General features: G+C 34.2%; 10 protein-coding genes and 3 long non-coding RNA genes across 27 annotated transcripts in view; 8 read left to right on the top strand and 5 right to left on the bottom strand.

Annotated features, from left to right (window-relative positions):
- LOC134274059 (acyl-coenzyme A synthetase ACSM3, mitochondrial-like) overlaps positions 1-376 on the bottom strand; it is a 13552-nt gene extending 13176 nt beyond the window's left edge. Inside the window, exon 1 of the mRNA XM_062756300.1 lies at positions 126-376. Coding sequence (XP_062612284.1) covers positions 126-335 — 210 coding nt within the window. The 5' untranslated portion in view covers positions 336-376. The remainder of the gene's footprint in view (positions 1-125) is intronic.
- Positions 377-3873: 3497 nt separating this feature from the next.
- LOC134274007 (low-density lipoprotein receptor-like) lies at positions 3874-15202 on the top strand. Of its 4 annotated transcripts, XM_062756238.1 has the most exons (17): positions 3874-4060; positions 4259-4393; positions 4987-5106; positions 5255-5485; positions 6800-7057; positions 7789-7905; positions 8008-8145; positions 8401-8433; positions 9651-9911; positions 10027-10198; positions 10309-10539; positions 10643-10907; positions 11001-11142; positions 11250-11390; positions 12263-12352; positions 12681-12940; positions 13036-15202. In XM_062756238.1, the coding sequence occupies exons 1-17, from the start codon at positions 3982-3984 to the stop codon at positions 13186-13188; spliced, it is 2826 nt and encodes a 941-aa protein (XP_062612222.1). In that variant the 5' UTR covers positions 3874-3981; the 3' UTR covers positions 13189-15202. The 4 variants fall into 4 exon arrangements, with proteins under 4 accessions (XP_062612222.1, XP_062612234.1, XP_062612243.1 ...); XM_062756250.1 differs by lacking the exon at positions 12263-12352; XM_062756243.1 differs by lacking the exon at positions 8401-8433 and having other exon boundaries at positions 3877-4060.
- On the top strand, positions 11401-11981 carry LOC134274030 (uncharacterized). The gene is made up of 2 exons (XR_009993538.1): positions 11401-11675; positions 11886-11981. It is a non-coding gene; the product is annotated as an uncharacterized LOC134274030 (long non-coding RNA).
- Positions 15203-30180: 14978 nt separating the features above from the next.
- LOC134273997 (uncharacterized) lies at positions 30181-32988 on the top strand. Its single transcript, XM_062756228.1, has 4 exons — positions 30181-30340; positions 30509-30582; positions 30677-32105; positions 32213-32988. Exons 1-4 carry the CDS (start codon positions 30181-30183, stop codon positions 32965-32967), a joined length of 2418 nt encoding a protein of 805 aa, XP_062612212.1. The 3' UTR covers positions 32968-32988.
- Positions 32989-36149: 3161 nt separating this feature from the next.
- Positions 36150-38832, bottom strand: LOC134273261 (leucine-rich repeat-containing protein 18-like). Its single transcript, XM_062755452.1, has 4 exons — positions 38707-38832; positions 37192-37335; positions 36667-36834; positions 36150-36564 (listed from the first exon to the last, which is right to left on the bottom strand). Exons 1-4 carry the CDS (start codon positions 38768-38770, stop codon positions 36425-36427), a joined length of 516 nt encoding a protein of 171 aa, XP_062611436.1. The 5' UTR covers positions 38771-38832; the 3' UTR covers positions 36150-36424.
- Positions 38833-40174: 1342 nt separating this feature from the next.
- LOC134273990 (leucine-rich repeat-containing protein 45-like) lies at positions 40175-47087 on the top strand. Its single transcript, XM_062756218.1, has 16 exons — positions 40175-40329; positions 40506-40657; positions 40789-40850; positions 41163-41233; positions 41912-42090; positions 42404-42532; positions 42681-42793; positions 43079-43137; positions 43253-43330; positions 43439-43574; positions 43947-44136; positions 44267-44337; positions 44461-44646; positions 45042-45215; positions 46027-46174; positions 46327-47087. The coding sequence occupies exons 1-16, from the start codon at positions 40244-40246 to the stop codon at positions 46518-46520; spliced, it is 2028 nt and encodes a 675-aa protein (XP_062612202.1). The 5' UTR covers positions 40175-40243; the 3' UTR covers positions 46521-47087.
- Positions 47088-47455: 368 nt separating this feature from the next.
- Positions 47456-51778, bottom strand: LOC134273978 (N-sulphoglucosamine sulphohydrolase-like). The gene is made up of 7 exons (XM_062756207.1): positions 51671-51778; positions 51003-51135; positions 50434-50567; positions 49484-49634; positions 49065-49306; positions 48483-48658; positions 47456-48205 (listed from the first exon to the last, which is right to left on the bottom strand). Exons 1-7 carry the CDS (start codon positions 51756-51758, stop codon positions 47594-47596), a joined length of 1536 nt encoding a protein of 511 aa, XP_062612191.1. The 5' UTR covers positions 51759-51778; the 3' UTR covers positions 47456-47593.
- A 42-nt stretch (positions 51779-51820) lies between these two features.
- On the top strand, positions 51821-74410 carry LOC134273968 (sodium-independent sulfate anion transporter-like). Its single transcript, XM_062756199.1, has 21 exons — positions 51821-51873; positions 58218-58485; positions 59279-59381; positions 64735-64939; positions 65373-65458; positions 66353-66432; positions 66574-66628; positions 66716-66812; positions 67112-67290; positions 67671-67743; positions 67833-67883; positions 68072-68132; positions 68362-68417; positions 69144-69284; positions 69521-69579; positions 70004-70075; positions 70974-71073; positions 71309-71376; positions 71939-72004; positions 73038-73125; positions 73246-74410. Exons 2-21 carry the CDS (start codon positions 58238-58240, stop codon positions 73308-73310), a joined length of 1953 nt encoding a protein of 650 aa, XP_062612183.1. The 5' UTR covers positions 51821-51873; positions 58218-58237; the 3' UTR covers positions 73311-74410.
- Positions 74411-76319: 1909 nt separating this feature from the next.
- LOC134273250 (small ribosomal subunit protein uS11) lies at positions 76320-80567 on the bottom strand. Its single transcript, XM_062755441.1, has 4 exons — positions 80391-80567; positions 79907-80068; positions 78062-78138; positions 76320-76418 (listed from the first exon to the last, which is right to left on the bottom strand). The coding sequence occupies exons 1-4, from the start codon at positions 80555-80557 to the stop codon at positions 76351-76353; spliced, it is 474 nt and encodes a 157-aa protein (XP_062611425.1). The 5' UTR covers positions 80558-80567; the 3' UTR covers positions 76320-76350.
- A 479-nt stretch (positions 80568-81046) lies between these two features.
- On the top strand, positions 81047-104796 carry LOC134273947 (zinc finger SWIM domain-containing protein 8-like). Of its 3 annotated transcripts, none has more exons than XM_062756183.1 (22): positions 81047-81503; positions 83756-83909; positions 84176-84270; positions 84374-84549; positions 84893-85000; positions 85263-85344; positions 88440-88560; positions 89002-89197; positions 89527-90624; positions 90768-90909; positions 91272-91447; positions 91899-92085; positions 92187-92297; positions 95345-95469; positions 95586-95905; positions 97302-97402; positions 97513-97702; positions 97804-97893; positions 98280-98563; positions 98749-99912; positions 100724-100901; positions 101122-104796. In XM_062756183.1, the coding sequence occupies exons 1-22, from the start codon at positions 81329-81331 to the stop codon at positions 101336-101338; spliced, it is 5490 nt and encodes a 1829-aa protein (XP_062612167.1). In that variant the 5' UTR covers positions 81047-81328; the 3' UTR covers positions 101339-104796. The 3 variants fall into 3 exon arrangements, with proteins under 3 accessions (XP_062612167.1, XP_062612159.1, XP_062612173.1); XM_062756175.1 differs by having other exon boundaries at positions 90765-90909; XM_062756189.1 differs by lacking the exons at positions 81047-81503; positions 83756-83909; positions 84176-84270; positions 84374-84549 and adding an exon at positions 84616-84624 and having other exon boundaries at positions 90765-90909.
- Positions 104797-108238: 3442 nt separating this feature from the next.
- Positions 108239-112510, top strand: LOC134273240 (uncharacterized). 2 transcript variants are annotated; one of them, XR_009993376.1, is made up of 3 exons: positions 108239-108271; positions 111914-111999; positions 112102-112510. It is a non-coding gene; the product is annotated as an uncharacterized LOC134273240 (long non-coding RNA). The 2 variants fall into 2 exon arrangements; XR_009993375.1 differs by lacking the exon at positions 108239-108271 and having other exon boundaries at positions 111670-111999.
- A 4446-nt stretch (positions 112511-116956) lies between these two features.
- LOC134273920 (uncharacterized) lies at positions 116957-124151 on the top strand. Of its 9 annotated transcripts, none has more exons than XR_009993519.1 (8): positions 116957-117009; positions 117083-117136; positions 120871-120954; positions 121043-121134; positions 121244-121326; positions 121631-121735; positions 122212-122308; positions 122430-124151. It is a non-coding gene; the product is annotated as an uncharacterized LOC134273920 (long non-coding RNA). The 9 variants fall into 9 exon arrangements; XR_009993520.1 differs by having other exon boundaries at positions 116995-117009; positions 117112-117136; XR_009993521.1 differs by having other exon boundaries at positions 116995-117009; positions 117112-117190.
- A 6399-nt stretch (positions 124152-130550) lies between these two features.
- LOC134273228 (solute carrier family 22 member 2-like) lies at positions 130551-141017 on the bottom strand. Its single transcript, XM_062755426.1, has 9 exons — positions 140215-141017; positions 136119-136347; positions 135743-135935; positions 134505-134738; positions 132864-133001; positions 131392-131595; positions 131208-131289; positions 130871-131088; positions 130551-130748 (listed from the first exon to the last, which is right to left on the bottom strand). The coding sequence occupies exons 1-8, from the start codon at positions 140488-140490 to the stop codon at positions 130909-130911; spliced, it is 1536 nt and encodes a 511-aa protein (XP_062611410.1). The 5' UTR covers positions 140491-141017; the 3' UTR covers positions 130551-130748; positions 130871-130908.
- Positions 141018-143680: the final 2663 nt, after the last annotated feature.

Genomic DNA, 143680 nt, shown 5'->3' with positions numbered 1-143680 from the left:
AAAAATTATTTGTGGTACTATATATCATTTTGGAAATTTTATCTTCATTCCCTAAAAAAAATCTAAATTTGTTACTTAATTGAATGCACTTAGTATGATTTCTAATTACCAGGGGGTTTACTCACATTCTCAGAAGCCCAGAAATCAATGACATCTTTTGCAAAATTGAAGTATTGGGGCACAGTAAAGTTTTGCATCTTTCTTCTGTGTTCTTCATAATTATTGAAAGGTTCATTATCTACTAGATATGAGGTTATACATCGCTTCCAGCATCTGGACGTAGAAATTCTCAACACGAGAGATCTTCCGTATGTCTGAAGACAATGATGAGCCATGAAAAAGGGAACAGACCTATATATTAAAAGATAGAAAAGTCTTTACTTGAAATAGGCGTCCTTCCTAGCAACGATCACAATATGCTTTATGATCCTTTAAAATATAGAAGAAAGGGAAAAAAACAAAGTTTTCAAATCTTATAAGGGCAACAGATTAAGCATTATTGACAACAAATATCAAGCTCGGAGGATAATCAACCAATCTCTACTAATTAAAAGTAAAAGTTACTGAAGTAGGGTAGTTTGAAATCTGAAGTCACAATCACAAGTCTAGCAAAAAATTAAGTTGTATGAAAATCTTATGAGTAACTGTGAAAAGTATCTTGCCTTGAATCTCTGTAGTATACTTGAAGTTGAGTAATGTATGAGACAGTTTTTTCCCGTTTAGCAGTAAAGGTTGGTTGATTTTTTTCAATTTTTTTTGGGGGGGGCTATATCATTTTGACAGTTATCATGGTTATCCCTGTTAATTACAGAAAAATGATTGATCTACCATACTGCCATATATGTCCAAATTAAACAAACTCAAAATGCAGGAAAGGTTAAGTTTACGATTTAGTTTGGTCAGCTGTTGTTTCGTTTTTGATTCATTCTTTTCATTTAACGAACACCCCCCCCCCCCAACCGTTCAATTCCATTTCGGGTTTTGTGGTACAGATCACCTATCGATCGCTCATTAATTCTCTAAATCATAAAAATGCAAGCAATTGTTTATGGTACATACATTTACCTAAAAAATAGAAAAATACTTTTCCAAAAGTTTTCCAAAACAGAAAACTGGAAGACTTGCAAGCGCAGTGAAAGACAAAATGAAACCGAACGACTTGCAAAGTTCCGGGGTAAAAAAAAAAGACAGGGGTGTATCTATACAATATGTGGTGATCTGTAATCATAGGGTGAGGAGCAAGAGGTAAAACCTATTTCGATTTCTTGTCTACAAGTAAACAAGAGAGAGACTCAGAGAGAGAGAGAGAGAGAGAGAGAGAGAGAGAGAGAGAGAGAGAGAGAGATACATCAGTGATTTTTTTTTTAAAAAGGCCAACACTTAATGTTATAGTGCAAAACTATAAATTTTGTATTGATTTTCCGTTATATGTTGTTTATTGTCCTGGAAACATGGTAAATTCAAATTATTTGGTGGAGGGGTTACGCAGACACGACAACACCCACAATTTTCCTTTATTATGCCCCTCCATAAAATGGTAGGGGCCAATGGGATCATATACTGTAGTTTTAGCCTTTCGGTCTCAGTTTAGTTTTACATTATGTCGTTGTCCTTTTTCAGAATTTTTTGACCCACGTAGCAACCGGGGGGGGGGGGGGGCTGCCCCCTCCCCACTTTTTTGGCCAATATTACTTTCAGTATAGGAAATGATCATTTAAAGGCTGGTTGCCCCCCCCCCCCCAAACTTTCTTTTATAGAGGGAAATTGTAGTAATATAGATTTTAAAAAATTGCTACTGAAGGAAGCTGGCATTGAAAAAGTTGGCTCCTACCCCACCCCCCCTCACCCTCTCCCACGAAATAGAATTTTGCGACTTTAGGCAACTTTTCCATTTTTTTTTTTTTTTTTTTGGCTTGTCAACTTTTTGAGGTAAGTTAAAAAAAACTATTTCTTTGGCTGCCTCCCCCCCCCCCCCCCCAACTTTCAAAAACGATGCTACTTGGCTGTGACCCATTTTCAAGATCAGAGGGACGTTGAACTTATATACACTGAAAATTTTGAATAAGTCACCTTTTTGATTATAACGAGGTTTTTTTTCATGTATGTTTCTTTATTATAATATTGATGAATTACAAATCAAGTTTCAGAACTTTTTCTTGAAAATTTTACCATAGACTTTGAAATGCCATTTGCATAATTAAATATTTTTTATATTTTTTAATAATAATAATTTTAATCATTTACAGATTTTGTGTGTTGATCTTTTTTAAAAAAGTTATTTATTCAATAAAGAATTAAAATGTATTATATCAATGACAAAATGTGTTGAATGAAAAGCAAACGTATGCTATTGGGGGGGGGGGGGGGGCTCATATTCACGTATGTTGATCAAACTCGCGCATTCTGAAACACAACGTGGAAAGGACGAGAGCTGATATATTGTTATTAATTTTATACCACAGATGTAGACAGGACCCCTTCCCTGATAATTTACCTCGGGTTAAAACATTGAAATATTTCCCCCTTACAATCAGTTCTTTATTTTAAAATGCATGTGTAATCATATTCCGGCATCAAGATTTGAGATTGAACTAGTAAAGAAATCCCCATCTCTTCTTTTTTCATACGTTTCCCGGCCATTTCAACGTAAATAGTATTTGTTATAAATAGCAGGACTTTTTTCTGACACATGCAGTTATGTAATACTTAATGAACAAAAAGCCTTGAAAATAAATGTTGTATCTCGCGATTTATATTGGAAACATAAGTAAAACCCTTGCAGATAAAAAAAAATAATTATTATGTCCCCAAAAATTATTAACATATGGCAAGGATTTGCTATTTTGAAAGCCTTCTCGTCAAGGTCCTGCGTCATTTCAAGCTTATTGTTGCTAGATCATGCAGAATTTCGTGTTGATTTTCTTCGAATTAATCTCTCTGTAAAAATTGCAGGATATTTTAGCATATTCAGATATTTTTCAACTAAAATTAAAATGTTCTTTGGGAAAAAAAATCAGAGAGAGAGAGAGAGGGAGAGAGAATTATTTAGCAAATTATTAATTCAATATATAAGCAATCGTCATAATAAATTATTTATAAACTTATTTTTAAAATTTAAATGTTTTTTTTATCATTATTATCATCATTAATTATATATAGTTTATTTTATTTTTATTTATTTATTTATTTATTTATTTTTTTGCTTATAATAATTATCACCATTATTATTGTTATTTATTTCTCTATTTATTTTTGGGACAAAATGCAAGTACGTATACTGATGTTTTTATCACATTTTTCTGAATTTGTTAAAACAAATTTACTGAAAAGGAAGCAATTTCATTGTTTAATTCTATAACCCAAATTAAAAATTTGTAATGACCAATTAAAAAAAGTTAACTTTTATTAACATTGAATCAAAATTATATTTTTTTTTATCGAATGAATTTTTAAATAATTTGGCAGTAGAAATAATAAATTAAAAAATATGAATATATCAAGTTCTCTCATCGGATTCGGCATCAAGGAATTATCAAAATATCAGCATTATGAATTCCATAAAACGTCTAAATTAATTTACGTATAAATAGGCCTATTAATTTTAACATATTTCTTGTGGGGGAAAAGTTAGCTCCGTTGTCGTGTTCAAGTGTGGTCTGATTATCTAATGAATATTCATAAGGGCTATGTCTATTACAACCCTAAACTTTTACGTTTTGCCTGCACGTGTTATCGTTTGTTTATAATAAACAAACTTTAAATTATTAATCCCTTTTTACATGTACCCATGCTGACGATACAAAATTTAAAAGTTTTCAAACACACTGTGAATATAATCAGCAGTTTCTAGATCACCATAGCATCGCGCCAGGTCATTGGGAGAGGTCGTCTGACGTCACATACTCTATCGTGCGAGGTTTGTGGATAGAAGAGGGATCTAGTGTATTTGGAAAAGTCGAGGAAAAGAGATCTGGTACCAAGATGAATGTTTTATTTCATTCACCGTTAATATTGTTTTTTACGATATTATGCCTTGGACACATTGCATACTCTGATACAGGTAAGAATACTTACAAGAGCAAAATCCACCACGCGGTTTTGCAGAGATGAGGGCTAGCCGGCCGGTGTAATGTTTTGTAGAATATTTCGCGTGTTGTGAATTAAATGTCACCAATTTTGGTGTAATTTTATAAAGAAAGTGTAATTAAATGTTCTATCTAGATTTTTACGAAGTATTATTTAATTATTTTTGTTTCAGCTGGGTCTGAACCACCTCTGGTATGTGAAGAAAACCAATTCAAATGTATGAGACGATGTATTCCGGAGAGCTGGAGATGTGATGGAGACTATGATTGTGTAGACGAAGATGATAAATCAGACGAAGAGAATTGTCGTGAGTATAATGTTTATGAAGATTTATTTCGTTCCTAATTTATCTTGTACATCAGTGCATGTCATTCATTGCAACTCGGACGCCGCACTGCAATGCATGGTTAACAGGTTAAGTCCATTTTCTGACCTGACAAATTATTTTTTTCCCAGTATGTTTAGCTTAATAGCTGTTTTAAATATATCTTTATGACCAAATTTAACTGTATATTGTTAATAATTTAAAAATGCATTGGGAAAGAGGAAGCGAGACTCGCTCATTATCTGACGAGGTTTTAACCAATCGGTGATTCGCTGAGAGCCAAACCCATAACATGGTTACCTGAACGCATAAACAGTGTTTTTCTACACATAAATTTACTAGGTTGTTTGAGAAATAAATAAGGAAATATATCATTTTATAAAATCCTGATGTAACCCTTTGTATATTTATTTTAGAAATTGGAAGTAATAAAAAAAAAATTTAATTTTTATGAAATGTACCCCTGATTTGTACAGAATTTGGGTTAAAAAAATATTTATTTTAATTTATAATAATATAAGTTTAGTAATTCTACTTTTAACTGAAATAAAGAGATGCCTTGAAATTGGTTTTAGCCTCCAAGACATGTCCAGAAGATGAATTTACATGTAGATCTGGTCACTGTGTGCCAATGAGATGGACTTGTGACAATGAAACAGACTGTCTTGATGGATCGGATGAAACGGATATTTGCAGTAAGTCAATATCTTGTATATTCTTTTTATTTATTAATTTACATAATTAAATTTTAATCTATTTATCAGGATGTTTTGTCTCCCTAGATTTTGACATTGAAAGATGGGAAATATGCATTATATTGATAAACCATGTTTTTATTTTCAGAGAACAAAACTTGTGGTATTGACCAGTTCAGTTGTGGAAATGGAGAGTGTATACCAGCTAGCTGGCGTTGTGATGGTTCTCCAGACTGTTCTAATGGTGAGGATGAGACGTGTGATTCCCCTACCTGTGCTAGTGATGAATTCAGATGTGACAACTCCAAGTGTGTAAACAACAAATGGAAGTGTGATGGAGATGATGACTGCGGTGACAACAGTGATGAAAAACAATGTCGTATGTATTGTTTAATTCAATCCTGGTAAAAATGATAGAATGTGCATAAATTGATACAAGTGAATAATTTCAGGGCTCTCTTTCTTGTGACAGCTGATGTGACTTGTACTGCTGATGAGTTCCCAACGTGAAAAAGGTACCTTTTTGATGGCAAATTTAAGGGTAAAAATTCCCAATTTATGATTGCTTCAAATTTATTACTATAACAAAAAAAGCATATCTTTGACAGTCGTAAAAGCACTGTTAAGATATGAAGGAAAGACGTTCTTGTTATGAACTGGTAGTTTGTTTTATATGCTGGAACCAGTTTAGTATGAAAACGAAAGTCGTCTGTAGTAAAGTAGGTACTTGTTCATTCACAACATGTCGCAGAATGTGAAGATCTATGATGTCAGGGCTCGAAATCAATGGAAAATACTCTTTGAATGAGAATTAGAATAAAAAATTGCGAGTTAAAAGCGACCTGTGTTCGCCACCTTTTGTGAGAAAAAAAGGTCTTGTAAAAAATTCAGATTACCAAGACTGAATGAGAAGCACTAGGCCTACAGGTATTTTATTCACTATTTTGCTTTTAGATTCCCTAACAATTAAAAAAAGTAGGTACCATGCTCCTACAGTTTATAAATCCCCATAATCTTATCCATTTTGCAGCGCTACCTGTCTTATACACTGTAATTTACTTCCAAAAACGATCGTTTTTTTAAATCCGAATTTCCTCCACTCCTTTCTTTATGGTAAATACAATCAGATACAATGTAACGTTAGATATTCCATTAAATCATTTACAATCTCTAAAACAACTTGAGTAAGAAAGTTATATAATTTTCCAAAAAATATATCCCCAGTGTATTTAATGATTTAATTTTAAATTTATAAAGATGATTTTTTTTAATTAATCAACTGATTTACTCTGTATCTGTTCAGATTGTCATCTGTAATAAAACGGCCTAAATGATTCCAAGAGGTTAATTATTATTATTTTTTAAAATAAATTATTTAATTCTTATATGATTCACTATAAGGAGAAAAAATGCTAGGAAAAGTTCAAAATTACAATTTGATAGTAAAAATAAATCTGCTGATATTTACTACAGTGGTCAAAAAGTTAAGTTTGACCCCTGCAGTACTGTTGTCAGTGTAGGAAAAATATTTCTACTAAGAGCAAGACGACAATGATGTAAGTTTAAATTATGACTGGTAAAAATTTCCCAATTTTTATAGAAACGTCGCATTTTTCCCAATTTCAATGGCCCCGGCCCCAGTACCAAAAATGGGTGTGAGAGCCCTGAATTTATTTTTCCTTTCTTGTGACAGCTGATGTGACTTGTACTGCTGATGAGTTCCAGTGTTCAGACACGCAGTGTATCGACAAGTTGTGGCAGTGTGATGGCGATGCTGATTGTAACGACCAAAGCGATGAAACAAACTGTACAACCAAAAATGTATCTATTTGTTCAGACGAAACGGAATGGGAGTGCCACACCGGTGAACAGTGCATCCACAAATCCTGGAGATGTGACGGGGACGAAGACTGTTTGGATGGATCTGATGAGGGTCCTGAATCAGGATGTGGTAAGTTTGGTTCTTCAGCACTTGATGCGTGTGTTTGATGTTAAAATTGTACATGTGCAAGCTACACACGTGCATATACTTGTTTTGATGAAAGCAGATTACATGCTATGAGGTTACTACGTATTGAATTTGTGTTCTAGAAGAGCGTTCACAGTTGATCTGCTGTCTGGGAATGTAACCTTAAAAGATTACTACTTATTCAATGGAACTTTGTTTTGGTTTTCTGTATTGACTTGACAAGTGTAACTGGATTTTAAACTGTCGTAAGCGCTGGCCCTCTTTCAGGTTAACTGACCTAAGGCCTATTTGGAAATGCTCCAATTGCGTATATCTAAGCTTTAATGATTAATATTGGCAATGTCATTGAAGTGTTTTGCAAAAAAATGTACCTTACCCTATTTAGAAAATGCATTCAACAATGATGAAATAGAAGACCAAAAACATCTTGTTTGGAAGATCATCAACTTAAAAAAATTTGAAAGATTTTATAGTTAATGCACAAAGAATAAACAACATATAATTTGCATATGGAACAATATACTTAGAATATTTTACCAATTTTTATGCTATGTAATTACCTTAACTTCTAAAACCTAAAACAAATTTCTTTATATATATAATTTTTTTTAATTTAATTTTCAAGTCATGTCTAAAAATTTTAGGTTTGCTAAAAATAAATGAATTAAAAAAAATTATGATATAAAAATGACATTATTTCTCTTTTTTTAAAGGATTAACTACATGCAGACCAGATCAATTTAAATGCAACAACAGTGACTGCATCTACCACACTCTCAAGTGTGATGGCTATGTAGATTGTGTGGATGGATCGGATGAATCTGATTGTCGTAAGTGTATTATTTTATCCACAAATATTGCAAATGAAATGCATAATTTCCCTCACATTCATAATAAAAACAAAAAATATATGAGAAACTTCAACTTTTCAGCTCCACCAGAGAGTCACTGTCCAGCTGACAGATTTGACTGCTACAAAAATGGGTCTTTATGTATTGAAGCCAGCAAGCTCTGTGACAGCAGAAAGGATTGTGAAAACTTTGCTGATGAAGACAACACACTCTGTGAAAGTAAGCATATATTATCTTCAAGCATAATTTGTCATTTAGTTTACTTCTGTCTTAACTAACTTTCATACATCATCTGTTAAAAACTTCCATTTAGTGTTGGTTAAGAATTCATTATGTACATACATTATCACCTTCATATATGTAGAACTGCAATATCTTATTCCATCATTATTTATGTACATGTATGTTTTACACTGCTTATTATATGTTTATACAATATTTATCTAACCCCAATTTGATGTGGGTTTTTTGAAGCTAATTCAAGTACTTCGGCGAGAGAAAAGTTTGGTAGGTTTATATTTCGGAAAATCAGACTTAAACACAAAATCTCCATGGTCATCCTTTGGTGCTTTATTTCTGACTTGTTGTCTTGTAAAATTTTCTTATTTGTTTCCTCTTGTGATTAATTATAAACGCTTGTAGATATAAGTTAGACTTAATGTTGTGTCACCTTGGTTTATTTATTTGGATTCTATTATAATGCCAGATTTATGAAGAATTATTTCCTTGATTTTTTTTAATCTTTGGCTCTAAATGAGAAACAACCATAAAACTTTAGTTTCTGACATTTTGCATGGAATGAAAAAAGTTTCAATACTGTCTGTGATAATTTGTTGTAAATGAAGAATATATACATTTATACTCTGCACAGTTTACTCGAAAAGAAGCACCTAATGGCTGTAACAAATTTCTATATCAATGGCATATGCTTTATTTTTTACTGACATTGGTAATCCACATAAATTATTCAGTACACTAAGGGGCATTTAACGAATCAGAATGAGGTCATGCATTGGATGATGATACATTTATCTCAATAAGCTTACTAGCTGTTGACAGAATGAAAAATGTTTCAAAAATTAGATTTACAGTAGATCGTGTTGCTTATTCTAATAGTGATGCAAACATGAGAAAATCGCATTGTTTGAATTCTGCATTCGAAGTTTCATAACAAATAACCATTGAAACAGAATATCGTATTCAGTGAAATTTTATACAAGTTCTGTGTTAATTGGTGTATTGAGTTTTATGTATTTAACCTATCAACTTTTTGATTTATCTGAATTATTTCAGAGTATTCAAATTGTTTAAAACAAGCTTAAAAATATTTTTTTTAAGCATGCATGTTACTAATATTGCCTTAGAGGTAAATATATTTAGATATGTGATTTTGAAAAAATAAAATAAAACTGTTTCATTGAAATGCTTCTTGGTTACAAGTCTCAAAAAAATATTTTCTCCTTAAGGCTAGATTGAAAACAGCTTTTTTACTGAAACTTCAAATGCCCATATATATGTACTATTTGGTAAAAGTCAGTGTGAAAACTTTAGATAGACTAGGAAAACCAAAGGTCATGAATATTAAATTTTTATGAATGTTGGAATAGAAATCAAAACCTGAACTTCACGAATAATAATACATGTAAACTGCATTGGAATAGTGAAGTAAATACTCGTAAAATCAATTCAAAACAATATACAAGGAGGACTTTTCTTTATTTTAGCAAACCCATGTAACTTGAACAATGGTGGTTGTATGCACACATGCATCCCTATTGGCACAAAACACCGGCGCTGTGAGTGTTTGGATGGCTACCGGTTAGTGGGCAACACTTCCTGTGAAGACGTGAATGAATGTGACCAGTGGCCCCCAGTGTGTTCACAAAAGTGTGTAAATGAGCCAAAGGGATCATACAAATGTGAATGTATGCTGGGATATTACCCAGAATTACTCTCCGATGGCCAACATATTTGCAAAGTTATTGGTAAGTGACATCATTTCATTGCAGGGGAATATATATATTATATATCAAGTTAAATAATGCAGTAGTTATAAATTAATTTGATGTTTTTATCTATTAATCTTTTTTTCTTCCTCAGGTGAGAGACCTTGGTTGTTGTTTGCCAATAGACATGACATCAGAAAACTGGAGGTAGACACCATGATACTACAACCTGTTGTCAGTGACCTTCATAGTGCTGTTGCTGTTGATTATGATTATTACAACAAAGTAGTCTACTGGTCTGATAATGTGGAAGAGAAAATTATGAAGTAAGCATAAAAAACACTTTACATAGTTTCAGTTGATGTCAGCTTGAAAGATTTAATTAATTTACTATAAACTTTGGAGTACATGTAAAATTTTGTATTTTCACTATCAGGGCAAACATGTCTGAAAAGGGGGAGACAAATGGAACAGGTGTACCTGTGATAAACCGGGGTGTCAAGACTCCTGATGGAATCGCTGTGGACTGGATCTATCATAACCTGTACTGGACTGACACCGGATACAATACCATTGAAGTCGCCTCTGTAGATGGATCCATTAGGAAGATTCTGGTAGATAAAGACTTGGATGAACCTAGATCAATCGCTCTGGATCCAGAAAATGGGTATGTATTTGTAATTTTGTGTGGTTCTTGAGAATTAAACTGAATGCAAAAATTTTTATTGTGCATTGAATGATTTAAACATGTTTGTAATCTTTATGAATAGGTGGATGTACTTCTCTGACTGGGGAAGAACTCCCAAGATTGAACGCATTGGAATGGATGGAAACCCTTCCAGCAGAAGTGTTATAGTGCAGAAAGAAATTGAATGGCCAAATGGTTTAACGCTGGATTATGCTAGTCAGAGATTATATTGGATTGATGCTAAACTGAAGAGTATATTTACCGCAAAGTTGGATGGTTCAGATATCCGAAGAGTCCTACACAATGCTGAACAAATCCTCCATCCATTCTCCTTGACTGTTTTTGAGGTAATTATAAAAGCATAATCTTTTTCCAAGGAATAGAAAGTAGATTTTATTTGTCATCTGTTGTTTCATTTGTTTCCTGTGACTGTTTTGTAGGACAGTGTATACTGGACAGATTGGTCATCTGAAGCCATCCGTAAAGTTCACAAATACACAGGACAAGAATACACACAACTTGCCCTTGGTTTGAGAGCTCCTATGGACATTAAAGTCTATCACCAACAAAAGCAAATGCACAGTGAGTATTTTTTGCCATGATAAAGCCTAATTCATCAAAAAAAAAAAAAGAACAAAAAATTTTTTATTTCTTCACATACCTCCTATTAAATTTTGCTTTCTATGTAGGTCCAAATAAATGTGGACATGAAAATGGTGGTTGTTCCCATCTGTGCCTACCAACCCCAGTCTCTCTGAATGCAAAGGGATATGCTTGTGCCTGTCCAGATAACATGGTTCTTTTGAGGGGAAAGCAATGTGAAGTCAGTGGTAAGTACAGCACCAATGTCTGTGTCAGTGTCAGTAATGCACAGTGCCATCTCACACACCACTGGGAAAGATGCAGATTCGGTGTTTATAAAAAAGTAGGAAAACTTGCTTTGTATGATCAATAATGTTACTATGAATCTGCATCCTTCTTTGGTATATGGTATTAACAGTACACTGACAGAAACTATATTAACCTCTATGTATGCTTGCATAAAAAAATGTATACATGTAAAATGTATGCTTGCTCAAGTATCAAGCTAGCTTATTTGCTTAATTACTGTAAATGTATTACATTTAGCGGTGTATTCTAATTAGCGATTTTGGCGGTAAGCAGAGACCGCCAAAGCATGTACATCGCTAAATGCCTTGTATATCATACAGGTATATCAAGTACATTCATATTGCGCTAAATCAAATCTACGCTAACTTGTTGAAAATTCAATTTCCGCCAAATATCGTACACGCCAAATATAATACATTTACAGTAAATCCCAGATTACCAGGGAAAAAGAAAAAAACAAATTTATTCTGTAAGGAAAAGGAAGGAGTTCACAGTATTAGTTGCTAAGGGGTTTTTATAATCCATGGAAAGATTTGCTTAGAGAATGCTTCTTTTTACAATGGGCCAAATGTTGCATGAAGCATCAGTGCACCTTAAGGAGAGAAACTTGGTGACTTTCAATTAGATTTCTTGATTCATCATGTTCTATGATGTTAAAACTTCATAGGCCAGTTTAATTCATGACAAATGTATTTGTATATGCCAAACAGTAGTAAATTTATAACCTAATATTTAGAGCTTGATTTAAGTATATCAGTAACAGTTTAACAAGCTATTGAATATTTATGCATGGACCATTTCCTATTCACAGCACAAAGAACAACTTCAAGTCCTTTACCAACTCCTCCATCTAAGACAGGCTCCCCTAATAATACAAACAGAAATTCTTCTAGTTCTCATGGTGAGATTTGTTCTAGAGATGGCTTATGTGCAATGAAGCAGGATTATAGATCAAAATAATAATTAGAATACTGAATAGTAAATACCCAATTCTGTGCTTTGTTTCTTTTGCTGTGCTTTTTAACAAATCCACTCCCTTCTTCTTCTCTAATTTGTATCTTATTTACCTCCTGATAATAGCCATTGCCACATTACTGCAAAATCTATGTGCATATTTGCAAAAGCTTAAAAGTAAATTGTTAAATGAGCTCCATTATCAGATATTTCTATTGGCTGCTATCTACCAAACTAAAGAAATACGAGTATTTCATGGAATGTTTTGTTTTTAGGAGTACCTTCAGCATCAACTACAGTTCGACCTGCTGTAACAACCAAGGCCACTGAAAAGCCTAAATCTACAACTTCTAAACCTGTAGTAACATCCAAAGGCCCAGGATACAAACCCATCAGCACCAAAACTCCATATGTGATTGTGACCCCAAAGAAAAACAATGAAACAGTTGTTGAAAAATCCACCGAGAGTCCAGTAGGAACCGTGGCTGTTATAGCTATTGCAGTGGTTCTTGGAATTGCTGTTTTGGTTGTCATTGTAAGTATATGTTTATTGTATAACAGGATTTCCTTTGAAATTTTCATCGGTAGATAAGCAAGCTATTATTAAATATGGTTTACTTGTGTTTGCAGATTGGTTGTTTCATTTACCGCAAGTACACAAAGAGGAACATCAAAAGTATGAATTTTGACAATCCCGTATATAGGAAAACAACAGAGGAAAGTGTGCGTATACAGAGAGACTCTGCATTAGAGCCTTTAAATGCTGATACCATGGAAGTCTGATGCTCAGGAAATAACTAGTGACATTCCATTTTAGTTCATAACTTTATCCAGTGCATTATGTCAGGAAGGACATTATTGATTTTAAAAAATATCAATGCTTAGAACAAGAACAGCTTTTAGCTAGGCATAACCAAGGAGTTGTATCACAGCCATTTTAAAGTGAGGAGTATACATTCCAGTAAGATCTCCTGTCCACTGATACAACTAGACTGAGCTGGCCAGGTCTCTACCACTGCCAAGTGTGGAAACAGCTGATACACCGGAGGGACTGATTCTCACAGACCTCCTCCCTCCCCCCTCTTTCATTTCCCCCCTCCACCATAAAGAATACTCTAGTAACTTGACATTGATCTGAATTTATTTAATCTCGGTGCTCTTGTGAAATATTTACTATCTGAGATTTACGTTCATCTCCAAAATATATATTCAGGACACTTTATTTTGCATCCTAGCAGCTTTGAAAAATGTATGTTTCTCCAATTTTTCACAAGAACAAAGATTCTGCATTTATACTGAATTTAAAATTCTTTAGATTTTTTTTTATTTATTTAAGTATTTAGTGTTTGAATGTAGGAATGTTTGCCATGTCAGATTAAAGTAAGGTAAGAATGTAGTGAAAGACTTGCAAGAAATGTAAACTGAGAAAGATTTGTTAATGCTTGTTTTATTTGTTATTTATTTTGTTATATATGTTACATATTGTGCTTATAAATGGGAGAATTTAGTTAGATTTTTGTGCAAGGTAGAAACTGCATGTTGTGGAAGGTAACTTTATATAGAAGAAAGTAGAAAGGGATTGTTAGAAGAAAATTCACCCACCAACAATCCAGATTCCTCAAAGGGACTGGTTTCATGTGTGAATGGAGCACTAGATATCATTTTATCACTACTCATTGTATGGAACTAAGAAGGAGATGCAAGATTCATGTATATTTATTGAAGTTAGTGTCATGAGTGTCCTGGGAAGTTTTAAAAATAAGCTGGAATATTTATAAAAAGTATGGATATTGTCTGAAGAATTCTAGATTACTTTTGTAATATGATGTATGTTGAATTCAAAATAGAATATTTCATTTGATATTTACGTATTTAGCATAATATGTTACAGGTGTTCTAACATTTTATGTCATGAAGTGTCATCTAGTCCCATTTCTGAAAAAAGACAACCCAGGGCACAATTGTTTGTGTAATATAGTGTATTGTGATATATAACAGTGCTAAATAATGGAGAGTGCTCAATAGCTAGGACTCACCTAGTGATAATGCGCGTACCTGTTTTGTATAGTTGTATAAAGTGTAAATATGAATATGTTGAGCTTTATCCACAGTCTTCACGTTGCTAAGATTTATAGCAGTTCTATTCAAGCAAACATATCCATACCTGTAGTCAACAAGATTTTTTTTTTTAATTTATGGAAAATATAAAAAGAACGTCTGGTTTCTAGACTCAATTAGTATCTAACATCTATATCCAGTTCTGAAATTATTCAGGTGTATCTCTTTAGAATTTTTCCATGCTTCAGCAAGTACAACACTTATTTCATATGTTGTCAATTCTAGATACACCTTTTTTTTTCCTTTGGCAAATAAACCTTGTGTGGTCCTGTTTACATGGTACTTTCTATTTTTTTTTTTTATACAAACAATTTAGCTATATTTGGCTTTCATTTTTTCATATATTTATTTTAGATTTTCTGAAATTTCAGAGAATTTGAATTTAGTTTCTGTTTCTACTTCTGAAAATTCATATTCCCATGTCTGTCTCCATTCCATTCCAATAGTTTTAAGTTGTATAGTATTTACTGAGACTATGTTGACTAGTAGGTAAATCATGTTTAAAATGTCAATTTTGATATATGTGCCAAAAAATAGGTTAATTTGTGTGCATGTACAGTGTTGTTTGTCGGTCAATCTTGCTTAATCGTTCTAGGGATGAATGATTCATGTTGTTCAAATTTTTTTTGTCAGACAGGCACAAAGTGCTTTTTTGAAATAAAATGTTATAAAACTGAAATTTGAGTACTTCTTTAATGGAACTTTGCGCAATGTGTGTGTATATTTTAAAACCAGTGTTACACGTCAAGTCTTGTCATGCTGAGTGTATGGAATTTAAATTATCTGTGACGTAGATCGTATGATTTCAGTAGTAACGTGAATATGGTGCGAGTCTCTAGATCACCTCATTAGCATAAGACCGACTGGATTATGAATGAAAAATCTATAGTGGGAACGCCCCCTAAATACATAGCCCAGTGTAGTCAAAACAAAACGTGTTTTATTTTGTGTGGATAACTATTCTGTTGAAAATTCTTTTCAAAATAGGGTTGTTACCAGATAATGCAGAGAAAAGTGCACATTGCATTAAATTTGTACTGATAGAACTGTTCTAATAAAACTTCCCATTCTTATTCGACATAATTGTGGCCAAGTTTTACAATTTCATTCTTCCTAAAATGTGTAGCCAAAAATAAGATAACTTTTGAGGAAGCAAATGCACGTAAAAGAGATGTACGGAAACTCGTCATTTTTTTAGTTTTGCTAAACTTAAAAGAAATCCTCACCCCCTCCTGGTTTTTTTTTGGGGGGGGGGGGTGTCAGTTCATGTATATACAAGTTTATTATTTATTAGATACCTTGACGTCTATTGTTAAAAAAACACAACTGAAAATACATCATTTTCTACGCCATGTTAATCATTAATTGCTTATAAACTGGGTAAAAAATAATGAATTTTTTCTTTGGTAGGTCTGATAAGTAAATCAACATTGTATATCAGTCACTGCATTAGCAATCAATGTCCAGTCTCCTGTCCTGATGGCGAGTCTGACTAACGGAATTAAGATGGTGTGAATCACCTACGTAAGGCGGAACCAGGAAGAGGATTTCATACGTAATACAAAATGTTCCAGGAAACTGATTGTACAATGTACATACATGTAAATACTTTATTTGTACATATCCAACATAATTCATGTTTTCTACACTAAATACGTCCCCCCCCCCCAATAAATAAATAGCACGACGTAACGAACATTCAAATCATTCGTGTTCAAGACAATTTCAGAAGGCTATAATTCATATAATGTAAAAAGGAGTACATAATGAGTTTATTAAGTTCAATTCAGAGCAAGATCGAAAGCAAACTTGGAAAAAACCTTAAACAGACCAAAAAGTGTGGTTGGGGGCTGCGTTCTATATTATCAGAATGGGGTACCAGATATACATCTCCTCAAAAAAAAAAATTGTGGGCAGTGCAGAAGTAGAGAACAGAAACACCCCTACGTACACGCGTTAAGCAGCTGTCATGTTGTAAATTTTGAATTTACCAGGTGGCAGTAAATACAAAATTTACAACATGTTGTCATGTTGTAAATTTTGTATTTAATGCCACCCAGTAAATTCAAAATTTACAACATGACACAGCTCTGAAAAAAATTATCATACATTTAAGGGGACGACCATTTGATTCTGAGGGGGGGGGGGGGGGGGGGGGGGCGGGCAGATTTTGGAAATAAATAATCTGTCCCTGAAAATGTTGAAAATAAATAATCCGTCCTCCTCTGCAAAGAAAATAAATAATCTGACATTGACTTATGATATTTAAATATTGTGAAAATACCTTTTAATTTCTGTGTAATTTAACCTCAGAATCTTCAATTCAGCATTTTTTTTGGCTCGCTTCGCTCGCCATTTTAGAACCAAATAATATTTAAAATCAGATTACCAGACTGGATACTTGTAGTCAGTTGATCAACATGACAATGTGCACTCAGTAGATGTGATGAATCACTTTAAATACAAGGAAATTCTTAAACACCACAAAAAATAAATTTTCTTGTCAAAGAATTATACTTCCCGATAAATTAATTACAAAGTAAACAGTGGCGGATTTAAGGAAGGCATACATGTGTATGACCCCTCCCCTAAAATTTCAAAGTATGATATGAATTATATTAATATTGCCATACTTTAGTACAATACCAATATTTTTGTGCCTAGTTTTACTCTTAAAATACACAAAAACCCAAGAGCTTCAGGGGGCTTCGCCCCCTGGGGCCCCTTCATCCAAAGCATGATATGACTAGTATTAATTATGTCATACTTTAGAACATAACTAACCAGTTCCTAGATAATTGTGCCTGGTTTTACTCTTAAAATACACAAAAACCCACGAGCTTCAGGGGGCTTCGCTCCCTGGACCCCCTTCATTCAAAGTATGTTATGACCAATATTAATAATGTCATACTTTGCTACATAATAACCAATACCACTATAATTGTCCTGGTTTTACTCTTAAAATACCCGAATACCCAAGAGCTTCTGGGGAATTTCCCTCCCTTGGCCTCCACAAGTGCTTCGCCCAGGACCCACTGGGGTCTTAAGGCGGCCCCAGACCTCTTGCCTGAACAAAGTTATACACGCCCCCCATCCTGAATCCGCCTATGGTATATAAATGATTAGTCTTTTAGAATCAATGGATCAAGGTACCGTAAGACAAAGAAGAAAATAAAAAAAAAAAAATTTGTCTTCGATAATCTTGAAAATAAATAATCTGTCCTTGACAGGCATGAAAATAAATAATCCGTCACCAAAAAAATTGCCAGACCCCCCCCCCACCCCCTTAGAATCAAATGGTCGTCCCCTAAGAAAAAATATATTAGACCTTAAAGGTACTTGGACACAGATCTGAAGTTAATGTTTTATCTATATTTTAATAGCATTTCACACAAAAGTTAATTTAAAAAAATCTTCTTCCATTTTAAAGTTATGATTGAAGAGTACAGCATATGACATTCCTATTTTTGTCCTCCGCTTTCACTGAAAGTGGGGGATATTAATTTGGGTCTGTCTGTCCGTCTTTCTGTCTGTCTGTAACGCTTTCGTTTCCGCGCGATATCTCAAGAACCCTTTGAACTTTCACATGAAATTTTGCATAGCAACTCCCTATGACCTACAGAAGAGTTCTATGGATTTTGGTGTCAAAAGGTCGAAGATCAAGATCATAATTCAATAAATTCTTTCTGTTTTAACACTTTCGTTTTCGGGCGATATCTCCCTTGGCCTGAGAAAGACTTCTATTGATTTTGAGGTCAAAATGTCAAATTTCAAGGTCGTAAATTTATACATTCCGTCTTTGTGTCACACTTTTGTTTCCGAGGGATATTTCAAGAAGATTTTGAGCTTTTGCAATGAAATTTTATACCAAAACTCCCTAGGGCCTCTCTCGCCCCTCTCAAAGTGTTCCGCCCCGTTTGTTTTATTAGTATTTTTTCTATTAAAGGTACTTGGACACACATTTGAAGTTAATATTTTCTGTATAATATCACGAATTATATATTTTAAAGTGGCAATCCTATTGTAGATTAATGAGAAATATTAAAACTTTAACCCAGAAAAATAATTTTATTTAGAGAAGAAATGTTAGAAAGCACAACTCCTTCAAAAGCATCGTCATTCCGAGCTAAGTATTGTGTACAGAGTTTAGCAAATCGAGCACACTCGTGTTATGTACACAGTTTTTTGTAAACAGGACACGAGCTCTGTTATTAATGATGTTTACGATTCACCGGGTGCGTTCAATCGTCAAAGTCTGCTCACCACAACTGCACGGACTGACAATATATTGTGTGTTTGTTTTGCTTTCGAACATGTCTACTCTGAATTTTCTGGATTATAGTATTAATATTTTTTCATTTATACACAACAAGATTGCCACTCTTCCTAAGTATTAAGAATAAAATTAAAATTTGTGAAAGTGCAAGGATGTGTCAATCAAACCCGCCAAAAAATTTGAAGTTTTAATAACTTTTAAATGAAATAAGATTTCTAATTTTTCTGTGAAATGTATTAAAATATATAAGTCGTAATTAACTTCAAATCTGTGTCCAAGTACCTTTAATTCTGATGTCTTCTTTTGAATATGTCCTACTGAGTTGGAGATTCTGAACAACGACTGATTTTAATCCGCTCTCGTTTTGTAGGAGTAGGGGAGGTTTTAAAACCCTTTTTAGACAATGATCGAGAGACACATGCAGCTAAAAGCTGTTTCAAAAATAGTTTAACGGAAGATAATGTCTAATATCGACTTACATGTTATAAAAATCGTGATTCAAAATTGTTGATGTAACATTGCTATCCAGATGTCCGTTTTATTCCTTATATCGTCACTATTTATAAATAAGAATAGAAAAGGCTTTTGTTTCCTGTAGTGACTTTTATGCATGTCTTACGTAGTCTGTTTTTCTTTAGACTTGAGAATAAGATATTAACTTTGCCCATAACTTTTGATTCGTTGAAGCTATGATTTTCATATGTGTAATCCTTGTGACAAGATCTTTCCTTAGGACGACATATTTGACCTTGAGCTTGTAGTATGCAAAATTGAACCAAATTTAAACTTTGCCATCATTTTCGAACAATGGGTGGTAAGGCTTTTAAACTTAAAATTTAATTTTTACAGCATATTCCTTGTAATGGACTTTTACGAGAAGCACTGACTTTTACAGTTGATTGTTTACTTGGACATTTAAACCTGTGTCATCTACGGAGGTACAGAATTGATAATGGATAAGAAAACCTTTCTAGTGGTCATAGTAATGGTATTAGGGGCACTTATATGTCAAGACTTGGATTTGAGGGTAGGATGATTGTCGTTTTCTTCAATGGCAACTTATCTGTGCTTTAAAATAGCCCGTTGTTTTCGTTGAATTAAAGGTTGAGCTGAATAGTTATATCTTAAAAGAGCGTCCATACACTTTCCTAGTGTGAGAATAATTCGTCAACTGTAAATGTCAGCGCTTCTCGTAAAAGTCCAAAAAGATCTTCTCTTGTGCACCATCAATTTTGACCCATTGACCTTGACCTTAGAATTTGTCCCACTCTTGGAAAAACGTTAACATTGGTTATTAATACTCATAACTTTTGAAAGATTGGTGCTAGAGCTTTCATATTTTACAATTTTATTTCTTGTGACAAGAACTTCCCTGAGGTATCGAAAATTTTGACTCCTTGACCTTTGAGTTTCGTCGATGCCCATCTGTGGTACCTTCATCGTTTCTAGACTTTTAACATGTTTAAATTAATTTTTCTCAAGAACCCCTTTGCAAATTTCAACCAAACTTGCAACAACTTATTCCTGGGTAAGTGTGGTTGTAGTTTGTTCAAATGAAGGGACATATACTCTTGGTGAACATTTCAACAGTAGTTTACATTTCGAAAAAAGTGGAGGTCCATTCTCCCACCCTGCCATCTTCCGATACTACGTGAATGCGAATGCTCTCATGACTATAAATTCTGGGTTTGGTTTGTGTGTGAGGATGCGTTAGTGTGTGTGTTAATTAAAGGGACATGGAGACAGTTTCAGCTTTTAAAAATTCAAATTCATTTTCATTTTTTATGTTTACAAATATTAAACTAAGAAATTTCAAATGATTATCAAAAATTTGAATTTCAGTTGTCGAGATTCAAGAAAAAGAATGGGTGGACTTAACTGGCCAGAAAAAATGCCGCAAATTTAAGTTACATAAAATGTTAATTTTTTCCCATCATATAAACCCCCGATATCTTAACCGTGTATTTATGGTACGGATGTGAATTTAAAATGCTCTTTTCTAGGTAAAATAAATAAATATCGAAGGCATCGTGCCTGAAGATTTGTTGAATACCAATAGATAATCAAGGTCACGCGTTTTTCATCGTCTGAATACATAGTCAGCGCATGTTTGTCGGCTGTTCTTACGAAAACTGTAGTTGTATATTGAACAAAATAATGTCATATTAAAAGGAGAAGAGCCGACAAAAGTGCGCTCACACTTAATTTAACAAAAAACATGTTCCAAACAAACTTCTCGCTTCCATTGTTACGACTTCGATTGACCTGTTAAATATTAGAATTCATCACGTGATGACCACCTGCGAGTGTACTCGTGGAAACAGTTACATTGTATTCTTCAACTTGACCTAGATGTAAATCACTATGTTTGGTGCCGTTTTCAAAATTTAGCACATTAAATGTTGCTTTAATTTTGCGTGTCCTCACATTTTTTTTTTAAAAATTATAATGAAATCGCTGTAATATTCCAAACACGTATTCGAATTTCTAGAGAGAGAGATGGAGAGAGAGAGAGAGAGAAATGTCAACAATGACACAGATCGATAGCCCCGCCTCCTATTAATATTGATAGCGCGACCTAAAAACCACTCCGGGTACATGTTAAATTCCGGAAGACGACACTAATGTATCGTTGTTTCAATTTGATTCATGGCAACAAGGCATTGCTTTTGTACATATGTTCTAGCTAAAATAACCATGTATACGTCGCTCTTTCTTATGGAACGCCGGGACTGTCTTATATGAGGATTAAATATTATATGCAGTGCTTCCTTTATTACATGCGGTACTATTTTTATTACATGAAGTAGTTTTTACTTTATATTGTGTACAACCTCCATTATATACAGTACTTCTCTCATTATATGATGTAGATATGTCATTATATTATGTACATCTATCATTATATGAAGTGCTTTTAACATTATATGCGGTAGTTCGATCATTATATGCGGTAGTTCAAACATTATATGCGGTAGTTCTAACATTATATGCAGTAAACACAACAATATATTATGTACTTCTCACATTATATACAGTATATTCATCATTATGTGTAGTATTTCTGTTATTATGATGATGCTGATCATTAAATATTATGTTCGGTCCAGTTAGCATTCCGTGCGGTAGATTTTGCATTTCGTTATGACATGTAGAAACAGTATTATATGCAGTGCTTTCTTCTTTATGATGATGATCTTTCGGAAGCTACCCTTCGGAACTCTCTGTTCAAGGTTCTTCTTTCTATCAACTGTTGAATTCAGTATGTATAAAAATACATCCGCGTATTATTTATGTCTCTGATTAAAGCGGTGAATAATAAATGCTACATGAACTGATTTTAAAAATTGTTTTTAAAAGATAAAATGTAGGGTAATAGTGTAAAATAAAATGCCATCTATTTTATGTTATGAAGTAAAAAAAGAGAGAGAGAGAAGGGGAGTGGAAAAAAAATGAGATTTTTTTTCATGTGAACAATATGGCATTCAAAAAGATTCATTTCATATGTAGGACAATCAATTTCAAAATGGGTAATGAAAAAAAAACTGATGCCTTCGAGTACACAGGTCTTTAACGGCGCGTTATAGAAAACATTACATTATTTATTTACTTGTGTTTAGGGGTGGGGTGTGCTAATTTTTCATAATGTAAAATTACCCTTTATCTCTCAATTTAATTGGCACAAGGGTTCCTACCACATATCTTTCAAAAAGTAAATTCTTGAAGTACAACCCACGACGACTCAATATAGTGACGTAGACGTTGTTTTTGAAAGTGGGGGAAGGGGGAGGGGGGTTCAGCCGGATAAAAAAAAAATAACTCAAGTTACCTGAAGAAAGTGGACAAGTCAAAAAACATTGAGAATTTTCAATAGTAAAAGTTATGTTTAGGAAAAGGGGGAGGGTGTTACTACGCGCGTGTATTATGTCTGCTCTGAAAATTGCATGTCTTTTCCACAATGGAATGGTAAAAATATTTCAATGATAAGCGCATCTCTCTCTCTCTCTCTCTCTCTCTCTCTCTCATTTTAATTAAACTACTGAAGTATTGACATGACTTCGAAATTCCTTTAATTAATGTAGGGATAAATCTAGTTAATAAGTCAACGAAATCTTAACAAGCTTGAAATTCAACCATACTTAATTTTTACCAATTCCAAAAATCTTTGTTCTTTTTTAACTGGATTGAAAATAAGTGTCCACCAAAATAAAGATAGAAGTTGGCAGATTATGTTACCCAAGAGATGAAAGATATTGTATCAACTGTTGTTGAAGATGAACATAATTTTTTATTTGTTTGTGCCCTATTTAAAAACAACTAATCATGCGCAATTCTAGAGGGGGTTGGGTCAAAATATCCCCCCCCCCCTGGACTTTGCAAATACTAAAGCAAGAAAAAGGTAACCTTGGACCACCCTTGGAAATCGCAGACCCCCGCCCCCTGGTAACCGCGAATTTGTGTTAAATTGGTATGAAAATCCAGAGGTTTGAAAAAGTAGAAGTCATTGACCCCCCTCCCTGTAATAGGCATTTGAAATAGGCAATTGTACTTTTTTTCGGGGGGGGGGGGGATTTTATTTTTTTTGGACTGGGGTGACCCCCCCCCTCCCCTAAAAAAATCTGGATCCGCGCCTGAACTAAAAAGTGAATTTTGTACACTTTTCAAAAATACATGTATAACTTGTGAAATTCTTTATTCAGCAGATGTTAAATATGCAAGAAAGATTTGAAACTTTATACGTGTTGCATTTAATGTATATAAGAAAATCCATGTGACTATATTAATTATTATTTTTGTTTACATGCGCCACATGTTTTTTTTTTTTTTTTGTCAAACTAACTAAATAAAAAAAATATATAACCTAAAACCATGAAGAATGTCTATATCTAAGAACACAAAAAGTAAAACTTTCTAAATATAACAGAGGGGGTTCCGAAGGGTAGCTTCCGAAAGATCATCATCATAAAGAAGAAAGCACTGCAGATAATACTGTGTCTACATCATAACGAAATGCAAAATCTACCGCACGGATTGCTAACTGGACCGAACATAATATTTAATCATCAGCATCATCATAATAACAGAAATACTACACATAATGATGAATGTACTGTATATAATGTGAGAAGTACATAATATATTGTTGTGTTTACTGCGTATAATGTTAGAACTACCGCATATAATGTTTGAACTACCGCATATAATGATCGAACTACCGCATATAATGTTAAAAGCACTTCATATAATGATAGATGTACATAATATAATGACATATCTACATCATATAATGAGAGAAGTACTGTATATAATGGAGGTTGTACACTATATAATATAAAAACTACTTCATATAATAAAAATAGTACCGCATATAATTAAGGAAGCACTGCATATAATATTTAATCCTCATATAAGACAGTCCCGGCGTTCCATACTTTATAGTGGTTGTAATATATTTTTGATTCACTTTATTTTTAACTTGTTAGAGTAGTCTCAAAAAGATCCAAAATAGGGCGTTAAGTCCACCCATTCTTTAGAACTTTGTTATGTAAACAAGGCTCATACCTTGAATTAAATTGTTTACTTAGGTTAAATATATTAATTAATGTTCATTCAAAGCAGATTTTTTCATTAAAGAAGTTAATTCTAATTACGATTAGACAGTTTTTAGTGAATTGTTGAATCCTGTTTTGTAATAAATATATTTTCTATATGTAAACAAAAACAAGGCACGAGCCTTGTTTATACATTATGAAGAATTTTAAGTTCAGTATTTCCTTTGTAAATCAACAAATGATGTTCAAATTTTTGTTGATCATTTGAATTGCCTTAAATTGGGAACTGTAAACATTAAAATTGTTTTTTTTTAATCAGTTGAAACTATATATATGTCCCTGTCCCTTTAATGTACCGATTCTTATAGCTGGCTAAAAATGAGAAAAAATACCTTTATCTTTTAATTTCCGAGGTTTTGGATATTTAGATATATATGCAAACATGTAGAATTGTATACACGAATATGAATATTTTTAATTAGTACGTGACAGGAAAATTTTAACGCAATTCAGCAAGTGATAAAAATAGAACAGAAAATTCTAGTTTCGGTTTGGTTATTAAGAAAATTTTCAGTTTGTCTCTCATATAAGATATGTAAAACAAAAGAATCTTACTCTTTCTTTAAACAAGGTGAGTACATGAGCATGTATACCTATATTAATAGGGAAAATATGTGAACGAAGACAGTGTCTATACACTAGGATGAATAAATTTCGAGGTACAGTAATGACGGTTTCAGAACACAGCAAAATTTTCATTAATGTCGGCGCGATTAGAGCGTGAAAAGTTTGCATGTATATAACATAGTGTGAAAATTTATAACCAAGACTTTGTTTTTGAATCAAACTATAAGAAGTCACTAAGCTTGCGGAGTTTTTTTTCTAACCTACTTTCGTTTTAAACGGCATTTATGTCATGTGATATTTATGTACAATGAGCAGAGCTATATTAACATGATTAAGGACCTTTAAAAACAAGGGATGGCATCAGGTGCCTGATGGAGTAAACTTTCCCGACTGTCGAACGGCCACATCTGCCGTGTGTTCCTTGTTTAATTATATTATTGCCCAACTGACTAACAATTTGTATTAAACAGAGTCAAAGACTTAATGACAGATTTACGACCATTAATTTAGAATTTGCAAAATGTTTACTTTAGGCCAAAGTTTTTATATTTTTTTAGTTTACGATTTTTTGACACAAAAATATGCATTGGGTGGTCGAAAAATAAAAATAATTTGGAACCTTGACATATTTTTTCTCTCGAGTAGCATTGAAATGTATTCAAATAAAAATAATAAACACACAAGATTTTTCAACTTTTAAAATTATCTTCTCTTATCAGTCGGTTTTAAGTCAAGAAAAATGAATCACACTTCAAATGACTCAAGAACAGAAATGGGAGTATCAGGCTCTGTTACTGTTAATGGTTTTCATTCTTCTGACTAACAAGTTTGAGTTTCCATAATAGACACATATATTGCACTGGGACAAATATGGGTAAAATTAAGCAAATTGGCTATTCTCTGGTTAGCCTTTCCACTTAAGAAAAATTATTTGAAAAATCCGAAAGTGATTGCTTTCACAACAAACCTTCACCTTAAGATATGCGTGTCCAGGGACCAACCTAGACCCACCCAATTAAGGAGACTTAACTTCTCCCTCAAAGAAATTTAAGGAGGTTTTGAAATTTAGGGAGACTTCTTGGTGCGTATACGTCAGGCACACTTTAATCATTATAAAACTATTTCATTGTTTAAAACTTACAATACATTTCAAAAATTTTTCTGTATAAACATTGTACATGTATTTAAAATGATAAAAAAAGATAAAAAGAATCTTAATCGATATTTCCCCCAATTACAAGGTATATAAATATCTAGAAAAAAATAATAATAAAACAGCATTGACATTAAATAAAATTTACTACTACTAATATTAAACTGTAAAAGTTTCTTATTGTCAGATTATTTGTTTATCAAACATATTTTTTTTCATTTCTTATATAGTAGTACAATCTTAAACTTCTAAAATTCCTCTTCTCATTAGATTTCCGGAATTTTGGCATAGTCATTATTTTGTTAATTTCTCTTCAAACTTGTTTTCAATATAAAATTCTGTTTCTAATAAAAGTTTTGATGCACACGGTCACCTGCATGCCGATTGAACAGCAATACTTATGTTTATCGAATCTGTCTTCTGATGTGTAACTTCTTAGAAAGCTAATAACTTCACAATTTATCAGTAAAAATATGTCTGTATTCACAGCATGGATTAATTATTTGACAATAATAAAAATCTAAAATTTCCTCCAACATCTTTGGCATGACATCGATAGCTGTCCAGCTGTTTTGCGTCTTCTTGTGTATAACTTGTAACGATAGTCTCGTTCAACCAGACGCTCGGCTGTCTCCGTAAACTCCGACCAGCAGAGAGTCTGGTAAAGAATCACGTAAGCGTTTGTAACCGTCAGAGGGCGCTATCTTGTTTTCATTTTAAAGATCCTTTTTGAAAACGAATGTTAAATGTGTTTCTTCTTCTGGATTGTGACATTACATTAATAAACTATTCTTTAATTTGGGACCCCAAACGAGAAATTACAATATCAATCGAAGGAATGTGTATTACGCAGGTAAGGCTACACTACTTTCACTTTGCTTTCGTACAGAATATTTGCAAGACATAATAAAACACACTTACCTATAACTGGTGGGCATTACCGTAAACAATTCCTATCTAACATCTTTAACTTTTAGACATATAACTTTTACATCTTTGAGTTATTTTTCTGCTGATTTATCATGTATTTATTTAAATCGTGTGGGTGTGTTCTTCTCAGCCAATCAAAAACTTTACCAGAATTTCGGTAAGCCTCGTTTTGGCGTCACAAACGATAATACGTATCTTTACCAGACCCTCTGGGTGGTCGGAGATTTACGGAGACAGCCGAGGGTCTGGTTGAACGAGACTACTTGTAACGATGGACTTTTTCATACCTGGAAGTGTAAAATCTAGAGGAGTTCCGACGGAGTGGTTTGACAATCTGTATTTGTCGAGTTCATTGAATGTTTGTGAGAGTTTGGGTTAATGATTAAAATGTTTTGTAAATTTTAGTTTGGTCAAGAAAATTTCGAGCCAGACACATTATTTTTATTTTCGTAAATAGGGAAAAATAGGGTCGGCGGAATCGTAAACCAAGAGAAAAAAAAACTTTGGCCTTACTTGATAACTTCGCATCATCAGCTAATATGCCAATAGTCTGTCTTGTTTTTAAAAAATGTTAACATAGTTTTAACTTGCTCTTTCGGATACATATCGAATCATTAAACTCCATTTGCAAATGATGGTTGCGTATTACTAGATAAAAAGGGGAAGTTGTCGCTAGAAAGGCACAAGTCGACATATTTGTCATGAAGTCAAACCGTTAGTTTGTCCACAATATCTTTCTATAGAAAAGTATGGAACGCCATAGCTGCCTTATGTGGCTATTTCATATTATGCTGTGGTTATTTTGTATGAAGATGGTACTCTATTATATCATGCTGTGCTTATTTTACATGAAGATGGTGCTCTATTATATTATGCTGTGGTTATTTTATATGAAGATGGTGCTCTATTATATTATGCTGTGCTTATTTTATATGAAGATGGTGTTGTATTATACATTATATTATGCTGTAGGTATTTTATATGAAGATGGTGCTCCATTATATTATGCTGTGCTTATTTTATATGAAGATGGTGCTCTTTTATATTATGCTGTGCTTATTTTATATGAAGATGGTGCTCTGGTAATTTTATATGAAGATGGTGCTTTATTATATGTTGTGGTTATTCTATATGAAGGTGGTGCTTTATTATATTATGCTGTGGTTTTTTAATATGGAGGTGGTGCTTTAATTATGCTGTGGTTATTTCATGTGAAGGTGGTTTTTTTTATGTGAAGGTGATTTTTTAAAAAAATATTCAATTTTAAGGTATTCCTCATATATTTTAAGATTAAATTTAATACCGACTCGGAGTTTATCAGCTATTATCTCGAAAAGTTGAAAGTAAAACACATACTAGTTCTAGTAATTGCTGTAACTAAAATCATTTAATACACCATTGCTAGTTTTTCTCTCTTTTTTTTCCTTAGGCACTTGGTTTCAGGTTGGTGTATTTTATGTATTAATGGTTTTTCCTAAGTGTGTCTAAATGCACTCGAAAACATAAAAATAAAAACGATCGCTAAGATTAGCACGTTTTAAAAATGTCGTTTTACTGTAAATACTAAGAGTGTAGGTACGACGGAACTTTTTTGGAAAATCTAGAGGGATTTGTTGTCTGTCTTTCTGGGACACCTCTACATTCTATTATAAATCGTCCATTGCTTAATTAAGTGCATATTTTATACGACAAGTTCAAATTTGTAGACGATTGAAGGGCGTTATTTAATCATTTTTAAATGTAGATTTCACGGGAAACTCTGTCCGAAACTGGTAGGAAAAGTGTAGATATTGTTTAGAATTAAGAGTGAACCGAGCCGGGCACCCCGTAATATCGAAGATTGCAACTGTCCTAACTTCATTTCTTTTTTATAAAGACAATAATATGACATTTTTAAAAGTACTAATTTTTATTACGGTATTTTACCGAATTTATTCAGACACAGCTTGGGGAAAAAAACATAATACACAAAATACACCATACTGACTTAAACAAAGCCCCTATGGAAAAAAGAGCAGGAACTAGCAATGGCGTATTAAATATGACCACCTTCATATAATATAACCACAGCATAATATAATAGAGCATCATCTTCATATAAAATAACCACAGCATAATATAATAGAGCACCATCTTCATATAAAATAACCACAGCATAATATAATAGAGCACCATCTTCATATGAAATAACCACAGTATAATACATATAATAGAGCACCATCTTCATATGAAATAACCACAGCATAATATAATAGAGCACCATCTTCATATAAAATACTAGTAAGCACAGCGTAATATAATACATCTTCATATAAAATAAGCATATCATAATATAATAGAGCACCATCTTCATATAAAATAACCACACAAGGCAGCTATGGCGTTCCATAGAAAAGCATATAGAAACAAATGTGCCATAATCTGTGATGGCTTTTATGTCGTGTTGGAGTCATCAGGTTTGTCATAAAGTTAAATTGTTAGTTTGCCCGGAATTTACCACCCGGTAAAAAAAATCTCTGCCTTTAAAGGGTATGCAAATGGCCATATTTTTTCCATAACGTTCGAATGGAGAAATTTTGCTATTAATATCCTACGATATTGAAAATAAAAAAAAAAAATTATGGGTAGCCCGAGTGGCACAGTGGTAAGAGCATCTGCTCGGGGTAAGGAGTTGATCCTTACATCACGAGTTCGAATCCCACTGTGGGACGTGGAGACCGGTCCTTAGGATGAGACAATATAAAGCGAGGTCCCGTGTCGCAGTAGGTGCTGACACGAAAAAGATCCCTTACTGCTCAATGGCCATGAGTGCCAAGTATAGTTCAAAATTTGTAGCCCTCCATCGGCAAGTGGTGGCGTCTCTGTATAAGTGAAAAATTCTCGAGAGGGACGTTAAACAACAAACTAAAGAAATATGGTCATATTTCCCAAACGTTTGCAACTGGGTAAACGCATGTTCACGATTCTTATATCTAGAAGGATATACTAGTACATGAAATGTGACCTTGATACATGCATGGTTCAAAATTACTTCAGGATATTGCACTGCAACATCGTTTGTGTAAATTCTATATTTTGGCATAAAATCCAAATTGTGTTTATGCCATTTCAGAACTCAGATGGACATAAAAGGTTTCCGAGTTCACGGAGTCCCTTCAGGGACCAATCCTAGAGACATCTACGACTATTTTGAAAAATCCGAAAATGGAGGAACAGAAATTGAGGACATTTACTACCCTCTCCAGAACAATGATGCTGTTGTTGTTTTTACAAATGATGGTATGCCATGAATCAACGCAAAAATCTATCTCAATTTTTTTTTTTACTGGAGTTATGCTTTTTTTTTAAATTTTTTTTTAAGGATTAACTTTTTTTTTTTTCAATCTGACTGATATACTTTAGTATTTTGTTTACATCTGTTCACTTATACTGTCTTATCTCCAACAGGATACCAACATGCTTTTGACAAGAATCACTCCATAGGTGGCAATAAATTGGTATTGAGTAAACTTCCAATACAGGTATCTTTTCAATTACATCTACATTTCGAATAGTGTGGTAGCCATTTTGTAAAAATTTTACAAACTAATCAAATTTTATATAATTTTTTGAAAGCTTTTCGCAAACGTCTCTGTCTTCCTGGAACAAGCCATTACACAGCTGCTGGATGAGAACCCCCCGCTGATGAAAAGCCTTGAGAAAGACAGTGATGTTGAAGTGGTGTTCGACCCAAAATTTATGACGTACAGAATTGTAGGGAATCCTTTCCAAATCGAATGGACGAAAAATTTCATCATGGACGCATGGCAAAAAGATCAGGAAAGCAAGAAAAAAATGACAAATGGATCAACGAACGGAGCAACTGAGGGGAAAAGTAAGACCGAGGGCAGAAGATCTTCGCCAATGGTGAATAGCGAAGAGTCGGAATCTTCGGAGGATGACATATCGTATTCCCCTCGTATGACTTACGAAAGTAAGCAGAATAGAACAGACATGGATCGCCGTCACAGTCCAACACCAAGAGACCTTTCAACAGTTTCCAAGAAGACAAAGAAATCCAATGACCATGACAGAGAAACTTTTCGCAGCAATATATCAAGTTCAGAAATGTACCCCCAGACATCAAATGTCAAGTTTAACTCACAGGTTTTAGGGAAAATGGATTCGCCTTTAAGGATGTCAGACTGCAGGGTTTCCTCAAGCGACCCAAGATCTGCATCAAAATCAACGTCTGAGTCGCGCAAGCCTGATATTACTGATAAAATTGCAGACAAGACGAAACCCAAAGCAAAACTCCAGAACTTAACAGATAATGAGAAGCACGGAATTCCGTTCAATGCATCGTCTCTTTTACAAAGCAGACCTACTCCTAGTCAGTCGTTATTTGCACCATCAGTAAATAAGAAAACACCCCAAGTCTTCAAAAACTACGATAGTGACTCGGACAGCGATGACGACATCAAAGGCAGACGACGAGTTCCAGAGGAATTCTCGGTTAGAGGCGAAGAAAGGAGGTACAGACCACCACCACCACCGATTCCGCCACCACCCTCTCGAAATCTTCACACCGCCTTCCCACCACCGAACAGAAACTTTCAGATGGGCATGTCTCTCTGTCAGTCCGACTTTCCTGAGCTGGCCTTGGAGCACGAAACACCCATAGGTGGAGTCATCGTGAAGCTAATTATGGGTGATATTCTCACACAAAAGTCGGACGCAATTGTCAGTCCAGCCAGTACAGATTTATCAACACTTTATGGAATATCTGCTGTGATAGCTAGGAATGCTGACAGGAAAATGAAACAAGAATGTGCCGATTACGTTGCTAAAAATGGTAACCTGCTATTTGGTGACGTTATACATACATGTGCTGGTGGTAACCTTGACCCCAAGGTCACTTACATTCTACACGCTGCTGTTCCCTCTTGGAGAGAAGACAGTCCAGAACAGTCTTGTCATCTGTTGACCTGTACCTACCTTAACTGCTTTCAGTATGCTGATAAAATCTGGCTCAGCAGTTTGTCAATGCCGATTATCGGTGCTGGTAAGACGCTTGTTTTGTACAGAAGCACTGTAATTATATCATGTTCTTTGCTATCTTTTCAATCATAAAATAATACATGTTCACCTGTACCTTTTTCTTTTTTAAAGGTTATTTTGCTGCTCCTTTGGATGTTTGCGTACAGTCATTCCATGATGCCATATTGCTGTTTACCCACGGCACCAATCCATCGAAACATCTAAAAGAGGTTTTTCTTGTGAGCAATGACCAGGACAGCGCATGCTCAAGTGTTGTGGTGTTTAGATCCTTGATGGACCTTGATGAGGACCAAGCATACAAAGCTGCTGTTGAACGATACTGCAAAAGAAGTCAACAGTACGATTTTTCTGCCAGAGATTTTGTTCTCGATAGAAGTTCACCAAGTCAAGGTTTGGACATTGAGAAAGATCGTTGTGGAAAAAATGACGAAGCTAAGGAAGAAAAAGGAGTCAACGAAGGTAAAACGCAACAGGAAAAAGAAAGTGAGGTGTCTGAGAAAAGAGAGTGTTTCGGTGCATATTCAATAGAAAATGAGAAGGTAATGCACACTGGTATCTGCCAATCAGAGAAGGCAAAAGAGAACAAAGAGGAAAGTTCCGACAAGTGGCAAATTCATGATAGTGATGACGAAACAAAAGATGAGGATGAAGAAAACTGGAGAAAATCAAACGATGATTATGCGCAAACGAAACACTCTGAAAGCGACTTGCACAATGTTTCATCGAAAGAAAACGACGATGCCTCTTTCCTGGACGATACTGCTTCATCAAGTGTCATCGAAAAATTATTGACAACTTGCGGGTCAGAGAAAAATTCTGACGATAAGAAAGGGGAAAAGAACGCATCCGATGAGGATGATCTGTAAATGACTTTCGAATGCTCTGGATGTTTCCCACCTTAATATATTGTTGACCTTGCACAGCCAATTCAGTATATTGTTGAACCTGAAAAGGCATGCAAACTGAAATTCTTTATTCACATATATGTTGCATTATATTTGTTTTTGTATTGTTCATATATCGCTAAAATATACAAATATCTGTACTGTTTGCAGTGTTTTTAAAAAGCGTTTCTGAGTAGTTATTGTTAAAATCTTGCAATTTTTATTCTGGCACACTCATATACATGTTAACTCTGTAAAATTGTGTTGTAAAAAGTTAAGATTATGTCAGCCATCAGTTGCCCTTTCTTTAAAGAAAAATGCTTTATTTCCACGTATCAAATTGTTACATAAACACCGAGTTGTTTTTGTTTTTGCATGATAAAATCATAATTATGCACAGATTCGTTTCAATGTGTGTTTTACATATATATAGCTCTAAAAAATTTTTGGTAAAATTCCGCGGAAAGTGGGGTGTCCTAAAAAATACGAGTTTTTTTAAATGTTTAAAACTATGAAACATAGCGGATAATTGTCAAAAAATGTTTTTAAAAAGCTTTTCTGTAGAACAGGTTTTCCATAAATATAATAGCCAATGTTAAAATCTTGACAATTTTTATTCTGTAAATTTAGCCAAATTTGTGTTTTACAGAGCGTATACATCTCTCTTAAAACAAGATACATAAAACTTCACATACTTCGTGTTGTTTTGTCAAAGTAGATGTTACTTATATGTTATAATATGTTATCATATGCACCATTCCGCCTAAGATATAGGGTAATGGATGACCTAAAACATACCGAAAGACGCATTTTAAATTAGCGTCTGGTCTGTTCCAGTGGTCTTGGTTTATTCTGGGGGTTGATAATCATACCTTTAGTGAACTAGTGTAAAAAAGTTCATATAAGATAGGATTGTATGCAGTGACATCATGCTGAAGAAAGAAATAAGTTATAAATATTTCTCTTAGGTCTATATTAGGTCATGCATTGCATTTTTTTAAAGCGAATAAATTTTGTAAGTTTGTTTCAGTACATTTATGCAAATTCTGTGCGTGAATTTATGAGAATAAAGTTTGATTGCACTGTTGTACATGTACTTTTGTTAAATTTAAAGCACATATACTTTAAATAAATTTATACAACTGAGTAAAGAAAGAAAATGTTGAGGAAATTATGTAAATATGTAAAGGTAAAGACAATATTTATTTAAGGTAGGGTAAATAAATAAAAAAAAAACAAACATATTGAAGAGCTTTGAGCTACATGTATTTTTGGATGTATCTGTTGAATTTGTTAGAAAAAAATCATGCTCTGCATCATTATTTGAACTGTATGAATTACAAAAAAAGTTTCCTTGAAAAAATTTCCAGACAGTTGTAAAGTACACAGTTGCCATTTCCATTCTGTACCAAATTAACTTGTTTAATTCCTACTATTTATTGGAGTACTTAATTCCTACTCTAATTTTATAAAATTTCAATCAAATCGTGCAAAGCAACAATTCAATCTTGATGATTCTAATATGCAGACTCGAGTTTCGTCCGTACGTATTAAGTTCAACGGATTATGTTAACCTATTTTGTTTGCTTGCTTTGTAATTTTTTTGTCAATGTATACATCAACCTGTCGACTATGACTGATTAATTTCATTAAGTTTTTAACTCTGTTAGGAAACAGTCCCCATATTTGGCATAAATTTAAGTACATGGTGTGCTTCCAAATCAAAGTTGATAAAATCTCATTCATATTACCACATGCACGGAGTACAAGAGTACAAATTATAAATCCAATTGTAGACATTTCTGAAGTACATGTATTACCTACATTGTTATCAAACATGCTCCATTGAAATAAAACATTTGCAATGTTAGGTATTCTGTTATCCATTACCAATCATCTAGGAAGCCTTCGTCTACAAAAAAAAAAAATTAATCGTTTGAAAACAAGGACCTCGGTAAGTATTCGCTGAGTCATTGAAAATATTATTTATTGTCATATTAAGCGAATAATAATATCACCATTTTATATCATATAAAAAATCAATATATCTTTTTCACTTATACTAGAAAAATGCATATAACGAACGATAAATTTCTAAAACAATGCTAGCTTTTGATTATATAATAAGTTAATGAAACAAGAATATCGACAGTCTTGTTTAAAGTCTACATTTACCAAATTCTGTGGTCGATGCAATGACCTTGTCAGCAAGTACAATCTATATCACTAAGTCTTATGTTGAGCGACACTTTTCATTAAAATTGTAAGGCCATTATTTTCACAAATAATGTCTACTTTTTTTCCTTTGCCAGATCATGACAGACGTGACCTGTTAATAGGGGATGCTTACTCCTTCATGGTACCTGATCCCACCTCTGATGTTTTTGACGGCTCCAATTTGTATTGCTTCAATGGATTTTTAAGTTTGATTTATGTTCATTATCTTTCTGTTACATCCAATATATCATCTCATCATGTGTCGGTGCTACGTATTGATTAGCATGCGAGAATTCGTCGCAATAATGTAGTTTTTTTCTTTCAATTACTGAAAAAAGTTCTATAAAATATTAATATTTACATTTCCAATGTCTTTGTCCAAGATAAAATTACAAATTGTAAATGTACTTTATTTCCCCATCAATGTATTAGTTCATCGAAAAGCGCGGTTAAAAAAAATCACGTGCAGGGCGGGACAAATAGCTAGACGGAAGCAGGACTTGAAATATGTGGACTGACGGAATCAAAAGCATGTAAATATAAGGAATAACTGTCTTATTTTTCAATTTCATGACGATGATCAATCGATTGGCTTGCGTGATAATTTTATGGTGTTTATGCAATTATCACGCAAGCCAATCGATTGATCACATCATGAAATCGAAAAATAAGACAGTTATTCCTTTATTTCATTATATATATATTATATTATGTCTATCTTTAGGGAGGTGTGTGTCATTTAAGGGGGGGGGGGGGGGAATTTTGGAGGGATCAGGGAGGATGTGTATGTGTTGTGGGGGTGGTTCGGAGGGTGAATGGGTGTGTGCTTGTTAACTTCAAGGAGTTGGAAAGAAAAGATATACGAAGCATATCATGCTAGGGTACATGTAAATTAGAAAATTAAACTTTATTCTAAATTTTGTTAAAGATTATTGCACAATAATAAGCCAACAATAATTAAGATAAACAATCCATATAAAACATGAAATATGCAGTATACAATTAGTTAATACTTCTCAAATGATAAACAGTTTCGGAATTAAATTATAAATATGACACACAGAAGAATATATACATGTATAAATGCACATTTAAATGAAAAAGGGACATATTTTGTGTATATTTTTTTAACAAAAGTTCAAGATCCAATCCTCATTTTCACAACATTCACCAAAATGTCATTTCTCAATCGTACATTAAAGGCGTATGTAGCTAGGTGTCGCTAGGACGTAATATGGTTGCCAAGCATCACTGTAAAAGCACAGGACTGTAGCTGTGATTTCAGGTCGTCAGAAATAGGATTATTTTGTAAGTTAACATTTCTCAAACCCTCAATGTCTTCTAACCGACTCACATCAATAGCTAAAAAAAGAAAAAGAAAAAGAAAAGACGAATTATAGAAGGTGTCGGTTGTGGAAAAAAATAAAGCAAGGACATCTACACATAAAATTGCACTATACGCACACATTATGCAGTTGTCATGTAGAAATAGCTCTTGAAGATTGGACAGTGAGTACACGAAATGAGGAACGTCTGCCAGGTCATTGCTGGAAAGGTTCAAGACCCGGATGTTTTGCATAATGTGCATATCTGGCGGGAATTGGCTCAATCTGTTTTTACTTAGATCCAGCTCTAAAATTTTCAGGATAAAAACAAATCAATAAGAAGACATTGCAACAAATACAATATATAACCATCTTCCTACTTTTCTTTTCAGTTCCCCGTGATTTTTAAACAATTTTTTAAGGGTAACTCAAGTTATCATTTAAAAAATCATAGGCGTCGGAAGCAAATTAAAAGTGGGGGGTGGGGGGGGGGGTGTGTAAACCAACGAAAAAAAGGTAAGCCCCAATTTCCAATGTTCATATTATATGTCTATCTTTAAAAAAAAAAGTGAGAGGCTAAGCCCCCCCCCCCCGTTTCCGACGCCTATGAAAAAATTGAGTAAATTTACAGAATGTGTAGAATTGAAGATGTATAATACAAAACCTGTTAAACTTGTGAAATTTGTTGGGAACTTTGGAGGAATCTTTGTGAGCATGTTGCTGGCCATAGTGCATTTGTTTACGGATACCGACTTTAGCATCATGTACACAGCATCTGGGATTTTAGTCAAGTCACATCCAGATAAATCTACAGGGAAAAAAACATGCATAGAATAACTCGTTCATAAACAATGCCAGTGGCATCATGTTGTTGGCAGGGGTGGATTCAAAATCTCTAGAGTAGGTGGGGTGGGACTTGTTCTTTCTTATCTAAAAGGTAAAATGCAAAGAGAAACTCATAAAACTTGTCCATGAGCCTTTATTATAGACTTTAAACATTGATACATTTTTAATTGTTTGTTTTTAAATGGTGTCCTGCCCCTTCAGATCCGCCTCTGGTAGGAGCCCTTGCCAAATTTCAATGCATATAACTATGAAAAAAAAAATTACACACGATTTAAGAAAACCATAGCATATGTCAAAAACAACATGCAGCTCTAACGAGGAAAGGGAGGCAACCCATCTTTGTACCTTAAAAAAATGTGCCATGTATGGTCAATGGCAAATTTTATCTTGTGTTTTCGGAAACGGTAGATTGACAATTGAAAAAATTCATTGAAACACATTTTGTCTCCAAATCATTGCACATGATAAATCATAACTTTTATTTTGTCGTCCAGGAACTTCATGAAAAATGTTCTTTTTATTAGTATTTTAAATAAAAATGTGACCATTGTCATGCGCTAGACAAACACTTTTTTCCATCAGGAAAAAGCTTGCAAACTCGAGAAATGGGAGTTTTAAACTTTTTTTTGGGGGGGGGGTGTCCGTGGAAACATTTTATCCTCCTGATTGTTTATGTCTGCTAAATATACATTGTAAGTCTTATTTGAAGTGTCTGTAAGATACGCACCCTCAGGATTCCATTGGACAAAAAAACTGGAAGAATTTTTTTTCTTGGAAGGGGGGGGGGGGGTGAGGTGGTAACTTGCATAGTAGAATTTTTACCGGTAACATATGTTATTTTTATGAGTTTTCTATAAAGTGTCACATTGGTCAATCATACAGCTAAATATTTAGTGAAACCGTAAAAGTCAACAAAATTCGTACTGACACCATATATCATTAACACCACGTTGATTTACTTTAAAAAAAAAATCTGTGTTGATTTTACAGATTTCGTATAAGTCAGATATAATATTTAAATTATGTAAGTGTTTTACATGACTTGTGCATCGAGTTCAATCCACATTGATTGAATGTGAAGACTAGATTCAAATTATGGGGCACAAAAAGGGGAAAGAAATCTGCATTTTTTTTAAATGAAACCTCTGTGACTTAATACTCGGAAATTAAAAACACACACATCAAATAAATCTTCCTTACAACTTTGACACATAAAAAAAACTAAATGAATGAAAATGTCAATTGTTTGAAAATATACATCATCATAAGAAGGTAGTCAAAAAATATCTCGTTTTCATAAGTGTTTAAATTTTACACACAACAAATATCATACCAAGAGATTGCGATTCCTGTGCCTCACGGAGCCTTCTGGCCACTAAGGCGGTCCCACTCGCCATAATGATACTCGGGCCACGATCTACCCCGAGTAATTTTTACCTTTGGGGAACCCCTGGGAAAGGTATTCAATATGCATTACGATCCCGATCCTTTAAAAGAAGGTTAGTATTTTTCGATAATATCTGCTTCTTTTTAACAAACTACTAATATTTAATTTTATTCTAAATGAAAAAAGCCTTTATTTTTAGATAGATGGCACAAAGTAAGTTTTTATTTGCCATATAATGGATCGGGCTTGGACTACAGAAGAAACTCTTCTGAAATGAAAACAACAAAAAGACTCGCGGCAACTCGAATGTTTAAAAATGGAGGAATTGATCATTCTGTTGTCGTGTTTATGATTTTAAAAAGTAAGTTAAGGTAGTACAGAATTTTGTGAAAATAATGGGTTGATACAAGAGGAATATTGACCAGTTTTCCTATTTAATTCAAAGGAAAAACATTGAATTTAGCTTATCTTGCTACAATCAGACACAAGATTTGAAACTGGGACATGTCTCAACACATTTTTGTGTTATTTATACGATCGTATACAATATATATTTAGTGATAAAATTTATACTACATATTGCTTAAGTAAAAAATAAAAACAGCGATAGATAATTCTAAACCACGAAATAAATATCAACATCGCAGGTAAATTGTAAAGAGAGAGAGAATGTGGAGAAAAATAAGATTTTTTGAGCCCATATTGTCCGACTGTTGGGGAGAAGTAAAATTGACATGACATATTGTACTAATTTTAGACCGTTAGTGAAGATAGATGCCCTGGCAGTATTTCACCATTTTGCTAGCCAAGGGTTTTTCATACACCACTCTCCTCTTAATCCCTTGGAATACAGACACAGTGCCATGAAAAGACGGAATTGTTTTAATCACATGATCTCACGTGTGAAAAAGTACATGTATGCACAAAGTGTATCATCAACAGAAATATATATTATTCAAAATCATGAAAGTTTTAAAAGAGTAATTAACAAGAAGGTATTGATTCTTCAATTGTTATTTAATGTGCAAATCTACATCTTCAATATAGATTCTAAATTCATTCTTATTTTGCACATATCTTAAGAATTTTGATGACACCATATCTATTCATAGAATGGCATTTGATCATTGTTTAATTCTTGCGTTTTTCATTCCTGAGAGTAAAAAGTCAAAATATGTCCCAGAAGCAGATATCGTCATTCACAAAAACTATCGCTGATTTTTCAACACCGTATGCCAAGGGCTTATGAGGAGAGTAGCGTATCAGAAACCCTTGGGTAGCAAAGATTATATTTCGCAGTCTTAGCCATGATGTGATAGAAATATTGGACCATTTCATGTTTCTCACATAATAGGAGTGGTGTATTTCTTCCTGAAAATCCTAATTTCCAAGAAACAAAATGATTCCCAATTTGAATTATACACTGCTTTCTTTTTCAGATAGGTATTAAATGGTCTTACATGTACATTAAAAAGTCACTGTGATGGAGGAGTTTCGGTACACTTACATAAGACTGTGCAAAGACAACCATGTAGAGCCACAGGAATGTGTCCTCAGTTATTTAAAAAGGTAATGATATTCAAAAATTGAAACCCCCAGCAATTTTGACACTTTTTTTGGAAGCAATGAATTATGAAGACTAGACAAAACTGTTGTCAAACTTAATATAAAAACTGAAAATTCCATAATGAATTACCCTCAAGCTCATTTTAGTTGCAATTCTTTGTATAAATTCTTTCTTTCAGTTTTGAATCTACACCCAAGCGTGGCAAAACAGTGCTCAATTTATCAACCAACAGCCTATCCCCCAAAACATGTCATGTTTTAGGAAAAGTTATTGCAACTGATCGAACCTTTGTGGAGATAAAATTTGCTGACTGTATGCTTAGTGAAGATGGTTTGTATAAATATTGTCCAGAAATCATACTTATTAAATATAATTGAAGTAAAGAATTTACCAGTAAAATATCTGAATAGACCAGTTCCTTATTCCTTTTTCTTGATTTCTTTTTTTTTTTCTTTTTGCAGCAGTGAAAGGTCTGAGCCATGGACTTACCACTAATTCTTATTGCAAAATGCTTGACTTGAAGGTAATCGTTGACTGCAGTGGAAAATACATAGACTATATGTTTTTTTGAATTATATAATAGGTGTGAATCTAAATGATGAAAGGAGAGTTACACATAAATATGGTATATGCTCCAGATATATCCTTTTAAAAATAAACATGCCATTCTATGAACTTCTTTGCATTCCTTTATGAACTTGAAATATTTCATGCTTAAAGTTTTCCAAAATGAAGCTGTGGTTCATTTGGCTAAACACTTGTTCTCTATCTCATTGGATGTAAAATTTTTAAAATGTGTTTAATTTGAACACATGTGAAAATTATATATATACAGGGTAACAACATCAGAGGCAGTGGAGTGGAGGCCATAGGAAAAATGCTGAGACACAACCACACAATTCTAAGGTACATTGTAAATACAATTAACTATCCTAGATCAGATCCAGCAAATGAAGACAAGTTTGCTTTATGATATTGGGAAAAAACTGAATGAATTCTTAATGTGTGCAAGAGAGCTTTTTGTCTTAGAATTACTCTAATGTAAAATTGTAAAATAATCCCCCCTCCTCCCTCCGGTCATTAAATGAAAGCCAGTCTGTGATAAATAATATACATGAGGATGTTTTACTGTTTCAGAAATCTATTTTTATCATTTAAATTGAAAAATATCCATAGATCATCTGAAGGGTATTTCTTACACATGCTGGAAACATTTCGTTTTAATGACTTCCCAGAATTATCTGTTTAATCTATACTATAGGTAGAAAAATACTCAGATTTCTTGATTTTCTTGATTTGTCAGTGTTGGTGTTTAATGCACTTTCAGTTCATTGTGGCAAATTTAAACATTAAAAAATATGAATATATGTATGTGGATATATTGTACATGCATAAAAATATAAATGGATGTACATGTACATGTATGTGGATATATTGTACATGCATAAAAATATAAATGTATGTACATGTACATGTATGTGGATATATTGTACATGCATATTTAGTAATATCATAACAAACAATACTACATACACTTTGCTTTACTGAACTCAAAGTAGTTTAATATAACCTGGCTGATTTCAGTATATGCCTTGAGTGGAATGCCTTTGGATTGTTAGATAACTCCTTTGCCATGTTCTGTGATGGCGTTGGATCCAACGACAATTTACAAGCCCTGGATCTTCGAAATAACCAGATCAGTCATGACGGAGCTGTGGAGTTAGCCGCAGCACTAAAAAGAAACAATACATTACGGGCTCTAGGTAGGAAGTAAGGGAATCTAATTTGTTATGGTTGATGTTTGTGGGCAACCAAAATTTTACAGGTTCCATGGACGTGGTTTAGTTGGATATTAATATATACAGAAAGTTCAGTGAAACAAATAGTTCCCAAAGTTATTTTAGTTGGGTGTAGGTTCTTGGGGTGAGGTTAGCAAATAAAAAAAAAAATCAAGAAACATTGGGTCCCCATATACATTGATGTTTTTTTTTTAGTAATTCATATATGCATACAGTTCACGAAAACTTAAGTTCAAATTTTATTTCTATAGCACTCTAGATGGATTTACAATTTCAGATTTACGATGGAATAGCATTGGTTTGCTAGGAGGGAGAGCCATTTTGGAAATGCTGAAGACAAACAAGACATTATGTCGTTTGGAGTTAGCAGGGAACAACATTCCGGGAGATATCTTAAAGTCCATAGGTAAAAATATATTATATTGTAATTATGATTAAAGAAAAAAATTCTTTCTTTTCTGATTTTCTGAAAAATTGCAGTCAACAGTAATCAGAGAATTTTATATAACTGAAGATGAGTTACATTCATTGAAATGTTTATGAAATATTTTCAGATTTAGCCATTAGTCAGAATGAAGACAGAGCTCTTTTAAAGGATGACCACAAAACCAAAATGACTGTAATGGCCAAACATGTTAAGCAGCTGGAACATGAGAAGAAACTAGAGGTTAGAAATTCTCAAGTTTTTCTATAATGTCCCATGTGTTGTTGCAAAGAAAATTTTTAAACAACGAATTTCAGTTTCAGACAAATCAGTATTTCATCTACATGTACTAAGTTGTTAGATTCTTCATGCAAGTGTTAGTTTCACTACCTGCATGTACATGTATATATTGAATTTCTGCATTAAATCTACTTGAACTTTCTTCAAACTCTAAATAGAAATCACACTTTTATGAGCACTATTATAGCCATCTTAGTTTTATTAAAATTATTAACATTATGTCTGCAGATCAGTGAACTAATGGATACAATAGATAAACAAGAAGATCTAATGAGGCGATCAAAAAGGTATGATGCTAAAGTCTTTAGATTGTAATGTAATGTTATTTTTCAGAATAAAATCTGCATTGGTTGTTTAAGCATGATTACCATGCTAAAGGTATTTTTCTTTTTCATATTCCAGGTCTACCAGTACCAAAGTTGAACAACTTCAAAATGCACTTGAAGAAAGAAAAGCTTCATTCAACTCCTTAGCTGCAAAGTAACTTCCTCAATCTTTTTAAAACATTTTTTATTGTGTTGATCCTTATCAACTATCTAGAAGAATATTTAGAGTGTAAATTTTATGAGAGCTGTTTTTTATTTACAGATTGGCAATGACAGAGTCTGAACTTGCCCTCACAGAACAGAAAGTCAATGATGGGAATATGCTGGTAGCCAAACTAAAACAGGAGCTGACGATCAAAGTGTCGGAGCACCAGGAGGAGATAAGGAGGGACCATGAGGTAGGTTTTCTGATTCCTTCAACTTCCTGCACATTTTTGATTAGGAGGGACCATGAGGTAGCCCCCTCTCCCCCTGCACATAACTGATCAGATATTGTTTATAAATGTACATTGTAAATCATTACAATTAGGTATTTGTTTTAAAAGAGTGACTGTGAGACATTACAGTCCTTAAATGCTGTAATTTATCCTTCACTTCTTAAAACTAATACAGGTAGCAATCAAACATATATTAAAACCTGATCATGTCAAGAAGAGGGTTGCACTTATAAAATCTCATTTCTTATACATGTAAATGTATGCTGCACGTAGAATTTACTGCTAATTCTCAATCCTTGAATGTTGACAAGTGCTTTGCTTGTAATATTTCAGGAAAGGGCTAAGCTAGAAGCGAAGTTGTATAAAGAATTATCTGAAGCCCATGAAAAAAATATTCAGCTGGAGACCAAATCCGAGGACCTGGATAGAAGATGTCGGATGCAGCAAGAACAGATATTTGAACTCAAAGAACAAATCACACACTTACAGGCAGAAATGAAGCTCAAAGGATCACATTTTGATGGTGAGTGCAACCAGGAAGAAAAAAATTGCTTTTTCTTTATCTAAACTTGACAGATATTTATTGATATTCATTTTGTTCACTGAAATTAAAGTAGAGTTCTTGTAAACAAAATTTCATGCATATGTTTAAGATCGAATTCAACAAGAGAAAACTCGACACAGGGATGAAATGAAAGAAGCAGAGCAGTTGAGACACAAAGAGGTAATAGTCAAATAAAAGTGTGACATCTTGTTTTACAGTATGTGCTTGCTTGGAGAGTAAGGTGGGGTTGGGGTACTGCTGCCATGTTTACCTAAAAAATCCATGTTTATAACTAATTTCCAGGTCGGGAGAGTGAGACAGGAATGTGAGGAGACAGAGAACACTCTAAGGGAGAGAATTCAGCGACTGGAAATGTCTCGTCTGGAACTGGAAGAAGAAATCAGTCGTCTGAAGAACAGCACCATGGTTGAGAAAATCCAGCATGAAGAACAATTATCACTGGCAAAACAGAAAATTCAGGCTGATGAGGTAACGTTACTGTAGATCCCCTATGTTTTCACAACACCTTATTTATGTCGTTTGTTTATTTGTATGTTGTTTAACGTCCCTTTTGAGAATTTTTCACTTATATGGAGATGCCACCATTTGCCAGTGGATAGCTGCAAATTTATGTCCTATATTTGGTCCATTGAGCAGTGAGGGATCTTTTTCGTGCCAGCATCTACTGTGACATGGGACCTCTGTCTTATCCAAATGACCAGTCTCCATGTTCCACAGTTGGATTTGAACCTGCTACACAAGGATTATCTCCTTACTTCGCAACTCTGGAGCAGATGCTCCAAACACTGCACCACGTGGGTGAATTTATTTATGTGAGATAGCTAGGAATTCTTTTCCAGTGTAACACTTACATGCTTTTTCAGGAAAACAGGTACAGGCAGATGGAGGAGAAGCTACGAGTCAGCATGGCCCTGAAGGATGAAGTACAGAGCAGATGTAATCAACAGTCCTCAACCATCAGTGAGCTTCAGTCACGCATCAGTTCACTTACGTTAGAACTAGAGAATGCCAAGAAACGAGTGGAGGAATCTAATGAGGTATTCAAACAGATTTAAGGAAAATTTCCAAGATTAATGAATGTCCTCACCTTCTAGTACAATGAAGCGCATTGAAGTGGTAAAATTTTCCATTTGGATGATACGTTCTGAGTCATGTTTTGAACGTCAATTATAACATAACGACACGCCCATTTCTTTAGAAAAGAAAAAGAAATATTTGTTGTAATGTTTTAGGACACCCCACTTTCCGCGACAAGCAACACGAGTTACACTGAAATGAAGATTTTTAAATAAGAAAGAGATATATATATAGAGTCCCTGCTTCTGTAAAACACACATTGAAACAAATTTGTACATAATTATGATTTTATCATGTTTATTGGAGTTAGCATAACACATGTATCAGTCGAACATGTGCTTACTCGGTGTTTATGTAGACCGTCAATTTGATTGGCTATTATATATATGGAATACCTGTTCTACAGGTATTTGATTGAATCATTTGACCGATTTTTCCTTTCTAAAGAAATGGGCCTGTCTAAAGATACATGTAGCTCAAAAAATTTCATCCAAATGGAAAATTTTATCATTTCAATGCGCTTCATTGTATATCTTGTTTATATCAATTATTTACAAATATTCATAGAGTGAATGCTATGGTAGGGACTTTGGTAAAATGCTATAATGAAGATTTATATTTACGGTACATATTTTCCAATAATTTTCTTGGACTATTTTTCCCCTGCTACTCATAGATATAATTATAAAAGTCGAGAATTGACAATTCTGTTGGTCTTATTTTCTTCTAAACAAAGTTCGGATTTTATTTCTGTGTTTGTTTTAATTTCAGCAATTAGCAGAAAAGAACAGCATCACCCTGTCAGAAGTAGGCAAAGTTAAAATTGAGCTAAACCAAACCGTCAACAAACTAGAAGCCGAGAGGAAACTTCAAACAGAACTCAGAGAGAAACTAGGGGAGGTTGATAGGAAGATGTCAGGTAAGAACTTAGTGCAGTACATAACATTTTAATTGCATGTTAAGAAAAATTCCTAGAGTTCTCTTGTTTACATGTCTGCTAAAAAAGAGATTGAATGCCTAGGCTTGCTTAAAATTTTCAGACTGATTTAAAGAAAACTAATTGTTTTACAGAACAACTTTTGAGACATCGGGAAATTTTAGAAGAGAAGGAGAATGAGATAGAGAGTCTGAAGAGACGTCTGAAGACTCGGGAGGCGGAGGTGAACAGCATCAGGGAGGAGGAGATGCAGAGGGCCCAGGTCCTACAGATGGCCGTGATGAATTACGTCAGCAAGGTCCCCCAGTCAGGGGACAAACTAGCCTAGGGGTTCGGCAGAGGGGTTCAGTCATAGGGAGGGTTGTGATAAACTTGACCACTTCAGTCCTGGATTTTACGGACATAGTATCCATTTTTGACTAGCACTTCAAAAAGCTATTCTAGAGAGAACTGTGCTTCCCGGTTGTCAACAAATTGTTAATATTGATCTCAAAATACAAGCCAGCCATTAATTTGTAGATCGCCGATATTTCACCTTATGTATAAAAAATTCCAGGAATTTAAGGGGAGAATGCACTAAAAAGGATTATTTTTGTCAAATTTGTTTGCCAATATGGATATTAAGCAAGAACAAGTTGATATTAATTATTCAAAATCTATGATCTTTACAGTTAATATCAAATATTTGCTTAAAGCTGTGATACCAATATTCCTTCACATCACTTTTGATGTTTGCATAGACATTTCACGATGATAACCATTTTAAGTGTACGATGTATTGCATGAGTGGAGATGGTGTGTGAATGGTTTTATATTTGAGAGGATCCAACATATATTTATATACATGTATTCATATTATTTTTACATTGGTATGTATAGATTATTAATAAAATGATCAACAAGTATTTTTTATTTGTTTTAAAGTACAGCTGAACTTTGGTATCTCGAACACAGATAAGTCGAATACCGTGGATATGTCGATGTGATTTTGAAGTCTCAAACACTTATTCTTTAAGTATTTTTACCCTCAATATCTCGAATCCTTGGATATCTCGAAGTTTTTTCTCAGTCCCATTGAGTTCGAGATAACAAAGTTTGACTGTATCTCTGTATCCTTTTCGGATGTATTCCACTTTAAGTGGGGACTATAAATAGAAATAATTGCTTCAATTCAAAACAAAATATTGGGCCAAAATTGTTGCTAACATTGAAGAAAAACAGTCATACAAGTAACAGTATTTAAAACATTTACTTAAGTCACATCTTGTATTAAAAAAACATCCGTACATTAAAAATATATTAAACATAATGAGCAAGCAATCTTGCATTTGAATAACACAATATACAAGGCTTTACAAATAATTCTATTATGCAGTTCAGTGTATTGAGATTTTTAAAGATTTATCCTGGTTCTAATCCATTGTATAGTGGCAAACACTGCGGACTGCTCTGATACCGTCCCTTGTCCTCAAGCACTCCTGTTGGGGAACAGATCCAGGGGTCAGAGGTTAAATTCTGCCATTGGTGCAGTTTGTTTTTCAAGTCTTCCAGGATTTTTTTATGTGTAGGATCTCCCCAGAGATTCACTTTTTCTTGTGGATCTTTGATGATGTCATATAGCTCCCATACATCACGATAATAATAGCTGTATAAAGATTTTGACCAATGAGTGGGGTCTCCTGATTTACTGCGATTTAGAATATCCTGAAATGTTGGTGAAACATAAAAATCTTGATCAATGGGAAATGGCATTCGAAAATTTAAATTATAAATTAGTTTATACTGATTCGTTCGAATCACTCTCATTGGATAATACATGGTAACTTCATGTAAATTGTGGCTTGCATACACAGTATCCCATGATTCTGTATTATCAGAATCTAAAAGTGGGAGAAGAGATTTCCCAGTCAGGTGTACAGGATGATGCAAAAGTTTGTACTGGGGGTATGGCACTTTGAACCAATCTAGCACTGTTGGCACAATATCCAGTAAACTTGTCATGGCTCTGCTTCTCTGAAAGAAAAAAAAGGGAGAATTGCAAACCATTATTCAAGTAGTGGTACCTCTAGCTCTAAGATATTTTATTCAAATTACTGGCATTACAGTGGACTAGTTCACATTGTATTTCTTTTCTCAAACAGAGCAGAGGAAAAAAAATGGTCCAATACTGTGCTCGTTGTTGGTAAATGAGTGACCAAAAAAATCTTATTTTCGTAATCATGCATGCCTTTTATGCATTAATCAATAAAAGATTATCAATCTTTAACTGTTAAAACTAAAGTTCATTTACCTTTCCCCAGGTAGATTTATGGTAGGGAGAGGACAAGAGAAATGGTTCAGACATCCCTGGCTCATACAGATTGGTTCTACCACTGGGGAATGGTACACCATTATCTGAGGTGTAAATCACTAGAGTGTCCTGTAGTAGCCCCTGTCTCTCCAGCTCTCCTAGAACTAGGCCTATTCCTGGAAAGGAAACATGTTATCATTACATCTGAGTTTGGAAGATAAACCCATTCTAATCCCCTCAAGATGAAGTTGGAGGGGATAAAGTAATGCACTTCTGTGTATTTGTGGGTGGGTTAGTTTACCCTTGTGTGTGTGTAACAGAAGTGAGGTTTGGAATGCTCTTTTGCAAGATTGTGGTCCATATTGCAGTGCCCTTGTTAAAAGTCTTGAAACTTTTGAAACTTTTTATTCACACAAGGCCTCACATGAGGCATAAGAGTACAACAATTTTAATATCTGATGGAAAGAGTTACCCCCCTTTTTGCATTTTTATGTTTATTCTACAACAAAGAAGTGTAATACATGTACCAATTACAATATGTATACAATTAACTGGGGTCTGTCATCTGTTTCAGATTTTTACCTTGATCTAGCCTGCTGATGGTGGTATACTGAGCAGCAATATCTTTTCTAGCAGCAGGTGTGTCTGGGATGAAGTATGGTACCTTAATGGAACGAAAATCATAATGAATGGGATTCCAGTCAGGTATGTGGCCCATTTCAGCACTAGAGTTATCCCCAAACTTCTCACAGAAGGCTCCATATTGAGGATGGGTGTGTCCACATCTGTGTGGGTCGTGGAAACCAATGTACAAGAAGAAGGGGCTGAAAATTTACATGTAACTGAAATATAAAATTATGCTGGCGAAAGATAATCAAATTGATGGTTTCATAATCATAAAATGTACACCAAAAATCTTTTGACTGCATCCACAATTAATATGGAGACCTGATCAACCTACAGAAAAATTCTATTTATAATGGAATACTAAGAAATACAACCTGCTTCTATACAGGGAGAGAAACTTGTTCACCAGCTGTTTGATGTGTGTAATGTTTCTTCCAACTTGTAAAATTGAATTGTTTTCTTCAGTTTCTTCAAAGTCAAATGAATACACAGACTTTGGTCCAACATGCTTTTTCCCAATGATTCCTGTCAATAGCAACAACTTATGTATTTGTTTTTCCATAACATTGGAATAGTTATAATACATTGGCAAATGAATAACAACTGATATAGCACATATTTAAGGTTCATTGATACTCTGATAAGAGAGATAACTCTTAATAACATAAATGTCTATCATTCCTTTATGATATGTCAAGTTGAAATGTATTTTTTGTTTAATTTTGCCCCGGAAGCTATGCCATAATTGTTTGTATTTATTTTATAAAATACATTTCTTTTGGAAAATCATAAAAGGTAAAGGAACATTTTATATGAGTGAGCAGAGGATTTATGAACCTTAATTTTATTTAAAACACACGTACTGCTGGGAGCTTTAATTGCTTTACTTTAGAAATTAAAATTTAATTTTTAATGCCCTGTTCACACGACGAGTTTAATTCGCAGTAAATTAATGCGAAGTAAACTAATGCGAATCAAACTAATGCGAATTAAATAGCGTTCACACGACAGCTAATGCTAAACTTGCGAATTAAATTTTTACTTCGACAGTCAGGCGTGGGGAAGGCTATTATGACGTCATTTGCAAATCACGTCACTTTATGCAGAAGCAAATGCATTTGACATAATGCCACAGTGTCTGGAGACATATTTCAGTGATTAACATATTTTTTCTTTGACGGATTTGAATTTTGCCAAAATTTAATTTTTAAGTTTTTTCTCCGTGTGAAGATTTTGTAAATATGTCCTTTTTTTAAAAAATGTAAACATAGAGTATAACATACTTTGAAAAGAAGAAAATGTTTACTGTAGTTCTTTTTCATACCTGTTTTAATATTTGATTGACGTAATAAGTTTGGAAGACTGCGGACTCCATCAAATGACATGAAATGGTGGGCATCTTGGTGAAGTCCATACATTCCATTCTGGTGCTGGGGTAGTCCAGATAATATAGTGGATCTGTAAGCAAAAGACTTACACTCATATTCTAGTGATCTGAATATTAGGATTCAACTGTAAAGATCTAGAACTCTATTACATATTATGTCAGCGGACAGAATTTGAATGAATGAAACATGTTATACTAATAGTCTAAACTTCAAAGAAATCTGGTAAAAACAAAATATATACATTTTTTCTGCTACTAGTTACCTAAATCATGTCAACGTCAAACTGTCAGATCATTAATAATGATGGGGCAAATATTTACATTTTTTCTGTCATTGACATGAATTTCAACCCAATTCATGTTGTGTCATTTGTCATATAATATCCTATAGGTCATTATCAATTTTATTTTTCATCACGTATAATCTTACAAAATAGTGTCTTAATTATACAGAGTAATACTGAGGGCTACATTATTGCAGCTACGTATGTCTTTGCATCCTTTACCTGCTAGGTGAGCAGCTGCTGACTGAAGTGTAGGCATGAGTGAAAATGAGGCTCTGAGATCCGAGCTTGTTTAGATGAGGAGTTTTACATACACTGTTGTTGTAGACTTGTGTCTCAAAACCAGCATCATCAGCTGTTCAAAGAAAATATATCATCATTATAGAAAATCTCTAACCTTTTGAGGTCAGGCGACACGTTCCTCAAATTTATGTTTTGTATCTCTAGGTATTATATATAAGAATATTCATACAGTGTATTTGTCATTCTCTTCTGATTATATTTCTACATTGTTTTCAAAATGTTTTTAAATATAAGTACCATATATACGATATATGCCATTCAAAAGATTACGCACTAGGGTTATATAAGAAATATGACCCTGTGGTATCTTGTCCAAATGCCTGGTAAGTACCCTAATTTTTTGTGAAGAAACTTAATTGTTTTAGTACCTGCATACTAACTTCAATGACAAATTCTTAGGAAAAGTTATATATTTTTTAGGAACGTGTCGTCTGACCTTAATTGCTTGGGGGGGGGGGCAAAAAGTTCCCCCATTCAATGCATTCTTACCCCTTCCTCATGTGATTTTGACATATGTGTGTGCAACATGTGATGACAGTGATGCAACACTATAGATTCATGTACCATGATCTTTTTACATAACTTACCGACTATCAACAAAACGTTTTTACACGTACAGTCTAATATATTGTATATAAGAATTATGAACTTGACAACTAAATAAAATCTTTCCATGATTTATAGGAGTTATAAATTCGTCAGAATCAAAACAATTCTACTTTCATTTTAAAGATAGAGGAGTTCCGAATGTCACGAAGCACTTTGCTCCCTATCTCAAAATTTTGGATGGGTAGGTTTTCTTTCAGAAGTACAGTGAACATTTAAAGGACTAATTTTAGGTTGACAATATTAATGTATATTAATATTTTTTTATACATTCCTAGAAACAGTTGCAAAGCGATTAGATGTTTTATTTCTTTCTGAGGACGTTCACGAAATAAGGAACAACCGTAATGTAAAGTGTTGGGTTTTGATATTTCTTTATACACTCATCACTTGATCAACAGAGGTGGAAATTCCTTTGTAATTAATATAGCTATCATTTGAAATACTTATTTGTAAATTACAAAGGAAAACAAACTTGAGAGGGTTTTAAATAGACAACTCGGGAAGGAGGAACTAATTAAAATCATATATAGAGCCTAATCTAAAAAAAAAAAAAAAGAGAGAAAAAAATGGGATAGCAGATGTATACACTGTATATAAACTAATATTTACAAGTTTCATAAACTGGCACAAATACTATAAAGGATAAAATAAGCTCAATCCTCAATCAAACAATCAACATTGAATCCCCACCCCCACTCACCCAGTGGGAGACCCACACAATTACATGCACTTTCTGCTTGAGAACGTGTGTTGTGTATAATTAATTAACTACGAGGAATATAAAAAATTAAGGTATCATTGACTATTTGGAAGTTAGACATGTTTTCATTTTTGTCTAATTAATTTTTTTTGTGGAGAGAGGCTTCAATTTGAACTTCATGAGATGGTGATGGCAAATGCCTGGTATATATGTCATCATTGCAGTCTCAGAGTGATTCCATACTAATCTTGATGAGTGGTTAATAAGGGGATAAAATTTTGTTTAATTGACAATTAAAAAGAATTCATTCCATTAAATTTTGTTCTTTGAAAAAAATCCCTATTCAATATAGAGATAAAAATTTCATATGGTATTTTTGATTTTGTTGCTTTAGTTAATATTGTTTAAAATGCAATGAATGAAGTTAAATTCCCAACAAATATTTCTGATTGAAAGTACTGTAAGCCTATATTATACCTGGTGGTTAGACTGGTTTGATCAGTTGGTTTTTTCAGTTGGTAGAGCACCTGACTGGTGATGCAGGGGTCCCAGGTTCAATTCATGGTCCAGCCATACATTTTGTCTTTGTAAGTGCTCAATAAAATTGTTGTTGTGCCAGGCACTGGAAGTGTCAAGTGAAAGACAGAATGCCAGGGAAGAGCCTGGGTTGGTGTCTGAGGGCTGAAGACCTTCAACATGTTCTAGGAGGAAGAAATGGGGCAGTCAGACAGGGTGGATTAGTTTGCAGCTCAGTTTGTAGAGCACCTGCATGGAGATTCAGCCCTGAGGGGGCTCAAATTCAAAACCCTGTAATACTATGGTCTATTGCAATTATTTCCTATACATAAAAGTTAAACAGCAAAAATCTAACATTCATTGTCACTAATTTGATATTATATATGTTAATAATAATTATTATACCTCTACTGATTTTTCCCCATATAAAAGTAAGGCAGTAAAATGTGAATAATTCCCTAGAAATCTCAGTGAATTGACTAATTCCCCATGCGTTAGTTAAATGAGCTAATGCCTGCTTCTGAAGCTAATTCCCCAAATATCCGTAATCCTCTAGATTTTACTTCTACTTTAGATTTTACTACCGCATTGCACCTCGGGAAATAGTCCTGGTCTTGGGAAACTGGAATCTTGCTAACTCCCTCAATGATATACTTTAATTGTATACTATTAGTTATGGGGTTTATAAACATGCAATTAGGTAGATGTATTGTAAAGTTACTTGATAAAAACAATTTAGTTAAACTTTTTTATGTATATTTTATGTCCATAGCCTAGCATCAAGATCATTATGTCAAAAAATTATCATTTGTATCAGAAATATGACTTAGGTTTGAATGAACCAAGTGAGGGTCATGGAATGTTCAGCAAGTAGAATAGATTTCTTTTTTTAGCTAACACAGCCCACTGTGTTTTGTGCTATTTTTTTCTGATTTACCTAGGTGGGTGTACGTACAAAAATTAGAACATAAAAACTTTTTTAAACCCATGCACCCAGAAAGAAGCAGACAAGTGTACCCTGGACAAGTGCTATAGATATCAGAAGTACATTGTATTTGTTATCTTTTTTCTCATATCTCTATGTTTTTGCTTTAGGGTGAAATGCGTCCAACACCCTCATACTTCAACAAGTTATAGCAATTTTGCTACTGCATGAATGATATCAAAATGGAGCTTAACATGCAAAATGTGATAAAGATATAAATTGTGACAGAATTATGTGCTATTTAATGAGAAAATATCATTAGAAACCAATTTCGTTGGAAATGAGTCAGAATTAAACATAGAACGGACAATTTTCACAATGTGTTGGACAAACGGTATTTGATTTGGAGAAATGTCATTCCTTTATTTCAGTGTTTTAAAATTAGAGTTTATTTAAGGAATGAAGCTTATTTCAACTTATGTTATACGATATGACATAAGTTAAAATAAGCTTCATTCCTTATAATTTAATTTCAGTGTAGACAATGAGACAATTTTTCCTCCAGAAAAAGGCTTCAAATATAGCATATTTTAAAAGTAACGTCAAGTGGAGTAATATATTTTTTGACGTAACTCATTGTGACGTAGGCAAGTTATGTTATATAAAATGGATAGAATCATTTTTTTCAATCAAATGATATGTTACAACTTAAATTAAATTATATATCAAATGGACAAAAACTATAAGAATGAGGAACATTTTGAAAGATCTTTCACATACAGACAATCAGATTTGTGACAGACACCTTACATCATGAGCAGTGGAGCTATAAATGTGAAGTTTATATAACTTGTAAAGCTGTTAAACATGTTGATAGCAAACACACTTTTAATGAATTGATGTTTACAGCAAAATGATTTTCATTTCCTGTAATGTTTAGAATATATTTAAACTTTATGGATAAAGCAAATGAAATATAAATGTATATATATAATGAAGCAAAATTGTCCATCCCTGGCACTTTATCATGGTTATACAATTAAAAGTAATTAAATTTTGATTGTTGTCCAATAAGATGTATTTTTAACATCAAGAAAATCTTTTTTAAGCCAGGGCTCTTTGGAGAAGGGAGGGCATATTGCTTTGCAACTCTCTGTCTGTCAGTCTGTCAGTCCACCAAGTTTCTGTTCATTTTCTTTGTAGAGGTTGCACAAACTGAAATGAAATTTGATAAACAAATTTATCATAATATCTGGGTCAAAATTATTTTGGGTACAATCGAGCAATTTTTGACAGAGTTATGTCCCTTGGACTTAGAAAAAATTCCAATTATTTGCAGTTTTTGACAGAGTTATGTCCCTTAGACCGAGAAAAATTCCAGTTATTTGCAGTTTCCGTTCATTTTTTTTTCAGAGGTTGCACATACTGAGAATGATATTTGGTAATAAAATAGATTTAATATAAGAATATCTAGGTCATATTCTGTTTTGGGTTTGATCGAGCAATTTTTGACAGAGTTATGCCCCTAGGACTTAGAGAAAAAATCCAATTATTTGCAGTTTCCATTCATTTTCTTTGCATGTATATCAAGGGGGAGGGGGCATAAGTGTTTCAAAAAAAAATTTCTCGATTACTTTGATTTTTTGTGAATTATACAATCTCAGCACAATCAGATGTAAAATATTTAAACAGTTCTCTGTTTCTGGTCAAAATAAAAATTAAAGTTTTTTTAATACATGTACATGTAGTCTGAAAGCACAGTTAGTGACCTGTATGATAAAAGATTTGGGCAGCCATTAGACTGCTGCATGTACTAGTATTTGCATTAGTTGGATGTCTAGTAGGTGATGGAAACATTTGACACAATTCTAGCGGCTCAATAATTTTCATGCACTTTTATAATGTAGGCTATTGCAGATATTTATTATCAGCTAGAAGTTCAAAGTGCTCAGTAAAAGAGTTCAAAATTTAGTAAAATATGTGTCTGCAAAGGAGATATTTCCAAGATATTGTAAAATGTAAATCTATAAAGATAATGATCTTCTTTCTAATCTTGATTTGCTTTTAAAAAAGTATTGGAAAATGGGCATTGTAATAAATGCCTTGAGTATAGAGTAATTCAAGATATGCTCTTAGATCCAATCTTAAGTAATTTAGATGTGTTCTGTTGAAATTCTGATGTGCATCACTGAATATAATAGTAAGTATCTCATGTTAGTTTAATTATCTGTACAATTTTGATAGGAAGCATTATGCTGTAGTTCTCAATAGTCAGTAAAATTTTATGCCCCTTTCAATAAATTGTCAGGAATGCAAATATTAAGGAAACCCTGAATAACTCTCAGAGATCTATTTGTAAATCTCACAGAATTTTTATTTCATGATGTCATTGTGCATTCCTATTTTATTTTCTGATTGGGCAGATATTTAGGGTTTACTGTAGCAAAAAATGGATTTTGCTGTTAAACTCTTATAGATCGCGGAAAGACATTAAGTGCGTTGAGTTCACAAAAAACCAATACCTTGATTTAGTACAGCCAGGTGAGCAATTCTGGCTCTTGGAGCCTCGTGTTTTTCAAGATCACCTACTTTTTACATAAGAATGCAGATCAAGTAGTACTCATATGCACTATTGGTGTAAACATGAATAATAGGACTAAGGACATTTTATTTTAGGAAACTTTACCAAAATATGTCATAAATTTTTAGGTCTTTAGGACAACAGGCTTACAATTGTTTAAGACAAACTAGAATATCCCTGAACCTAAGCTATTGAGTTTTGGATGTTCAAAGCAAGTCTTATGGAAAACAAACTTGAAATGGACATTTTGTATACAAACTATATATTACTTTTTGGTAGAGTCTTGTAAAAGTGGGTCTTTGAAAACATCAAAAACACCTGAACAGCTGGTAAATATGTTGTAAATTACAAAGGGAAATAGAAATCAAGATGAAAGAAACAAAAGACTTTACAACTGCAGGTAAAGCAGAGTGATCTGAGATTTCAAGAGCTCTCCAATAATTATCATTGATAAGGACTGCATTTAGGACCACCTCCAAGATAAGGGGAAAATTTCTATCATACCTAGAGAGAAGAGTCCTTGTGGATTTACGTGTAAAACGTTTAATGTAGAAGAGGGAATAATTGATAAATTATAGGTACATGTAGACCTAAAAAGTGCGAACCTGGTATTTGAGAGATAACTGATTATTAGGAATATTTTTCTATAATATATTTTATAAGTTCTATAAGTCAGAATTTATTTTTCATTTTGGAAATGCTCTCATAAAATGTAATTTACAAAATGTTTAATGATTCCGATTTTTATGTCTCAATCTTGTTTGATGAGCCATGGAGGAGGATGTCAGTTAAATTAAATGTAGACCCTGCATATGGAATTTTGGACATCCTACTATGCAAAATGGAGACAAGTTAATAATAACTAAGGTTAAATATTTATCAATTCAAGTTCATTCTCCAGTTTTATGTAAATTTGAATTTAAATTTCATTTTGTTTTCCTTATAAGCTCATTTTCTGTTACCATATTACTTACCATTTATTCTGTATTCAGTGATAATTATCACATGAGTTTTAAAAAAAAATATAGAAAAATAATAGATAATTCTCTTTTTTATATAGTTAAGCTTTTCTAACTCCTTTTGATTTTATCATGAAATGCATTTATTTATTGAAAATATTCATACCTCACTATCTTGAACTCAGTGGGACCAAAAAAATCTGGGAGATATCCAAATGCTTGAGATATTGTGCTACAAGATCTCAAAGATGGAACCCTAAGTTCACATATATTAAAAAATAATAACCACATTCCTGCAGACCCCCCCCCCCTTAAAAAAAAAACTAATGAACAAACCCATACTATTTTCAGTTGTGCATAGTTAATTGTGGGAATAACAAAAAAAATCATATGGAGTTTTGCATAAAAATCCAATCTCATTTCTGGCTTTGATATATTTTTGTTAAAAAAAGAGAAAAAAATGGATAAGACATTAACATAAATTAGGTTTAGACTGATCATTGTGTACTTGTAAAAGGTCTTCTTGTTAATTCACAAACTTTCAAAGAATTAATGTTCTGTTAATTATCCTAAAAAAAAGTGATATTTTCAGACAATATCAAGCTTTAAAAAAAAGTTAAAAATGATCAGATTGTTAAACCTCTGTTGTTTGATTATTAAATTTTTTATTATTAAATTTGTATATACATGTATTTGTTTTAACTAAAAATATTTAACAGAACAATCACTTCGTAGACCAGAAGCATATGGCTGCAGTGTGTTATCTCTCCTTTATTCAAACAAACCTTGCCTCTTTTGAACTTGTCCCCATAAATTTATCAATTTCTTCTTGCATATATAAAAGGATGACTGCAGCACAGAACCATGAGTCGCAACTCTGGGGAACGAGAGCCACTTCTGGGGGACCAGTCCAGAAGGAGAACCAACTCGAACTATTCTGGGGAGCGCAGTCAGAGTATCAGTGTACCGGAGACATCTCAGGAGGAGGCAGGGGACAGCATGGGGTTTACTGTGTTAGTCAAGAGGACAGCTAAAAAGCAGCTCAATGAATGCTGCAGCAAGGATAACCTGAAAACCAAACTTCCTATCACAAAGTGGCTTCCACAATACAGGTACAAGAAATTAAAAATGTATAATGATTATCATAATAAAGTTTTGTGTAAATTGTTTTTTTACTTTAATCCCACAACTCCAAAAAAAATCCATTTTCATAGCCTTAAATTTTTTATGCCTGATTTTTATTATTTATTTATTGTTTGAACCAGTTTAAGAAGTTGATGGAAATAAACACTCATGATAAAAAAAAATAATTTAAAGAAAAGTGACCAAAAAACTAGTGCATTTGAGCTGATAAAATCTGTGCAAATAAAAAAATAAACCAAATTATCATAAAAAAATAAGCAGACATTACTTATTTCACATGCTTATAAAATGATTTATTGATAATCTTAATGAAACATTTTTGCAGAAAAAATTTGCTTTTTATAAAAGAAAGCTTTCTACTCTTATACTGTAGACGTACTTATTTCCACGGAGTCATAATTCCGCGGAATCTTAATTTCTGTTTAATCTGCAGGTGGAAAATTATGTGGATTTTCTAGATTGTCACTATATGCCTTACATTTATATTACGTTCGCTTGGACAAATTTCTGTGGAAAATTTGTGACCGCTTACATTAATACCACGTGGAAAAAACTACATCTACAGTATTTCAAGAACTTTTATTTACAGTACTTCTTGGTCCTTTAGTTGCCAAGTTTGTCTTCAATCAGCATAATGGATGACTGAGATATAATTCTGATATGAACATAAATTATAAACAGCATTATTATTTTAAAAAAAATGCCTTAATCAAGCTACTATAATTGTGAAGAAAAGGAGATGACATTATTTCCTTTTTGTAGTCTACGTCATTTACAATGTGATGTGATTGCTGGCTTGACGGTAGGACTAACAGTTATTCCTCAGGGATTGGCCTACGCTAAAATTGCAAATCTTCAACCTCAGGTAATGTAATATACCATTTTTTGTTACATTTAATTTAATTTTTAGCTCTACTGGTCAGAGACCAGAAGAGCTTATGCGATAGTAATGCGTCCGGCGTCCGTCCGTCTGTCCGTCTGTCTGTCTGTCTGTCCGTCTGTCTGTAAACAATTTTTCAAAATGCTACTCCTACAGTTTTGGTCTAATTTCAATATAACTTGGCACACTAGTAGAATACACTAAGATACATATTTCTGTGTATCGGTTTTTGATTTTGATGAACGGTGTTGCCGTGGTTACTAAAAATAGAAATTTCTGTGAAATTCTTTCAAAATGCTACTCCTCCTACAGTTTTGGTCTGATTTCAGTATTACTTGGCACACAAGTAGACTACACTAAGATACATAATTCTGTGTATCGGTTTTTGATTTCGATGAACGGTGTTGCCGTGGTTACTAAAAATAGAAATTTCTGTAAAATTGTTTCAAAATGCTACTCCTCCTACAGTTTTAACCTGATTTCAGTATTACTTGGCACACAAGTAGAATACACTTAGATACATAATTCTGTTTATCGGTTTTTGATTTTGATGAACGGTGTTGCCGTGGTTACTAAAAATAGAAATTTCTGTGAAATTCTTTCAAAATGCTACTCCTCCTACAGTTTTGGTCTGATTTCAGTATTACTTGGCACACAAGTAGACTACACTAACGTGCATATTTCTGTATATCGGTTTTTGATTTCGATGAACGGTGTTGCCGTGGTTACTAAAAATAGAAATTTCTGTAAAATTGTTTCAAAATGCTACTCCTCCTACAGTTTTAACCTGATTTCAGTATTACTTGGCACACAAGTAGAATACACTTAGATACATAATTCTGTTTATCGGTTTTTGATTTCGATGAACGGTGTTGCCGTGGTTACTAAAAATAGAAATTTCTGTGAAATTCTTTCAAAATGCTACTCCTCCTACAGTTTTGGTCTGATTTCAGTATTACTTGGCACACAAGTAGAATACACTTAGATACATAATTCTGTGTATCGGTTTTTGATTTCGATGAACGGTGTTGCCGTGGTTACTAAAAATAGAAATTTCTGTGAAATTCTTTCAAAATGCTACTCCTCCTACAGTTTTGGTCTGATTTCAGCATAACTTGGCACACAAGTAGACTACACCAAGATACATAAATCTGTGTATTGGTTTTTGATATCAACGAACGGTGTTGCCGTGGTTACTAAAAATAGTAATTTCTGTAAAATTGTTTCAAAATGCTACTCCTCCTACAGTTTTGGTCTGATTTCAATATAACTTGGCACACCAGTAGAATACACTAAGATATATAATTCTGTGTATAGGTTTTTGATTTCAATGAACGGTGTTGCCGTGGTTACTAAAAATAGAAATATCTGTAAAATTGTTTCTAAATGCTACTGGCTACAGTTTTGGTCTGATTTCAATATAACTTGGCACACAAGTAGACTACATTAAGATACATAAAGAGACTTTATCAACGATCATTATTCTATTTATTGCTGTTGTAAAGTTTCATATCCCAGCTGCTTAAGGGGGGACCTATGTCGTTCGACGTTAAAGCAGCGTTATGTGACGTCACAATAGCGACGTTTGTTTTTTTTTCCCGCTGACTTTTGCAACTGTGATTATAGGCATAACATTGTTATTAATCAAAAACGTACTCATTTTACAAAAAGAAATTTTTTTTCATCATTTAAAACAGTTTTATTTGATTTATGGAGTTTGAAAATATCAGAATTCTCTTCCTTTGGTTGATAATTCATAGCAATTTCAGTTGTGAAGAAATACCTCTATGATATGCTGATATAAAAATGCAAAAAATATAAGATAAAATTCAGCAAAGATAGCGGCTTAAATTAGGGAAATATGTTTAATTTTATGATTACCATTAATAGTATTTTCTGGATAGAACTAAGAATAATAAAGAAATGTACTTGTACCTATATCTACTTATTGATTTATAGTGTATGTAGATTTTATTGTATAAAGTCATTCCTATTAGGTGTTGGTTGTTGACGGGGAGGGGGGGGGGGCAGAATGATTAGAATGAAGAAAAAAAGAGTATATCTGTTTACATTATTTCTTATCAAAACAAAATACACGTGTTTTGCAAAATAGTTTTACATTCAGATGTTTGTCAGTGCTAACTTACCTTTTTTTAGTGCAGAAAGGTCAATATTTATGACAAAAGAGTACGAAAATAAAAGAAAACGTTATATTTCTCGTTTATTTTATCATAAAGGTATACTTTTTTCCTTGTTAAAATAAAGAGAGGGGTAATTTCTTTCAAAAAATATGAATTACCACATTTTCACACAAAGAATTTTTAAGGTATAACCTGTTATGCATGTCGGAATTGTAAAAAATACCACAAGAAAAACGGGGTGATACTTACATTGTGCTCCTGTATAATTTTTCATGCGAGATGAATTACAATGAATTTGCCTTCATTGTGAAGATACAAGTCATATAAATTAAATACCTGTTGATTTCGATTGTGATTTGACATTTTTGGTTCTTTTTAGCGCATATTTGGAGTAGAACAATAACGTCTGAAAATAATCTATTTTTAGCATTTCACACTGTTTTTGCACGTGCTCCTGTGTAAAAATAAGCATATAAAGGTATTGTTTTTAATACCTAAAAATTAAGATCAAGTGGTCAGGAAAGAAATGTCAAAGTTTTGAAAATTTCACACAAAGACTTTTCGGACATAGGTCCCCCCTTAAGTACTTTTCTCTTCCTTTGCTTTAAGTTCAAACCAGTAGAGCTTCAGTCTCGACAGAGACTTCTGGTTTGAAAACTAATCCACTTCACTTTTGAACATCACTTTTTATCAAATAAAATGCCTTCATATACATGTATTATAAGCATTCATTTGAAATAATCCAATTTTGTAGTAACATGTCTAATATTTGTCTATATTATATATACATGTAGTTTATACTTTTTAATAGCCATTCTCTGTAACCACTTAAACTTCGTTGCCACGCATGGTCACCGATTTTGATGAAACTTCACCCATGCTTAGTACTTGACACCAGAAACAAATATCAAACAAAATTTCGTTGCTACGTGTCTCGGTTGCTATGGCAACAGCCGGAAAAGTTTGAAAAATCGAGATTTTCAGCCACTTTAAATCTTGACTGTGGCTTAATAAAAACTAGAAAAAGCAAACAAACCATTCTCACAAAAATATGACACCTTGATGTCACTTATACTGTAAAGAAACTGTTTAGAATATATCTCTAAGTAAGCGGTAACCAAGGGTACATTTGGAATACATTTAAAATGCTGAAATATGCTGAAAAACGCTCAGTATTCACTAATGGTAGGTGTTATATGCTCAAACTCAATCAACGACTTAAGAAAAACAATGAAAATGTTTGACCTTAAGTATATAAGTATAAGCAAAATTATTCTATAAATAACTTCAATGGTTGCCATGGTAACACAGTGTAACCATGCAAAACCAGTAACTAAGATTGGGTTAATGCTACTGTCTTGAGGAAAAACATGAAAATTCAAGACTGGCAAATATGCATCCTTCGGACATTGCAACACCAAAACCATAAGAAAAATTGAGTATAATTGCTACTTTGTAGTGTTACCATGGAAACAAAGTACCAGTGCTTAAAAGTGAATTATTTTCCGCTGCATTAAGAATTAAATTGCCATATAATCAAGAAACAAATTAAAGGACTCAGCTTGAATAGTACTTATCTGTTAGAACTGAAGTTGAATATCATATATTGATAAAATTTGATGAATAAAACAACACTGTTGCTATGGTTACCAAGAAGGGAAAATGTTCGATTTTGTGAACTTTATATCAATATTAAACCCTGTGTGCCAACTTCTTGCATCCACTTAGAGATTGGATGATAGTCAAAATTAAAAGTCAAACTAGCTGTTAATAAATATCAATCATAAAAGTTTTGGGAATCTACATTTAAGGGTACGTATCCAAGGAAACAAAATATTTTTCAGGTTTTTAAGCATATATTTTCTGCTTATTTCCATAGCAACCCTCTATTTAAAGAATCTAATCTGAATTTTTTCAAATGGGAAAATTTGGAGCACACCAACATCTTATGAAATTGGTCATTAGTTATGAGGAAATGTGCTTTTTTTTAAAAGATAGGATCAGATTTAAACATACATAGTGTTACTTTGAAGGCTCTCTGTGGTATAAAAACCTTGGCAACCATTGCCAACCAAAATGAAATATCATATTTTTTTCTTGGTATGTGTTTCAAGGCTCTTTTTCTATTATTTGGTCACATTTTATCCTATAATTGCTTTTTATTTTTACGTGTATAACTAAATAAAATTCAATGAATATTTTTTTTACTTTTGAATACTTTGTTACCATAGTAACGTATGTAATAGTTGATTTACCAAACATGTTTATCATGCATTTGAGACATCTGACCTTCAACTTTTGGAAACAGTCATTGACAATTGTTTGCTTTGCCGCAAATGTTAACTATGGGGCTCTAAACATGTTTAAAAATGCCATTTTTCGAACTTTAAGACATGTTGCCATGGTAACTATAAAACATAGCAACCAATTTTTGCCTGATTTCAGTTTAGGATATCAATGACATTCATCATAGAGAATTTGGAGAAATTCTGAGACTATGCGTGCCACAGCTCCTATATAAAATTTCAAATCATTACAGAGAATGGCTCTTAACATGCGTTGCCTACATTACAATGAATTGTGTAAAAAAAAAATGTATCAATCTGCCTAACATACATTTAAAACATGCCCAATAAGAAGGTACTTTTGAAGGAGAAAACTATCCAGGATATTTGCTTCATATTTGTCATATAAAATGCAATGTATATTTTGACCTTGACCTTTCCTTTAACATTGACCTCACTTTTACTTAAATTTTGATTAACTCAGTTTCATGAAAACTTCATAATCTGTTGAGACACATAGTTGAGAGCTATTCAACTGCATCAATATTTTTTTTACCTTTAATTTTGCTTTGACCTTGACCTCACTTTTCTTACATTTGTGTTTAGCTCAGTTTAAAAAAAAAACTAATTAAGATATTTTTTTATCAAACTTCAAATGCTGAAACACATTCTGATGAAAACTTTTCAACTTCCTAAACTTTTTAACATTTCATGCAGAAGAAGCACAGAAGCATTATTAGCCATAAAATATATCATTCTGTAGTCAATACACATATGGAGACTTATGTTGTACTTACAGTATGGCCTCTACTACTCGGTGCTCCTTGGCTGCTTCATATTATTAATATTGTTTTGACAGTTTGGCCTTTACTTTGCATTCATACTCTGCATTTTTTATTATTATTTTTTCAGTATGGTTTGTACTCAGCTTTCATGGGCTGCTTTGTTTACTGTTTCTTTGGGACTGCCAAGGACATCACTCTGGGACCTACAGCCATCATGTCTCTAATGACGGCCACCTTCGCTACTTCACCGATTGAAGAAGACGCCACTTACGCCATTGTCCTCTGTCTCATCACAGGCTGTGTCCAGCTTCTGTTAGGGCTCTTTAATCTAGGTCAGTTTTATAAACAATCTATATCTAATTACTTCTGTAAACCAACTAAATATGAATTATATAGGAAATATTTTATTCTTGATTCTTTGGAACACATGTGCAATTATTTACTATGACAGAGGCAAAATTTTACATAGAAACCTCGGTGAATAATTCATTCAAGATATGTAATATTTGCTAATAAAAGAAAGTAGCAAAACTCATGGATATGTATTTTGAATAAAAGTTTGTTTACAGTATTTGAAGAAAAGATTTTCTTAAGACTTTATTGTCTCAGGAGTGGTAAAGATTTTGTTCAATCTAAGTTCAAAAATTATTTTGAATGTCCCTTTGAATAGCATAATCACATTGTGAAACAGAGGATATTTGACGACTTTTGCATTATGATTTGTGTTTTTTTTTCTCCTTAGAAATTTTACTTTTATATTTGTAGGTATACTAGTTAACTTCATTTCATACCCAGTGATCAATGCATTCACTTCTGCAGCAGCTATTACTATTGGTTTTGGTCAAGTTAAGGTAATAATACTGTTAACATGGTTATAATGAAGGGTCAAAAGTTTGATGATTTCAGTATACATGTATTAGAAATAATATGGTGAGTGGAAACTTTGGTGATCTAATAGTAATAAACCTTACTCTTAGTCCTAATCAAGAATTTGAAGGTTTATGGGTAAAAATTTTGATGATTATTAAAATTTTGTATTTTGTCAATTTTGTCAATGTTTACCGGTAAACATCATCAAAGTTTCCACTTTTACAGTGATTTTTTTGTTTAAAACTCCAGCTCTGAAGAAGAGGGGATGTATTGTTTTACCCTTATGTGTCTGTCTGTCAGTGTGTGTGTGTGTCTGTCTGTCTGTCCGTAATACTGTAAAATCACATATTTTCATGGGGTCAAATTTCGTGGTTTTAGGAAAATCTCTTGGTTTGTGGGGATTTGATTTCGTGGATCAAGAATTAATAAGAACTTATGTATGTAACATTTTACAAATTCGTGGTGGACATGAATTCATGGGTCTTGTCATACCTTGAAAACAACGAAAATTTAACCTCCACGAAAATTTGTGATTTCACAGTATATATTTTTTTGGTTGCAGTTTTCTCAGCCACTTTTCTTTACAGATGATTTAAATTTTATCATGTACTCTATGTTGAAGCATGCCATATAATGAAATTCATTTTTGTTTGAATCCAATGTCAAATTTACCTGTAACAAATTTTCATCACATTTTTCTCAGCAGCAGCTCAGCAAAGATGCTTGAAATATAAGCACACTCTTTGTTTAGGCATGCCATATAGTGAATGTCAACAGAAGAATATATAATTACATTAGAGAGGGGGTATTACTAATGAGCATCGCTCACAGATTCCTTGTGTTCATGCAATTCTTTCACACTGGTTTTATTTCAGGGAATTTTAGGTTTAAACCATATTCCAAGAGATTTTCCAGAGATGGTTTATGAGACCTGCAAAAAGATTCCCGAGACCAAGTAAGCAAAAACCCTGCACAGTTATAAAATTAAAGCATTTTTAACATTCATATGGGACATATTCATTTGACAATCTTATGGTGGTAAGTGTTTTAATTGTATGTTCATGTATGTGTTATAGTATGTTGATTTTTGTTGTAGTGTCTGGGACATGACCATGGGGTTGGTTTCCCTTGTTTTGCTTTATTTACTCAAGGTATGTAAGATAAATCTAGTATAGACATAGAATGTAAATACTGCTAACTCATCTCGTCCCTTTAATGCATAAATTGGTGTAATTTAGAGAATGCGAAACATTGACTGGAAGGATGATCCAGATGGTCCCGGACCAAATCGGTGTGTCGCCATCTGTCGCTACATTATATGGATCATTGGCACTGGTAGGAGAATTGTATTCATTGGTTTAAGCAAGTCACCCCCCTTACACACCTTTCTCAAGAACAGAATAGTCAAAATTTATTGTATAATTTAAAAGCATTTCCATGTAGTATAGATATAAGTTTGTTCAAATAATGCCATAGAGGCTAAAGTGGACGTACAAATAGTTTGGGTCCAAGTCTTACATGAGAAAATGAAAGAAAATACTTGAAATACCCTTTTGCAAGATTAATTATGGATTTAAATATTAAACTCAGCAGACAGCTGTGGTCTACAAGCTTCGTGTTTCTTTTATGTTCAGCATCCAATGCCATTGTTGTGATCTCAGCCTCTGGTGTGGCAGCCATTTTGATCAGTCAGGGGAAGAACAACACTCTGTCTATCACCGGCAAAATAAAGGGAGGATTACCGGACTTCAAGCCACCAGATTTCTCCTACAGCCAAGATAACATCACTTTCTCAACTAGTGATATATTCTCAGTAAGTTTTCTTTTTTCTATTTTTAAGCCATTATTAATACAACATGCATCAACAAAAATTAATGTGATGATATTTTAGCTATTAATCATACAGTCAATTATAGTTATCTTGAACATGATGGAATTGTTCAAAAACTTTTGCTTATCAAACAGTGTGGATTACAAAGGAAAAACTTGAATTCATGACAAGTTTGGGATCTGCATCTCAATTTGACATATTCCTTGTAATCTACATGACTTGGTGTTCAAGATAACAAAATTAAACTATATGTTATTTAAAAAATTGATGTTGTTTCCTGAAAACTTGAGAAAGATCATATCATTTGAGCATTATTGGTAATTTGTTCACTATAATTTGTACAATATGCACAATTACTTCAGGATATTGGTGCTGGGTTTGGAATAGTTCCATTACTTGGATTGGTAGAACTTATAGCCATAGGAAAAGCATTTGGTAAATCCAAATAACTTTTATTTGCATTTCTGTTTGATTTTATTTATAGCAGCAGAACTGTAAAACATGTTTGTTTTTTTCATTCACAGCAAGACAGAATAATTACAAAATATTTCCAAGTCAGGAACTCATTGCAATAGGTAAAAGTCCTATAAATTGTGTATTTATTAAATAAGTAAGGTATCATCTTTTAACATCTGTTGGGATATCAATTCAATTAATGTTTATGAATATATTTATGCAGATGTGAAATGATAATGAAGTAACAAATACAATGTACTACTGGTATACATATCCACATATTTTTATTATTTATTTCTTCTGACAGGTTTAGCCAATATTATAAGCTCTTTTGTTGGGTCTTACCCTGTCACTGGCAGCTTCTCAAGGTATATAAATAAACATACATTGAGACAATAGATGTGTAGACTAGTAGACTATTCTAATCTCTTAATTATTTATCAAATAAAGGATCATATGTTAATGATGTCTTAAGGTATGGTAGACAAAAAAATTGAATAGGGCAAATTCTTTTTTTTTTTCAGAAATAAATTCTATATGATCATATATAAAGGTCAACATGCATGTACTCTTATTATTTTATGGATATTTTTACAGAACAGCTGTCAATTCTCAAAGTGGGGTAAAAACTCCAGCATCAGGGATATTCACAGGTCAGTGTACGTTTAAGCTCATCTAAGCCAAAACCATAAGTGAGCTTTCCTGATCAAAGTCTGTCCATTTGCCATCTTCTAACTGTATAAACATCACATTTTAAACATTTTCAAAACTGATAGGGTTATCAATTCTTACCAAGTTTGCTGCAAAGCATCCTTAGAAGTTTGCTCTAAAAATCTCAAAAAATACTTGCACCACAACAAGTTATATTGATTTACAAGTACACCAGTTGGTGAAGATTGGGACACAGAATTAAGGTGGTCACAATAGGTGACAAAATTTTAAGGGAATAAGAAATATCTTTTTTCAAAATTAAAGCAAGTTCAGGTGAGCATTGAGGCCAATGGACCTCCTGTTTTATTTTAGAGTGCTAGTACTTAGATATATCTATTTTTAACAGTCTGTATTGTATTGTAGGTGTCTTGATTGTTCTGGCCCTGTACACTTTAACTCCACTGTTTTACTACATTCCTAAATCTGCCTTGTCTGTATTGTATTGTACTGTATTGTATTGTAGGTGTCTTGATTGTTCTGGCCCTGTACACATTAACCCCACTGTTTTACTACATTCCTAAGTCTGCCTTGTCTGTATTGTATTGTATTGTATTGTATTGTATTGTATTGTAGGTGTCTTGATTGTACTGGCCCTGTACACTTTAACTCCACTGTTTTACTACATTCCTAAGTCTGCCTTGTCTGTATTGTATTGTATTGTATTGTAGGTGTCTTGATTGTACTGGCCCTGTACACTTTAACTCCACTGTTTTACTACATTCCTAAGTCTGCCTTGTCAGCTGTGATAATCTTTTCTGTGATACAAATGGTGGACGTGAGTGTTGTGAAGAAGCTCTGGAAAGTCAACAGTGAGTATAATACAGAGGACAATATTTAATTTACAAGAGAAAGTAAAATGATTTGAAAGGCACTCACCCAGAAAATCAGAATGTACTGCAATACTGTTTGTCAGTTTTCAGTATTATCGTTCCCCTATATAAAACTTTGAAGAATGTTCTCAATAGTTGATTGAGTATGTTACATCACTTAATGTATTTAGATACATAAAAATTTCAGCATTAATAGAATATTCTGTTTATTTCAGAAATTGACTTAATTCCATTATTTATTACATTTTTATCCTGCCTGGGTGTAGGAATGGAGGTAAGGAAATCATGCAGAGACTGTACTTAATTATTAGCTTTCTATTTTGTTTAAAATAAGCAAAGTAAATCTACTTGCATTTAATATTCACTATTGTCAACACAAGTTTTCAGATACATGTTTTGCATGATACATGTATAATTTTACACTCAATTTCTGACCATTACTCTTGACAACTCATTCTATAGAGCTGTTAATTCCATTCGAAATATTTGTAGTTCATTTAATTTGATCTACATGTAGCTACATGTAGCTGTTCTGTTGGCTTTGGACAGTGTACATCAAATGTACCTTGTTTGTTATCATATGTATGTACCATGTTTATTTGTAAATTCATAAAGTTAATGTATTCAAAGTTCTTAAATATATGTGTATGCATGCTTTACTTTCTTTATTTGCATGGTCTGTTTCCTCTGTTTTACAGTATGGTATATTGATTGGTATAGGAGTATCTTTAATCATTCTTCTATATCCATCTGCAAGGCCTAAAATAAGGGTATGTATTCATTTTATAGATATAATTTTGTATTTACCATATTTTACTCTAACCAAAGAAGAGCTGGATTTCATGTACTTTACACAGGATATTGCTCTGTGTACTGCAACTCCTCTCTGCAGGTGCCCTATAGTAATCAGTATATCCATCTTATTGTCCATCTGTTAGCATATGCTAGCTGTCTCCCCTTGGTCTGACTCATACTTCATCCATAGAATGCCTTTGGATAAAGGGTTTAGTGACCTTGAACCAAGTATGTTGATCAAAGATCTCCTTTAAAATCATTGGAGCTTATTTTAATTCTAACTCCTTGATCCTATTTGACTTTAACTTTTCCGTAGAGATTTGTGGGTAAAGGATGTGCATTGACCTTGAATCAAGTTGATAAATTTAAGGTCAAGGTTTAGATACATATCTTTGGAAAATCCTTGTCCACAGAATATTTTCTATAACCTTTGCTCAAACAAACTCAAACTACAAGCATAAGATCTCAAATCTCAATTTAAAGTGATCAGAGAGAGTTAACTTTTCATTTCTCTCGAAATTGTAAAATATGTTGGGAGCATTTTTCTCTCTCTCTTTCTTAGACTTTAGAGCTCATGGGTTGTTTTCAGTGACCTTGAACCAAGATGCTAGATTGGAGATCATTGTCATAAAAAATATCTCTGTCAATAAATTTTGAAATTAAAAAAAATATTTATTTTGAAACGAACATTTCACACATGAACATAGTGCGAAAATGTTGAACCATTTTCTCATAAAATTCGGTGCAAAGAGGCTTACTGGTAATTCAGTTTCAAAAATCATTTGTGTTAACCCTGTTCACAAAGATACATATATCAACAGTTCTAAAGTGACAACCTGCTGATATTCATTAAGTAGCATTTGATTTTTACAGGTAGAATATGGTGATGTTAGAGTAATGAAGATAGATCAGGGCATACTGTTCCCTTCTGTGGAATATTTACAGGAGCGCCTTATTGAAGAAAATGAAGAGGGTGAGTTTACCTAAGGATATTTACTACGATAGTTTGAATATTCAAAGAATTATGTATACGAATTGGTCAAAAGGAAGTAATACTTATAGAAAGGAATTCTTGTCTTTGTGATGACCCTGCTCACTTACTGCATTTACCAATTTCCAAGAAGAATATACAGTCTTTTATTTATTGCTATGTGTATGTATTACCAGAATACAAATGGTTTTTATCTTGAGACTTTTTTGTGTTTTAGGAAAGAAAAACCATTCCTTAGTATTGGACTGTAGTAGTGTATCTGCTCTGGATTATACCTCAATACAGGTATGAATGTATGAATAGCAATACAGCAGGTTTCCCTTTTTATGAATAGTGGTACTTTGTATGTGCCCGATACCATCATAAAGTACTCAGAAAAAGCTAAATGTTGGATTTGCTCTGCAAAAAGGATAAGTAATTAAAAATAGTTGCACCAAGACACAGATTTGTGTCAGAATAGACAGGGTGTTGAATAGAAAGAACATGGAAAATAATAAAGTAGGAAAACGAAATAAGGGGAAACAAAAATGCACAATGTTGGATCAGATAATTATAACTGTATATTCATGATTATCTGTTGTGTCATAGTATGGAATGGAAGGGTGGCTGTACAGTATATAATGCTAAACACATAAAGGATGATTAGTCACTTGGTCAAAAGTCAATTTCACAAGAATATTGACATATGATTTTAATGTCTAAAATATTTTAGATGACCGTCAGAATTTTATCCTCTTATACTGGTGTACATGTATATGTATATGTATTTAAAACCTTTGTGACCCACTGAGTCAATACTGTACATAGTACCCGGTAAATTAAGAGACAATTCTTTTTTCCCTTTTAGGGCATCACAGAGTTAATCATAGATTTCAAGAGGAGAGATGCCAAACTTGTGTTTGCAGGATTCTCTGTAAGTATACATGAATTCTTTTGTAATGTAGATTATTGTATTTTAATACTGATTCAGCCTATAAAATTAGAATATTGAAACATTGTTACTCCAGTCTAAATTTTTATTCAGAACTGATTTTTAGTTATAATTTTAGGTAGGGCCATCAAATCCAGACTAAATTATGAGTTTCACAAAAAAATGACAAATGCGAAAAAGGGGAATAACCAAATGATTGATATCAATCTTGTTTTTTAATACTGGTACATTTCATTCAGTTCTAAAACAATATTCTGCAATCAAACCCTGTAAAAAAAATTCTTATCAAAATTTACATATTAATCCTCCAGAGTCCATTTATTCACAAAATAGTAAGAACTTTTAGCAAACTTTGTCCTTTAATTGCACAACATTATATACAGTGGAAATACTTTTCCCTTCCAGATGACACACTTGCTTCAGGCTTTCTTTTTTTTTTGGGGGGGGGGGATAAGGAGTAATAAAGAATTGTTAATTTACATTCAACATTTTTAAGCTCAAATTATAAAATGTACATGTAGTTTGTCACTCTATGCCATTGCTCTTCCAAGAATTATAACCACTCCCGGCTCCTAGCATCTTGTAAAGAAACAATATTATATTTATATTATTCTGAGGATTTTTCTTTTGTAAATACATGTACAGGAAAGAAAAGAACCTTTAGGAAACTTGTTGGTCTTTTGCAGTACCTTACACATATTGGCATCTTCAAAATATACAATAGTATTTGATTCAAAGGGAAATCAAAAGTCATGTACACAGAAACAAAGCATATGAAGCAAGCTGCTACAATATTTTTAGCTTATTCTGTCCATTAATTGCCAGTGTTATCTTTGTATACAATATAGCAGAACAAAAGTAATTTTTGATATGTACATTTCTTAGAATTATTATACATGTAATATCAACACTTTTAAAGACTTGTAATTAAAATTTTTAAGTAAATAATGCTCATATGAGGCTTTAAAATGACTGCTGGTTTGTTATTTGAATGTTTAAATGTTTGTTCTTGTAGAAAAATGTACTAGAACACATACGAAGAGCAAATATCCCTGAATTGCTTGTGAGTTCAACAGTTCAGGAGGGATGCAAGCTCATACAAGGTACAAGTTCATTGGTCTAGCAGAGAGTGATTTAAAAACCCAGTTTCTGTGAACTGATTGAAAAACTGCAATTAATATCACTAGAATATAATCAGGATATTTTTTATTTTATATTTTCAGAACAATTAACTCCAGAATTTCCAGCAGTACAACATACTAAAGTAGAATTCAGTTCTCATCTATGATATATAGTTCTTTCATTCTCATCTTTACCTCTTACATTATATTATTACAATTATAATACATGTACTGTGTAAATTTTCAAGAAGTAAAATGTTTTGATGCACCAACTTTGGAGCTTGTATACTTTAAACATTAAACTTGACAGTTTTTAGTCATCATTATAACAAAAATGTGCCAATGCCATGTTTATTTTTATATTTGTGTCATATAAAACTTTTTTGATCTACAAGGTGCATATATATTGTATTGGAGTACTTAAACAACTCTTTTTAAAATTCAGATTAATCATATTGATGTTATATTTTTTAATCAATGTATATTCAGCAAGTCTGAAACATTTTCAGTCAATACATTAAATTGTTGTGAAGACTGACATCATGAATGTTGTTTACTCCCAGTATTGTTCCAGTGCATCTAACCAGTGCTGGCTGTTTACAGTCTGATGTATTGATTCCTCACCAGAGCCATTAAGCACTTAAATTTATTGTGTGCCTGTGTAAATTGATTTGTTTGTATTTAAACCATTCACTCAAACTTCATATTTACAAACAATAATCTACAATGCTGATTTATTTTACCTGGTACTGAACAAAACCATAATGGGAACATTCCAAATTCTTGTTATTGACGTATAGAAATATTACTTAAAGATGCTGTGCATCCGATTCTCAGGGGAAGTAACTGTATATGAATTGTTTTCAAAGAAATGTTTGTTGCCATATTTTTCTTCAAAATGTATAATAAACTCTATTATGCCAAAGAAATAAGAATTATTTGGGCTATATGAGACTCTGTTTAATGATTTATATGAGTGACATTTAGTCTTGCCTTTTTTTATTTGACCAACATAACATTTAATGTTCAAGTGCAAATCTGGGCTTAATGAACTGTATGGTATATGTGCAATATAAAAAGTAAAATAATGTGCGTACAATGTACATTTTTATATATACTTAGTTTAAGTTTTAATTTAATGAAAAAAACATATTTGATGAATGTAATCAGTCATATTCATATATTCTTATGTAATAATGAAATATTTTGTCTAGCATGGGGTTGTAATCATTTCAGTATTTATGGTATGGAAGGTGTACATGTATACAATAAAGGTTGTTTCAATCCCTGAGCCAGCAATTGTTTTGTAAAGTTGGAAACAAAGACAAACTTTCAGAGGGATTCCCTTCAAGGGATACACTGGAAGCAAGGCTATGTGATGGTCAGGCGGGTTGAATAATTGCCAGCGGTCAGACAATGCAGACTAAGGAGAGTGAAATATGGCGGTCAGGCAGGTTCAAATGTATATGGCCAGAAAGTGCAGACTAAAAATTAGGAGAGTGAATTATGTCTAATTTTGTTAGCATAATTCGTGGGTACAGATATAAAATTGTTACAAACCAGAAGTCTCTGTTGAGATTGAAGCTCTACTGGTTTGTATGGCCAGAGAGTTTACACCTAAATTTGATCCTTGATTATAGTCTACTGTGTTCAAGTTATATTGAAATCAGACCAAAACTGTACATTTTGTTTCACAGAAATTAAAAAAAAACCAATAAACAGAATTATGTATCTTAGTGTAGTCTACTTGTGTGCCAAGTTATAATGTTTACATAAAAATTTTACAGCATTTTTAATAACCACGGCAACACCGTTCATCGAATCAAAAACTATTATTATCTTAGTGCACGTGTGCCAAGTTGTAAAAAATTATAGCATTTTGAAACAATTTTAATTTTGTAACCACAGCAACACCGTTCATCCAATTCAAAAACTGATAGACAGAATTATGTATCTTAGTGTAGTCTACTTGTGTGCCAAGTTATATTGAAATCAGACCAAAACTGATATAAAATTATTATAAAAAATTATTATCAGAATTAAACAATCTACTTGTGTGCCAAGTTATATTGAAATTAGGCCAAAACTGTAGGTATATTTTACAGTTAGACATTCACTATCGCATAAGCTCTTCTGGTCTCTGACCAGTAGAGCTAAAAATTATTATCATAAACAATACATATGCAGACTGAGGTATATTCACATTGCTTCCGATTCAGAAATTTAATTTTACTTGAGACTGAAAAAGATTATCCTAACATGATGCTTTATATACAATGATGCACATTAAAGCTGAACACAATTCATAAAAGAATTTGTCTGCCATATTTGACCAGTCTCTTGCTATATATGAGGGCCCCTTTATAAAGCTGCTCACTAAGTCGCTGTTCAATGTAATCAATCATCACCAGTTAGATGGAAGTATGCTATGCTACACTTGGTAGTGAAAAATGAATAAATGTGTACGTCTTCTAATGCAAGAGAGTAAGATACCAAAGCAACTTGCAACAGTTGCACAGGTCAGTACAGTATACAAACACAAATATGCATAACTGCAATAAAATGTAATCAAAGGTAATGCAAGATAACCAGCACGACCATGTGTCACCATTCCATGCAGATACCTGTGACAATAAAGAGGTCAGGGGTAACAATGTGACGAGTATACCCCAATGCCTATATTGTAGATGGGCATTGCCTACGATATTCCTATTGCCTGTTCAGCTTTAAATTGGTAAAAAAAAAATTCTGTGGAACGTTTGGGTTATTTCTTTAAAGGCAAAAACGTTGACAATAAGTCAATCAACTAGCAACGTTTGCTGAAATGGAGATTTATTGTAGTGGAGAGTTAGACTCAAACCATCAATAACACTCAAATATTGCAAAGATAAGTATATAATCATGAATTTATCATGTTTATTGAAGTTACCACAAGAAATGTATTGGTAGAACATGATTAAAACAGCTGCTTATCTGATTGGCTATTTAATTTAGGGAATACCACAGATATCCAAATAAACCATTCAACAACTTTCTGAGAGATGGATGTATGTAGAAGAAAGCTCAAAAGGTTCCACTCAAATAGAAAATTATACACCACTTCAATGCACATCACTGAACACTAAAGCTGTAAATGATTTGTTGATCACACCTCTGTATATCACAAACAAGAACAGTTCACACTTGTACATGTTTTATTGTGTAAATTTACAAACGACGACCACGACGACCTCCCTTTCTGCGGGTGCTGTCTGATGGAATTGGGGTCACATCCTCTGAAAAAATAAATACAGCACATTTTATCCAAAGTTGATACAGAATTTTCAAACCAAAACTCTATGGGCATCTGGCTCTTTCTCAAGTTTTCTATTTCTAAATGTAGGTAATCAAAAGATATCAAAAGCTAACCTCATTCAATGTAATACTTAAGTAATAAGAAATCCCTTAGTAAACAAATATGCTGGAATTGTGCATCCCCAGATGAAATTGGTACTAAGGAATGAACTTGCTTCAAAAACTTTTTTGTTCAAACACTGAGAAAATAAAATTAAGATTTAGGCCAAATAAAATTGAAATGATGGTTCTCAGGCCTACGTGCATCCGTTTTGAGGTAGCTGCATTCTAAATTTTTAATTAGTTAAGTCAGATCCAGCATTCAAATCAGGTCTGAGAGTGTGCATCCCTGGATCATCCAAGCAAGTTATACTGACAAACACTTATAGTCACTTAAGAATGAAACATATATACTGACAAACACTTATAGTTACTTAAAGTCATATACGCTATATGAACGCCGAATTTTGTGTGAAACAAAATGATTAATGATTTAAAACACATGAAGTGTAATAAAAAATAATACTTTCCACAAAATTGTACTATAGATGTCGTTGTAATAACAAAACAATTAAAGAATATCTAGGAATTAAGAATTCAGTCTTTTCATGAATATTGATAAAGGAAGTGCGTAAACAGTAGGACTTCCTATATATAGAAACGCATGTCCACGGAAAATCACAGACAACGAGGTATGTTGCATTTTGACAACAATCATTAATATAAGGTTAATATGCGTCATAACAGAGAAGATAGTTGATACTGAAATAAATTAAAAGATAAAGTACCATTAAGTATCCACGTCAAAAGTGAGTAGTATCTCAAACGGTTTTCCTTGTTTTCTTTACGCCACGTGTTTATCAATCTAAAAGTAGCGACGGCGTCACGTGATGGATTTATTTAAAAATAGCTGTTTTTCTTTCCTTGCAGGATAATAAATAATTATAATTTTATAACTTTGCATTAATTTTAATGGTGTAATTTACATTATCTTCGTAACTTTTATTGATAAACAAATTGTATCAATTTCCAATCGTATTTTAACTGGCGCAAGTTATAGCGTGTATACTTTTAAGAATGAAATATAACCTATCTCAAAAAACATTAATTCGTGCAATTTAATGAAATATATTGAATGAAAATGCAGCATTTGAAACCATACTGGTATAGAAATATCTCAAATGGGAGATGACTTGACTAGCCCCGGGCATTGGGGAATGATTTGTCATCCCCTGCACTTGTACACTAAAGACTGCCTAGTGTCGGACATAATTGACATCTTCATGACATGATAACACGAGATAATAAGATGTCAAACAATGAAAACTTATCTATTCTTTAGAACATATTTATTAAATGATTTTAGAATAAATGTCATATTCAATATGACAGAAAAATCCCATTTTTATGTTGATGTCATTTTTACCTGATGAATCAGTATCATTCCAAACTGATAGAAAATAAATACATTGTGATCTAAAAATTTGTCCAAATGTGCAAGTTTAAATTTTTTTTATATCAGTTGTGTAAAGATATTTGATTCAGGAAACAATTTAAGCTTGATATGATCACACTGAAAACTTACCAATTCTGCCAATTTTCATTCCTGAACGAGCCAAAGCTCTGAGAGCAGACTGGGCTCCAGGTCCAGGGGTCTTGGTCCTGTAATCAATGATAACATGTTATTACTTCAGTAATGTGTTTGGCTTTTTCAGAATCTATTATTAAGGTAATTGTCTCTAACTTTGACAATACTCCCTTCTTCTTGCATTTGTTTAGTTTGGAATAAATTAGTAAATGGTAATTTGTGAAGTTTCACTTTCTTCCCCATTTGCAGCAACTCAAAAAGGATATTTAAGATGTAGAGTTTAAAAAACACTGTGGCCCAAGGTTCAAGTCCTTAAGTTTCTAGGCAGATTATAAAATTATCACCTATCAACTGGGGTTCAAAATTTTTTTTGTCACGGTCAAGTCCAGGACTTGAAGAGTACATTTTAGGCAAGTCCGAGGAAGAAATTTCATAGTCCATATTTACTTATACATCATTAAATTTATGTTACTTATAATTTATTTTCATTTGTTGCATTGAATGAATAAAGACTATATGTATCAATTTATGTTTTATTTTTCCTCCATAAACTGTCATACATGAGTATTTCAACACAATACCAGACTGATAGATTATTGATACATTACAATAACTTTTACAAATACTCACTACTGAATAAACCATTTGTTACAATAAATAGAAATTAGAATGTGCTGTAAGTCACAGCTAAAACCGAAATTTAACAAACTCATTGCCGTTTGTCATATAGGAGGAAACATGAGGAATTGCGTAAAAGCAAGAGTCTAACCGCAACGGAAAATAAAAAGACGGATTGTATTTTCGAAACATTGGTAATGTTTTATGGGTATTTTAACCCCCACAAACTCACATTTTTACTTAATACATTTGAGAATTTGCTTTATTTTTAGCTTGACGATCATTTTTTTAACTTAAAAAAAAAAGATAAACAAGAAACATAGCCAAGTCCCAGGACTTGGGTGAATTCTAAATGCCGAGTCCGGATCCGGAATTTGTTAGTCCGAGACGTCGGGCTTGAGGAATTTTGAACCCCTGATCAATTGTCTGTTAGACAAGATGTAAAAAAAAATATAGAAAAAATAAAAATCATGGCTGTTTCACTAGATGCAGTTTGAACAATACTTTACTTTTATTGCTACAAGTTACATCACCATGAGGTTTCAGAATTATTTGAAATTCCTTCATTTTTTTTTTTTTATTTTTTTTTTTTTTGCAAATGGACTTTGGGGTTTTTTTTTTTTTTTGGTTTTTTTGGGTGTTGGGGGGGGGGGGGGGGGGGGGGTTTAAACCCCTGAAATGCAACTTCTCACTTCTCTGCTAATATGCTTTCACTGATGAAGCATATTTTATATTTTGTTGTTCTTGACTTGTCTACACAAATAAAATATTCCTATGTAATAAAACAATCAGCTTTCTTCAGAATATTGGACAATCTTTTCTTACAATATACATTTAGTCACATAACAGAGTCAGTTTGAAGTAAGGATCAGAAGAATGGTTGGAAGCCAATCAAGATTATATGCATTTTCAACAACAATTTTGCAATGGAGGTAAACTGATTGAATACAGGTTTAAATTTGCAGATGTATATAAATTGCTCTTATCTTTTCCTGTATCTAACTACTGCTGCTTGAATTTCCATAATTACAAAAATGGTCTTCAGAATGCATGAAAAACAGAAATGACCTTTTTTATATTGTACCAACTCTTTCTTGAATTTGAAAAATTTATCAAGAGACAATAAGTAGTCCATAATCCATTTTCAACCTTTACAGTAAAATAAAATGGACCCATTTATCAATCTCAATGCTTTTCAGTCTGGTTGCTCCTCTATACACTAACCTGTTTCCTCCAGTGGCCCTCAGTTTAATGTGGAGTGCTGTGATTCCCAGAGTCTTGCACTTCTCGGCTACATCCTGGGCTGCCAACATAGCAGCATAGGGAGAGGCTTCATCTCTGTCAGCCTTCACCTTCATACCTCCGGTGATACGAGCAATGGTCTCTCTACAAAATTAACCAGGTATTTTACTATTTATACCTCAAATCATACAGCAATGGTCTATCTTATGCATGTAAAATTATTCTTTATCGAAATCTTTAACGTATGGAAAGTTACAGATTACATCTCCTTAATTAATTCCATCTACTGTATCTATTGAAGCTCGATTATTCTGAAGAAGCGTACAAGTACAGTCTTCCACAAATAGCATGTATGTCTTGACCATTTATCATTTAGTATTGGAAAACATGTCTCACATCTATAGTCATGCTATGAAGTGATAGAAAATATACTAGTTTATCCTTGCATATTAATTATTGTACTAACTTTCCAGACAGGTCAGTGACATGTACAAATGTATCGTTGAAGCTGGCAAAAATGTGAGCCACTCCAAAAACATTTTCGCCCTCTTTAACTTGGGGGCCAAGAACAACTTGTTCTGTCTGTTCCTTCTTTCCCTTTCGTGGGGCCATCTGCAGAAGAAGAAAAAACATTACATAGGAACCAAATAGTTCAACTTCAAGGCTTAAAAAAGAAAGCACTTTTTCCAGTCAGAAGTTAATATCTCAGTCATGGTAAAAGGTCAGCGAAAAATAAAGTTTTTGATGTCATAAATAAACCTTCTATCAAATCTTTCCATGTAAACATGAAAGATATTTCATATAATTTTCATAATATAAAGGAATATGAATGCTTCATGTCACTAGTATTCGGAAACTAAAATTCCGGTTGTATTATAACAGACATGAGGGACAATGTAGAATAACAGAGGTATAAAATATTGACTTTTTCATGTAAAACAAACTTAAAATTTCATCTTGATTTTCTCTAACTGTAAATTTATTGATGGATTTGACAGATTGATGGTGGATTGTTACCCTAATATCATGTACTGATGTTTACCTTGATCTCTTGTTTTAGAAAAGGACTTCCGCTTCCGCTTTTTTCCGGAAATTTACGAATCATCGACCGTGACTCACGGACATTACCGAATACTCCCGACAAATTTTGTTATTGTTGTGCAGGCAGGCGAAGGAGTCAGACGACTAATTAGGCCAAATATGACCAAAAATTAGTCGTTTTATCTTCTGCAATGTATTTCATTATAATGCTAGGAGTCAATATTTAGTGAACTTTGTTCATTTTTTCCAAAAATGCTCATTGCAAATCGATAAAATTGGATTTAGAACCTTCGTCCTCGAGCAGCTGACGGAACAAAAAGCTCGGAGTCGTTCAGACTTGAAGATCGCAGGCGAGCCGAGATAATGGACTTTATGTTTGATTGGGAAAATGAGAACGATAGGTTTTCTTTTGAAGATAGCGAGCGATTTGAGGAGGATTCGCTCTGCTCCTGGATAAGCGAGCCTGAGAGTCTTTGTAATAATTGGAGAGGTTGGAAAAGACAAAATGGTGGGCAAGCGACTAATAATAAACAACAGAGTAAGTTTGCCGGAAACATAGGATTAATGAAATTGTTTCCTTTGTTCCTTTGGTTTATAAGCAGAAATTTACAAGTGGTCTTTTTGAGTCATGCATGAGTGAAAGACGAATCACTCTGATGGGTCAATATTCTATGAAAGGTGAACCACCTGAGGTTGTTCACCTCTTCTAGCCAGAAAGGCAACAATTTTAAAGCCGGTTTCTATCAATGATGAACTTTTTTTGTTTGAGAAGTAATGTCCAATTCAATAATAAAATTATTGGAGTTCAAATGAGATGGAGAAAGATATAAATATTTAATATTTCAGAAGTAATTCAAAGTCCCGAAGAATATGTTGCAAACAAGGTTGCATTTTTAACCATAAACTTTGAGTTTGACATTTTGTCATTCACTTTTTCAAAAATCGACATTGCACAGACAAAAGAGTTCTGTGGAGGAAAATCCCTTTGAATCCATGGGAACATATCATACTTTTTCTGTGATATCATAACAGTATGTTTTATGGGAAGAAACCTTTACCTTGGAATTAAGGAGAATCATACCCAGATTTTCAATAAATTGAACTTGAAGGGGTAATTTATGAATGAAGGAAATGATGATCTAGTTATAACTAAATTTAAGTAGTCTATGACCAATTAGCTAGGGTTAAAATTTTATCTCGCTTATCAAGAGTCAATGACTATCTCTCGAAAATATGGTGTCGCGAAAATTTAGTGATCTACAGTAGTCTATGACCAATTAGCTAGGGGGTACCACTCTATGGCTCGAACTTACAACCTTAAGATTTAATATCCAACGCTCTACCGACTGAGCTAAAGGGTTAACCCACTAGCTAGAGCTGGTAGGAGCGTGGACTCACTATTTACAACGCATAGCCACTTTTTAAACTTTGTTACACTTCCACTTCTTTTTCTTTAGATTTCTAACCCCTGAGAAATCTCACACACCTGACTCTATAAACACCACTCACCATGTGGGATTTGTAGTTGGGTGTCAATATGACCATTAGCTAGGGATGTCCACACTTTGGCTCGAACCTACGACCCTCTAGGACACTCTACCAACTGAGCTAAAGGGTTAACCCACTAACTAGTGTTAGTAGGAGCTCACTATTTACAACACATAGCCACTTTTTAAACTCTGTTACAAGTCATTTTAACTGCATGTAATGTAAGGAACAAAAGGTATATAGTTGTATACCTTGGAAAAGTCATGGCTTAGGGGCAGTAAAGTAAAGATGTACTCACTTTTTGAGCTTACCCATATTTAACTGAAGTTTTGTCGTTCTGATATTTAAAACATATATATTTCATGAAATAGCAAAGTCGGGTTCAGGAAACAAGACTATTTTTTATTTTTGGCCTTAGCAAAGTCAGGGGTTCAGAGTCTACTTATGGCTGTTGAAAAAAGACTTGTGATTTCTGTAGTTTTCCATGCCTGAAATAAGAAGCAGAACTTTACTCTCAATTCTAATATTGTTCAGAATTATTTATTAACAAGATTAAGAGAGACACATACTGAAAATTGCATGTCCATATTATATATTTTTAAAAAACATAATTTTACTGGATTTATCTTGTGCACAATTCTTGCACATTGTTTTATACATCATAGTTCAATAGGTCCACATACTAAATTGTAGGCCACAGAAAATGCATAGAAATTGAAGTTTGCTTCTAGAATATATCTTAGTTACAAATAGGCACATGATCAATATAGAAATTTAAGTAGTCCCAAGGATTCATTTATAAAAGAGATACATTCTCATGTTGAAGAATTTCCATTTCTTAATACAGGTAGAATGTTTTTTGTTTTGAAGTCGTTGTTAAAAAAAGAGAAATTTCAATATATGCAGAAGCAGTAGAGTTCTTTTAATCACAATGTCTGCTTAAAAGATTTATGTATTGTGTCTCTCAGTAAAAAACAAATTGCAACACATTAACAAGGCTTTAGTTATAAATTCTTCAGAGGCCTGTGGTTTAACATAAAATTTAAAAGATTCTGTTTAAATCTTGTGACATGCATAGTTCTTACATTCTGAATTTTTTATGTTCTGCATCAAAACTTTTTTGCACATTTATCATTCTCAAGCTTGTTACAATTTTTTTTTTTTTTTTTTACAAAGTGAACTTAAAGTGTACTTAAAGAAAAATATATGCACATGTATTAAAACAGTGTCACAAATGAGAGCTAAGTTTTAAAGAGAATTTCACTGTGAACCTGATTTCACTGGAATTGATTTGTTTTACAGCGGGAGCTGTGTCTTCGTTAGTGGAACTAGCCTCAAAGGCAGTAGCTTGTCACATACCTTTTGAAGTCGTGGAACACTTCCCACAGCCCATTCCTGAACAGATTCAGCTCAGGATTGCATTTTGGAGTTTTCCTGAAAATGAAGAGGACATTAGGTAAAATCAATATTTAAGATAATGAAAATAGATACCTTTATTGTTTTGTTATTGATTATCAGAGATTTCTTGATAGTAAAGCCTAGGGGAGCACTTCAAAGAAGTAAGGTGTTTAATAGATTTTTAAAAAATATACGCCTTTATCCATAGTCAGCAAAATTATATTGAAAGACTTGCAATTTTAAGAATAAATTGAAATATATTGATTGTATTGACAATTCATATTTAGTGGGAGTACCAATTGTATGATCATGAATTATTACTAGGTTGTATTCCTGTTTGGCCAATGGCAGTGCAGATGAATTCCAGAAAGGAGAGCACCTCTACAAGACAAAATCAGTCAAGGAAGTCCTGCAAATTGGTAAGGAGTTTAATTTGTGAATTAAAATTATTAATTCATTTTGAAGAGGTGAATTTTAATTTTGTACACAATAATTGAGCCTTATTTTTTTGATATATCCCAGGATTCCACCTGAGTGCCTCAGTGATACCCCCACAAGGTATACAGCAGGCTAAGGGAAACTTCAATGTGGCGGTGGTGTTTGATCGTAGGAGAATCTCTTCCTGTACCTGTACTTGTAACAGTCAACCCTCCTGGTGTTCACATGTAGTAGCCCTCTGTCTGTATAGAATTCACCAGGTAAAGTCATGTTATATGTTAATGATAAGAATTTACCAGGTAGAGTCAGGTTGTTAATGCTATAGAATTCACCAGGTATAGTTGTTATGCTGCAAAGTGTTATGTCAAGCATTGACAGTTGATGCATGCAGTGCATACAAAATTTGCTAAAATTAGGTAGAAAAAGGGACTGGTTCATGACAATACAAATCTAAGTATTCATTCATTAGATTTTTTTGCAGCCAAAAGGAATTTCAGTTATACATATATATTTTGAGAAATTTTTAGGATAATTGCATGTAAGATGAAGATTAAAAAATAAATAAATAGAATTTGAGCTTTATTTATTGTTTCTGTTATATAGGCACCATCAGTGAAGTTAAGAGCTCCTGTATCAGAATCCCTGTCCAGGCTACACAGAGACCAGCTGCAGAAATTTGCCCAGTATCTCATTAGTGAGTTACCACAGCAGGTAAGATCTAGTAGTTATCAGATGTGATGTCACATATATTACCTAGTTTATAACATTTGTAAAACAGTTTTACATCTCCATTGCCAATGTTTAAAATAAACTTGCCAGAAAATGTGTTGCACATTACTAATATATTTAAATGACAACAAATAGAGCAATTAAATTGAAAAAGGGTAAATCTAAGTCTTGTCACAGTATCTGTAAGTATTTTATTTTAGATGTTGATGCAATATGCTTTGAAGTCTGGGATTTGCTTTTACAGATTTTACCCACAGCACAGCGATTGCTTGATGAGCTTTTGTCTTCCCAGGAGAATGCTATGAACACAGTCTGTGGAGCTCCTGGTATGTAATCAACTTTTTAGATGGGTTCCATAGTGTAAGCCAACAACCGCATATATAAAAATTACACTTTTCAAATTTGACCAGTTCCCGTTCTCAAATAATATCATGATGATAACGCTGGGTCAAATTTCTCAAATGTTCAAATATCAGAAACATAGTTTTAATTTCTTATGTCAGATTGAAAGGAAAGCTAATACCTGTGTGGGAGTGAACGTAACCTCTGCTGCCAAATGTATGCACAGGCCATGTGCAACCTGAAATCAAAATGTTTCTAGCTGAAAAGACCACCTTTATTTTTTATAGAATGATGGAAAATTTCACTGCTTCGTCATACATGCATAGTAATTACACACTTGCATCCGACCTTGTTACTAGGTGGATGTTTGCAATATTTAGCATATCAAATTAGAATTGCAAAAGAATAAAAGGAAAAGTAATCACAGATAATAGCATTGCGGAAAAAAAAGAAAAAAAAACAAAATAATCTGGAGTATGTTCCAGTTAAATTAAATATTATGGGAAAACTAAAGCGATCACCGAAGTTATACATTGTTATTCAGAAATGATTAAAACCCTGCTTTTCTTGTGTTAAAAAATTTTTTTTTAAATGAATTTAATAATTTACTGCAAAATTATATTCCTGAACATTATGTAGCAGTTATTTCATGCATGTTTCATGCAAAATGGTACTGGTTACTGCTCTATAAATGAGCCTGGCTCTTTGTACTTCTGAGTACTTTGATAATTTATGTTCATGTATATATATGTTTTTGGCAGTGTGATATTAAATGTAATTGATTTTTATTCTTTTGAATGTACTTGTCTTTTGAAACTTGATTACATGTAAGTTCTGAAGAAAGGCAAAAGTGGAATTTATCATTTGAGCAGACAGTGCAGAAGTGGATTGATCAAAACTTAACATGCTATGTAGTGTAAGAATTATTCATCACAAGGAGGAAATATAAGTGTTATTCTGGAGTACGTCTTATGACTGGTACTATGTTAGTATAGTGTAACTTGATAATAGCAAATAAGTATTTCTGAAGTGTTAAATTTCCCCAGGAAATGGATAGGAAATTCTTAAGCAATATACATATACATGTACAAAACTTAACTGTGGCCGACATATTTGACACATACGAGGGTTGTTCGAAAATTATTGAGACATTGTGTATATTTTGCTTTCTAATGAACGTCTTTCAGTGAAAATTGGCATATACGTTTGACATACACCATACATGTTAACTCTCCCGATTTAGGCGGGAGTCTACCGCTTTTTCACTCCATCTCCCGCCTACCGATTTAATTCAGAAATCTACCGCTTTTCTACAAAAGCTGCGTCTAAAGTATTTTTGGTTCGCTTGGGTATCCATTTTTGAAGCCACTCTCATAAAATCTCGCTAGATATCGCGTGATTTGACTGAATCATACAAACGCTGTTTTTGTACATAGATTTCAAGCACGGATTTGACAACGACAACAACACAAGACTACCAGTGATTACATTGGTTACGATAAATTAATCAACATCCCTTCCATGTACAGCTTTTAAGAATTAGATGAAAACATCTGAAATCGTCTTTAAAAGCACAGAAGCTCACAACTTTATCAATAAAGTCAATAGAAATCACTCGATTGACCAAGCCATGTGGCACATCTCTACTTTCGTTTTCGATCATCGCGGGAAATCTGATTTATATAACGAAAGATAGGAACTTGTTTTAGATCAAGATTAAACCATGTCATCATTTGTTTTGTTTAAAAACTGAATGAACATTCAGAATTATTGCTTCTAGGCTATATCAGCAAAGATCACTCTTCAAAAGGCTAAGTTAACAGCCAATCCAAGCAAAATGATAAGCATGAAAAATATTTGAATTTGTACAATTTATGTCAAACTTAAGGTGTTTCTGTCTTCTTTGCTGTTGATATTTAAGATTAATTAGTGTAGGTACCTGATTTCATTCAAGGCTTATAATATACATGTATATTACATGAAAGATATCGATAATCCAAGCGTTAAACAACACGCGCGCAATGCTACCGCTTTTGAGGTCAGAATATCCCTATTTTTCATCACAATAGGTTAACATGTATGCATACACTAAAAATTAATAAGAGCAAGAAATATTTTACAAATATTTAATATTTTCTCTACAATGGTATATAAATGTGTCAATAGTAGGGGTACCCGGATTTGAAAATATGTAACCCCAAAATTCTAACTCTTCGTGGATCCATAATGAGAGCGAAAATAATTCAGTTTAAGTGTATAATTTTTCAGCTTTGGTTAAATTCATGTTGTGCAACTTTGATAGAATTATGATCAGAAATACGGAGAGCATAAAGAATTAAGCGCGGTAGAGAAATTTGCTAACAACGAAAAAATGGATTTTGACGTCAAGGGCGGAGCAGCCAGCATACCTAAAATTTTGTGTAGTGCAATGTGGAACACATTTCAAGACTGAACGACCTGCTTAAACAATAACAACGAGAAAAAAAATGATGTGTTAGGATATGTTATTTCATCGGTATACATTTTTTCAACAATTAATTTAACTAGAGTAAAATTAAAAGATCTGTACGACCATGAGTTATTACATACAGTATTGATATCGTTACAGTATTTAACCCGCGTTGCATGAATTGGCACTGCATGATTCTAAATCATCCTTTCCCATAATTGAAATTTTTTGACTGGGGTAGGAACAGCATACATTTTGAAAGAGTAGTATAAGAAAAGAGACTGTTTGATTTTTGTTATGTTATATATATGTAATAACAAAGAAAATATTAAACGCTTAAACATGCGAAACAATCTACGGCTTATGTAACGTTAAATGACGTAGCGAGGCTGCTCCGGGTCCATAGACATATGCATATTTATTACTTCACAGAAACTTATATAATTATCGTAGGAATTAGAAAATATGCTAAAGTGTTTTAGTCGTTCTTTATAAGATGTTGATGAATTTTCATGAAATTATCCCTGTCCTTTATGGAGTAAATGAAATTGTCTCAATAATTTCCGAACAGCCCTCGTAATGTAGACCACTAGAGAGCTCTGTTTGCATTGTTTATGTTTCCTTTTTCAGATCCAACAGCAGGGCCCTCTGCCAATGAACAAACTTCATGGTGTCTTGATGAATCAGCTCTGCATGAAAATGTCAAGAAGACTCTTGTCAAATTCTGTGTCCCTTCTCCAATTGTCTTCAGGTGAAAATGAAAATCTTTTACCTTGGTAGTGAAGTAGTACCATCAATATTCTACCCTTGCAAACAAGAAAAGGAAAAGTCTCCAAAGGATTCCCTCATTATTCCTTTTATCATGAGTCACCAATGATATTTAAGTCTCTGGCTAACCAAAAATGCATGGCATGACCTAGAACCAAAGTAAAGTCATTTTGAAGGCAGAGAAGTTAAGAAAAGAAAATGTTAAAATATCTCTACTGCTTGTTAGATCATTGAATTTTGACAAAATTTGAGAGTTATAAGGACTTTAAGATTTACAGGTGATGTTACAATAAAAGAGATGATGTCTTTGAGAAAATTTGATTAAAATACTTATCTTCTTTGAACCTGTTAAATTAGCTGATGAGAGAGATAGAACGGAGAATTCTTAAACATTGAAAATGAGTATGGTTTTATTCTATTACAGTGATGTCAATTATCTGTCAGCGACTGCTCCCCCTGCTGCTGCGGAATGGCAGAGTTTACTCCGCCCTCTGCGTGGTCGTGAGCCTGAAGGAATGTGGAACCTTCTGTCAATAGTACGGGAAATGCTAAGGAGAAATGACAGTAATGCTGTACCACTGCTTGAAATCATAACTGATGAGGTCCTGCAATGTGAACAGGTAAGCCTCAAGGTTATTACTAGGATTTTCTCAAGTCTCAGGACTTGTATTTTGGAATTTGGGTCCAATCCCATCTAAGTATTCTCAGGAAAACCTGCTTTAGAATTGGTTAAATAAATTGTCTCATAAACCACAGTGCCAAAAATGTTGAAACCTACTAAGAACCTTCATTATCAACTGATAAGGAATACTTGATGTTAAATTGATAAATAAATATGAGTAAATTTGATATCAATAAACAGGAATCTTGTTTATGTTGAAATAAGTTCAGATTTATGTTATGGTACATCTGCCTATCACATAGATTTTAAACTGTACTTTAATTGTAGATTCTTGTATGGTGGTTTACAACAAAGGTAACAAACAACAACAGTAACAACATAGGAAGAGGAAATGGAGGATCTGGAGCTAATGCTACCCAGCATGCGGCCTCCAGTCTCTGTGATGAGATCGTCACGTTATGGAGATTGTCTGCCCTGAACCCCAAACTGTCACCCATACAGAGAGATGACCTAGCCGTCAAGTTCAGAGAGTGGCATATTTCAACTATTGAGAATGTGAAGAAAGCACGTTCCTCTTCTCTGAGTGGATCAGCTAACAGCGGACTGAAGAAAAACGATATGGAGAATTTCATAGGATTCAAGCCAAGTATTGAAGCCTGTAATTTAGAGTGGTCTGATTATCCTATACCTGGTGTGACGTATTCGGAAAAGGAAGGATCTTGTTATGTGAAATATAGATTCAACAAACATAGTGAAAAGGAAACTAAAAAACCATCCAGGATTCAAGCAATGCCTCTTTGCTTAGACACTATAATCAGTACTGATAACAAAACAACTCTAGCACAGGCACAGTATATGCTACAAGATGCACAGGAGTTTTCAAACATTAGGAGAAATAATAACCTTGCTGGTCAAAGAGATTCTATAGTTAACGATGGTGCAATTAGCTCAGGGTCAGAAGGTTTCTGTGAACCAGAACGCAGTAGTTCATTATTCAGAGGAGATTCAGATTCAGGATCAGAAATGAAGGAAGTCAACAGTAGGAGCAATTCTTTAGACAGTCACGACTTGCGAAACTATGCCCCCGAACTGATATCTAGTAGTTTTGGACTTGAGCGATCTGACAATGGAGTATTTTGTCAGAGTGCCAGCAATGCAGATGAAGTGTTTGAGGGAGCGGAAGGAGGGGCCGAGGGAATAAGTATTGGTATGTTTGGAAATGAGGCGGATGAGAGACAGATGATCGATGAAGTGAATGGTCACTCACATAGGGCAGAAAATTTAGACGTTCTTAGACCACTAGATGACTATCAGATTTATTACTTCAACAATCCGAAAATTCCAGAGCCTTCCAAGAATAAGGGAGATAAATCAGAGGAACCAAATCTGTTTGCTGGTGTGAAAGATCTCAATGCCATGCAAGACGTAAGTTTCTTTTATTTTAATTTTTATTTTGATCTAATAGAATTATAATTCAAAAAGTGCAGAAAAAAGAAGAAGTATCTTAGATTTGAATGTTTTTAATTTATTTGGTCCTATCTTAATTAGATTTCTGTTTTTTGAAGCAGATACTGTTTTCCCGAGCAGAGGCTCTTCATGCACATGGCCATACCAGAGATGCTTGTCGACTTGCTCAGAAATTAGCTGAGGAACTGTTAAGTAACCCACCAGATCTGCTGGCTGAAACTGCTAACCTTCCATCACTCAAAGGTATTACTATAGTTCTGATAATTAGTTTAAAGCTGTCACAGTGGTAAAGTTGCAATTACATGTATTGTGTTAGAGCTAGGAGGAAATGAAGAGGCATTACATTCCAACTTCAAGTCCCATTTGCTTTTATCTTACAACTGAATTAGATAAAACGAATTGATAAAATTTAAAGGGTAAAGTAATGTATGAGATTACTTTGATTATGTATCAAAACCTAAACTCAAGACAAATTGTACAGTGTAAGTTTCGAAAAAGTGTCCTCCAATGCAACCCTCCATTTTCAGATCCTAGCTAGAATACTGAAAAGTTTATTTACAAATATGTGCATTGTGTTTATTTCATGGATTTTTTGTGCATTTCAGGAAAGAAGAAAAAGGCATTAACCAATATCAGTCTATTGGCCAGTTCTACCCTCTCCAAGGCAGCCTTTCTGTGTAGTGTGTTAGCTGAGGAATCAGAGTGCCACCACTTAGCATTTAAAGTTGGAATGTTTGGTCTAGAAATGCCAAGACCCCCAGCATCCAGCAAAGCCCTTGAGGTAGATGACATTAAAATTGGCATTTGGCAATGGTCACATAATAAGATAGCAATCCAATTCAAAGAAAGTCATTTGATCTGCTTTTGTTAATCACTTCACAAATCTAACAATATCTGACAATAACAATCTAACAATATATCCTGTCTGAGGTTCATCTATAACTGACTTTTCTCTAACCATTAAAAATTTCAATAACTCCAATCATCGACATGGTCAGAATGTAAAGATGCCAATACATTTTCAAAATGGCCCATTAAAAATGTTGGCAATTGCACTATAGTCCCATAGACCCTTATGGCCTTACAGCCCCACTAACCCATGAACAATGATGATTTCACAGTAAATATTTGACTTTCCAATAATACATGTGTTAATACATGTACTGAAATTTAATTTAAAAGGTCAGAAAAAAAACTAGTTGTTTGTAATTAAATTTCAAATTACTTTTTAGGTAAAATTAGCTTACCAGGAGTCAGAAATACTGAATCTGTTGAAAAAGATTCCGTTAGGACCCGCAGAGATAGCTGTTTTACGAGAGAAAGCTGAAGAGCTGAGAGATGGAACATTCAAAACTCGTGGAGATGCCCTTCTTCCACTAACTTTAGCAACATTCATCTTTGACTCTCTATGTCTACCAGGTACTTTCTATGAATAATTATCATTATTTAAAAATTGCATTTAAACCTTGGATTATAATGGGAAATATTTGTCATAATGTTATTTCTTTTGACTGTTTCAGTGTTTCCAGTTGGCTGTTCCAGTAGCCGCCCTCCCAGTAGGTCTGTGCAGATTACTGTTAGGACAAGTGTGGATGAAAAACTTGGATTTGATGGAGCTGTAGCAGCACTTGGTATGAAATGGCAACCTTATTGTAAACTGTTTATTAGGTCACCTGAGTAACTCAGGTGACCTATTGCTATCCGTTTTCGTCCGTCGTCGTGCGTTGTGTGTCGTGTGTTAACATTTGAACATTTTCAGCTTCTTCTCTGAAACCACTGAACCAGTTTCAACCAAATCTGGAAACACACACTTAAGAGGGATGCTTTGATAAAAATATATTTTGCTTTTATTCGTCCTGTTCTTGAATATTCAGATATTGTATGGGATAATTGTACAGAAAGAGATGCAAAATTACTTGAAGATGTTCAAGTTGCAGCTGCACGAATAATAACCGGTTTAAGAATCAATTCATCAAGATCAATGCTTTATGAAGAGCTTTGCTGGGATACTCTTGAAATAAGAAGAAAAATACATAAACTAGTGTTATTTTATAAAATAGTGTATGGATTAGCACCCCAGTATTTGCAAGATTTATTACAACAATGCATTCTTCCAGATAATTCTTATCCCTTAAGGAATCAGGACAATCTTACATTTCATATTCCACAAGCCAAAACAACTTCATTCATGAAAAGTTTCCTCCCTTCAACTATAAGACTTTGGAATAATTTACCATTTAATATCCGAAACCTTTCTTCACTTACATCATTCAAGACTGCCATAAAGAATATATACTGCATAAAACCTAAGAAATATTACAATTATGGAAGTCGTAAAATGAATATATTGCATTGTCAGTTGCGAAATAATGCTAGTAATTTAAATGCTGACTTATTTAATCATTTTTTAAAGGAAGATAAAAGTTGTGACATGTGCGGGTTTAATTCAGAAACATCATATCACTATTTTATGAATTGTCCAAAATACTGTATGCAAAGACAGAACCTAATACAAAACTTTAATACTTTGCAATTACCAATGCCTTTATGTTTACAACTTATTCTAAATGGAGACAATAATCTTACATACAACCAAAATATTGCAATATTTAAACTTGTTCAAGAATTTATTGCAACTACAAAGCGATTTGCATGATATTCTATCTGCTTTTGTTTTTCAATTGTCAAATCACAGAACCAAAACCTATTTATGTTTTCTTATTCATTTTTTTTTAAAATTTATACAATTATTAATATACACATGTAATTGCCAGTTATATATGTTAAAATATAAATTTAAATTATATTATCAGCTCATATATTTCTCTTTTTATTTGTTCTCCTTAATTTGCCTTGTCATATACATTTCTACTGAATATATGCATGTATATATTTATATTTTTCAATGTTATATTAATAATATTTACTTGTACATGTATGATTTGACCTTGTATTGTGGAAAGGACTTATATAGGCAGTGCCTGCTGTCCAATCCAATTATGTTTATCATAATAAAATATTGTTGAAATTAACCAAATTTGGTATACAGCATCTATGGTTGAAGGGGAACAAAAATTGTGAATTTCATGGTCCCCACCCCCCAGGGACCTGAGGGGTGGGGCCAAAACCACTAAAATTATTGCAATCTTTAAAAATCTTCTTCTTTACCCCTGGACATCAAGCAGGCAAACTGTTGGCATGAATGTAATGAGCATTGAGTCCTCTACCAAAATTTTGAAATTCATGGCCCCAGGGTCAGGGGTTCTAGTGCTAGGGCGGGGCTATATATATTATATAGTGAAAATGCATTTATTCTTTGAAAATCTTCTTCTCTGCTCCTGGGTATTAAATAAACTAACTAAGTACATAGTTATGATGAGCAAGAGTGCCTCTTCCAGATTTGTGAATTTTATGGCCCCAGGGTCAGGGGTTCTGGTGTTAGGGCGGGGCTCTATCTGGTGTTAGGGTGGGGCTCTATTGTTTATATAGTGAAAATGCATTTATTCTTTGAAAATCTTCTCCTCTGCTTCTGGGTGTTAAATAAACTAACTAAGTACATAGTTATGATGAGCAAGAGTGCCTCTTCCAAAATTGTGTATTTTATGGCCCCAGGGTCAGGGGTTCTGGTGTTAGGGCGGGGCTCTATTGATTATATAGTGAAAATGCATTAATTCTTTGAAAATCTTCTTCTCTGCTTTTAGGTATTAAATAAACCAACCAAGCAGATAGTTATGATGAGCAAGAGTGCCTCTTCCAAAATTGTGACTTTTATGGCCCCAGGGTCAGGGGTTCTGGTGTTAGGGCGGGGCTTTTTTGATAATATAGTGAAAATGCATTAATTTCTTTGAAAATCTTCTTCTCTGCTCCTGGGTATTAAATAAACTAACTAAGTACATAGTTATGATGGGCAAGAGTGCTTCTTCTAAAATTGTGAATTTTATGGCCCCAGGGTCAGGGGTTCTGGTGTTAGGGCGGGGCTCTATTGATTATATAGTAAAAATACATTAATTCTTTGAAAATATTTACCTTTGCTTCTGGGTTTTATACCAATGATCCAAGTATATATATTTATGATGAGGAAAGGTGCATCTAGCAAAGTGGTTTTTTATGCCCCCTGGGTCAGGGAAGGGGCGGGGGTATATAGTCTGAAAATAAATTAATGCTTTGAAATCAGCTGTTTGGTATTAATCAACCATTTTATGATGAAATTTTCAAAATTTTGAAATATGTGGCCCCTGGGTCAGTGGTTCCTTTGGGGTGAGGTGCACAACTGGGTATAAAGTGGAAGTGCATTTTCTCTTTGTTACTCTGATCTACCTCTGGGTATTAAGTAAATAGAGTAACCATGCTAAGTTTATAATTATGATAAGCAATGGTGCCTCTTTCAAAATTGTGAATTGTGAATTTCATGGCCTCTGGTTTAAAACACGAACCAAACTTAATTGTTTGAAAGTTGTTACACAATACTCAGGTGACCTATAAGGCCCGTGGGCCTCTTGTTTGTATATCAGTGCATAGGTTTGGATGAAACAGTGATTCAAAAGTGTGACTTTCATTCCAAGTAAAAAAGAAACAAGCTTTACCAAACAAATTTACTTGAAAGCAAATTTTGATGGAATTATTTATAAAGTTTTGAACTTCAAAATTGTTGATTGATATATATGCATAAATTTTGCAGGTCTAAAAGCCAATGTTTCTGAAGCTGAACACCCCCTGTTATGTGAAAGCACTAGAAGACAAAGAGGAGAGCTGGCTATTGCTATGTTAGTCCACTACAAGGATGACCCGATAAAACTTAGCAAGGTAAAAACTGTACAACTTTAAATGTACCTTTATGTTATCCTTGATTTAAAAGTAAATGGTATGTGGTAATTTGAAAAATAACACAGTGCTCAATTTTAATTGAATTTGTTTTGTAGATCATGGACAAGTTGTTAGATAAGGAGGTCCACCAGTTATACAAAGCTCCAAGCCTAGTTAATTACTTAGGAGTGAAAACCCCATCATCTAATGTCACAAACGCTGCTAGCAGTAGTATAAATACCCCTCATAGTCCTCAGGCTTCTAGTGCCGGAGCTGAGGCAGCAGGTTCTTCCAATTCCCCCAAGACAGAAAACACAGCCAAGAGTGGTTCTAGTACTCAGCCAGCTGTCAGTATTCCTAGTGAAGTCAACCCAGGGCCCAGTAGAGTATCAGCAGGAGCGAGGCCCAAAATTACTTATCCCCTCAGGTACAATAGGTATGTGTTTATCTTTGTTGTTTTACGTTACATGAACGTGTAAATGGCATTTGTTTTCTTGTGTCTTTGGGTAATGGCTGTCTTAGATATGAAGTTGTAACTTGTATGCTTGGTATCTTGTGAGTATTAGATGTATTCATACTTGTTGAGCTCATATTTTTATGCAATTGATGCTCACTTTAGAATACAGTAAAACTTCTCTAAGCCGGCCAGCTGCCGGACTGAATAAAATGGCCGGACTAGAGGGGTGGCCGGTTTCCCGAGAATCAAACATACTGAAGAATTGCAGAACTATCTGCCAGATGCTAGGAAATATATAAAACTGGTGTCTGTTATAAGTATTTGTCAACGTGCCAATTAATGGCAGACACGTTATGTATTACAAAAGTTTTTAAAAATGTAAATTATTATTAGTGAGGATAATTTAGACATGCCTGTTGATTTTTATAAAAAGAAATTCTAAAAAAAAAGAACAAAAAAAAATTATGGAAAGTTACTTTTATTAACCATATGCGAGGAAATTAACCAGTCCTTTTACCTTAACTAGACCTGCCTACTGCATGTACAATGTATTTGCCTATCGCTTACGTCATTAAAAAATTTGTTAATACTTCAGTGAAAAGTAAATAATTAAAACATTTCTGAGCAAAACCTTATGTTCTTTTAATTATAAAATATATATATTTGATAAAATTTTGTTTTTTTTTGTTTTTTTTTTCTCTCAGCATTTTTTAAGGCCGCTTATGTGTTTTTAAAAGTATGATGCAATATGGCGTGCGATAATTTGTTAATTCATTCTGTGATTTAAATTCACTAGTTGCTTGATATTTTGTTAATTCAAGTTTAATTGATACTTAATCATAAGTAAATAATTTAGACCGGCCATTTACGTAGTCTGGCAAGATAATTACCCCTTCAAGACATTCAAACTGTGAAATAGAAAACCCTAATAAGACCATAAAAATTTAAATAATGAAATTTTTTAGATTGAATTTAACAATTAATTGTTTTTCACACCTCTGACTTCTGGAGTGGTGGGTATTTTTCACACCTCTGCCCGGTCATTATTACCCTCTGGCCAATGACAATAATTATATTCCTTGCAATCAAAAAGTGGCCGGTATGATGAGGGGAATTTTTCTATGTTTCTTAACTTTCGTTCTTGGAAAAGTGGTCGGTGTCCAGTTTTCAGGGGTGGCCGGTTGTGTAAAGAAATGTTAAGAATTTTGCCGGGACTTATAAATTCGGCCGATGTTTAGGGGGAACCGGTTTCCAGGGGGGCCGGTTTGGAGAAGTTTCACTGTACATTCTTTCTTTAAAAAATTTAAAAAACAATTATTTATTTACAGGTTTAAATTTCGTATTTGATTTTCACAATGTTTTTTGTTTGTTACAGTGGAAAAGACACAGATAGTTCTGCAGTAGAAGAGGAAGATGAAGTCAGAGCATTGGAAGCTAAGCTTAGATGTATGGCACAGAAAAAGAAACCATCTCAAGGTCTGAAAAAATGACAGCTTTTCAAAATTTTTATTTGAATATTTCATACAATTTACAAATTATTAATTTTTTCATTCATGAAAATATTTTGTTTTACAATCTCTGAACAGGTATGGCCAGTATTGACAGTAGTGCCCCAGAGACCACGTCAAGTGACAACTCTCCCACCCTTATCAGGAGGACTTGGGGTAAACATCAGGGCCCGGGCAGTGACTGTGGCAGTAGTGCTGACAGTGACTCACTGGGCTCCAGCAGCTCAGGGGAGAAAGACCCTCGTGTCAAACTGAGGGATAATGATAGGTACATTTTCATGTTGTTTTTGGAAAAAGGGGGTGGTGAGGGTTGCAAATTCCTAAATATGGATTGATTCAATGGATACTAAGATTAAATTATTTTTATAGTCCACCAGGAATGATGCCTACTCCAATACTCAGGTCTCAACAGTTGTCTATGGAGTCTAGAAGCAGTACACCAAATGTTAAAAATACCAGGTTGGTAGCAAACTCTCCTTAACTGGGAGTATACTGTATATTTGTACGCAGGTTTATTTTCACCCTTTTACACCTGCAAACGATTTTGCCTGTTTTGAATTTACTCAGGCAGAGATCTGTTTCAGAGGTCATGCCATTTTCTTTGCATTTGCCATTTTACATTCACCCATTTGGGACGAGGGCGAAAGGGGCAAAAATAAAAAGGGGAGCTTAAATTTACCTGTATACAGTAGTTTCTTTCCATCCAGCTTTGGTTTCATTTAATATTAAACTTGATAAGTGTTTGAATAAAGATGTTCTTATTTGGTATGGTTTGATGAAGGGCTTTCAATTATTTGACATTAGGAACAGAACATTGATATTTTTTTCATTTTCTTTTTCTACAGGTTCAAAGGTAAGAGCAGGATGATGCCAACAGTGCCTAACCAGCCAAGTGAAGCCATAGCTCACTTCATGTTTGAACTGTCTAAAACAGTATTGGGCAAGGCTGGTGGAAATAGCTCCACCTCACTATTTACACAGCCAACCAACACCAACACAACTACTGGACCCCACCGGAACTTACATTTGTGTGCATTCCAGATTGGTGTTTATGCCTTGGGTCTTAACAATTGTGTATCTCCAAACTGGCTGTCCAGAACATACTCCTCTCATGTGTCTTGGATTACAGGTTTGTCATATCAATGTAGTTTTTTTTTTTTTTTTTGCAATTTTAATTCATTTATTTAATTACATCTTCAGAAAGATAGAATGAGACAGCATTGATATGTGTAGAATTTTAAGGAGAATGTCTAACCTAAATTTTGGAATGAATAGATGTACAGTTATCTAAGTATTAAAACATTTGTTGTACAGGTCAAGCAATAGATATAGGAAGCATTGCCATCAACATTTTGATTGACACCTGGGAAGGTCACCTGACACCTCCAGAGGTTGCTTCATTGGCTGATAAAGCTTCAAGGGGGCGTGATCCAGCCATGGTGAGGGCAGCGGCTGACCTGGCACTGTCATGCCTCCCACATGCTCAGGCTCTCAACCCATCAGAGGTACAGCGAGCCATCTTCCAGTGTAAGGAACAGAGCAGAGACATGTTAGAGAGAGCTTGTCTTGCTGTAGAAAGCGCTGCAAAAGGAGGAGGTGTCTATCCTGAAGTTCTGTTTGATGTAGCCAGGCAGTGGTTTGAGTTATCAGAGGAGGCTGCCAAATCAAATGAAACTTCAAATATATCCCACAATCATTCTCATGTGGAACTTGACAGTGACAATTCAAATTCCTCTTCCTTGGGCGCAGAAAGGCAGAGTCCACAGACACTACAAGTTCTCCCCATGTCATCCTCCTCGAATCATCAAGTATCAAATCAGGTCATGTCCCATGCTAATCCCACCTTATCAGCCCAACCCATGGTTTTGTCCTACACAATTCCACCCGCCAATCACCACCAGCTACCTCATCAAGCTCTGGTCCAGCATATAGGTTATGTCCAGCAGCTTCCACCATTTGGGCAACAGTTTACCCCACAGCATATCCCCATCCATGGTCATAATATTCATCCATATGTCACGTTCCCATACCAAACTCAGCCCCCATTCAACAATATTCAACTGCAAGGAGCTCCCAATGTCTACTCTGCAAATCCTCCACAGTTCAGGCCCCTTGGTACAGCAGTGCAGGTGTTTCCCCCTCATTCCCATTGTCAGATAACCCCTATTCAATGCCCCCCTTCATCGTCAGCTGGAGGGGCTCCCCCACAGCCAATACACCAGGCTGAAGCCTTGGTTGAAGGAGCATCAAATTCTCCAAGTCCACCACACCAAGGTTCAACACAAGGACATCATGGACCCAGTCATCTGGACAATGAGAAACAGCTGAATTATCTCATGGCTTCTTTTAGAGTAGGAATGCTGGCTTTGGAGACCTTATCAAGAAGAGTCCATGATGACAGACCACAGACTAAATACGCCCGTAATCCACCATATGGTGAAGATGTCAAGTGGCTTCTTGGAATTGCTGTCAAATTAGGTAAGATTATATACACTGTAATGTGATAAAAACTCTTTGAATTTGTTGCTCTTTGATTGAAGTTAGGCCATTGTTGATTGAGAGTATAAAGAGCGATATATGGTAAGTGTCTCAATTGGCCCCTTAAAATGAATATCTTAATTTTAATTTATATATAGCTTTAATTTGTACAGCAATATATGCGACCTTTATTGGTCATTTTCATTTTGATCAAAATGCCGTTATTTTAGAAATATGACATCATAAAAGTCACGTTTTCCCGCCATTTTAGCATATTTTGTATAAAACTGCTTATTTTCAAGCAGTTTTTCTTCCAGAAAATATAGAGCGCAGCCTAGAACAAGATTTATATTTTTACCAAAGATGTATCTATCCAATACTGATTAGTAACAGAAAAATTATGTATGTTCTACACTGCGCTCTATGTTTCCCATAAGAAAAAAACATCAAGAAAAAGGCATATTTTTGGCTTTTTTGCTAGAGAGCAAAAATAGCATTATTTCCCATGTCATTTACAGCTAGGTAGTGCATATAAATGTGAAAAATATATTAGAAATATTTCTAATATAATCTTTTCTTCAAAATAAATATCAATTAAACATATCTGAATGTCAGTCTAAAATGTTGACTTTTAGGGGGCCAGCATTGGCTCTTATCATATATACTCCTTTGGTTGAACCCCATAAATTAAAATGATTCCACCAGTACCTATGATGTATTTCTAACTGCAGTGATTAAATAAGTCATTAAGGAGTTGGTATAAAGTGCAAATTTTTCATTGCACTTTAATTATTCTTGTCATCTTTTTCAGGAATCAACTACCTACAGCAGTTTTGTGCCAGTGCCGTGAATGCGGTGGTCAGCCCCTTTATACTGTATGACATTGCTATAGAGGCAGCCCATGTCTTGGCTAGGAGTAACCCTGTTGTAGTTCAGAATCACATGAGATCTAACATCCTTAATCCACTCATACAGAAATGCCTCAATATGTAAGTACTTAGAAAAATGTTCTGTTACTTTGTTAATTATAGTAATATCAGATCAGATTTGTTAGCTTAATATTCAAAATATTTATAGGTTCAAATACTTTAGATATTTACAAAATTAGAAAAGGTGTTAAGAATAAAATCATTTCTTTTTTATTATGTGCATTAGAAAATCAGAAAAATTAATCACTGTAAAAATTATTTTGTTTGCTTTTCTTCTTAGGTTTAATCAATGTGCTCATCAGAAAATCCATCATATAAACCAGTCAGACTACGAGGACTTTATCAGCACTATCTGCAGTGCCAGAAACGCCTTCTGCCTTACACCTGGGGGCCTGGTCCAATTTCAAGAACTACTACAGAGCCTTAGAAGGTCAAAGTCCTGTCGAAAGGACTTATGGACAAGAATCTTACATGCATTAGCCACTGGAAATGTCTGATACACACTTTGTATAGTCCAGTGTTAAAGAAAAAAAAATGAAAAATCAGGAATTTAGTATAGATTTTTATTATTATTTTTTTTGTGTCAAAAATTCATAAAGAAAATGTTTAAAAATATATATTTATGATTGTGAACTCATGTTTTATGTATTTTATTATTTACACTTTGGAAGTCATACCTTATACTGACATTGTTTTACAATTGTTTGTTTAATGTTTACTGTTTGTGTTTACTTACAGGATTTGTTTGAAAGGAAAAAAACAAACTTTTTTTGTGTAATAGTCCTTGTTTTTCATTTACCAATCCATTGAAGATAATATAATTGTATACATTTTTTTCTGTTTTATGAAACAAACTGTACTGTTGTTTGTTTTTTGTGTGTGTTCTATTGATTCTCCTCAGGTCATTTTAAGATTTTTCTATATTTAATGTCCACCCATCTTTCAAAAACCTTCCCAACTACTTATAAAATTCACACACAAGCCAAAAATGAAGCCAATACCTTATAGGCTTCAAAAAGGGACATCATTCAAAGGATTTGATCTTGAAGAGATATTTGTTCTTTTAAGTTAAAAAATTCAAGGTATTAAATGCTGAGGTTTTTCCTTATTTTTTAACAGAATTTAGACATATATAAAAAGAAATTGGCAGACTTCAAAGAATTTGTCCTAAAGAATAAATTACAGGACTCCTGTTTTTTTCCCCCTGATCTGGGGTGTTGAATAGGTGCATGTGGATGCTAAACATGGAAAAAACTTGGAATTGCCTTATGTTATAGTTGATTAGCTCTTAATAACATACACACGTTGCCAAATGATTTGATAGTTTAATAGTTGGAAATGAAATAACCTGAATTGTAGTTGAGAATGTAATTTAACAGAATGGATGTAATAATGGTGGAAGAAAGTTATTTTTTGCAACTTTATGTTAGAAAAAAGCTGGTTTGAATTTAATGTTGAAAAGAGAGTAGAAATTGTATGTACAGTATATGATAATACATGTATTATTATTATCATAGTAACAGAGTCATCCAGGTTAATAAGTTAATATTTACACATATCAGGCATCTTAAGATGCTGTGAATGTTAGATTATTTGTGGTTTAAGATCATTTTTTTTTTTTTTTGGAATAGGAAGAAATTTCGAGATAAAAACAGATGATAATTTTGTGGTCTATTGAAATAACATCTAACAGAGCTATATATTTTTAAAACCCCAGGCCATCATTAAAAATTGTTGGTTGCCCTGTCTTGACCTACTGGCTAAAAATGACCCAACTCAATTTTTTTTACTTTTAAAAGAAACAGTTATTTTTTTAAGTACTCTGGAAAATAGAATAAAAAAAATAGCATTGAAATTTTCTTTATTAGAGAAAAAAATTCTCATCTGCCTGCTGACCCAATATTGTCAGACCTAGTCAGGAGAGGGCAACCAAAGAATTTTAAAAGGTGGACCCAAGAAAGGTTTGTCATATGTTGATGATTTACATGTGTATTTTGTAACTTCTTTTGAGAAGTTTGAGAGTTTTTCACTAAAATCCTTGCTTAATTGTTTGAACTTTAATATAGGTAAATCTTTATATGAGAAAAATTATCCTAGCTTTCCCAATGAGGAAAAAATTATTCATTGAAACTATGTATTACATAAATTCTTTGAGATTTTTGGTCATTTAGAGACATTGTTGAAACATCGAACAACTTTAGATTATTATAGTTCACCCTACAAAGATATTACCATCTTTTTTATTTGAAACAAGAATCTAGAAAGAACAAACATAACATCACCTGAAAATATGTCCTTAATCTTTTATATTTATAAATATTCTTGCATTGTTTGATTCTGATCTTCAAAGACAAATCTTGTGTGCTGAGCATACACCAAAATGCAATAAGAAATACTGAACTTCATTGTTGCTGAACAAAAATAGAATACATGTATTCATAATTTTACTTAAATATATTTCTAGAGTTGCTTCATTCCCCTGTTGTTCTATTTTTATAAACAAAGATAATGTGAACATTTAACTTTGTTGCAAATGCATTTAGTGTTTATTCATATATCATAAATATATCTATTCATGTATGTATATTTATTCATTTTCTGCACCACATAAGCATTACTCGTATATTTAAGACAAAAAACCTAGTATTTATTTATCAACAATGTAGTATTAAACTAATGGTTATTGTCTTCCATGGCATATAAATTACTAATAATGTATTTTCTTGGAAAGATGCGAATTATGGTAATACCTAATTTTTATAAGAGTGATTGTATTTACAAATGTACAGTAGGGAAGAAACACATGTTTGAAAGATTGTTCAATTTGGGAAAAAATGAATGAGAAGTGTAATTTCAAAATGTTGCTAATTTTTTGTCAAATGCTTTTGTATGATTGGCTATGCAAACTTAGCAAATCTGAAAAAACTTGCAATCAGTAATATGGTGGGGAATTAGAGTTTAAAATTGTTTCTAACTTTGGCATACAAAATTTAACATTTCATGAGTCAGGGATGGGGGGTATGCTAAACATTGTTCTTTTTCTCTTATTCAGTATTGGTTTATAGTTATCATCATATGCCCAGATATACAGGGTTGAAAACACTTCATTTGATTTTTGACAAATTGGTGACTGTATGCACAGTAGACTTGAGTTATACATACAAACAATATATACATATACAGCAGCCTTGAAAACATAGTCAGTATGCAAGACCAGTGTCCCAAAACATGACAAAATTTGATCTCAGCTTGTATCACCTATGTACCTAGTAGATTTTAATATTTCAGTCAACAGGTAGATTTTTTGGATCTCTGCGTCCCTGTCACGGGATTACTCTCTGTGTTCATCACCATATCTCTGGTAGATAGCTCTTTTAATGTACCCTATGCACTTCATCTATAAACAATGTTCAGAATATGCACTTATCAACATTTAATAAATGTGAGTGTCAAGCATCTTTTTTATACACATGTATTTATCTGAAAGTTAATTTTCTGTCATTTACCTAGTCAATGAAAATTTAAAGAACATTTTATGCACCAAATTGAATGAAATTGTTCAGAAAAAATGAGATGTATGAATTATCAGAATAACAGACCATAATTTCTAAGTTTCAATTTGAAGGAGCGTATCCTGCTACACATTTTTCAAACAAAATATAATTCAATTGTACACATGTATTTCAATTTTTTTTAAAAAGTGTTCAGTCCTATTGAGGTTATTTATATTGGTTCTGCTTGATAGTTAAAATGTAATTTCTTATCAAGAAAACTATCTTCATCTTATTTATTAACATTTTTGTAAGCATAGTTTTTTGAAGAAATTGTGAATTGAATTATAAGATGAAGGTATTTTTTTAAGTAGACAGAAGTAGATGAAGTCCTGACATTATTGTCATAAATATCACCTCACACCAATCTCCAGTCAATAAATGTAAAAAAAAATAAAAATCATTGTTCTGGTCTTTGTTTCACAAGGGGTAACTGTTTCTGGTTTTGGGGTCACACGAATCTTCCAAAATTGGAAATAAATTGGCCTCAGGGTCAGGGGTTTTGGTGTACGATAGTCTATACCAGCATTGACTATACAGCGAAATTCCATTATTATTTCAAAATCTTTTCTCTGTCCCTGGGTATTTAGATGAACTAAGTGCTTGGTTATGAGGGCAGGGATGCCTCTTCCAAAAAAAATTAATTTATTTCCCCAGGGTCAGAGGTTCGTAATGGATGGGTGTATTAAATATGGATTTTTTTTATGTCTTCAGCAAGTTTCAAATTCATATCCCGTAGTCAGCGGCTTCTTTTCTGCCAATTGTTATTCAGAAAGGATACCAAATGCATGGTTATGATGACCAATGGTGCCTCTTCCCAAATTTCTATTATCGTGCCCCTATGTCAGGGGGTCTAGCATTATGTAGTATACTAGTAGTGTTTTACCTCCAAGGTACTCTCCTTTAAACATGGATAACTAGCAAAGAAGCACCCCAAAATTATTCCAAAATTGTTTGTTGTTTTACGTCATTCTTTAGAATTTTTAAGTCATATGGAGATGCTACCAGTTGCCGGTGGAGAACCGCAAATTTTGACCTGTACTTGACACTCGAGCCATTGAGCAGTGAGGGGTCTTTTACTTGCCAGCATCTACTGTGACACGGGACCTCGGTTTATACGGTCTTATCCGAAGGAACGGTCTGAACGTCCCACAATGGGATTCGAATCCGCGACGTAAGGATCAGCTCCTTCGCAACTCATGTATTTGCAGACGCTCTATCACTATGCCAAGCTGGCGACTATTCCAAGATAAAAAAAAATACAAAAGTAAAGCCATGCTCTAGTGAGCATTTGGCCAAATTCTCACGCAAGATTTCAATCTTTTAAATTTCTTAGGAGTCTGAAATTAAAGAACTCTGAAGAAAAAAAGTTGTAAAACAAATTAAACAATTAATGTTGGAATTTTTTTTTGTGTGTATGTGTGAAAAATATTCATTTATAACTAAGAACCTTTATTGGTGCCCCAGTGCGGGTTTAATCAAACTTCTATATGACCCAACAATTATATTCCAAACTATTATTGTCCCCCGCTAGAAAAGTGGGGGATATTAATTTTAATCAAACTTCTATATGGCAATTATATTCCAAACTATTATTGTCCCCCGTTTATCCGTCCCTCTGTCCGTCCATCTTTCTGTCTGTCTGTAACGCTTTCGTTTCCACACGATATCTCGAGAACCCTTTGAGCTTTTGCAATGAAATTTAGCATTGCAACTCCCTATAGAAGACCCATATTGATTTTGAGGTCAAAAAGTCAAAGGTCAAGGTCATAAATAAGCAAATTCTGTCTGTTGTAACACTTTCGCTTTCGTATCTCTACAACCATTTGAGCTGTTGCAATGAAATTTTACATAGCAACTCCCTGTGGCCCAATGAAGACCCCCATTGATTTTGAGGTCAAAGGGTCAAAGTTCAAGGTCGTATTTATACATTCTGTCTATGTGTAACACTATCATTTCCGGGCGATATTTCAGGAAGATTTTGAGCTTATGCAATGTAATTTTATACCAAAACTCCCTAGGACCTCTCTCACCCCTCTCAAAGTGCCCCACCCCGTTTGTTTTATTAGTATTTATAGTATTACATGTCGCTATTTCTAGCACAGGGGCATGAGGAGAGTTATTGCGTATAAAACAGGTTCTCGGCGGACATTTTGTTCTTATTACATCTATTAGAACTGTTTAATTTAATAAAGGCTAAGTAAATCAAACACCATGGATTGCGTAAAATTTTGACAATACCGAACATGAATATCTACATGTATGTGACTTCACTTCTTCATGTACTTAATGAAGTCTCTCAAACTACCCATTATGATCTACGAAATAGTAATAACATTGTTATTCCCCAATGTAGAACAAATTTATTAAAAAACTCATTTTTTCCATCTACAATATCAGCATGGAATGCATTGCCTACTGAGACTAGAAACCTTGACACTATAAATGCTTTTAAAAAGAGACTCTCTAAAGGTGATCCTCCCCCAAAATATCTTTCTTATGGCAACAAAAAAAATTAATTCAATTTTAACCAGAATGAGACACAATGTAAGCCTCCTTAAGTCAGATCTTTTTAAGTTTAGACTTTCAGACAATACCCAGTGTTCTTGTGGATATATCAATGAAAACACTGAGCATTTCATCCTCTATTGTAAAAATTATACTGAAATAAGAAGAGAATTATTCCATACTATAGAAAATAACAAAGGAGAAAAAGACCTTGATAAAATTCTTTTTGGGGACCCAAACTTGGGTCAACAAAATAATATCAATATTGTTAAAGCCGTACATAAGTATATTAAAAATTCGAAAAGATTTTTTGAACAGTAATCGTAACCATTCTGTATCCTTTACATCCCCTTCCTTCTTTCATCTTTCCTTGCACTCCTATTCCCTACCTTTCTTATCTCTCTGCACCCTTTTCTTCCTTTTTTGCATTGTAGATTTATTTGTTGTTCATCACGTGTATATAAATTTATCTTTTCTGTGTTGGAGAGGACATTCTAAGTTGGAAAAACTTGTGTCTGATCCAATTGATTATATCAATAAAATATGTTTAAATTCAAATATACTTAATGCCATGTAAAGCGATTCCGTGGTCTAGTGGTATGTTTCTCGCTTCGCATGTGAGAGGTCCTGAGTTCAGGTCCCGGATGGACCACTTTTTTTTTTTTTAAAGAAATACTTTTTTTTTACCAAATGATAGGCCATATTTCAGACTATGTGGGCAAAAAATGTGTGGTTGAATTTCTTTCATATCATATATAAAGAGAGATTTTGTATCCTAGAACAAAATATCAAAGTTTCAGAAAAATTGAATTTGAGGAAAAATCTTGGCCTACTTATTGTGTCCTAGTCCTTTTATGATTGGGAGTCTAGGCCATGCTTTTAATCTTAAAATATAATATAATTATGACTTGGTATTCTGCACTCAAAATAAGCATGCAAGCAATTATAGATTGATATACCCTATATAGTAAAGTATATTCATGAATATTTTACCGTCTACAGTGTATGTTTATACCGGTATATTATTTTGAATAAACATAACTGTTACATATAAATGTAATTCATGACTGTAATTTTAAAAAGTTTATTAAAATACCCACGCACAAGATTTTCTGTTGAAATTTACAATATACATGTAACAAAAAAATTGTGTACTCGCAGCGTTAGTTTATATTTCACGATTTAATGACCGCAGTAGTGTAATGAATGATGAATACGTAATTAAATCACGTGAGCATGATGTTTGAACATAATTCACAACTGAATTCACAAAGCAGTAACAGGTAACTGCGCAGCAGACTTTCAGATCAGTTCATTAAATTTTTCAGTCAAAAGTGCATTACAGGAGCCCAGAGATGATCAAAAATTGAGGTAAATATTCTAAAGCTGTTGTAATAAAAAATATTTAAGAATTTGTTTAATTTCTCTGAGGAAGGTTGTATATTTTGACATCCCCGCCATTTTCAAAGGGTATTTTCCCTGGTCAGTGGTCAAACGACACAACTTCCAGATCTCCTTAGACAGCTGTAGATAGTTTTACAAATGACTCAAAATAGTCTGCAATTTTAGGGGAAATGTAGTTACAAGGGAATAAATAGGGCAGGATATATATTCGTCGCATTTAATCTTACAAATATACATTAAAATAAAAAAGGCTTTCGGTTAAGAGGTTTTTCACATTTTCAAAATGCAATAGAATCCATAAAAATCAACCGAATACATGAAAAATTGAAACGCATTTATTTATTTTATCTCAGACCCCCCCCCCCCTCCAGTAACCTAGCAATGTCGCTTATATAACAAGACAGGTTTGAGACATAAATATTTTGTCCTGCCCAGAGGTAGAGCATATTCTAGATTAACTGCTAAAATTGTTTTATAATTGGGGGATTGATTAATACATAAATTTATTATTTGTTTCTTGCATGCATTTGTAATTTATTTGCATCGGGATCGAAATTGTGAGTTTTAAATTTTGACATGTGGCGCGAACAGCAAATTTGGCGTCAGTGGACGGTCAGGTGAGTTGGTTGGGGAAAACAGTTAACATTATTTGAAATAACATTTGTCGGATTCAGATGCACGTATTGATAAAGTATTTTTAAGCTGCGGAAAGGGACAGCTTAAAACCTACAGGTGAATTAATCTATAAAACAAAAAAGTGAAATATCGTTTGAAAATGTATTGTGCTTTTAGACTCTGCATAAGTTTGGGACATCAGATCCTAAGTGGGGTTAACTTTGCCCTGAATCAACTGTGTATTGATAATGCAAATATTTTTACTGACAGGCATTTTTAGGGTGTCGAAGGGGCCTGTTTTTTGCTCCATTCATAATGGCAAAAAGTATGTGTTTTCCAAATTTCACCAAAGAAAATTTCCAACAGACAATCAAAACAAGCAAAAGAACTATATGCGGTATATTGCATATGTTTGCCCCCACAAAAGTCAAATTTTGAAAACTTCTGAAATGTGCTGAATTCAATAAATTGTACGAGAAATATAAGTTAACAGAAAATATTATAGTTCCAGAGCAGTGTATTCACAATTTCTGTTTTTATGACGTCACAAACTAGTCCGATTTTATATCCTTTTCCAGAAAGAGGACAAAATGGACAAAATTTCAACAATTTAAGCTTTAAAATTTATAGAGCGCATGTGTGTTCAGGAACAATATTGACATATTTCATTGATATTATCATTCCACACATTATATCAAAATATTTATCCTGAACACACATGCGCTCGGTGACTTTTATTTAAAATATCGACGAAATATGTACATTTTTCTGCAAAATTCATAAAAAACTGAAATTACGTCATATTTGTGACGTCATTACGTACATATGACGTCATTACTTATGAAATTATTCTGTGCTTTGAAGTCAGCATATACTCCCCTGTTTAAGGACTTAATTAAATATTACTCCATCAAAGTTTGATTTTGGGGGGCAAATGTTGGTTAATACCGCATATAGTTCTTTGGTTATAAAATATTTGGACTCTGTAATGTATAATCTAATTGATGTTCAAATAAATATATTAACGATGTGCTCCAAATACTGATTGAGTGAATGTTGAAGTATTGTATGTATAAACTGACAATGATAGTAATTGTTTATGTTTGTATTCAGCATTAATCATACAAGACTTACGATATTATAATACGCAATCTCTCCTGCAGTACAAGTGACTAGATCTACACACCACCATGCACAACAGACGACAACTTACTCACACTTGCGCATCGCACACAGTGTCAAGTTAACACATACCTGCACACACTCATACCACACTAAATTCCCCTCCCTTTTGAAAAAGAGGGAGGTACTCCTGTACCTTAATACATCATATGCAAGTAAAAAAGTCAATGAGTACCTTGCAAATAAAAGATAAACTATTATTTATTTACATAAATAGAAAAATGACAAAATTATAGGTTTTTTTAAAATTTCAACCAAATGTCACTTTTTTCTCAAACGGAATAGCCCAGCCAAATGATGTTTTGCCCCCTTTCTGGATTCTGCTGGAAATCAAGCGGTGAGGTTGTCGGCATGACATTTTACTTGCATAAATTTATTCATCAATTCAGAGATGGCATAAAATATATGCATTTTAATCATTTTTTTGCTCACCAATATGAAGTGGACAGGAATATTAGTAACACCCATGGGATCAGTGCAAGTGTTGGTGTCCCAGATGAAAGTTTTTGGAGCAGACTTCTTTTTAAGTACATCTATGCCCTAGCCCCTAAGGGATGCATGTAAGATGCTTCAAGTATGTTTCATTGTACCAACCAGGGTTTCAGAGACTGCAATTTCAGCTAATTTAAAAGAATGATCAGGTTAATGTTTTTGAAGCAGGTGTCATTTCCAAGTATTTTGACCAAACTTACAAGAATCGAACATGTACATCCAAAATAAAATATATGGAAGTACACTACCAGGCTTGCCTCGGATGCTGAATCTGGCCTTTATTTTTAATATGAGTGACTAGGTTAAAAGTTTTTTGAACTAGTCTCATTTCCAAGTAACTATAAGGCCTATTTTGACCAATCTTTCATGGATCCATTACCAGGCTTGCTTTAGATTCTGAATCCAACCTACATTTTATGGATGAGTGAAAGAGTCAAAATTTTTGGAGCAAGGAAATATTTGGAAATAGTCATTCTAATATAACTATTAACCTGTTGAATGATCACAATCAAATTAGAGATATTGATGAAGGTTATTCAAACGCAAAATTTTTTTTTACCTTAAAGCTTTATTTTGAACTTGAACTTACCTCGACAAAGTCAAGATGTAGTTATGCTATACCCTGACACCAGCCTCAGGGTTAGCATTTGTGCCATGGTCGAGTTTTAGGAGCAAGTCCATGTTCTAGTAAGTATAAGTCGTACCTGGACCAAAATTGCATGGATGATGCGTTTAGGAATGGACACTACCAGACTTGCTTCGGATGCTGGATCTGACCCACATTTTCCAGATGAGTGACCAGGTTAAGGTTTTTGGAGCAGGTCCATTCCCAAGAAACTGTAAGTCCTACCCGATCCAAACAAGCATGGATGATGCATCTAGGAATGGACACTACCAGACTTGCTTCGGATGTTTGATCTGACCTACTTTTTCCAGTTGAGTGATGAAATTATTCCCAACTCAGCTCTACCCTGACCAAACTTGCATGGATGATGCATCTAATGTTGGACATTTGAAACTTGCTTCGGATGCTGGATCTGACCTGCATTCTTCAAACAAGTGACCAGGTTCAAGTATTTGGAAAATGTCAATCCTCAATGAACTTTAAAACCTATTTAAACAGAATTTGCTTGAATATTGTTGTCAGGATAAATACTAACTGTTAAGGAAATATGATGTGAGATTTGCATTACTTAAACTGATAACATTCGTCGAGGTGAGCTTCATAATCTTTGATTATCTATGCTTTTAAATGAAGTTTCATACTTCATGTGAAATGAGAGTGTCTCCCCTATGATGTGTCTGTTTTCTCTTTATAAGAGCAGAAGAAATTTGAGGCTGACCAGGATCCTGAAGTGAGGAGCAGTCCCTTTCCCATTTAACAGCATTCATGAGCAGAAAATGGGGTAAGATTCATACTTGACCTCTTTGTACCTTTTCCCAGTATTTTGGCTTTCCAATTGATGTTGGCTTTGTCAGGCTTTGACCTATTGATTTTGAATTGACAGGAAGCAGAAATGCTGAGACAGTTCAGAAGAAACATCACCAGAAGCCACAGCAACAGCAAAGGAAGCTTATATGGAAGTATTTTTGATTTTCTCCCTTCTTTCCCCTACCCCCTGGCCCCTGCTGACTCTAACATAACTAACCATCCCTTTCCCTTTCCCCCTCATTCGTCTTCCTGAATTCACTGTCATTGTTTTCTGATTTTTCAACGAATTGTGTTGTACTGATTTTATTCACTTGAATTTTTGTGATTTGTTGCATTGTTTTGAAGTCTTACTAATCTTGTGCCAGTTTATACTTTCAGGGACTCGGAAGAGGAACAATGATGGAGGAGCAAGGTCGACCAACAGAAGAAGACGAGATGACGAGTCCATTTCCCATCTCTATACAGCAGCCAACATGGCCCAAAGTGGTAAGTAACTTTTCGTGATTTGTTGCATTCTTTTGAAGTTTTACTAACATTGTGCCAGTTTTATACTTTCAGGGACTCGGAAGAGGAACAACGATGGAGGAGCAAGGTTGACCAACAGAGGAATACGAGATGACAAGTCCATTTCCCATCTCTATACAGCAGCCAACATGGCCCAAAGTGGTAAGTAACTTTTCGTGATTTGTTGCATTCTTTTGAAGTTTTACTAACATTGTGCCAGTTTTATACTTTCAGGGACTCGGAAGAGGAACAACGATGGAGGAGCAGGGTCGACCAACAGAGGAATACGAGATGACGAGTCCATTTCCCATCTCTATACAGCAGCCAACATGGCCCAAAGTGGTAAGTAACTTTTCGTGATTTGTTGCATTCTTTTGAAGTTTTACTAACATTGTGCCAGTTTTATACTTTCAGGGACTCGGACGAGGAACAACGATGGAGGAGCAAGGTCGACCAACAGAGGAAGACGAGATCACAAGTCCATTTCCCATCTCTATACAGCAGCCAACATGGCCCAAAGTGGTAAGTAACTTTTCGTGATTTGTTGCATTCTTTTGAAGTTTTACTAACATTGTGCCAGTTTTATACTTTCAGGGACTCGGAAGAGGAACAACGATGGAGGAGCAAGGTCGACCAACAGAGGAAGACGAGATGACGAGTCCATTTCCCATCTCTATACAGCAGCCAACATGCTCCAAAGTGGTAAGTAACTTTTCGTGATTTGTTGCATTCTTTTGAAGTTTTACTAACATTGTGCCAGTTTTATACTTTCAGGGACTCGGACGAGGAACAACGATGGAGGAGCAAGGTCGACCAACAGAGGAAGACGAGATGACGAGTCCATTTCCCATCTCTATACAGCAGCCAACATGGCCCAAAGTGGTAAGTAACTTTTCGTGATTTGTTGCATTCTTTTGAAGTTTTACTAACATTGTGCCAGTTTTATACTTTCAGGGACTCGGAAGAGGAACAACGATGGAGGAGCAAGGTCGACCAACAGAGGAAGACGAGATGACAAGTCCATTTCCCATCTCTATACAGCAGCCAACATGGCCCAAAGTGGTAAGTAACTTTTTGTGATTTGTTGCATTCTTTTGAAGTTTTACTAACATTGTGCCAGTTTTATACTTTCAGGGACTCGGACGAGGAACAACGATGGAGGAGCAAGGTCGACCAACAGAGGAAGACGAGATGACGAGTCCATTTCCCATCTCTATACAGCAGCCAACATGGCCCAAAGTGGTAAGTAACTTTTCGTGATTTGTTGCATTCTTTTGAAGTTTTACTAACATTGTGCCAGTTTTATACTTTCAGGGACTCGGAAGAGGAACAACGATGGAGGAGCAGGGTCGACCAACAGAGGAAGACGAGATGACGAGTCCATTTCCCATCTCTATACAGCAGCCAACATGCTCCAAAGTGGTAAGTAACTTTTCGTGATTTGTTGCATTCTTTTGAAGTTTTACTAACATTGTGCCAGTTTTATACTTTCAGGGACTCGGAAGAGGAACAACGATGGAGGAGCAAGGTCGACCAACAGAGGAAGACGAGATGACGAGTCCATTTCCCATCTCTATACAGCAGCCAACATGGCCCAAAGTGGTAAGTAACTTTTCGTGATTTGTTGCATTCTTTTGAAGTTTTACTAACATTGTGCCAGTTTTATACTTTCAGGGACTCGGAAGAGGAACAACGATGGAGGAGCAAGGTCGACCAACAGAGGAAGACGAGATGACGAGTCCATTTCCCATCTCTATACAGCAGCCAACATGCTCCAAAGTGGTAAGTAACTTTTCGTGATTTGTTGCATTCTTTTGAAGTTTTACTAACATTGTGCCAGTTTTATACTTTCAGGGACTCGGAAGAGGAACAACGATGGAGGAGCAAGGTCGACCAACAGAGGAAGACGAGATGACGAGTCCATTTCCCATCTCTATACAGCAGCCAACATGGCCCAAAGTGGTAAGTAACTTTTCGTGATTTGTTGCATTCTTTTGAAGTTTTACTAACATTGTGCCAGTTTTATACTTTCAGGGACTCGGAGGAGGAACAACGATGGAGGAGCAAGGTCGACCAACAGAGGAAGACGAGATGACGAGTCCATTTCCCATCTCTATACAGCAGCCAACATGGCCCAAAGTGGTAAGTAACTTTTTGTGATGTGTTGCATTCTTTTGAAGTTTTACTAACATTGTGCCAGTTTTATACTTTCAGGGACTTGGAGGAGCAGGGTCGACCAACAGAGGAAGACGAGATGACAAGTCCATTTCCCATCTCTATACAGCAGCCAACATGCTCCAAAGTGGTAAGTAACTTTTCGTGATTTGTTGCATTCTTTTGAAGTTTTACTAACATTGTGCCAGTTTTATACTTTCAGGGACTCGGACGAGGAACAACGATGGAGGAGCAAGGTCGACCAACAGAGGAAGACGAGATGACGAGTCCATTTCCCATCTCTATACAGCAGCCAACATGGCCCAAAGTGGTAAGTAACTTTTCGTGATTTGTTGCATTCTTTTGAAGTTTTACTAACATTGTGCCAGTTTTATACTTTCAGGGACTCGGAAGAGGAACAACGATGGAGGAGCAAGGTCGACCAACAGAGGAAGACGAGATGACGAGTCCATTTCCCATCTCTATACAGCAGCCAACATGGCCCAAAGTGGTAAGTAACTTTTTGTGATTTGTTGCATTCTTTTGAAGTTTTACTAACATTGTGCCAGTTTTATACTTTCAGGGACTCGGAAGAGGAACAACGATGGAGGAGCAGGGTCGACCAACAGAGGAAGACGAGATGACAAGTCCATTTCCCATCTCTATACAGCAGCCAACATGGCCCAAAGTGGTAAGTAACTTTTCGTGATTTGTTGCATTCTTTTGAAGTTTTACTAACATTGTGCCAGTTTTATACTTTCAGGGACTCGGACGAGGAACAACGATGGAGGAGCAAGGTCGACCAACAGAGGAAGATGAGATGACGAGTCCATTTCCCATCTCTATACAGCAGCCAACATGCTCCAAAGTGGTAAGTAACTTTTCGTGATTTGTTGCATTCTTTTGAAGTTTTACTAACATTGTGCCAGTTTTATACTTTCAGGGACTCGGAAGAGGAACAACGATGGAGGAGCAAGGTCGACCAACAGAGGAAGACGAGATGACGAGTCCATTTCCCATCTCTATACAGCAGCCAACATGGCCCAAAGTGGTAAGTAACTTTTCATGATTTGTTGCATTCTTTTGAAGTTTTACTAACATTGTGCCAGTTTTATACTTTCAGGGACTCGGAAGAGGAACAACGATGGAGGAGCAAGGTCGACCAACAGAGGAAGACGAGATGACGAGTCCATTTCCCATCTCTATACAGCAGCCAACATGGCCCAAAGTGGTAAGTAACTTTTCGTGATTTGTTGCATTCTTTTGAAGTTTTACTAACATTGTGCCAGTTTTATACTTTCAGGGACTCGGACGAGGAACAACGATGGAGGAGCAAGGTCGACCAACAGAGGAAGACGAGATGACGAGTCCATTTCCCATCTCTATACAGCAGCCAACATGGCCCAAAGTGGTAAGTAACTTTTCGTGATTTGTTGCATTCTTTTGAAGTTTTACTAACATTGTGCCAGTTTTATACTTTCAGGGACACGGAAGAGGAACAACGATGGAGGAGCAGGGTCGACCAACAGAGGAAGACGAGATGACGAGTCCATTTCCCATCTGGCCCAAAGTGGTAAGTAACATTTGTTGCAGCCAACATGGCCCAAAGTGGTAAGTAACTTTTCGTGATTTGTTGCATTCTTTTGAAGTTTTACTAACATTGTGCCAGTTTTGTACTTTCAGGGACTCGGACGAGGAACAACGATGGAGGAGCAGGGTCGACCAACAGAGGAAGACGAGATGACGAGTCCATTTCCCATCTCTATACAGCAGCCAACATGGCCCAAAGTGGTAAGTAACTTTTCGTGATTTGTTGCATTCTTTTGAAGTTTTACTAACATTGTGCCAGTTTTATACTTTCAGGGACTGGGAAGAGAAACAACGATGGAGGAGCAGGGTCGACCAACAGAGGAAGACGAGATGACGAGTCCATTTCCCATCTCTATACAGCAGCCAACATGGCCCAAAGTGGTAAGTAACTTTTCGTGATTTGTTGCATTCTTTTGAAGTTTTACTAACATTGTGCCTGTTTTATACTTTCAGGGACTCGGAAGAGGAACAACGATGGAGGAGCAAGGTCGACCAACAGAGGAAGACGAGATGACGAGTCCATTTCCCATCTCTATGCAGCAACCAATATGGCTCAAGGTTGTAAGTAACAAATTGATTATTCAAATGAAGTTTGTCATTTGTTAGGGAATGTGAGTGATTCTCCTTTGATGTGTTTGTTGTCTCTTTTTAAGCCGAAGAAATTTGAGGCTGACCAGGATCCTAAGTGAAGAGCAGTCCCTCTCCCATTTAACAGCGTTCATGAGCAGAAAGTGCGGTAAGATTCATACTTGACCTCTGAGCACCTTTTCCCAATATTATAGCTTTCCAATTGATGTTGGCTTTTTCAGGCTTTGACCTCTTGAGTTTGAATTGACAGGAAGCAGAGATAGCCACCTCTGAAGGTCAGTCTGGAGTTTTTTCTGCTGCATTCAGAAAGTATGGGGTGTATAGTAGTTGTAAGTAGCGTTACAAAGGTGTTTCTTAGTCTTAGGTTTAGTTTGTATCGTATTTCCGGTAGGTGCAGTTGTGTTGTAGTTTGAGTTAGTAAGTAGGCTTTAGTTGATAGTTAGACAGCTTAGAGGAGTGTAGGTTATTATTGTAATTAAGGTATTTGTTAGTTAGTGCATGATTAGTGCTTGTGGTGGATAGGTTTGCATGATTAACACCCTAACAAGCAGGGTTCTCCATGAGCCGTTTTACTGTGTTGGTCCTGACACAGAAAAATGTTCTCCGACACAGTAAAGATTCAAATTTTATCTGTGCGACACATTAAAAATTTTGCTGACACAGTAAGATCTGTGATAATAAAAAAAAATTGAAACATACAAATTCTCTCTATCTGAAACATAATTGATCAAACAATTCTACCGTCTTTCAATTCTATACGATATCTAGATCACTTAATTATGCTTTCACCTTGCATAATCATGAAGGAACAAAGACAAAAAATTGGATTTCAAACTTCCATGTAACGCTTAATTGGTACTAGTAGTTGCAATTAAAGTACATTGTATTATTTTTAAAAATATATTTAAATGTCTTTTCTTTAGAGCCATGGCTCTAGAATTATGTTTGCAATGTAAATCAAACATAACACTGTACCAAAATCATTTACTTGATGTAAATAAATAGTTTTCAATTTTCAAGGAACTTTTAAAAGTATTTTACTATTCTGAAGTCTCTTTTTTTGTAATTCCTTAATTCGATCAATAAAATTGACAAAAAAATTATGACAAATTTGCTTTAAAAAATTGTAAGTAGTTCAACTTTATAGACAAGAATTTATTCTGCATTTCACAACATGTGCTAATATGTTCGACCATACTATTTTTGTAACGAATTGGTGATTTTTTTTTTTTAAATTGTGTGCATGTATTCTTAAGTAATTATAATGAATAGTGAATCAGTTGCAAATTTGATCTCTAAAAAACCGTGAAATTTTAGTGCTTTGCGTAAACTCTGCAACACAGTAAATTTTCAAACAATGGAGAACCCTGAACAAGTAACAAGCTACTAAAACTACTAACGTCTGCTAAATGTTGTGTGACGCGTCTAGTGTGTTGGTGTTAGTGTCTGTGTGCTTGTCACCTCTCGCTTTCAGCCATCACCGCTGGCTAGCAGCAATGCGAAAAGGGAAGAAATTCTAATGACTTCCCCTGCCAGTACATAGCCTCTCCACAACAAGTCCTATGCGATGCCTCCACGTGGAAGCAGACGGATACTGGGTATCATTTTGTCCCAGGCTAAGTTCGCAAGGACGCACGGGAAGATGAGTCTCAAAAGCATTGGTAAACATCTCATATAGGATCTCTCCTGATCACAAACCCAATTTAGTAGTAGAATCAATTGATATAAGTGCTGGTTTTTAAAAGAAGTGAACCTTTGTTCATTTTATGTCTTTGTCATCTTTTTAGCTCACCTGAGCCAAAGGCTAAAGTGAGCTTTTCTGATCACATTTTGTCCGTCGTCTGTCCGTCCGTCCATCTGTAAACTTTTCACATTTTCGACTTCTTCTCAAGAACCAGCGGGCCAATTTTGACCAAACATGGTACCAAGCATTCTTGAGTGAATGGGAATTTAAATTGTTAAAATGAAGGGCCAAGTCCCCTCACAAGGGTAGAGATAATCAAGAAAAGACAAAACTAGGGTGGGGTCATTAAAAAATCTTCTCGAGAACCACTGGGCCAGAAAAGCTGAAACTTCTGTGGAAGCATCCTGGGGTAGTGTAGATTCTAAATTGTTCAAATCATGACCCCCGGCGGTTGGGCTGGGCCACAATGGGGAATCAAATTTTTACATAGAAATATATAGAAAAAATCTTTGAAAATCCTTTGCTCAAGAACCACTGGGCCAGAAAAGCTGAAACTTGTGTGGAAGCATCCTGGGGTAGTGTAGATTCTAAATTGTTCAAATCATGACCACGGGGGATAGGGCTGGGCCACAATGGGGAATCAAAGTTTTACATAGAAATTTATAGGAAAAATCTTTGAAAATCTTCTTAAGAGCCAGAAAAGCTGAAACTTATGTGGAAGCATCCTGGGGTAGTGTAGATTTCAAATTGTCTAAATTTTGATCAGTGGGGTAGGGTGGGGTCACAATATGTGTTACAAGGGGGAAATCTGGTAAAGAACAGAATGGTCAAAGCTTCTCAGGTGAGCGATGTGGCCCATGGGCCTCTTGTTTGTAAAATTTCACATTTTCATCTTTGGTCAAATTCAACGAAACTTGGCAAAGAGTATCCTTGGATAAATGCCATTATGGGATTTAAGTTTATTCAAATGAAGGCCCACTCCCTCTTCAAATGGAAGATTACTACAAATAAGAGAAAATAAGAGAAAAATTAAGGACATCTTTTAAAAATCTTCTTTTCAAGAACCACTGAGACAGGAAAGAGACACTTATGTGGCATCATCCTCAGGTAGTGTAGATTCAAAATTAGTCAAATCAAGACCCCATGTTGGTGTCAGAATAGGGGATCAAAAATATATATAATACTGTAGATTCCTTATTTTTCGCGAGTAATTATCGCGAATAGGCTTTTCACTGTCAAATCACAAGAATAATAATTCGCAAATGCATGGTTGGTTAAGAGATTTTACATAGGTTTCAGCGCCATAAAGGCGAGTAATTTAATTTTGTGTGTGGTGCTTCTCACGAAATTACGCGAAAATTAATTCCATGCACATATTTAGGAATCTACAGTATGTAGGGATATACTTTTTTTTTCTCAAGCCACAATTAGTTATATTGATAGCAAATCATCCTTTTTGGTAGTGAAGATTTCATTTTGTTCAAATCATGTCTACCGGGAAAAGGTTTGGGCCACATTGGACAATCAAAGTTTTACATTGGATTATATTGGAAATATTTTTAGAAATCTTCTCAGAAACAAATATGTCATGACTGGTGATATGTATACGGTAGCATCTTCATGTAGTGTAGATTTAAGTTTGTTCAAATCATGACTCCCAGGTGTAGGGCAGGGCCCCAATGGTGGATCAAAATGGACGGAATACTGTAAATCACTTTTTATTCACGAGAACTTTTTTTCACATTATTACGCGAGATGGTATGGTCGCAAAAATTTGATTCTCGTGTATAATATAATTCCTTAAGATTATATAGAGCAATGACCACAATTTTGAAAATTTTGTCTCGCTAATGAAGAGTCATTGACTATCTCGCGAAAATAAGGTGTCGCGAAAATTAAGTGATTTACAGTATATATAGGAAACGTCTTCTCAATAATACCAAAGCCATATATAGTCATATTGAAATGGAAGCATCCTTAGGTAGTGTAGATTCAAATTTGTCCAGATCTTGATTCCAGGGGGCAGGGAGGGGCATCAATGGGGATAAAATTTTAACAAAGGAATATATAGGAAAAAATTTTATGTTCAAGAACAGCTAAGCCATTGTTATTGATATGAAAATGTCTCCAGGTAGTTATTCAAGCCCCCTTCTCCTTTTCCTAAATTTTATTCTTTTCAATACTGGACTAATTTGTCATTTATTAGCCAATATGCTTAGGTGAGCATATTGCCCATTGGCCACTAGTTTATTTTAGAAATCTTCTCACTTGGTATGAAGTGCAAGTGATCCTCTTTTGGTGTCTGTTAATTTTTATCTTTTTAAGAGGAATACTTTTAAGGCTGAACAGGATCCTGAAGTGAGGAGGACTCCCTCTCTCATTGAACTGCATACAGCAGCAGAAAGCAGGGTAAGATTCAGATTTTACTTCTTGTATCTTTGCTTGCCTATTGATGTTGGCTGTACCAAGCTTTAACATCTGGACCTTCAATTGACAGATTTCAGTTCCCCTTTGATTCAGAAGAGGAACAACAATGGAGGACCAAGGTCATTAATATAAGAAGAGTCTATTCCTGTCTGTGTTTTGCAGGTATTATGTTTCAAAAGTGGTAAGCAACAAGCTGCTTTTTACTGAAGCTTCTCACTTGGTATGAAGTGCAAGTGTTTCCCCTTTTATGTCTCTGTTTTATCTTTTTAAGCAGAAGAAAGTTAAGACTGACCAGAAATTCTAAGTGAGGAAGAGTCCCTTTTCCATTCCGCTGCAGCCATGAGGAGAATACTCGTAAGAATCAGAGTTTACTTCTTTTTCACCTATGGAACTTCATCATGACCCACTTTAACAGGCAGGAGTCTTACAAGTATTTTTTAGTTAATTATTTCTGACATATCTTTGTCCTCCCTACTCTAAAGTAACTATGCTTTCCTCTCCTTGCCCCAATATTCCACCTTATTCCTAGCTATCATAACCTTATTGTCTTTATTTGCTTTTTGATTTTCAAGCTAATAATGTTGTAATAATTATGTTCATTTGAATTTCTGTGATTATTACATTGCTTTGTATTATTGCTTATCTTCTCTCCATCAAGTATTTTCAAGGAATTTGACAAGGGAAGAGGACCAGTGCTGACCAAGTGAAGAAAAAGAAGAGTCTATTGCCAAGCTTTGTACAGCAGCCAATATCTGATTAAGGAGTGGGTAAAAAGATTTATTTTTTGCAATTTACAAATTTTCTTTATACACTTATCAAATCAAAGGTCCAGGGGGATTTACTTCTGCTGCACAACAGCAAGACTTATTGCAATAACAATAGGGCATCCCGAGGATGTGTTGTTTCAAATTACGTTACATCATGATCCCTTTGGACTAGGATTAGTAAAAAAAATATGAATGAAGAATTTTTCTTTTGATGACAAAGTCAAGGTGACTCAGGTGAACATTTTGGCACAAGGTATTTTTGTTCATGTTTTTTTCATTATCAAGTAGAAGATGAGACTGATCTCAATCAGTTAACAAGAATGTGGAAAGTAAGGACTTACTACTGTCTAACCTAAACATTGATGGTTAGTCAGATCAGATGCATCTAAAGCTCTAGACCTTGCATTATTTGAATTAGAGGAGATTTTTGACTCTCTCATTGCTTGGATTCTTAGTGTCTTTTTGTTAATAGGCAGGCAGTTATGCTGGCATTGATCCTGTTTCCAAAAGCAGATCAACATGATTCCTCAAGACTCCAAAGAGATCAACTATGGGACCTGAAAATAAAGGTAAGACACATGTACAAGCTCTGCAAAATCCTTCTATTCTGTAAAAATATGTTAGCTATTTTTCATTTATTAAGATTTTATTAATATTTATGTTGAGTCCTTGTGATTTCTTTTTTTACAGGCAGACTGCCATCAATTTCATGTTTCTTTGATAGCAGACAAATATGCTTCAACAATAGTGCAGAGAGTAATTTAAGGTTTGGACTGCAAGTGATGGACACACTAAATAACTCAACTCAAAGAATTCAATGGATAGTGCTGAGTACATTATTATATATCTACAAAGTGATGGGCACACTAAATAGCTTAACTGACAGAATTCAATGGACCATGCTGAGTACATTGTTATCTACAAAGTGATGGACACACTAAGTAGCTTAACTCACAGAATCCAATGGACAGAGTTGAGTATGTACTAATATCTACAAAGTGATGGACACAGTAAACAGCTTAATTCTCAGGATTCAGTGTACCATGCTGAGTACATAACTCATTAAGGATAACTCATATGACATCCACAGCAGATCACTCAAAGTTGTGTTACTACATTATTGTACAACTTTTCATATACTACGTTATTTTTTTCTGAATGTTTTTTTTTTTGTATCTGTATATTATATTTTTTAATTTAAAAAAGTTAAAGATTGGATTTTTAAGCAAAAATATCAAGAGAGGTAAATCAGTGCTTGTCTGAATATCTAAGCTTAAGAGAAAGGGAGGTAATTTTTTTTATTGTGAATCCTTGTCCAGAGCATATGCTTTCTCCCCTTGGTCCAATGTGGCTAATACTTCTCTCACAGAGTGCCACTGGTCAATGGATGTGTAGTGACCTTGAACAAAGTTTCTAGGCCAAGAGTCAAGGTTAAAACCCCTTTCAGCTACTTTACATTTTTATGTTCATTGCTGAAAGTGGGACCCTTTGAGATGGCCACCATCTCAATGATATCTAATTTTAGTTTGAAAATTGCTAGAAAAGATAAAGTGATCTCATTGTAACATTATTATTTTTTAGTGTTTTAGATTATAAATAAATATAACAATATGCAAAATCTAAATTCTTTTATATTTTCTCTCCTTTGATTTACATAGCAGGCCTTGCAGTTTTTAGCTCATATGAGATTTTCTGATCACCTGTTGTCCGTCGTCCATCCGTCTGACTGTCCATTCATCTGTAAACTTTTCACATTTTCAGCTTATTCTTGAGAACCATTGGGCCAATTTTGACCAAACTTAGTACAAAACATCCTTGGGTAGTGGGAGTTTAAATTATAAAAATAAAGTCCCCTTCCGAGGGGAAATTGTCAAGAATATACAAAAATAGGGTGGGGTCATAAAAAAATCTTCTCAAGAACCACTGGGCCAGAAAAGCTAAACTTCTGTGGAAGCATCCTGGGGTAGTGTTACTAGTGTAGATTCTAAATTGCTTGGATCATGACCCCTGGGGATTGGGAAAGGTCAAGATAGGTATTAGGGGGAAATCTGTTTAATAACATAATGGCCAAAGTTACTCAGGTGAGTGATGTGGCCCATGGGCTTCTTGCTTATCTAATTTAGTTTTATCTTTGTATGCAACACTTTTTCCTTCTTTTAGTTGTTACTGAGGTTCTAAGTAATTTAAAGTTTTTTATGAAATATTTTTCCTTGTCAAGTTCTATAAGCATGTTCTACTTCATACACAAGTAGTATATGAAGATTTTCTAGATGTTTCATATTTTTTCAATTTTTCTTGAAAAGCATAACTGATGTACATGTAATTGTAAAAACTGTGTTTGTCCCTTGTGATACATGATTAATTTATGTCAGTTTGAATTTATCATATATATTAAAATACACTATTATACAGTCTGTTTGTCATGGAATTAAACTTGTTGAGTTTTTATTCCACCTCTATAATTGAAGATTTGGGGGCATATTTTGATAAACTGTCTGTCTGTTTATGTGTCTCCAAATTTACTAATTTTTACTACCCATGGCCATTCCTTTTGAACTTTTTTTAACCTTTAACTTTGACCTACTTTGGTAAAACAAAATGATGTGAATGATTAGTGCTAGGGCTTTCATATTTCAATTGTATATTCCTTGTAATGAAACTTCTCTTTTTACCCCAAACAAAGAAAGTTTTAGGGATATATAGGAATCACATTGTCTGTGAATGTAATTTTGTCTAGGCTCTAACTTTGATATATGGAAACATTGGAAGCTTATACTTGTTATAGAGCTTGCTTGTAATGACCCGACAGTGAGTCCTGATCTGACACAAGGTCATTCCTGCAAGTTCAAGGTCACTGGCCTATATTATTAAAGTATGAAATTTTTGTCTGGCTCATAACTTTGTAGAAAGAATCACTGGAAGCTCAAACCTGGTACAGGGATTGTTTATGACCCAAAAATGTGTCATGATCCTATCCAGTCATTCCATTTAGTTCAAGGTTACTAGTAGAAAAAAGGTATGACATAACTTGACTTTGTAATGGAGAGTCAGTGGAAGCTCATACTCGGTACAGATATTGCTTATGATCAAAGAATATGCCTTGACCTTTATCCAAGGTCATTTTGGCGATTTCAAGGTCACTGGTAGAAAAAAGAAAAAAAATGTCTCGGCTAAAACTTTATTTGGAAAAGAATTGGTACAGGTATTGTTTTTGAAATAAGGAAAGTTCTTATTTTAATCCAGTGTCAATGCAGAAAGTTCAAAGTTACAGGCAGAATAGTGTAAAATTATTTTTTTAAGACTTTAACTTAACAATGTAGAAATACTAGGAGCTTGTACTTGATACAAAGATTGCTCATTGGAACCTGACACAGGTACTGTTTATGAACCTAAGGAGTGTCATGACTTTAATTCGAAGTCAAATAGCAAGTGAAAGGTTGGTGGTATAAGAATTAAAAATTATGACAAGCCTTTATTATCTGATGGAGAAATATCTGTACGTATGCACGATGATTCACTTAAAGTTTACTAATGATCAAAGTATATGTGAATTTTGACTAGTCTCTTTTTGGCAAGAAATTGAAATGAAATGGCAAATTGAAAAAAAAAATTCATTTTGGACCAATCCCGATCAAAATAAAACCATAATGAATAAAATAACAATTTATTGCCTTCTTTATTGTCCCCCGCTTTATCGAAAGCGAGGGGACATTAAATCTCATTCGTCTGTCTGTCCGTCACAAAAACTTTAACCTTGCCCATTATTTTTGATTTAGTGGAGCTATGACTTTCATATTTCACTTGTGTGTCCCTTGTGAGAAGACCTTTCTTTGGGTACCACCATATTTGACCTTTTGACCTAGACCTTGGAGTTTGACCCACTTTTACACAAAAAATCCAAACTTTTACTTTGGCCATATCTTTTGAATAGTAGAAACTAGGAATTTCATATTTCACATATGCATTTTTTGTGTCAAGGCCTTTCATTGGATACCAACAATTTTGACCTTTTAACCTTGACCTTAGAGACCTATGAAAAAACTTTTACCTTGACCATAACTTTTGAACGGAAAGGGCTAGGGCTATCGTACGTCACTTATGTAATCCTTGTGAAAAGACCTTTCATTGGATACCAAGAACTTTGACCCTTTGACCTTGACCATGGAGATTGACCTAATTTTCAAAAACTTTGACCATGGCCACAACTTTTGAACGGTAGATACTACATGTAGGACTTCATATTTTTGCACATATTTATTTTTTGTGGCAAGGCCTTTCATTGGATACCAACCATTCTGACATTTTGACTTTGACCTTGGAGATTTCCGTACTTTTGAAAAAAAAGTTTAACCTTGACCATAACATTTGAACGGTAAGGGCTAAGGCTTTCGTACTTCACATATGTAATTCTTATGAGAAGACCTTTCATTGGATACCAAGAACTTTGACCCTTTGACCTTGACCTTGGAGATTGGCTTATTTTTCCAAAACTTTTACCTTGGCCATAACTATTGAACGGTTAAGGCTAGGGTTTTCATCCTTCACATATGTATTACTTGTGACCTTTTTAAAGAAATCAACAACTCAGATCCTTTCACCTTGGAGATTGACCTACCTTTCAAAAATGTATCCTTGGCCATAACTTTCTTTTGAACAGGGGGCTGGGATTTTGTATTTCACAATCGTATTTCTTGTCTGAAAACCCTACTTTGGGTAATATCAAATATATTTCATTTGAATTAAGAAATGTTAAATCTTTGTTATGTTGCCATACGAGGTCATCTGTGTTTCACAATTTGACACATCTTGTTCCTTATATTGAGAAGAGATAGGACTTTCATATTTGACATATATTTGCATTACCTGTGACAAGATATTTCCGAGCATGCTATGAATTCTCACCCCTTGACCTTGACCTTCACAATTGACCTTATTTTTAAAAAAAAATCAACTTCAGTGATAATTTCTAAATAAATGACATATGATAGGGTGTTCATATTAGACACAATGTGTCATAAAAAATGACATCTCATCCACAAAGACACTGAAAGCGGGGGACCACAATTCTTTGAATTTGCTTGTTTATCTACATTTTAGTGAGAGGACTTCAGGGATTCAGTGTTTTGTATTAAAACGTCGTTTCTTGAATCCCCCACCCTCTGGATCAAAATAAAATTGCAAATAAACATGTCACCACCAAAAAATCTTTTCGAGAACCACTGTGACAGAAGAGATAAGGTATGGGAAATTTTATGACTGTTTAGATTCAAATTTGTTCAAACCATTACCCCCAGGGGAAAGGTAGAGTCATAAACAAATAATAAAATCTTTAAAAATGTTGTTTTCCGTAGATCTATCAAGAAAATCTGGGTTCAAATGCTGGTTCGGTCTTGAGGAGTATTTCCAACGCCACTTGATTTCACCTTACAAATCCTGGAACAATGCCAACTGTCTCAAACAAGTTCTGCCAACGAAACGCATGTCACACATCCATGTTTGATGACCCTGGTAATATCTTGGTAGCTGAGTGATAGTAGTGAAAGGCGAGATTACGGCGCCTTTCCATTACTGGAACATTAATTTTGGCTAAGAGAAGGAAAACTCCAACAGAAAACCACTGGCACTCCAAGTCCAGAGGGTTTCTGCATGGCATAGCACAAGGGAGAATAAAAATCTTCATGATTACGGAAACCCAAAATACACTGAACACTCAACGGAAGGTTAGCCCTCTAACTGTGATAATGTTAATTCAGAGGACAACATGACACAGGTGGAAAGCCAGTTGGAAGTCCACAGGCCGAAGTCACTTTGCACAACTAAAGACAACATATATATAAGGAACTGAAATGTAAGAGCCTTGTATATTAAAGGGAAAATACCCAGATAGAAGAGGAGTTGTATATATATAGTCTGGATATACTAGGGCTAAGTGAAGCCCTAAGAATGAAAAAAAACTACATTGCAGAGTGGTAAAATAATGCTTTACTCATGACGAGAGGATGGATTGCAACAAGAAGTAGGAATAATGTTGACAAAGAAAGAAGTCATTGACGGAATGGAAACCTACAAGTGAGCCATTGATATTGGCAAGATTCTAGACACTGACTTTAAAAATAAGCCTGATAGTAGTATACTTACAACAAATGAAACATTGAAGAACAAAGGAAGCATTCATGGAACAATTATAGGAAGTCATTAAAGACATTCCCAAACATGATATACTAGAGTAGTATTGCTCATTATTAGAAATTTCGATGTAAAGGTTGGCAACAACAGCAAAGGCCATGGAACTGCAATGGGGGAACAAGGAATAGGAGATCGAAATGAAAACGGAGAACGACTATTGGAAACGCGCGAGCTTAATAACGTTGTCATTGCAGGAACAGTATTTCCCCCATAAACCAAGTCATAAGATATCCTGGATCTCACCTGATAGAAAGATCGAAAGCCAAATTGATCATGTGCTTATGTCAAAACAACACAGAACATCCATCTCAGATACAAGGGCAATGAGAGGAGCTGATGCAATCAGTGATCATGAACAGGTACGGAGTAAGATCAGAATTAAATCGAAGAAAGAAACAATCATGGCAAAATGCAGATACATGTAAAAAGAAGTCGGATGTCTAAAAACTACAACGGCTAGAGAAAAGGAAATCGTGCACGTTGGAACTGATTCCAAGTGCTAGAAAAATATCTGGAAAAATATGATAAAAGGTCACAAAGAATCATCAGATAGCAATCTTGGAGTAAAAAAAAAGCGACAAAAGCCTTTGAAAAGCAGAGACTCTTGGAAGGTGATAGAGTAAAGATTGGAAAGGTTAAAAGAAGCTTAAGAAATAAATAGTCATAACAAGACATAGAGGTAAAATGCATCATGAGGAATGACAGGAGAAATTGGACAGAAGGCAACATAACGGAAGCAGAAAGAGCAGTATGTAATGGACACATGCAAACAGTGTATTAGATAACTAGAGTACTAGGTAATCAGAAGAAAGGCATGTCAACAGCAAGATCCCGAGCAGTCAAAACGAAAGAAAGAAAAGGTGGAAAGAGCACTTTTAAGAAATATTAAACCGTCCACAATCTGAAGATCCATTAAACGGTGAAAGCGGAGAACAAATAGTAGAGATGGATACAAGCCGTATACAGAAAGAACAAAACATCAAGGCTTTAAAGAAACTAAAGAATCGAAAATCTGGAGGAGTTGATGGGATAACAACTGAGATGTTAAAAGCAGACACAGAGACAACAGCAAGATATTTGGAAAATCTCTTCACAACAATTTGAAAATAAGAAACCATACCATCGGTTGGAGTAAATATAAGGCCTGATAGTCAAAAGGTGATTGATCAATATGTGATAACTATATAGGTATAACACTTTTGTCTGTGCCAAGCAAATTATTCTCAAGGATATGGTTGGAGTGAAAAAGAGCTGTATGTGCTACAGTGGTTAAAGTTTCTTCAAATCATGACGTCCTGGAATAGGGTGGAGCCACAGTAGGTAATATAGGTTTTATTTAGGAATACGAAGGGGAAAAAAAATCAAAATGTCTATTCAAGAAGAGTAAAAATGTCTGAAGAATCGTAAAGCATCCTTTACTATTATAGATTGAAGTTTGTTTAAATCATTGACAGCCCTTCCCCCCATCCCAGAAAAAGGGTTGGGTCACAAGTTTCACATAGAAGTACTGTACATGTATTCATTTATGGAGAAAGTTAAGGAAAAGAGCATTGAATCCATGTTTTCTTGAAGGAAAATGAGAGACCCATGGATCTTCAGAGTGACTAAATCATTTGTTTAAGCACGATCAATAAACAAATGTTAAACAAGAGGCCGAGGGGCCACAGCGCTCACCTGAGCAATTGGCTAGGAAATAGCACATATCAGATCAGAACTGAAAGTTTACTGAGGTGGAGGGGGGAATGGGGCTTGAATTTTAACCCCTCATGATTTGAACAAACTAGAATCTACACTACCTGGGATTCATGATTTCAACAAACTAGAATCTATATATCACTACCTGAGGATGATTCCACATAAATATCACTAATCATGGATTTTTTAGAAGTACTTGAAAAGAAGATTTTAAAAGGTATCCCTATATATCCCTATGTAAAACTTGGGTCGGCCATTTTGGCCCCACCCTAGCCCCGGGGGCCATGATTTGAACAAACTTGAATCTACACTACATGTGGATGATTCCACATGAGTTTCATCTTTCCTGTTCCAGTGGTACTTGAGAAGAAGATTTTTAAAGATTTTCCTATATATTCCTATGTAAAACTTGGGTCGGCCATTTTGGCCCCACCCTAGCCCCGGGGGTCATGATTTGAACAAACTTGAATCTACACTACCTGAGGATGATTCCACATGAGTTTCATCTTTCCTGGCCCAGTGGTTCTTGAGAAGAAGATTTTTTAATAATGCCATTAATTTTTCTCTAATTCATAATTATCTCCCCTTGGAAAAGGGCGTGGCCCTTCATTTGACCAAACTTGAATCCCCTTTACCCAAGGATACTTTGTAGCAAGTTTGGTTGAAATTGGCTCAGTGGTTCTTGAGAAGAAGATGAAAATGTAAAAAGTTTACGACAATGACGACGACGACGACAACGACAACGACTACGACAACGACAGACAACGGACAAATTTTGATCAGAAAAGCTCACTTGAGCCTTCGGCTCAGGTGAGCTAAAAATGAGAGATTACATTGTTTGCGTAATGCCACATGTACAAATAAGTTCCTCGGATAATCCATAAAGAAAACAGAATGCGATTGATAATTTTATTGTCAATACGTGTACATGTATATAACACGATACTGCAGTATGATAAAAAAGAATTCATAAACGTCATCGACGTATTTCATCACCAATTTTTACCGACATCAAATAAAATCTGTCCTGACTCTCTCTTCAAATTCCAACACTATTTGAAGCAAAGCCAACCGACGCATGTTCCAAGAATCACGAATCCAAATTAATCAAAGGCTTTCGGGTAAGCCCTGAAATAGAAGAATAAAAGCATTTTAGTATTAGGACAATATATTGCTCAGACAAAAATACACATTTTGTTGAATGTCGAGAAATAAAAAATTGTGAGTCTAGCTACCAAAGGCATATATACTTTTTCAGGGTTTGAACAGCAAATCTCCGGACTCCTTTTCAGTGAGCGTCCCAGGCACTGGACAGTCGAGTTACTTCCTTCATGCTGATCATTCTGTGTCTGCTTCTGACCAAATCAGGCAAAGGTTTACCTGACGTTTCCGGGAACAGCAAGCATACACATCCGACTAACGACATCACAACAGCATAACAAATATATGGATAAGAAAAGTGGACTTTCTAAAATATGATAAAAATACACTGTTATTTCTTTAACGTGCATGCATGAATATTTTGAAGGGAAAACAATATTAATGACAAATCTGAAAAGCAAACACCTGCAAGTGGACCTTACTTACATGGAAGAACTCGATATATAAAAACCGCCCAACACACAGACCTACAATACCCGAGGAAAGACCAACGGCGAAACCCATGCATCTGCAACAAAGCAAAATATCTTGGTTACTTCTTCGGATGGTATCATGAACCGTTTTACATCGTATTTAAACAAACATTTTCTCGAACACATTTTCTACTCACCTTATTGAGGTTGGGTACACTTCCAGAGTGACCAATGATATGAGAACAACTGTTGACGTCACACCGAGCTTTCCAAATATGGTTATCCCTAAAGTCATATCAATGTTTGTGTTCATGGTTTTTATGATGTGTGTGACAAGGATGCAACACAGTGTGAAGCCGCTAGACACTGAATAAAGGAACAAGCACCATCGACGCCCAATGCTGGAAAAAAGTCAAGTAAGAGGATTGGACTCAAATAAATTGTCATAGCTAATTAAAAACTTGAAACAGATTGAAATTGATGACTGCGATTTTATGTTTAGACAACAAATAAAACCAAATAAAAAAATAATAATAATAAGATTATTAATTTAAATAATATTTTTCAGCAAACTTAAGGTTTACATTTTAATTTGTTTTGATGATTAGCATCTGGAGATTTTTTTCTCTCGGTTTATTTATTTTCCACATTCTAAATGAAATAATATAAACATTGCTCAATCTCGAGTCAAAATACACAGTTCATTAAAGGATCAAGTTATGTCATAATAAACAACATGTGTTCGAGAGAGAAAATTATCTTTTCAATCCCACCTGAAAGCTATATACTACAAGTCTTTGGAAAAGAATATGTCAGAAATTACCCTACAATGCTAGACTATTTCTTTGAAGTTTAGCAATTCGATAGTCAGCATTTTTTCTAATGCAGAAAGAAGTCAATATTTGTATGTATATGAAGAATAAACTCGTCCAATAATAATTTGCAACAAAAAGCAAACGATTCGAATTATTCTAATGAATGTCACTATATGATATTACGAATTTTGACAAAAAGCTCCCGACGTTAATTAGATTTATCACATTTTTCATCTCCGAAGTTTCTTCTCCTATTGAATAAGTAAATTTATTGTGCTGCAAGCTTGAGTTTTTTCGTAGTTTTACATTCGTTTGGGGACCCGTGTTACTTGTTTGGGCGACAAGTCAAACCCTTTGACAGATGCCAGCACGGAGGATTCAATTTAACTCCTGCCAGCGAAGAGTAATTAAAAAATAGATAATGTTTGAACCAAAAGACTCAATGCCTCAAGCTGCCCAGCTTTTACTTTCCTTCCCCTTCACGGATTTTTGTTCTATATGCAAGCACAGATCAATTACAAAAATCATAACAGGGTTCATTGGCCTGTAAGAAAATGTGTCAGTGACGTACAAGATAAAAAAACCTTTCGATATGCATGTAGATGATATACAAGTAAGTCTGGAAATGCTAATGGGATTTCTATTTTCCTTCAATACTAAAAATTATAGAACTCTGAAAGGTATTGTAATGAAAAAAATACGTCCACAAATTTCCAAAAACATAAATGGTGCTTTTGTTTAGAAATGTGAAACCTAGGTCACCGCGTTCAAACCACCTTTCAGCAACAAGAACCCAAATCATCATGTACATAGAAACTAAAAATTGGTATAAAATGGTAAAAATGCGCACTTACCATCTTGTGATAATAATGGTTGTATAAACAAGGGTAAGGTCTAACAGATACACGAGGACCGTGTCCAGGTATACATTATCAGACATCCTTCCGGCCATCCTCTCATAGAGACAACGATAGACGGCACAACTAGACATCCTGAAAAAAAAGAAGGGAAAACAACTAAACAACCCGTAAGAAGAAAACGAAGGACAACTAAAAAACCTGAAAAAAGAAAACGAAGAACAACTAAACAACCTACAAAACAAAGCTACAAAACAAAGGAAAACTTAACAACATTATAAAGAAAATGAAAAAAAAAAATTAAACAACCTGTGAAAGAAAACATACAACAAATAAACAACCAGTAGAAAAAACAAAGAACAATTATACAACCAGCAAAAGGAAACGGAAAACGACTGTACAACCTTCAAAAGAAAAAAGGCAAAGGAGAACTAAACAACCTTCAAAAATAAAAAGGAGACTATACAACCAAACAAAGGGAAAAGGATGTAAAAAAATATATAAGCAATCTGCAAAGGAACAATTAAATAATCTGTAAGAGGAAAATTGCCGAAAGAACAATTAAACAACTTGCTAAAAAAGCGGAGGTAGAACAACTACAATACCTGCAAAAGAAAAAAGAGACAGAACAACTAAACAACCTGGAAAAGCAGAGGTAGAACAACTGAACAAAATGCTAAAGAAAGCGTAAAAACACAGTTTAACAACCTGCAAAATGAAGTGCAGACAGAATTGAAGAAACTGCAAAAGACATACAGAACAACTAGACAACTAAAACCACTGCAAAAGGAAACGTAAAAATCACAACTAACAACATGTAAAATGAAGCGGATACGGTACAAATTAATAACCTGTAAATGGAAACGTAAAAATCACAACTAAACAACCTCTAAAAACGAAGCAAAGAACTGAAACAAATATTGTTAAAGTATGTTGCCAGTACTCCTTGTATATTGCTCCGTATTTTCAAATATGAACAAGAGGCTCAAAAGCTTAAACAATATCACTTCAGTAATACACCTCTATTAATTATCATCAAAGACCCTGTCTTAGGGGAACAGATCAGAAGCACAACCATGCAAATATGCTCAAAATCAGAAAATTTCAAATAATCAATGCTTTTAATTACAGTTGTAAATGGTGAAGAGAGCTCAACTTTAAAACCAGAGCCTCTGACCCAAGAGGGGATGAATTTCATTATTGATTTGAAGCACATTGTTCATCGTAAATTTGCACTTGGTAGTAATTTGTCATCAAGTGTGCAGAATTGCAGAAGGAGTGTAGAAAATTGTTTTAATTAAATTATTAAGGTCTTTGGGTATATAATAACTAATGTCAAAACTAATGCTGGTATACCAGATCGATTTTCTTTAAATCAAAGTTTCCTCAGATATTAGACTTCCACTTTTTACAAGTTCTATATATTTCTACCCTACTGAGTATGTAGATAGTGAAATCAAAAGCTGAAAATGTCTTTTTCTTTCTCGGTGTTTATATTACCTAAAACAACATCAAAGACGTCAGAGAAAGCATGCTATCTATCTATTTATCTAATTGGCGTAATAAAACGTTAAATCTAAGTAAATACATGCAGGTGCAATCATCATTTTATTTTGCCCCAAATCTTTAAAGCCATACCATACAAACACCAGAACAATGGTTGTTTTCATCCTCTCTCTTGTGTGAAGTAGGTCGAAGAAAGTTCTGGGACGTTTAACCATAGCATTAAGGACGGCAAGTTTGGCTCTATCATAGAGCTGAGTGAAATCCGGAAGTGACGTTGCATTCACTGAAATCATTTCCCTAATGGATGCCTCGGCTTTGGAAAAGATTTCTCTGCATGTATACCATCTGAAACTCTCTGGATATATACTGTAAATGCAAGAAATTAATTATCATTAAAATAAAAAAACACTCAGACATATCTTTCAGTACACGTCTAGTAATTATGATTGTCATTTATTGCTAGACATATTCGAAATTTTTGTCCCTTTTTAATGTAAACGGAATAAATTGAATCAAATTTATAATGCGTCATACTAGTAGTTAGTTGTACATATGTACGTCACTGTGGAAAATAGAGCAATGTTAAAAGGCGTTTGTATATCAGTATGCTTTTTGCTTACATTCTTTAATGTAAGCAAATACATTTAATCAAAGGTAAGGATTCATAATCACTTATCCAAAAATGATTAAAAAAATATTTGTTCAAGATTAGATATAGATAAAAACCATTGCTACGGAGTGGTCTCAAAATTGAAAAGATCTGAAAATTAACTCTTTGGAATGCATAGTCTTCCTTTCCTCGACAATTACGGGCCTCATTACGATACTGAAATTGCAGCACTCACTCTGTGCCTAAAGGTTACTTTACTGAATTGCAAAACCTTTGTAGTGTCATGACAGACTCTAACATTTAACATACAAAAGTAACTGCATTACCTTATCAATATTCTTTTTTAGTACTAATTAAATAAAATTTCTATCCCTACCCACAAAATTGCTAACCATTGCATGCAATGAGACGATGAAACAGCAAAACATTTATTCCCTGTACTTTTCCGCATTCTTATCGGTAGGTTAATGTGCACCTAGGAATCAAAGAAACGACATCTTTATGCTATGCTAGCACCGACAAATTGAATTTGCCTACTTATAGTTTACATGATCGTAAACATCATGTGTATCTATACTTAATCTCAGTCATTGGGTCAAACACGATACATCGCCAATGCTCCTTCTTAACTCGCAACTGTTCTTTCTTATCAAGATCAACAGAGCTCAGTTTATGTTGTACACGTGCTAGCTGTCGCGATCGGCTGCTCTTAAAGCTATATCTTCACCTTATCATCTCATGAACGAGTTGTAGTACTCACAAATATGTACCAATTGACAGAAGGGATGTGGAAGACGTTACAATTCCCAGCCAACGCCAGTGACGGGTGATTAGTCCCTCAAATATCAGAAGCGGTATGCCTACTGCCCATGCGCAAATGCATACGCACAATTCCCGCCAATTCTGACCCACGTGCTCAATCATTTGGACACAGCTGGGTATGATAACACCTCCTATAATATATGCATGAAGTGTCTATTATGAGATAATAAAATAAGTAGCAGGAACAATGATAATTGTATGTTGTCTTCATTGTCTGGGTTCATGATAATCCGTGTATCAAGACAACTAAACAAATCTTCAAATGTTTCGATTTAATTTAATTTAAAAAAAAATCATTCTAGATTTTAACTAACCTGCGAATACTCCAACTAGTCCCCGCATGCACATGAACAAAATCCAGTCGTCAACTATACAGACCGCTCCCTGGGAAAGACTCATCAAGGTGAGATTGACAAACAGAACTTGTTTCCGTCCTATCAAGTCCGATAAAAATCCACTTATTACTGAACCGATTATAATTCCACAGCCCTGGCACAACCAAATATAACTAAATGTGGCAGGAGAGGTCTCTTCGTTCATCCACTATTAAAACATAATAAAAGTGTTCATTACACTATAGTTTAAAATCTTGATTGATTGATTGTTGTTTAACGTTCTTTTCGAGAATTTTTCACTCATTGGAGTCGCCACCACTTGCCAGTTGATAGCTACAATTTGTTTTATCTATACTCAGCACTCAGTGTCAGTGAGCAGTGAACTTTTTAATACCAGAACCTACTGCAACACGGAACCTCGGTTTATATGGTCTCACCCGAAGGACCGATCTCCACGTCCCAAATCGTGATTCGAACCCGCGACTTAAGGATAAACTCCTTACTCCACTCTAGAGCAGAAGCTCTCACCGCTGCACAACGGAGGCGACCTAAAATCTTGAAAACTGGATGATTGATTGATTGATTATATGTTGTTCAACGCCCCTCTCGAGAATTTTTCTCTCATATGGAGACGCGACCACTTGCCGTTGGAGAGCTACAAAATTTGTCCTATACTCGACACTCAGGGCCATTGAGCAGTGAGGGATCTTTTTCGTGCCAGCACCTACTGCGACACGGGCCCTCGGTTTATACGATTTCATCCGAAGGACCGGTCTCCTCGTCCAACAGTGGGATTCGAACCCGCAACGTACGGATTGACTCCTTACTTCGCGACTCTAGAGCAGACGCTCTAACCATTGCGTCACGGTGGCGACAGGGATAAGAAAAAATGTCATCTTGAAATTTCTGCTACTGGACGAATTTTGATAAGTTAAAAGCTTGTTATTTCCTCGCAACGGAGTTGGAGAGGGTATTCAACGCAATCGTGTATTTGTGTGTTTGTGGGGCATGTCCTGTGCGAAACGGAAGTGACGCCATTTGCATCAGGATCGATATCGAATGCATTTGGCAAACCTCGGCTGATTCCGTGGACTTCATCAAACAGGTACGAATCGGCCGAGGTGTACCGAGCGTATCGAATGCTGCCTTGACTTATAGAAGTGTTCTTTACGAGGGGATGTTCCCCTTTGCGGTGCTCGTTTGAAATTTAACACTTCAATAAAGTGTTTCACACACAAGAAATCGCATATTTAAAAGAAAAATGATAGAGTTCCCTTTCTGATACTTAAACATAAAATGCTTAAATGCGAATTTATAATTCAACCTAGGGCAAGCATTGTAAGACACATTTTAAAAAAGTTTTCAAATACAAGTATATCAGATGACATAATCATATATTACCGACCAGAGACATTGAAATCGAAGGTTTAGTAATAAAAATGACGCAAATATCACATTGTTTCTGAACCATTTAATGCAGCATAAACTGTCGAACAAGAGGAATTAAAATCTGTCGATTTGAACCATACTAGCCACAGTGTTTTTGACAGGCTTGGTAGAGTCGATATTGAAGCGTAAGCAAAAGACGTCCCTAAAGAATTTACCCTCTTCTTTCTCGGATTTGCATCTACTAGTCTCAGTTTTTTAAAAAGTAATTGTACACTTTAAGTCATATAACCAAAGATGCTAAAATAAATACAGATAATTACCTGTTAGCAAAATCTGACGTATTTTTAAAAAAGATTTTTGCAGTTAGCTTGAATTTAATGTTTTGGACCGGTTTGATTCTTGGGATGACACTGTCCTTTTTTGGAGATTACTTTTTCTCCATTTGAGAATTACGTTCTACATTTATAATTTAACATTTTACCATTTTTTGTCTAGTTACTATAATTATATTTCCTGAATTATTTGATTTTTTTTTCAGAATGATGGAATATAATGTACATAAAAGAAAGTCTCGTCTACTATCAATTGAAATACATTGTGACATGTCACATGCAGTTTTTATTTTTCTCCTTGTACGTTGTATTTGATTTGGTTTGATTGCTGGCTGCACAGTTTTTGCCTAACATGATTGAAAGAGGGCGATGCGACGAGTATGCTTTCAAATAATTCCTTGTACTTTCAAACATCCCATTCCAGACCTCTCCCCTTTATCATAGAAAAAACATAATAAAACTGCCAAAAATACTATTGTTAGAAAATACATTTATCATTTCCTTTGTTTTTGACGGTTTGTTAGGGATCCAAAGAAAATGTCTTATAAAACTGCCATACAGATTTTAGACTTTCTGTCTGTTCCTAATGATGCTGATTTGAGACGTTCTGGTTTGTTTGCAGAGCTCTGCAAGTATATATACAGTGGTCATATTAAAGTAATTAGTGTTTGATGTTTGCAAAACCAACAAGAGATGTTTATTCAGCGAATATATATGAGTGTAGGTTTCTCATTTATTCTTCTCCTCAGTAATCTTCTGTCAGTACATGTTTGTATATTATGCTTTGCAACCCACGAAGTCAAATTACTTTGTTAATGTACAATAGAGGAAAAGAACTAAAATGCACAGATTTAATACAATATTTATAAAATACATCTTTCACAAAATTAAGGAAAATATGAACAAATAACACAAGCTGGTAAGAGGAATGCAGTTGACAACCTTTCTGAAAATAGACGTATGTCAGTAATTATGGCGCACATACCTTTGAACTATGGGGAAATTTTTGACACATGTAAAAGGGCTACACCAGCTGGGATTGATGCTAATGTGTGAAGAATAAAGATGCAAGTAATTAACATAGTTTTTGTAGTAATGGCTTACTTTTGTGAACTCAAATATTCATGCAAAAAAACCTAAATATATGAATGTCAAAATGGAAATTAGTATAAGTTGTTTATTTTATTCTAAAATGGTTGACCAAATATCGCAATCTGGTTTTAATAGCAAAGCTGTTGTACAACAGATAAGTTTCGCATGTAGGGGCGAAGGTGCATTAAATAAGAACTCGATTGAGTAAAAATGCGAGGGGCACAACACGAGACATTGAGGATAAAAAATAAGTGGGATCATCAAGGCAAGGTTGATGCTACATGTAGCCATAAATGAATAAGAACGCTCATCGCTGTCGCCTGCTTACTGGCTTGTTTTCCTCGCTTTTGTTCCCGCGCGTTGTCACCCGCGCAATGAATCTCATTCACTTATAATTGGCTCTCGATTTCTCGCGTGAACGGTAGCACATCTGGACTCCCCTGAGTTGATGCCGCCAATCCTCTCAATAAGTATGAGGAGATCAAGGAGTGACCTTATCAGTGAGTAATCCCTATATAACAATGCATCATAAATTCTAGCTTTAATCTGAACTCACAGTTAATTAAGTCCTTATTGTGTTGTTTATTTTAAATCTATCATTGAAATTTTTTACAATATCTACCCACAAGGCAAGAAAAAGTACGATTCAACATATGCAACAGCCTACATTGTCGAAGGCCATAAAAACTAGACAAATCCAATTTTTACTCTCCTCTATTTCCCTAACGAGATCAAAATTGTTTTTTGTTTAAGCTGAATGACAATTCATCTGGTCTGTGTTTTGTCTGATTTGACGCCAACTATTTTATTAACTCCACTTATTAGATCTTTAGTCAACATTCAGCCTTACGCGTTGGTGTTTAGGTTTTTCTGTAAATTCGTTTACTCCTTGTATGAAAATCTCTTAATTTGCCAAGGGACTTCGAATTGATGTTATTACTGTTCCCCGTTCGAGGGGTAAATAGTTTCATTTTTTTTAAATTGCAAATCTTGTCGAGGGATCTAAGGTGAATGCACTTTCGAAAACTATTTTTGCTATAATGTCATCTTAGCTGGATTCATATCTTTGTATCGTTTTGACAGAATTTTAACACTTTAAACAAGTAAATTTATCATGTTTATGGGATTTCTTAATATTAAATCTGAAGTAAGTAAATTAAGTTTACTTTGAAGAAAAAAATATATGAATTTAAAAATGGATTAAAAAGACATTTATCTGTGAAAGTTGTTGTAAATTAATGTATCAATACTTGAGAATTTACCATTGGCACCGTCCATTGGTTGTACCATTCTCCGTCGCATGATCTCATTGTTGCCGCTATGAACGCAGAGGAGTTAGTTCCGTTGTCATTTTGTTGTAAATAGACACATTTACTGTTCTTGACATTCATATATACAAAATCCATATACAAAATCACAGTCGTCACAAAAGTTTGGACCAAAGACGTCACAAAGAAAAGACGTTTTTGAAAATAACCAAACGGTCTTATTTGAGAAAGAATTTCCTCAAATACAGCCGCACTCGCATCATTTTTCATCTTCGATCATCCAAAGGAATAATTTGAATTTCCCAAACACCATACTGTTTCGTTATGTGAGTCTCTGTCGAGGTATCGTTTCCCCATTGATGAATCACATCGGCGTTACCTCACTGCTACATAACCGCTCCTCATCCCTGCCAATTCCAATCAGAAATACAATGCCCAATAATTAAACGGAGAGCTTAGCGGATGTTTTGATACAGGTCACGAACTGTATCGCCACCGACGTTGTTGCAGGTAGTATTTGAACTTTCACGGCGTTATTAAGTATCATAATTCTTGGTCAAGAAATAAAGAACCTACTTGAAATTCCAATAAAATGGAAAGATGAGGAAGTTTTTGAATTCGTATAAATTTTTGGTCTTCCTTAATATTGAATAAATTCTTCACAAATCCCTTGGAATCAAATATTCATTGAAAATCCTTGCGTATCAAAATGTCTCCAAGGGAAATCGATGGTACTTCTTATTAAAGACCATACGTTGTGAATGAATGGACTGGCTGAGATGCGGACCACGAAGTTCATGCAACTGTCAAACCTCTGCGTGCTCCTAATGATAATGGGGAACCGCGCTCGTATTCACGTTTAACCTTTCATTAATGAAATCAGTGGATACCAACATGTTCGCATGTGTGGAAAATATGCATAAAATAACTGAACATACGGTATAAGCTGTTGCAGTGGTCAGGTGGTCGCCATGACATTAGGCGCTGACGTCATTTCCTAAGTGGAATGGCGTCCATAAAAAAGTTTGAGAAGCGCTCTTCGTAAATCAATGTCATTGATACGAAAACCAAAGAATAGAACAGGAAATTATTCTTTATTGTAGAACGTTTCAGAAATGATATGTTTCTATTTCATTTGGTGAAATTACTGTTATTGGAGATATGTATAACCGTTAGTGCAATTTATGCTATCCACGTTTGCGCTGTGCAGCCAAACAAAGAAATAATTTCGTATAAAGTTTGAATTTATTGTTTGCCGATTGTGCCATCAGTAAGTGGCGTAATAATAATTGTGCTTTCTGTCAAAGCTCAGAGGGAACTATTTTATTCATTATTCACTGCCGTGTAGATTTATTTATTGTTCCGTTAAGAGAGTCCGTACTTGGTCATCAACTCCCCAGATTAATAAGATATGGTAACATAATGCAGGGTATGCACAAAGTGTAAACTTTAACTGATAATTAACTCCCTATACTGAGCTAAAATCTAAAATGTATGACATTATAATCGCCAAAAAATTCGTTCTTTTCAATCATATTTTTTTTTACACACAATGAAACTTTTATCGCTTTTGATACATCTGTCTTAAACGCTTTCGCAGCATGAAATTCTATATATTGAAAATTTTGAAAGACATAAACGTCAAATCTTTGGTTTTACCAGCTTCAGCACGTATACTACTTTAAGGGACTCCGACCCTCAGCTAGGAAGGACAACTCTTTAATTTATAATTTAATTCAAAAAGTCTTTAAATGAAGCTTGAAAATTAAATCTTTTCATGCAACAATTTTCATTATATGCCTCTCAATGTGCTTCAAGGTTCTTTAAACTTCTCAGAAAGGTCTAATTAAAAGTAGAAATTTTTATCCCGAAAAAACAGATACCAATGTTTATTAACATGATATGAAATTAGAAGTAATTTATGGAGCTTGAAGCACATTGAGAGGCATATAATCAGGTTCACGTACGGCCTTTTTTGGCCCTGTACATATCTGAAAATGTGAAACTATAGTTTTTTAGTTGGCAAATGCATTTTTAAATATTATTTAGATCTTTAGTGACTGTGTATGTCAATAATTATTTTCTTCTAGTCAATATATTATAACGTTATAAATTACGGTATTTGGCATATTTATACTTACAAATTAACAAATTTTGCAAATAAACTCTGAAACGGCTGCGCAAGAGTTCTTACTTGAGCCTGTAGGAATACACAAGGTATAAGGTGATGTCCGTAAACTATATTCAGATTTCACTCGCATAGTAATTATTGTAAATTTAATTAAAAGTCTACTTTCATTTGCGAATAACAGCCTCAAAATAGCACTGAAGAGAGAAAAGTGGTGGAGGATCTAAGTAACTGGCATTAAAAAAAAACTGACAACAAGCAAGCGCTTATTTATTTCATAAAACGTCATTTATGAATTATTCGATTAAAACTTGATTAAAGTGAAATAAAAGAAATAAGCTTTGGTCATTGATTAAAAAACAAAATGTGCAAATCCTTTCCGTTTAAAATTATGTCCGATCTCTCTATTTGTTGAAAGTTCTAGAAAGTCAGTTGGCATCGAACCCGATGTCTAAAAGAACTAGAGGTACTGTGAGCAATGAGCTCACTAAATGATACCCCCCGCCTCCCATATGAATATAATGGCAGTGTCCATGTTTTGGTCTGGAAAATCCAAAATATATGTCAGATCAAAAAGTTAAATAGGAGGTGCACAATGCCAATATGTAAGAAAGATTCTTTGAAAGTTTCATAAATTTCCTTCAGTGGTATGAGAGGAGTTGCGGATAAGAGATGGGTACCCCAAAGCGTAACAGACGGACGGACGTACAGACGGACGGACGGAAATAACGATTACTATATACCCTCCCACTTTTCAAGCGGGGGGTATAAATAGAGGTACAGTGAGCAATGAGCTCACTAAATGATACCCCCCGCCTCCCATATGAATATAATGGCAGTGTCCATGTTTTGCTCTGGAAAATCCAAAATATATGTCTGATCAAAAAGTAAAATAGGAGGTGCACAATGGCAATATGTAATTAAGAATCTGTGAAAGTTTCATTAAATTTCCTTCAGTGGTATGAGAGGAGTTGCGGATCAGAGATGGGTACCCCAAAGCGTAACAGACGGACGGACGTACAGACGGACGGACGGAAATACCGATTACTATATACCCTCCCACTTTTCAAGCGGGGGGTATAAAAATCGAGGCGATCGTTTATCATGAATGGCCATAGAAATAAATGGAAAGATATCATTGGTAACACAATGAGTTTGTGAATATATGTTAGTAAGTTTTGCTAATGATTTATAAATAAATGTCGATTAATGACAACAGAATGAAGTTGCGTTATAACATCTAAGAAAAAGAGGCCTTTAATGAAATTGATATTTGTAGAAGTAAAAAAAATCCCAAAATATTAGGAAATGTATTTCTTATAATAATCTATT

This window comes from Saccostrea cucullata, unplaced genomic scaffold (assembly GCF_032062105.1).
Source record: "Saccostrea cucullata isolate Sc308-1 unplaced genomic scaffold, CSIRO_AGI_Scuc_v1 ctg31, whole genome shotgun sequence".
Taxonomy (NCBI): Eukaryota; Metazoa; Mollusca; class Bivalvia; order Ostreida; family Ostreidae; genus Saccostrea; species Saccostrea cuccullata.
Note: the sequence above shows the minus strand (reverse complement) of the source record. Positions and strands in the feature narration are given on the sequence as shown.

What these genes read in the sequence shown, in the direction of transcription:
- LOC134273261 (XM_062755452.1), bottom strand. Translation starts at nt 38,770, where the DNA reads ATGGCGAGTGGGACCGCCTTAGTGGCCAGAAGGCTCCGTGAGGCACAG. An exon ending in AAATTTCACAAGTTTAACAG is followed by an intron (nt 36,835 to 37,191) that starts GTTTTGTATTAT and finishes TGAAAATTTTAG; the next exon opens with AGCTGGATCTAAGTAAAAAC. An exon ending in ACATGACAACTGCATAATGT is followed by an intron (nt 36,565 to 36,666) that starts GTGCGTATAGTG and finishes TTCTTTTTTTAG; the next exon opens with CTATTGATGTGAGTCGGTTA.
- LOC134273968 (XM_062756199.1), top strand. Translation starts at nt 58,238, where the DNA reads ATGAGTCGCAACTCTGGGGAACGAGAGCCACTTCTGGGGGACCAGTCC. An exon ending in TATATGGATCATTGGCACTG is followed by an intron (nt 66,813 to 67,111) that starts GTAGGAGAATTG and finishes TTTTATGTTCAG; the next exon opens with CATCCAATGCCATTGTTGTG. An exon ending in TCAGGAACTCATTGCAATAG is followed by an intron (nt 67,884 to 68,071) that starts GTAAAAGTCCTA and finishes TTCTTCTGACAG; the next exon opens with GTTTAGCCAATATTATAAGC.
- LOC134273990 (XM_062756218.1), top strand. Translation starts at nt 40,244, where the DNA reads ATGGAGGAGTTTCGGTACACTTACATAAGACTGTGCAAAGACAACCAT. An exon ending in CACAACCACACAATTCTAAG is followed by an intron (nt 41,234 to 41,911) that starts GTACATTGTAAA and finishes GGCTGATTTCAG; the next exon opens with TATATGCCTTGAGTGGAATG. An exon ending in CAATACATTACGGGCTCTAG is followed by an intron (nt 42,091 to 42,403) that starts GTAGGAAGTAAG and finishes TTACAATTTCAG; the next exon opens with ATTTACGATGGAATAGCATT.
- LOC134274007 (XM_062756238.1), top strand. Translation starts at nt 3,982, where the DNA reads ATGAATGTTTTATTTCATTCACCGTTAATATTGTTTTTTACGATATTA. An exon ending in CATTGCATACTCTGATACAG is followed by an intron (nt 4,061 to 4,258) that starts GTAAGAATACTT and finishes TTTTTGTTTCAG; the next exon opens with CTGGGTCTGAACCACCTCTG. An exon ending in GGGTCCTGAATCAGGATGTG is followed by an intron (nt 7,058 to 7,788) that starts GTAAGTTTGGTT and finishes CTTTTTTTAAAG; the next exon opens with GATTAACTACATGCAGACCA.
- LOC134273250 (XM_062755441.1), bottom strand. Translation starts at nt 80,557, where the DNA reads ATGTTTTTTCTTCTTCTGCAGATGGCCCCACGAAAGGGAAAGAAGGAA. An exon ending in GTCACTGACCTGTCTGGAAA is followed by an intron (nt 80,069 to 80,390) that starts GTTAGTACAATA and finishes TTAATTTTGTAG; the next exon opens with AGAGACCATTGCTCGTATCA. An exon ending in AGGGCCACTGGAGGAAACAG is followed by an intron (nt 78,139 to 79,906) that starts GTTAGTGTATAG and finishes CATTGATTACAG; the next exon opens with GACCAAGACCCCTGGACCTG.
- LOC134273228 (XM_062755426.1), bottom strand. Translation starts at nt 140,490, where the DNA reads ATGAAAAATGATGCGAGTGCGGCTGTATTTGAGGAAATTCTTTCTCAA. An exon ending in ACCATTATTATCACAAGATG is followed by an intron (nt 131,596 to 132,863) that starts GTAAGTGCGCAT and finishes ACTTTTTTCCAG; the next exon opens with CATTGGGCGTCGATGGTGCT. An exon ending in TATATATCGAGTTCTTCCAT is followed by an intron (nt 131,089 to 131,207) that starts GTAAGTAAGGTC and finishes ATCATATTTTAG; the next exon opens with AAAGTCCACTTTTCTTATCC.
- LOC134273997 (XM_062756228.1), top strand. Translation starts at nt 30,181, where the DNA reads ATGGACATAAAAGGTTTCCGAGTTCACGGAGTCCCTTCAGGGACCAAT. An exon ending in TGTTGTTTTTACAAATGATG is followed by an intron (nt 30,341 to 30,508) that starts GTATGCCATGAA and finishes TATCTCCAACAG; the next exon opens with GATACCAACATGCTTTTGAC. An exon ending in TGAGTAAACTTCCAATACAG is followed by an intron (nt 30,583 to 30,676) that starts GTATCTTTTCAA and finishes ATTTTTTGAAAG; the next exon opens with CTTTTCGCAAACGTCTCTGT.
- LOC134273978 (XM_062756207.1), bottom strand. Translation starts at nt 51,758, where the DNA reads ATGGAAAGATTTTATTTAGTTGTCAAGTTCATAATTCTTATATACAAT. An exon ending in AGCAGCTGCTCACCTAGCAG is followed by an intron (nt 50,568 to 51,002) that starts GTAAAGGATGCA and finishes TTTTGCTTACAG; the next exon opens with ATCCACTATATTATCTGGAC. An exon ending in TCAATCAAATATTAAAACAG is followed by an intron (nt 49,635 to 50,433) that starts GTATGAAAAAGA and finishes TGCTATTGACAG; the next exon opens with GAATCATTGGGAAAAAGCAT.
- LOC134273947 (XM_062756175.1), top strand. Translation starts at nt 81,329, where the DNA reads ATGGACTTTATGTTTGATTGGGAAAATGAGAACGATAGGTTTTCTTTT. An exon ending in AAACTGAGGGATAATGATAG is followed by an intron (nt 97,703 to 97,803) that starts GTACATTTTCAT and finishes TTATTTTTATAG; the next exon opens with TCCACCAGGAATGATGCCTA. An exon ending in TGGAATTGCTGTCAAATTAG is followed by an intron (nt 99,913 to 100,723) that starts GTAAGATTATAT and finishes CATCTTTTTCAG; the next exon opens with GAATCAACTACCTACAGCAG.